Source organism: Carex rostrata, chromosome 8 (genome assembly GCF_964058835.1).
Source record: "Carex rostrata chromosome 8, lpCarRost1.2, whole genome shotgun sequence".
Lineage (NCBI taxonomy): Eukaryota > Viridiplantae > Streptophyta > Magnoliopsida > Poales > Cyperaceae > Carex > Carex rostrata.
Window position 1 is genome coordinate 12139458 of NC_135925.1, and position 126326 is coordinate 12265783.

General features: G+C 34.3%; 12 protein-coding genes, 3 long non-coding RNA genes and 3 pseudogenes across 24 annotated transcripts in view; 8 read left to right on the forward strand and 10 right to left on the reverse strand.

Moving 5' to 3' along the window:
• Window positions 1-100, reverse strand: part of LOC144558548 (uncharacterized) — a 504-nt gene extending 404 nt beyond the window's left edge. Inside the window, exon 1 of the mRNA XM_078307392.1 lies at window positions 1-100. This exon is cut by the window's left edge and continues 404 nt beyond it. Coding sequence (XP_078163518.1) covers window positions 1-100 — 100 coding nt within the window.
• An 11927-nt stretch (window positions 101-12027) lies between these two features.
• Window positions 12028-16135, forward strand: LOC144558072 (protein STRICTOSIDINE SYNTHASE-LIKE 10-like). The gene is made up of 3 exons (XM_078306778.1): window positions 12028-12379; window positions 12792-13058; window positions 15522-16135. The coding sequence occupies exons 1-3, from the start codon at window positions 12108-12110 to the stop codon at window positions 16000-16002; spliced, it is 1020 nt and encodes a 339-aa protein (XP_078162904.1). The 5' UTR covers window positions 12028-12107; the 3' UTR covers window positions 16003-16135.
• A 10604-nt stretch (window positions 16136-26739) lies between these two features.
• On the forward strand, window positions 26740-28361 carry LOC144558797 (putative xyloglucan galactosyltransferase GT17 pseudogene; annotated as a pseudogene). Its single transcript, XR_013512992.1, has one exon. The product of XR_013512992.1 is annotated as a putative xyloglucan galactosyltransferase GT17 pseudogene (transcript).
• Window positions 28362-40085: 11724 nt separating this feature from the next.
• LOC144558384 (putative xyloglucan galactosyltransferase GT17 pseudogene) lies at window positions 40086-41550 on the forward strand (annotated as a pseudogene). The gene has a single exon (XR_013512890.1). The product of XR_013512890.1 is annotated as a putative xyloglucan galactosyltransferase GT17 pseudogene (transcript).
• A 1690-nt stretch (window positions 41551-43240) lies between these two features.
• On the reverse strand, window positions 43241-48359 carry LOC144558549 (subtilisin-like protease SBT3.6; annotated as a pseudogene). The gene is made up of 14 exons (XR_013512937.1): window positions 48291-48359; window positions 47638-47821; window positions 47500-47591; window positions 47148-47173; window positions 46552-46649; window positions 46314-46469; window positions 46099-46210; window positions 45603-45829; window positions 45204-45521; window positions 45016-45113; window positions 44673-44859; window positions 44437-44566; window positions 44112-44313; window positions 43241-44009 (listed from the first exon to the last, which is right to left on the reverse strand). The product of XR_013512937.1 is annotated as a subtilisin-like protease SBT3.6 (transcript).
• Window positions 48360-49240: 881 nt separating this feature from the next.
• LOC144558613 (elongator complex protein 4-like) lies at window positions 49241-55804 on the reverse strand. 5 transcript variants are annotated; one of them, XM_078307459.1, is made up of 11 exons: window positions 55389-55804; window positions 54952-55276; window positions 53755-53944; window positions 53213-53451; window positions 52846-52921; window positions 52601-52757; window positions 52440-52518; window positions 51495-51654; window positions 51327-51418; window positions 51078-51247; window positions 49241-49746 (listed from the first exon to the last, which is right to left on the reverse strand). In XM_078307459.1, the coding sequence occupies exons 3-10, from the start codon at window positions 53900-53902 to the stop codon at window positions 51083-51085; spliced, it is 1116 nt and encodes a 371-aa protein (XP_078163585.1). In that variant the 5' UTR covers window positions 53903-53944; window positions 54952-55276; window positions 55389-55804; the 3' UTR covers window positions 49241-49746; window positions 51078-51082. The 5 variants fall into 5 exon arrangements, with proteins under 5 accessions (XP_078163585.1, XP_078163587.1, XP_078163586.1 ...); XM_078307461.1 differs by lacking the exon at window positions 54952-55276 and having other exon boundaries at window positions 55525-55804; XM_078307460.1 differs by lacking the exon at window positions 54952-55276.
• Window positions 49491-50663, forward strand: LOC144558550 (F-box/kelch-repeat protein At1g64840-like). Its single transcript, XM_078307393.1, has one exon. The coding sequence runs from the start codon at window positions 49491-49493 to the stop codon at window positions 50661-50663; it is 1173 nt and encodes a 390-aa protein (XP_078163519.1).
• Window positions 55805-57306: 1502 nt separating the features above from the next.
• Window positions 57307-57886, forward strand: LOC144558609 (uncharacterized). The gene is made up of 3 exons (XR_013512949.1): window positions 57307-57456; window positions 57548-57645; window positions 57730-57886. It is a non-coding gene; the product is annotated as an uncharacterized LOC144558609 (long non-coding RNA).
• A 4125-nt stretch (window positions 57887-62011) lies between these two features.
• LOC144558070 (uncharacterized) lies at window positions 62012-63979 on the forward strand. Its single transcript, XM_078306776.1, has 2 exons — window positions 62012-62491; window positions 62985-63979. Exons 1-2 carry the CDS (start codon window positions 62163-62165, stop codon window positions 63727-63729), a joined length of 1074 nt encoding a protein of 357 aa, XP_078162902.1. The 5' UTR covers window positions 62012-62162; the 3' UTR covers window positions 63730-63979.
• A 456-nt stretch (window positions 63980-64435) lies between these two features.
• ENO1 (enolase 1) lies at window positions 64436-74484 on the reverse strand. Of its 2 annotated transcripts, XR_013512839.1 has the most exons (8): window positions 73961-74468; window positions 72830-73137; window positions 72217-72371; window positions 71679-71996; window positions 71320-71466; window positions 71128-71178; window positions 70818-71038; window positions 64436-64488 (listed from the first exon to the last, which is right to left on the reverse strand). XR_013512839.1 is itself a non-coding variant. In XM_078306772.1 (7 exons), exons 1-7 carry the CDS (start codon window positions 74344-74346, stop codon window positions 70973-70975), a joined length of 1431 nt encoding a protein of 476 aa, XP_078162898.1. In that variant the 5' UTR covers window positions 74347-74484; the 3' UTR covers window positions 70756-70972. The 2 variants fall into 2 exon arrangements, 1 of the variants encoding a protein (XP_078162898.1); XM_078306772.1 differs by lacking the exon at window positions 64436-64488 and having other exon boundaries at window positions 70756-71038; window positions 73961-74484.
• LOC144558071 (uncharacterized) lies at window positions 68659-70509 on the forward strand. The gene is made up of 2 exons (XM_078306777.1): window positions 68659-69025; window positions 69560-70509. The coding sequence occupies exons 1-2, from the start codon at window positions 68700-68702 to the stop codon at window positions 70299-70301; spliced, it is 1068 nt and encodes a 355-aa protein (XP_078162903.1). The 5' UTR covers window positions 68659-68699; the 3' UTR covers window positions 70302-70509.
• Window positions 74485-76991: 2507 nt separating the features above from the next.
• On the reverse strand, window positions 76992-79438 carry LOC144558708 (heat shock factor-binding protein-like). Its single transcript, XM_078307554.1, has 5 exons — window positions 79193-79438; window positions 78647-78697; window positions 77757-77780; window positions 77610-77652; window positions 76992-77370 (listed from the first exon to the last, which is right to left on the reverse strand). Exons 1-5 carry the CDS (start codon window positions 79217-79219, stop codon window positions 77243-77245), a joined length of 273 nt encoding a protein of 90 aa, XP_078163680.1. The 5' UTR covers window positions 79220-79438; the 3' UTR covers window positions 76992-77242.
• A 1484-nt stretch (window positions 79439-80922) lies between these two features.
• Window positions 80923-85518, reverse strand: LOC144558707 (zinc finger (C3HC4-type RING finger) family protein / BRCT domain-containing protein). Of its 2 annotated transcripts, XM_078307552.1 has the most exons (9): window positions 85096-85154; window positions 84636-84693; window positions 84400-84548; window positions 84159-84292; window positions 83294-83492; window positions 82915-83034; window positions 82314-82736; window positions 81514-81693; window positions 80923-81385 (listed from the first exon to the last, which is right to left on the reverse strand). In XM_078307552.1, the coding sequence occupies exons 2-9, from the start codon at window positions 84658-84660 to the stop codon at window positions 81215-81217; spliced, it is 1401 nt and encodes a 466-aa protein (XP_078163678.1). In that variant the 5' UTR covers window positions 84661-84693; window positions 85096-85154; the 3' UTR covers window positions 80923-81214. The 2 variants fall into 2 exon arrangements, with proteins under 2 accessions (XP_078163678.1, XP_078163679.1); XM_078307553.1 differs by lacking the exons at window positions 84636-84693; window positions 85096-85154 and adding an exon at window positions 85307-85518.
• Window positions 85519-91697: 6179 nt separating this feature from the next.
• Window positions 91698-93508, reverse strand: LOC144558292 (putative 2-oxoglutarate-dependent dioxygenase AOP1). Its single transcript, XM_078307106.1, has 3 exons — window positions 92939-93508; window positions 92422-92743; window positions 91698-92109 (listed from the first exon to the last, which is right to left on the reverse strand). Exons 1-3 carry the CDS (start codon window positions 93307-93309, stop codon window positions 91795-91797), a joined length of 1008 nt encoding a protein of 335 aa, XP_078163232.1. The 5' UTR covers window positions 93310-93508; the 3' UTR covers window positions 91698-91794.
• Window positions 93509-94054: 546 nt separating this feature from the next.
• LOC144558705 (uncharacterized) lies at window positions 94055-95990 on the reverse strand. The gene is made up of 2 exons (XR_013512972.1): window positions 95890-95990; window positions 94055-94466 (listed from the first exon to the last, which is right to left on the reverse strand). It is a non-coding gene; the product is annotated as an uncharacterized LOC144558705 (long non-coding RNA).
• Window positions 95991-99918: 3928 nt separating this feature from the next.
• LOC144558417 (uncharacterized) lies at window positions 99919-100520 on the reverse strand. The gene is made up of 2 exons (XR_013512900.1): window positions 100422-100520; window positions 99919-100344 (listed from the first exon to the last, which is right to left on the reverse strand). It is a non-coding gene; the product is annotated as an uncharacterized LOC144558417 (long non-coding RNA).
• Window positions 100521-111531: 11011 nt separating this feature from the next.
• LOC144558096 (Aldolase-type TIM barrel family protein) lies at window positions 111532-115047 on the forward strand. Its single transcript, XM_078306810.1, has 10 exons — window positions 111532-111668; window positions 112422-112533; window positions 112792-112897; window positions 113212-113350; window positions 113448-113556; window positions 113643-113779; window positions 114222-114358; window positions 114448-114554; window positions 114655-114782; window positions 114886-115047. The coding sequence occupies exons 2-10, from the start codon at window positions 112489-112491 to the stop codon at window positions 114938-114940; spliced, it is 963 nt and encodes a 320-aa protein (XP_078162936.1). The 5' UTR covers window positions 111532-111668; window positions 112422-112488; the 3' UTR covers window positions 114941-115047.
• A 1591-nt stretch (window positions 115048-116638) lies between these two features.
• On the reverse strand, window positions 116639-123728 carry AAE17 (acyl-activating enzyme 17). Its single transcript, XM_078307571.1, has 14 exons — window positions 123342-123728; window positions 123112-123241; window positions 121771-122021; window positions 121064-121268; window positions 120492-120532; window positions 120199-120324; window positions 120013-120086; window positions 118785-119005; window positions 118573-118667; window positions 118061-118277; window positions 117805-117930; window positions 117624-117722; window positions 117330-117542; window positions 116639-117053 (listed from the first exon to the last, which is right to left on the reverse strand). The coding sequence occupies exons 1-14, from the start codon at window positions 123608-123610 to the stop codon at window positions 116943-116945; spliced, it is 2178 nt and encodes a 725-aa protein (XP_078163697.1). The 5' UTR covers window positions 123611-123728; the 3' UTR covers window positions 116639-116942.
• Between the last annotated feature and the right edge of the window lie 2598 nt (window positions 123729-126326).

Below are 126326 nucleotides of genomic sequence, written 5' to 3' on the forward strand. Positions count from 1 at the left end.
TTTCTTGCAGCATCAAGTAGGTGAAAAACTTAACCTTCGATGGTGCTCTGGCATGCCAAACCTCCATAAAATTCCATCTGGTTAGGCCACCGAAAACCATCACTCTATAAATCGAGGTTGCCGAATATACCCCCTGCATCCCCCATCACCAAATCAACAGATCTTGTTGACCTGTAAAGTTTAGCGACTCCAGTTCGAATGTATGAGGTCGCTGGGATTGTGACATAGCTGCCTCTCGCAGAGACATTCGTTGCGATCTTGGCCTGGGAAGGCCATCTTTGTATGCTCTCAATGGCTCCTCTGCCCATGTGTCAAACCAGTACGCGATTGAGCGGCCGTCCCCCACTTCCCAAATTGCACACCAGTGAAAAATGTGCTTGATCTTGATGAGGTAATTCCAAAAGAAAGACCCTGTTGTTTTCCAGATAAGAGGTGACAAACTGAGTCCTCTAATTGGCCTTATGGTGATGCTCCAAAGGCTTTCTGGTTCCGTATACGCCTTCCACCACCACTTGAGTCAATTCTCTGTTGGAAGTCCCGCACTGTCTGATCTTCATTTGAGGACCAAATTTTCCTGATGCAGTCCTGTACTTGAGGAAAATTCAGCCAAAACTTCTCTATACGGTATGGTCTCCTTGTAGATTGTAGGTGTTGGCAATGAAGAAGTAAAGGGGAGTGATCAGAAACTATGACTTTCATTGCACTTAGGGTGATTTTGGGAAAATGTAAGGACCATTCTGTAGATGTGAAAATTCTGTCTAATTTGGAAAAAGATGGGGCAGGCCGTTTACTTGACCAAGTAAAAAACCTATTATGCAGAGGAAATTCCATCAATGCTAATTCACTGATTAAATCATTGAAATTACACATTAGACCAAATCCCCTCATCTCCCCCGATCTATCCACCAGCGACCTTACCAGATTAAAGTCCCCCGTTAGCAACCAGGGTACTGTAACCAAGTCATTCAATCTTCTTAGCTCCTCAATAAATGCCAATTTTTGCTCTTCTGCACTGGGTCCGTACACTGTTGTCACAAGGAATTCCTGGCCCGTTGCCTGCTGCTTCAGCAAGGCCGAGATTGTGTGGGCCGTGGCCCAGGAGGACAATAGTGTGTAACCATTCTTCCATGCAATGATACATCCGCCAGCCGAGCCCATCGCATTCAAATACGCACAGTTTCTCTGAAAATAAGAAGGCAACACCGTAACAACATAGTTGAAATCCAATGTATTTAATTTGGACTCCTGTAAGCATGCTACATCACAACGGGATGATCTAATAACGTTCCGAACTACTAAGCGTTTGTCCAAATTACCCAAACCCCTAACATTCCAAGAGAGTATTTTAAATTTTGTAAGATTCATTTAATATAAAAACACCCCTTAATCCTCTTCCTTCCTTCTACAACCCGCTTACTCCCAATCGGAGTTAAGCTCGTCCGCTGAGTCCAGTTCGAAATAAGAAATCCTTTCGCCCTGGTCCTGATCATTAGTGAGATTGTTGAGTTGCTGGGCCCTTCTGTCTCTGTTATCCTCCTCAAGTGCCTGTATGATCTGGGCTGTCTTAAAACCCGAAGTCATTGCTAGGCCTGCTACATGGTCATATTCTACCTGCACTTCAAACAGGCCGTCACTTGTTTTGAGTACCTGGGCCGGCCCACTTCTTCGCTGCGGTTTTCTAGATGATTCTCCTTGGGTTAGCTGTTAGGCCTTCCCATGCTTTCTCTTTTGTCGAACAGACACACGTGGCACCTCCACAGCTTTCTTGGGATCTCGCCTTGGAGGTTGTGCCAAGGCACGTGTTGCTAGGCGAAGAGGGCATATCCCTTCATTTTGGACCGTTGCATTTGGCCTTTCCTCACTCTGAGGCACATCAGAGAAGTTTCCATTCCCTACAACTTTGTCTTGAGTGCTCAGAGAATCATCTTCGTTTATCCGGTTGTCTACGTGTTGCTCTATTATTGCTGGGGGTGTTGATTCCAAGATGCCAGATGGCCCATGTTGCTCTTCATTTGTCTCCTGATCGCCAAGCTGTGCCGTCTGGATATGTGGTGAGTCACCTTGGTCATTTTCATGACCCGCCTCAGTTGCGCACACAACCTCATTACTCATTGGGTCCGGTGTACCCTGATCTGGCGACTGCTCTCTCTGCACGGACAGATTGTCCCTTGCAGCAGACATTCCAGGGCTCTCCGGATCTTGTGTGGCTGTTATTCTTAGAATCTGTACCCCCGCCATGGTTTTTTCCACCTCCTTGGTGCGTACATCGACAAGTCATTCCCTGATTGTCGGCGGAAGTGAGGATAGGTCACGGCCCTTGCAAAGGTCTTGCAAAATACTCTTCGGCAAAGATACCTCCTCCTCAACTTTCGGCGGTGGAGGTCCAAACTTTTCCCTAGGTTTAGCAATTTCCCCGGCTTTGTATAGCGGACTGTGAATCCAGGTTCTTGGCTTTAGTTCCACCTCTAGCTCTCTGCCGCCTACCTTGTATCCTATTTTGTGTGGTATTAGGGCTAAATCTGTTGTTGCCGCTGCTACCGTCCACACAGCCACGTCTCCCGGGGTGGATTGTGGCACTCTACCGAGATATGTGCCAAAGAGGCTAGTAGCTCGTATGACCTCTTTTTCTCTATAGAGGTCAAGGGATACTCCGATGAAATCGACCAGGACTTTGAAGCATGGATTATCAACCACTGCATCCTCTAAGGGGCTCCATCGGGAGAAAGAGAATCCTTCTTCCCAAACTGATCTTGGAACCGCCTTGATGAAGGTCTCTGCTGCCAAGTCGTGTGGCAACAGAATGATGTACCTAGACCTTGTCATGATGCCAATGGAGAGCTCATTTGCTCGGACCAGACCCGTTTTCTCTGCATAGTGAGCTACATCCTCTATGGAGAGGTCGACTTCCAATTCCGGGTTGTACATGACTACCGCTCCCTCCAACTTGGCAACCTCCTCATGGTATTGGGCGTCTCTGTTAACAAAACAGAGCAGCTTAGCGGGCCTTCCATCCGGGAAATGTTTCCGGGGAGCATTGAGTAGGTCCTGGAAGTCTGGTTCAGCCTTGGCCGGTGACGGTGGCTGTTGAGGAGGTGATATGACATATGACTGGATGCTAAGACTGCACTTGGAGCCTATGTGACCTTCCCCCCAACACTTGCCTCACCTCTTGGGGTTCCTGCACTTGGCTGCCGTGTGCCCTGCTCGGCAGCATCGGAAGCACCTTCCCTTCCACTCCGGGAAGTGAGAGGAGGGAGGAAAACGAAGGCGTGATGGACTGTGTGGGGAGACATAGTAGGAAGCACTGGTTGGTGTTCGGGGAGAGGAGGGGTTTGAAGTTTGTGGAGAGGGGTTTTGGTTGGTCCTTGGGTTGGTGGTGGGGGGTGTGTTGCGTCTGAGAATCTCTGCATAGGACGGCTGAGTGTGATAGGGGATGAAGGAGTTGGTTAAGGCTGGTGGAGAGGATGGCTGACTGTTGGTGGAGTGTTTCCGGTAGGTGACGGTTTGCCATTCGCCTTCTTTTGCCTGCTTTTGCCTTGGTGCTCCATGGGACGCCATCTCCGAGAGAACAGCTACTCGCCGGAGCCCAATATATAATGTTGTTGGATCGATGGATTAAGGAGTGAGTATTCCCCTATTGTTCGAAGTCTATTTGGAATGTAGGGGGTCAGTTTCGAGATTCATGCCATATTAAAATGGACAAACTCAGATCTCATTGTACACGGTCAGATATTGCACTGGATCTGAGATATTTTATTTTGCCAATTTTCACCATTTTTTTTTTTGAACTCTTCAAATTAATGTAATTTTAATTCTAATTATATAGATTTGTGTATTTTTGAAAGAAGAACAAGAAAAGCTTCAGATCTACAAGTTTTGTTCGGTATGTGTTTAATTATTTTATTTTTAATAAATAATCTGAAATTATGAATACATAGTTAGAATAAATAGTTTATGTAGTAATTTATTTGCATGTAATATAAATAAATGGTTAATGTGTATTTTTTTTTAGTAGTATAAATTATTCTGTAGTTTGTAGTGTAAAAAAATGATTTATGTTGTAATTGTAGTATAAAAATTGATTTATGTAGTAATTTATTTGCAATTAGTATAACAAAATAGTTTATGTGTATAGTTGTATGAATGGTTTATGTAGCAATTGTAGTATAAATAAATGGTTTATGTAGTAATTTATTTGCATGCACTAATTTATTTGTATGTAATTTGCATGTAGTATAAATAAATGGTTCATGTAGTAATTGTAGTATAAATGATTTTTTTAGTAATTTGTAGTAATTCATATTTATTTTTCTAGTGTAATTTAAGTTTATATAGCGTAACTATTAATTGTATAATTATTTAGCGTACATGCATGTTGTTGAATGATTTATTTTTTGAGTATAATTTAGATTTTTTTAGTGTAATTGTAGAATAATGTAAAGTCTTGAAAAGGAAAAAGTGAAAAGGAAAAAAGTGAACCGCTACATAGTCTGCCGCACCGACAACTAAGAAAAAGTGAGAAATTGGTAAAACCGGAGGAACCTCCCGGTCTTGAGGAAAGGAAATTGGTGAGACCGGAGGAGCCTCCCGGTCTTTGTGGTTTTTAAAAAAAAAAATCAATCATGCTGGATTAGTAAAAATCATTTTCTTAATTATGGTTTATCAAAAAAATTCCAATTTTGCATTTTGTAAATCAAATTTTTTTTTCCATTTTCGTGTTTTTCTTCCGAGTTGGGTTTATGTCCGAACCCATTTGGACAGGAGTTCAGTCCAAAGCGTTTCTAAACCGCTAGATCATATCTCATCATAACTGATTAAATTAATGGTAACTAATTTAAGTTTTTCTCCGTTTAGATCATATTTTCCGTTAAACAAATAATATATGGAAATGACGTCCTTTCTTTTTTATCTCGGTTAGTCAAGAAAGGAAACCATTTTTCTTTCCACGGTTGAAATTAAATCGAAGAATCAACGAGTGTGAATATTTCTTCCACTGTCAATTTTTTCTCCAATGAGTTTTATGCAAATTATCCGTATAGGGTCTTAAAAATTACACTTCATCAAAATCCTAATAAAACTTTGAAGCAATAGTCAATGCTATATTCTTGAATCGAGGAGACCATTTCAAGATATATCATAGCTGGCGAGTGGCAAATAATGAGCTTGCTCTCCCTTTGACAAACCAGATATCATTATCATGCTCAATGTTGCTGAATTTTTACAATATTAAAGCGACTTCGAGGTAATATGATAATCTTCTACCGAGAGTTAGTTTATTTTTGCCATGGTTCCCAATTGATCCAGAATTGGCGTTGATCAATCACTGAAGGAGAGGATCTCAAGTGCTTGAAATCAAAATAAAACTGATATCCTTTCCTTCTCCATTATTTGGGAATACATTGACGAGAAAAAATAGACCTGGAAATCGAAAAAACCATACACGGTCAGTTTGATTTCTTTGTAGGATTGTTTAATTATTTGGACCGGTCAAAACATGTTTGCCAAGTGGTTTCATTAACCCGCCTCCGCAGAGGCCGTGTCGAGCAGAGCCTTCTACGTGGCATCCTGCTGCTAGCCATTGATAGGAGAGGGTTTCTCTAGTGGAGGCACCAGTCGGCCTAGTTGAGAGAATAATGATGGATTTTATGAGGACAAATGAGATAGAGCGGTGCTCTCCTTTTAGAAAGGATGGAACTGATTTTGCAATGGAGGCACGAAACAGAGTAAAATAGTTTTTCTAAGAAAAAAGAAAGAAGAATCGTGCTTTTTTTTTCCTTAACGGAGAGAGACTAGCGTTGTTAGCATTAATTGAATCAGTTCTGATGAGATATAATCTAGCGGCTTAGAAACACTTTGGACTGAACTCCTGTCCAAATGCCTTCGGACAGAAACCCAACCCTTTTCTTCCACTGTTTTTGTTCATGCAAGTACGGACGTACCGATCGAACGTATGGACGTACCAACGAACGTGATAATTGAATTTTTTTCATAAACCATAATTAAAAAATGGATTCTTAGGGAACCAATATGATTACAACTTTTTTTTCAAAAACCATAAGAACCGTGGGAACGTCACGGTCTGGCATTTTTTTTTTCCAGACCGTGTGCTTCTCACGGTCTTGCGAATTTTTGTTTTTTTTTTTTTGATTTGTCCACACTTGCACGAAAATTGCCACAGAAGATCCGAAATGAAATTCAAGACCGTGTGCATCCAACGGTCTTAGGAATTGGATTCTCAAGACCGTGTGCATCCCACGGTCCAACCAAATTGAAATCAAGACCGTGGGAACAGTCCGGTCTTTGTGGTAACGGTCCGGTTTAAATGATATCTCAAGACCGTGGGAACCCCACGGCCCGGTCCCCATTTGTTTTTTTGGCACGGTTACCTCTTGCTTCTTCCTCGTCGAGTTAGTGCATCTCCATTTTTTTCATCTTCTCTCTTTTTTCTTTCTTCCTTTCTTCAGCTAATTTTTTTTTTTGTACTCTCATAATTAGTGTGTTTATTTTTTTGTAATTAAGTAAGTTTGTATATTTTTGAAAGAGGAACAAAAAGAGCCGAATTTTTTATTAATATCCAAATTTAATATTAAATTTCAAAAAATAACCGGGTCAGTAACGTTTTTCGAAATGTACCCTTTCCGGAAAAAAATTTTCCGGAAACAGAGGCTGTTTCCGGAAAATTTTTTTACGGAAACGGTAGCTACTTCCGGAAATAGGATTTTTTTTTTTTTTTTTTTTTTTTTTTCCGTAAAAATTTTATACGGAAATAGGAATTTTTTTTTTTTTTTTTTTTTTTTTTTTAGGAATTTTTTTTTTCCGAAAATTTTTTTTATAGGAATTTTTTTTTATTTTTCAGTTTTTATTTATAATTTATTTATTTTTTGTATTTAAGTATTACAAATATTTAATATAGTTTTTTAAAAAATAGATGGAATACTATATAATTTGATTTATTCGAAGGACTGCTACAAATAATCCGGATCAACATTTTTCATGCCGGATTTTTTATGACCGTAAAAAAAAAAAATATAATATAATATATGCATATGTATATGTATATGTATAGGTATATATAATATAATATATATGTTAAAATGTGCTTGCATATCAAATTTTATATTTTTTTGAATTTTTTTACTATTTATTAAGTATTTAACAAAATCGCTATCTATATTCAGACCATTGAATTTTTGTACCCATCTTAATAAATAGTAAAAAAAATTAGAAAAATGTAAAATTTGATCTGCAAGCACATTTTAAAATATCCATCATGTTGAACGGTTTGGATCGACTGTTTGGACTTTGAAAACTTTGAAAATACCGATCGTTGAATGCCTACCGTTGAACGAAAAATTCAACTGAATTTTTGAGGCACTAAACGAGGGTTCCAACACCTCATATTTTTTATACCTCATCATACCTCATATTTTATATCTTCATTTTCATATATATTATATTATATATACATATATATACATATATTATATTATATATACATATACATATGCATATATTATATTATATTATTTTTTTTTACGGCCGTAAAAAATCCGGCATGAAAAATGTTGATCCGGATTATTTGTAGCAGTCCTTCGAATAAATCAAATTGTATAGTATTCCATCTATTTTTTAAAAAACTATATTAAATATTTGTAATACTTAAATACAAAAAATAAATAAATTATAAATAAAAACTGAAAAAAAAAAAAAAATTCCTATAAAAAAAATTTTCGGAAAAAAAAAAAAAAAAAAAAAAAAAAATTCCTATTTCCATATAAAATGTTTACGGAAAAAAAGAAAAAAAAAAAAAAAAAAAATCCTATTTCCGGAAAATTTTTTTCCGGAAGTAGCTACCGTTTCCGTAAAAAAATTTTCCGGAAACAGCCTCTGTTTCCGGAAAAAAATTTTCCGGAAAGGGTACATTTCGAAAAACGTTACTGACCCGGTTATTTTTTGAAATTTAATATTAAATTTGGATATTAATAAAAAATTCGGCAAAAAGAGCTTCAGATCTACAAATTTCGTTAGGTATGTATTTGATTCTTTTATTTTTGATAAATAATCTGCAATTATGAATAAATGAGTAGAATAAATTGTTTATGTAGTATATTTGGTTTATGTAGTAATTGTAGTATAAATAAATGGTTTATGTATAATTTTTTCTTTTTTGTAGTATAAATAGTTTATGTGTATTTTTTTTATTAGTATAAATGGTTTATGTTGTAATTGTAGTATAAAAAAATAGTTTATGTAGTAATTTATTTGCATGTAGGTTTTTTTAGTATGCATGTAGTAATTGTTGGATGATTAATTTATTTGCACATTTTATGTAGATGCATGGTTTATGTACATGTAGTTTTTTTAGTGTATATGCATGTAGATTTTTTTAGTGTAGATGAATGTAGTAATTTTTGGATTATTTATTTATGGTTTATGTAGTAATTGTAGTATAAATAAATGGTTTATGTATAATTTTTTCTTTTTGTAGTATAAGTAATTGTAGTAAGTTTATTTTTTCAATGACGATCATATTTTAGGTTGTAAAATTGAAAATGATATCGATTATTGATTGTGAATTTTTTTTTGTTCAGATAATGTCTCAAGTGATAATAAATGTTTATTATGGATGTGAAATTTCAGACGCACCGACCTGTACATTTCCTGTTACTAATTCAACCAGTCTTCATGAGCTAAGAAAACATATATATGTTATCATTCATTTGCTCCCTAGTCAGTTCGATCTAACAATCAAGGCTCGTTTGAACACGGCACCACCTGGCTCAGCAGAAAAATACCAGTTATTTAGAGTAGACGAGGAAACGATATGGCACATGATGCTTGAATATGCCACTCCGGTACTGAATTTTAAACTTCTTGATTTAGTAGTTGAGTCAGTACCAGTTGATAGTCATACCAATTATGACCCATATCCGGGTAGTGTACCTGGAAGTAGTAGAGACACAACGGTGTCTGATTCACTCATATATTGTGATGACCCACCCGAAATACCGATAGTGGATGATTTGGTAACTCGTTTTAACGAGATGAATAATAATACTAGCTCAGACACAAACTCTAGCTCAGACACAACCTCTGACCTTGGTGGCTCAGCTGCCGGGGAAGATGATATGGCTGAAATGGAGGATCAAATTAGAATGCAAGATGTAATGAACGAGTGGGTAAATTCTATTCCCTTTATTTATCGAGGATTGCAGCATCCTTTTCAGGCATTTAATGACGATGTGCCGATGCCGTACAAGGATGAAGCATTTTTTGGTTATCCACCCAGAATTGACGGTCAATTTTCAGAGGGACAAATGTTTGACTCCAAAGCCGATCTTAAATCCCAGTTTGGTGCATTTGCCCTAGATAATAACTTAGAATTACAACAACAATATACCAATCGTACTGGTTATGTAGTTGTATGTAGAGCAGAGGGGTGTCCATGGAGGGTGTACGCAAAAACGACTGAGACGGGAAATTGGACAATTGCAACAAACCGAGACGAGCACAATTGTTACAGTATTGCTTGTAAAGTAGACAGTCGTCAGCTGACTGCCAGGATGATTGCAGATATAATCAAACCTGGTTTGAAGGAGGACCTGGAGATGTCAATTAAAGCATGTCGATTTGCAGTTAGAAATATATACAAAATGGTTGAGCCTTCATACAACAAAATTTTAAATTAGCAGCAAAAAATATTGTACCGGTAACAGATAAGCCCCACAAACAGCTGACATCTTCCAATGTCACCGTGCACTCCCCTACCGGAAGATGAAAACTATTTGTCTCGGGCCTCCACCTCTCCACGAGAGCAGTGATCAACTCTCTATCAACTTGGCAGTGGTGGACTTCGACCATCTGATACAATCCTAAATTCTTCAAACCTTCTTTCATAGTTTCATGGTAGTCAATGTGCATTTGCAAAGCTCCAGGAAGCAATGCATGATCAGGCTGGAACAATAATTTTAATGCAAAAAAAGTTTAACCAAAAATTAAATTTCAATTCAAGAATTTAATAAGTAAATTTAAATCCAAACCAATATTGAACAAACACCTTTACAGATGCCGCATGTGATTGATGTTGTGCATGAGGCAACTGCAATAAAGATTCTTCACTTCCTTGCATTTTTCACTGCAATATAAATAAATACATACAAAAAAAATTAACATTCAATATTGACATGCATAACATGCAAACCCAATCAAATATTCACATTCATTCTATTACTTTACATTATTTATACTACATAAACCATTTATTTATACTACATGCAAATAAATCATGCATGTACATTAACTATGGAAATAAATAAATCATTCAACAATTAGTACATGCAAATAAATAAATCACCCAACAATTACTACATGCATACTCAAAAAAACCTACATGCAAATAAATTCCTACATAAACAATTTATTTATACTATAATTACTACATAAACCACAAATAAATAATCCAAAAATTACTACATTCATCTACACTAAAAAAAACTACATGCATTATGCATCTACACTAAAAAAAATTACATGCATATAAACCATGCATCTACACTAAAAAAAATTACATGCACATAAACCATGCATCTACATAAAACATGCAAATAAATAAATCACCCAACAATTACTACATGCATACTAAAAAACTTACATGCAAATAAATTACTACATAAACCACAAATAAATAATCCAAAAATTACTATATTCATCTACACTAAAAAAAACTACATGCATCATGCATCTACACTAAAAAAAATTACATGCAAATAATTAAATCACCCAACAATTACTACATGCATACTAAAAAACTTACATGCAAATAAATTACTACATAAACCACAAATAAATAATCCAAAAATTACTATATTCATCTACACTAAAAAAAATTACATGCATCATGCATCTACACTAAAAAAAATTACATGCACATAAAACATGCAAATAAATAAATCACCCAACAATTACTACATGCATACTAAAAAAACCTACATGCAAATAAATTACTACATAAACCACAAATAAATAATCCAAAAATTACTACATTAATCTACACTAAAAAAAACTACATGCATCATGCATCTACACTAAAAAAAATTACATGCACATAAAACATGCAAATAGACATATCACCATACAATTACTACATTCATCTACACTAAAAAAAACTACATGCATCTACACTAAAATTATACTTAAACCATTTATTTATACTACAATTACTACATAAACCATTTATACTACATAAACAATCTATTCTACTTATTTATTCATAATTATGAATTATTTATCAAAAATAAAAGAATTAAACACATACCTAACGAAATTTGTAGATCTGAAGCTCTCTTTGTTCCTCTCTCAAAAATATATAAACTTATGTAATTAAAATAAAAATTACTCTAATTATGAGAGTACAAAAAAAAAAAAATCTGATGGAAGAGAGGAAGAAAAAAAATGGAGAAGGGGCGTGGGGGAAGAAAGGCCTCTGTCTTGTGGGGGTTTAAAACTGAAGGCCAGACCGTGGGAAGAACACGGTCTTGAGAATTGAAGGCCGGACCGTGGGATGCACACGGTCTTGAGATTGGAATTGCTAAGACCGTTGGATGCACACGGTCTTGAATTTCATTTCGGATCTTCTGTGGCAATTTTCGTGCAAGTGTGGACAAATAAAAAAAAATATATATTTTTGGCAAGACCGTGAGAAGCACACGGTCTGGAAAAAAAAAATGCCAGACCGTGATGTTCCCACGGTTCTTATGGTTTTTGAAAAAAAAGTTATAATCATATTGGTTCCCTAAGAATCCATTTTTTAATTATGGTTTATGAAAAAAATTCTGATAATTTCATGCATTTAAAGCTCTGTAATCATCATAACCCCTGCGCATTAAATGCCCAACCAACGTAGCCTCATCTACTTTACCTCTGCCTACGGGCTTTTGAATGACCAAAAAAAAAAAAATCAACCCCCCCCCCCCCCCCCCTCTCTTTGTTTTCTATAAATGGACAGACCCAACTCCCGAGATTTCAATCACTTAAGTTCCTACTCCACAGTCAAACGTGCCAGAAACCAGACTCTCATTTTCTTAATATATACTTAGTATACTGGTACTATGAAAATGAAACGCTTGAAACACACATACCTGCCTTTCCTTGCAGTTTTTATTGCTCTCCTTCCTACAATTAGTATAGGTTATGAGACGAGGATCATAGATAAGCCTGAGAGCCAAAATGAACTGAAGCTGCACACGGTGGTGGGCCCCGAGAGCATAGCCTTCGACCCAAAGGGGCACGGGCCATACACCGGGGTCTCTAATGGAAGAATCCTGAAGTGGCAAGGCGAAAAGCTCGGTTGGAGTGATTTTGCCTACAACTCGATGCATCGGTATGTAATCCTTAACATGCGTTTCACAGATTCAGAAGTATTACTAAGACAGTTGTTTTAGCGGGGATGTCGTATTATTAATATGTTGCTTACAAAAAACGTTTCACACATTCATGACCAGAAGTATTATTAACATGTTGTCTTTTGCACATTAAAGTGTAAACTTAAGCTGGCTAATCTGACCAGAATTCGTCGTGACAAACAATTGACCTCTGCATGTCAATAATCCTAGCTATATATCACTGAAGTTAAAGCATTACTACGTCTAAGTATTTTGTGTAATCCAATAATTCTCTGCATTAGTTTCCAACTTCTATCAAAAATAATTAAACTACAGGCCTAAAGGATTCCTCTGACTCAGATATATAACACATCACCTTTTACATATTTGATCTTTCTTCTTTTATATCAGTGACAAAGATTGCATTGAGAACACAAACGAGATGTTGGAGAGCAAGTGCGGCAGAGCTTTAGGTCTACGATTTCATAATGCCACTGGAAATCTCTACATAGCTGACGCCTACCGTGGTTTGCTGTCAGTGGGACCCAAAGGCGGCCTGGTGAAAGTTCTGGCGTCCAAGGCAAGAGGTGTTCCATTTAAATTTCTTAATGGGTTGGATGTGGATCAAGAAACTGGGGAGGTTTATTTCACAGATAGCAGCACCCACATTACCAGAAGGTACGTACGTAGATCAAACTGTGTTTTACTGTTTTATAATTCAACTCTCCCAAAAACATTAAAACCTTGAATCTTTATTGCCTTGACATATATCTAGGTACTCGATCCGAGAATTCAGTCATGCTGTCTCGTGCATGTGGATGTTTTAATTAATAGCAGAATGAGTGCATGTGCATATATATATCATATATATATATGGATGCATTACACAGTTAATGTACGTACGACTCCTTATATGGCTAACCTAAACATGCTTTCATAATTAACTATTGTATACACAGGATAAATGCATGATATGCATACATGTATATCGAATTATCATTAACGACAACGACTATATCATAAATAGGGAAATCTATTAAGTATAAGCCATTTCCACCCCATGCACGGACCAAATCAATCACTAGCAGGTTCTACCCTCTTATTGATCAAATCTGTAGTCAGACTTGATAACATATATATATGCATTCAGAGTATTGAACCTAAACGCATGCATTTAATAGGACAGTCTGGACCCGTGCATTTACTTTTGAACTTTTCTAAACTTCTCATATGTTTATAATTCATCCATAATATGTGATCATGATATTTGATCTTTCTTTGTTCCATCGAAGTAAATAAATAAATAAAAAGTTTAACTAAAATGCTGACAGTTTGATAAGTGGCAGAAGCTGATCATCACTGATCTGATCTTGATCCAAACGCAACGTGACCCGATCGATCGAATATTGCCTTAATAAATTATTCTCATTTTACTTTCAATTTTTCTTTTGTTTGTTCCTTTCTTTAATTAGTCTTTTTTTTTTTGACGAATTGAATTTACCATATGATTTAATTAAAGACTACTTTAGCATATTTTTTTTTTTATGCTAATACAACAACCACAATTGTTTTTAAAGTGGCATGTAGGCACCCAGTAATAAATTTTAATAAATTTCATTAAGAAAAATAAAAATATCATCAGGCCGATATATTAATTAAGATTTGCTTGGTATACTTAAAGAAAAGCCCTCTAGTTAAAAACCTAATATATCAGCAATTTTGTAACCAAGCACGTATCTCTGTCCTTGGTTATAATAATGGTCGGCAATAAGTCACCGCAATATATAATTAATAAGCACCACAAAATTAATATCATAGATGTAATTTTTTAATATATATGACTACAAGAACAGAACAGTATCCGCGAGGGATACTGTCGATATATCGTCGCGGATACTACCGTTGCCAATAGAAAAAACACTTTTATGTCAGTATACCCTCACGAGTAATTAATTTTTACTCTCGCGGATACTAGCTTCTCGTTATTTGACATATGACGTCCACTTGAGAGATTGAAATTTTGCAGCTGGTAAGAGTAATTACATGATCAAAAGAGTAGGGGCTATCATAGGTTCGTTAGTTAGTATCGGTCAAATTTCCATTTTTTTTTTTCGAATAACAGTTAACTAAATCGATCCCAGTATCTTTTTTTTTTTTTTTTATGGTTACAGGCAAGGTGCCTATAACAGGTATATTGATAAAAGAAAGTGTTTAGTTACAAAAATTTTAGAATAAATACTAAATCCACCGAACTCTCCTATACAATGTTGGATATAGTAAAAATGATTATCACTAAAAAATTCAGAAAAGATATTAAGGTAATAATTAAGTAATAAAATAAGCTCATGCCTAACACATACTACTCCACAACTATATCTCTAAGGCCGTTTTGCCTATGAGTCGACAAACCGCCCTCCGCTTATTCGAAAACACTCTCCTGTTCCTTTCTCTCCACAGTGCCCAGGCATCTGCTTTCCATATAATTTCCACTTTAGTCGCTGTGATTGCGACATCGCCCAACCCACAATCAACCATACTTGCTGTACTATGTTCTGAACCCCTTGCCAACCATCCCAGTATCGAGTGCACAAAACTAACTCGATCAGCCGGGACAGCAAGCATTTAATGGAACAGAGTGGAATGTTGACATATTACTTGTAAACGGAGGACCACATTGAACTTTGACTAGGCTGCAGCTAACATTTATTTATTCATACATTAAATTATTTGAAAGCAACCTGCAGCATTTATATTTGTAAATGTGTAGAGATATATAGTTCCGGGTAAATTCCTGCAGGTTCAATTATTAATTAATTCATAGACGTAAAGCCTCGCATTCATAAATGGCAACAGTAATTTATCTTAACTGGTAGACGGAAAATAGCTAGGCTTTATGGAATAGCAAATTAAATAATGACCTTCTATATGCGTATTATAACTGTTGATTTCTAATTAAATTAAACATTCGAGTGTATCAATAAACAATATAAAAACACAGAATACATGAACTAATACATGCAGGGAATATTTGCAAGATTGATCATGATTCATCATTCATGCATGAGATTTGCAAGTTTCATACTGATTATTTATCTGTGTTTTCCTCCAACCTTGATCACCATTGAAAAATTATACATGCAGGGAATATTTTATGGTGGTTCTTACCAATGACACAACTGGGCGGCTGATGAAATACAACGCGCGATCAAAAAGACTCACTGTGCTAAAAGGCCATCTAACATACCCTAACGGTGTAACAATGAGCCATGACAACAGTCACTTGCTCGTTTCCTTCACCACCTCGTGCCAAATCCACAAGTACTGGATCAGGGGCCCAAAAACCGGCAAGTTCGAGCTCTTTGTCGATCTTCCCGGTTACCCAGATAACATAACCAGGGATCCTAGAGGGGGATACTGGGTTGCCATGAGCCAACTTAAGATTGATGACCCTGCTGGTGCAGCCCCTGAGCACCCGGTAGCGTTTAGGTTGAATCAAGACGGAAAGATTATAGAGGCCTTGAATGGCGACCTCACAACTTCCATTAGTGAGGTCCATGAGAGAGAAGGCTCTCTCTGGATTGGCTCTTCGACTAATGATTACGTGGGGGTGTACAGTACATAGTTTTGAATATTTCAAGCTTTTGTATTAATGGATATGGATGCGGGCGTCCGGAAACAGATCAGTCTCTTAAATGTATTTATTACTTGGTAGTAGTAAATATGGTGCTTAAATGAATCTGCAGAAGTTTGACAGTTGAATTGAGTTTTTAATAACATTTAATGCCAAGCTCCTGTTCATCTACTGATACGATAGTAGAGGAGTTTTCCACACAGTACAAATAGTAAACCAGAACTATAGAAGGTGCAGAGTTCAACCACAAACTGGCTAAAGTAAACGAACTTACCGCAAACTCAAAACTCAAACTCAATTGTTATTCGGAGAATGTACAAATTGCCCTTCATTTTCAAACCAACAAACAAAATACCCCTCTTCATAAATTATTAACAAAATGCTCTTGTGAGCTCCACTTCCTCTTCCCTTTTCTCTCTCTCTCACTTCTCCCCATTTACTCTCCATCATTTTTTTATTTAAAATGGAGGGTTATGCAACATACCAACAAATATAAAACACATTTCATTGTTGCATAATATGTTGTGTTTTATTTAAGAAACCAATCTCCTTATGCAATTTTTTATTTCAAATGGAAGATTATACAATAGACCATAAAATATAAAACACATCAAGATTGGTTTATTATTTAATGTTGGTGATTAAATTGCTTTCAATATAAAAATTGGAATAATTTTTTTTATTATTATGTTATTAATATTTTCTACTAGATCCATGAAATCTGTAGTAAATATTATTTTCTTAATATTTTGTACTTTATCTATAAAGTTTGTAGGATGTAGCAGATATTTATTAATTTTTTTTGTTGCTGATTAAATTGCATTGAGATTGTTTCATGATGTGTTAAATTAGCTCCATGACATGAATTAAAATGAATGACACCCCCATACATTCTTTGTACCAGTTTGAAATGTTCAGTAGGAAAAAAAATATTTTACCAGAAACGACAATTGAAATTTAAATAGTTGAATTTAACATAACAACAGTAGTTAAAAGGATGATTAAAAACATTATAAATAATGATATAAAACGCATCTGTTCCTATTCTGTACGCAAGCTTGAAAAATGATATAACAAAAATAATAAACTAATCTTGATGCGATGAAGTACAAAATTTGGGACAAAAAAAATCATATTTGCTACAAAAATAATAAACTAATTTAACATCATGAAATAATCTCAATGCAATTTAATCAGCAACAAAAAAAAAAAAATATCTGCTACATCCTACAAACTTTATGGATAAAGTACAAAATATTAAGAAAATAATATTCGCTACAGACTTCGTGAATCTAGTAGAAAATATTAATAACATAATAATAAATAATTTTATTACAATTTTTAAATTGAAAGCAATTTAATGACCAACATTAAATAATAAACCAATCTTGATGCATTTTATATTTTATGATCTGTTGTATAATCCTCCATTTGAAATAAAAAAAACTGCATAAAGAGATTGGTTTATTAAATAAAACACGACAAATTATGCAACAAGTAAATGTGTTTATATTTGTTGGTATGTTGCATAACCCTCCATTTTAAATAAAAAATGATGGAGAGTAAATGAGGAGAAATGAGAGGGAGAGAAAAGGGAAGAGAAAGTGGAGCCCACAAGGGCATTTTGTTAATAATTTATGAAGAGGGGTACTTTGTTTGTTGGTTTGAAAATGAAAGGCAATTTGTACATTCTCCCTTGTTATTCTAGCACAATAAATGTAAAAATATTATTTCAATATATGCCATCATAATAAATTATGAGGAGGGTTCCAATACCCCATACATTTCATACCTTATCATATTTTATATCTTCATTTTCAAAATTCAAACCGTCAATCCGAACCACTCAACATGATATCTATATTAAAATATGTTTAGTGATAAAATTTTAAAATTTTTAGTTTTTTTTTTTTTACTATTTTTTAAGATGAATAGAAAATCACTGTTTTTGAACGGTCTAGAAACAGTGATTTTGTATCCATCTTAAAAAATAGTAAAAGAAATTCAAAAATTATAAAATTTTATCTCTAAGTATATTTTAGCATAGATATTATATTGAGCAGTTCGGATCGACAATTTAGACTTTGAAAATAAAGATATGAAATATGAGTATGATGAGGTATGGAAAACATGAGGTATTGGAACCATCCTCGTAATTAAATTATAGATAGAGAGGCATGCATGCAATTTTTTTTAGGCTTGGCCGAAATTGATAAAATTTAGAAGACTTGTTGAAGAAAACCCATCGTTTCTGAACCCATTTATGATGTTCCTAGATACTTAATAGTATAGATAAATACCGAATTTTGAGTAAATTAATTCGATTATTTGACAGGTGGTTTCTCCTGAAAGGCATATATATATATTGGGTTATTCAAAACTGAATTGGACCCGATATATAAAGGGTCATTCATGGTTATCTTTAGCGGAACCGAGGAAATATATATTGGGTTAATCAAAACTGAATTGGCTTCTGTTAGTCTCTCGTCACTGGTACCAATAGATGCCATTGTGTTCATATGTACCGGTACTAGTTTTAAACTTTGAAAAAGCTTCATAAAAAAAATGAACTTAATTTGAAAAGGGCCTCTTTTGATAAATTTAAATGAAGGGATACTATTGGGCCATAAGAATAGTATATGAACCTCAATCTCCTACTGGACCGAAAATTGAAAATGCTTTGAATGGTGACTTCAGGGGTTAGGTGTGCCTGAAATTGAAATTAAATTAGAAATGCGATTTGGGCAGCAACTTCAAAAACCTTTACGCATGGGCCGAGATTATGGAACAGATGGTGGATAAATTAAGTAGCGTGTGTTGTGCTCATAAAAAAAAAAAAATTGGTGAACATAATTTCAAAATATTGTAGATTTGATTTTAAATGAGAAATTCAAATAGTTGAAATCGATATTTTTACGAGTCATGCGTGTAATGCAAAATTTTAAAATTCATTTAGTGCAAAGGTAAGCGGTCACAAAAATAATAAAAAATAAATGCATTAAAATAATTTATTAACTTTTATTTCTTTTACCACTTAACTTTATACTAAATAAATTTGAAAATTTTCAAAATTTTGTATATATATACACATTACTTGTGAAGTTGAGTAGTTAAATCGATTCCAATAATTTAATTTTATTGTTTAAAATCAATATCATAGATTTTAGAATTATGCTTTTCAATCCCTCTTGATGATCATAGTACATGATAGATGTACTCTTATGTTTATTATGTAAGTTGCAAACTTTAGGTTAGTATTTTTGAATCAACTATTAATGAGGCTGGCTTAACATTAATGTCATTTGAACTTATGTGACACCAACTCCAAAACTTATTGAATTAACTTCAAACGGTGAATCCAAACCGTTCAAACCGATCTACTTCATTAGTTGTGTGTTTACAAGTAAAATTTTTAATTTTTCAAATTTATTTAGTATCAAATCAAGCGGTCAAATGTGTGAGTTTTTAAGTTAATTTTAATACATTCATTTTTTTTAATATTTTTACCACTTGATTTGATACTAAACCCATATCCGTATCCGTGTTTTTTTTTGGATACGGATATGGATCAGATATTAATCGGATACGGATACGAATCGGATATGAATCGGATATTTTCGGATACGAATACGAATACGGATATAATTCGGATTTCTAATTCAAAATATATATCTAATTAACTTGTTACACCATTACAAAATATAAATCTAATTAATTAAAACTGACCAATATAACCATAACTTTAAATAAAATATACCATTACAAATTTAAATAATTAATCCTTCGGAACTTGAAAATCAAAATTGTTATATTTTATTCTCTGGATCAAAGCAAACATGGTTTCCAGTTCCAACTAAATTTATCAAAAAAAAAAAGCACATTTTTTTGTCTGGTAGTGGTGCTCCACAAATTGGCTGAAGAATTTGTGAATTTTGAATTCGTGCACAGGTGGCCTCGGTAGGGGTTAAGGTGGACACATATGCACACGTGGTGGAATCATATGGAGAGATGCTTAATGGCCACACAGGAATGGTAACAACAAATCCAAAAGGAAAGTGTAAGAGATTAAACAGCAGGTGGTCCCCACACTGAATCAATGGTCTATGCACTTTTGCCACAGTATCGGAGAAATTGGGAGAGAAAGATATCGAATATCCGAAAAACTAAAACATACGGATTCGGATAATTATTCGTATCCGTATTCGATTTCAAAACTCAAATTGTATCTGAATTCGCAACTATCCGTATCCGAATGTCCGAATCCGCAAAAATCCGGATACGGATTCGGATTTGGACGGATAATATCCGACCCGTTTGCATCCCTAGGAACCAATGTTATTAGAACCGGACCGGACATCAAACCGCTAAAGCTTCGGTTCAATAGTTTAGTGGTCGGACCGGTGGTTCAACCGGTTTAATTACTTGTTTTTTAAAATATACATAACTTATTATCTGAGTGCCAAACTGATTATATGCTTGTACATCTTCTAACAATGAATAATGAGAACATATATGGTTAAATAAAACATACAATTCTAATAAGTTCTAACAAAAAAAAAAAAAAAAACATGTGAAGAAAAAGAAAATAGAAACCCAACAACATAATAATAGATGTTCAATATTCTGATTATCAGTTTAGCATTCACCCATACATAATGCAAAGCATCGAAATAGCACTGGTATTACCATGTTATGCTTCTATGATTTGTTATTGGTTATTTGAGAATTCAATATCATTTTACCCAAATACAAGGCAAGAAGAAAGAAAAAAAAAAATCATGTTCTTTATCACCTAAACAAGCGTAATAATGTAAGCCAAATACATAAAAGTTAGAATTTCAATTATATAATCAATAGAAGCATTTCAACAAATTCTCAAAAAAAAAACATTAAATTAACAATGAACATAATTTTATAAAATCATGTTCTGGTATACTGGTACTAGTCAAAAAATTTCTCACAAATCAAACAAAAGGGAATTAAAACCATTGACCAGAATTTATAAAATAAATAAAAGAATATAATTGCTTTCACATTTTTATCTTTCACAACAACAATGCGTTCAACACAATGTTCTCAAACTGGATCGGTTTTGCCTCTTGTAGCAGCTTTCGGAGAAGAAGGTGCGATAGATCCATTTGCTTCAAGATTCGACATAGTCTCTGCAAAAACAAACAATGAAATGTAAATTACAGCCTTATTTTGCTTTTTCATACGCTAGAGCATGTAGCTGCCAATAAATTCAACTTGGTTGTTCATACGATAAAAAGCCAACTAGCAGTCAAATATATGCTTGTTTTTAGAAAAAGTTGAGAAGTGATCTGATGAATGAGATTACTCGAGAAAAGATGAACTAAAAAAAATAGAGTGTCGTATTTGTTGGTTCAAATAATGAAACCATACACATATCCAATTGCACCTTCCAAGTCTGCACTACTACACATTTCAATCTAACAGATTAGTATGGGATCAACATATTAGGGTAGACAAATGAACCAAGTCATATTTACTCAAAAGCAGCTCTAAATAACAGAACTGATTACATATGGTACTGTTACACAGTTGTACAACGAAAATCAGCTGACACTGATTTCAACATAATGTAAACCATGCACTGGAGATACATTGCTACAAATTTCATGTGAAGTTTTAGAATCAGTATATCAGTGTCTATTTTCTGATTCAAACCTAGTATCCAAATTCTTAAAAGACACTAAAATAGCAAAACTTCTCACAAATTTTTTGGTTGGAGCATTTCATCGAACACCTTAAAGGCAATCATTTATTCAATACAATCATCTTAAAAATTCAAGCTTTTCAAGTGCATGGACTACAAATCTGAATTAAATGATCAAATGAGAATACTTACAGTATCAAGTTCTTGTATGATTTCGTTTGAAGCTTATGCTTTCAGAAATCAGAACGTCCTTGAGCGGTTGAGCCTATGTGCAATATACCACAATAAATACCAACATATTGAAGGAAAAAGGAGAGCAAATTTTACATTTCTCTCCATCTCAACGTGTGGAGAAAAGACAGAAAATAGAGAATCTAGCGAAATTGGCAGATTTGCAAAATTATCGCTTCTCCAAGAGGAAGATATAAGATATATCCAATTTTGATTTGAACCGTGGTTTAACCCGGTTTTCTCTAGCGAATTTTTAACATAAACCGGCCGATAAAACCACCTTTAACCGATACAACAGCAGAAGCGGTAATTGAAAGGAACCGAACCGGACAGGTGACCGGTTCCGGTTTTTTCCGGCCGAACCGGCCGAACCGGCCGGTCCGGCCCGGTCCGGTTCTGATAACACTGCTAGGAACATTTGGGGTTTTGATTGGGGACCATTATTTACGTAAATATTTTTTTTATCTCATAGGTATAAATACTTACGAATTATTTGAGAGAAAATTCGAGAGATCTATTCGCTTCGAAATTCTGTTATGAGGGAGTTGGAGCCAATGTGGCAATTAATAATAGTGTATTAGTGTTATTAGGGGTGAAAACGGAGCCGGATTATCCGTTCCGAATCCGCTACGTATCCGTTTTGTTCGGAGCGGATAATTAACGGATTCGAAGTTTTCTGGGCGTATTGGTTCGAACTCTGAACGCAAAAGACTACTCCCGACTCTCCGACATTTACAATAACTTACAGAGCGAAAGAGCTATATACTATACTTATCCACTATCTTTGTCCATTGTGGGACTAACTTTCTCTCCCCATCCGGACTTCAATAAAGCCTGACACGAGCCCACTCAATCCCCTCGTTACAGTCTTATTTTTTTAAATATATGGGCCGAATCCACTGCAAAGCCGTATAACATGTATTGGCCGAATCAATATATGAGCTTATCTCAATGAAATTTTTGTAGATCCGCTACAATCAGGTTGTATGTGTACATGGACAGCTGTAAATATTTTACCATTTCATTAATACAACTGACAGCTACTGTCATCTCTTTCAAAAAAAAAAAAAAAATGTGATTTGGCAATGAGTAGTTGAGTACCGATGTTATATTGATGTTATATTGATTTGGATTTATACGAATCTTAACCTTAACAATCATATATTTTTTGCTTTTTGTTTTCTTAGCAATAGTACAAAATATGTTTTAATTATAATTAATACTTGTATTATATTATACGAGTGGATTATTTGAGTGAATTAGTCATACGATACAATTATCCGACCATTATTCGTTTTATATCCGTATTCGAATCCGTATCCGTGAACTATCCGTTTCATATCCGTATCCGTTTAAGACGGATTTGGTTTTGAATTTAGATATCCGTTTACTATCCGTATCCGTATTCGTATCCGCCCATTATCCGATGGATGCGGATATGGTATCAGCATTATCCGCTCCGTATCCGCTCCGTTTTCACCCCTAAGTGTTATTATTGCTCTATCCAAACATCGAATAGCTCAAAAAATAATGTTATTCTCGGGTTAGTACTATTCTTGCTCCATCCAAAGTTAGAAAGCTTCTTCTTCTTCAAATCTTTCTAGGTTATGCTCTTCTTCTTGTTGAAACTGTAAGAGATTGTGTGAGACAACTATTATGCTTGCTAATTTTTTGTATTTGTAAGACTCTGTTTAATCTAGTAAATTTGTACTGTGTGCTTCTGTGATTTTCTCCCAAAAGAGTTTACATGTAAATCTTGTATTTTTTTTTTCATTTTTTGTAATTACTTGCTTTTTGTTTTGGTTTCTTATGTGACTCTTTTATTTCCCTATTTATTTAAATATTGATATATACACAGAAAGTATTTTAAAAAATTACTTTTAAAAACATTAATTTATGTGGTACAACCTTATTATTTACCTCCTAACAATAATATGTCCCAAGCTAATGCTGGTGGTCCATATATGAGAAAATAAATCTGCTATGATCCTAAAGAGGATTGTAGGGTCCTACGATTCCTAATTCAACCTTTTATTTATTTTGAGATTCGTACATAAAAAATAATTTCTATGGAGATTCGTACAATCAAAAAATAAAAGGTTGGATTTAGAATCGTAGCAGATTTATTTCCCCGTGTATGATGGTGTTTCTAGAAAACCCAGACTGTAGATCAAGACTATTAGAGCCTGTTCGAAAATTATTGTTCACATGAAAAAAAAAAAAATCACTCAGACTAAATTTTTTTTTCCTACATAAACAGTAAAAATCAGTTCAAAACTTTTGCATTCCTATTCCTATAAGCATCCTGAACAGGCCCTTACTTCACTATGACAATAAATATCTATATAATATGTCCAAAAACAGCCAGCTATGACAACCATACTATATGACACTATATGCACCTTAGCCTTACCCTATCTATATTATGTCCAAAAACAGCTATGACAACCATGTACGACTAATAATTTGATAATTTGACACTATATGACAATATATATCTATATTATGTCCAAAAACAGTTATGACAACCATGTAGACACAGTACCAACATTTTTATTAATATCCAACATTAAATAAAAAATATTAAAAATATCCAGATTTTTTGAATTTTGTTAAAAATGTCCAAACCGGCTATTTAATGGTCGGTTACGAATTAAAATGAGAACCGACCATTAAATGACCGGTTAAGAATTTTTTTTAGAAAAAAATATGATTTTTTATTGAAATATTAGAAATACTTTTTATATTTCTTCAAAAATAGATAAAATGCTATATAATTTGATTTATAAGAAAAAAAGGCCACAAATAACCCAAATCAACATTTTTCAAGCCGAATTTTTTGCGGCTGTAAGAAAAATTAAAATATTTATTTTTGTGTTATTGAAAAAAAAAAAAAATTTCAATCTAAGTTATTAATTCCGGTTCAAAAGTCACTTATAAGTAAATACATAAAATATAAAATATTATGATCTTTTTATTTAAAAAAGCCAAAAAGTTTTGTCAGAAAACATGTGATCCTTCAACTTTTTGTAGATTTTTCAAAGAAATTTTTTGTTTTTTTTCAAATATATATAGAAAGATCATTTTCTGTATTTACTTAGAAGTGATTTTTAAACTGAGATCAATAACTCAAATTTAAAATATTTTTTATTTAAGTATTTGAGTTGGCACAACTTTTATGACATAATTTCTTTATTATTTTTCTTGTTTACTAACGGAAATAAGAATGGCGATACCTAAATATAAGCATCAGGATGAATACAAAATATGCGCATTTTTTTTCTTAGGCATAGTTGGAAAAAAAATATCTCAAATTAATTGTTCTGATTTGATTTCTGTCCAATACTGACAAATTAATTTGAATCTATCCCTGAGCTAATTTTAAATTTGTACCTCTTTTCCTCAATACCAGTAATCAGTAAAAAGAAAATTTGAATTTCGAAAATAAATATGATCACTGGTGGGAATTAGTATCCTCTCCTTTAACTCAAAATATAATCTTTTGAGTTAATGCATCTCGATCATCCGATCTGTTTTAAGATTCGTGCAGACTAGATCCATACTAATATTAGAAATTCATTAACTCAAAAGATTCATTAACAGTTGAGATTCATTAACTCAAAAGATTCTCTTTTGAGTTAATGCAAAGGATACGCATTCCACTGGTGGCGGTTCGTCCATCTTTTTACATCACTATGTTAGTTTTTGCATGTAATATTTGAAAGCTAAAGATTTTTGCATATTATATTTGAAAGTGTTTTTTTTTTTTGAAGGTTCGAGGCGTATAGCCAGCTAACGAATATATTGAAAAAAGATGAAAGTGTTAAAGGTTAGAGGCGCATAGCCAGAAAAAAAGATGAAAGTGTTAAAGAGAGAATAAACTCCACGCAGAAGCTTCGAGTAGCTAGATCATTAATTAGGTGATGAAAGTTGCTAGAGAATAAACCCCACAAAGAAGCTTCGGTAGCTAGACCATTAATTACATGATGAATTCCCAACGTCATAGACTCATAGTCGCCTCCGCACATTGTGACTGGCGCCGGAACAATGATTTTCGGGAGAGTAAAAAAATTAAATAGCTAATTGACTGCTAGATAAAAAATAATGTTTTAATGTTATGATTTTTAATTTTCAATTTTATAAATTTTAATCCTAATTATCAATCCAAATTCAAAATTTTATTTCAATTTTAATTCTAATTAAATTTAATTCAAATTACAACTCAGAATTTTAAAAAAAAAAAGGTAAAAAAACTCTAAAGAAGAACAAAGTTGATCCAGAATTGTAGATCTTTATAAAATATCAAAATTCAGAGAGGTAGTTGCAGATGTGTATGGATAGGAACAAGGCAAATAGGCATTATTCAAGCAAACAGTCGAGCGGCTGTAGTCGCGCGCTAAAAGCCATAAAACATAGTAATGCAGTGTCGGTGGCAGCACAGACTGGTCCGTTATGCCTATTTGATATTTATAATTATATAGATGTACAATTTGGGCCCCCCTGATTGTGACAGTATTACCGAATGATTCACTTCTTTCTTAAAAAAATAACTAGGAAATTAAGGAAAAGTTGTTTAATTAAATGGGCAAGTAAAACGCAAAGAGTTCCATTCCATTCCATGGCCTGTATGATTTGATATTTGAGCAATACGATTCATTTAAGGATGGATTTTGATACGGCTTAGATCTTGCCGTTGCTTAATAAAAGTAGATTTCTAATCCGATCTGTACTGTCTCGTCAATTATATAGGATGGTTCAAACGCAACACGAGGAGTGGTGATGTAATATTGCGCGGTATATGTACTTAATTACGGTGAAATTATTTTTAATTCAATTAACATCGAATGAATAAATGCATGTATCGTTACTCGTTCCATACAATCTACATTTGAGGTCTTAGCCATGAGCGTAAAAATGCTCATCTTTCTCGCCTTCTTCTCTACAGCATGCTACTTGTTCTTCCCCTCTTACAGACCAAATCTTGATATTTTTGCAAACTCAGTAATAGAAGTTCCTCCAGTCCAATCCAAACAATGTGACCCTGATATCGCCCCTTTTTACATATATGACCTACCGGCCAGGTTTAGCGAGCCACTAATCCGCAATTGTAGCGGCTTCAACCCGTGGAAGAACATGTGCCCCTACTTTGAAAACCAGGGCATGGGCCAGCCGCTTAACAAGTCGAGCTGGTATAACACATACCAATTAACCGCCGACATGATATTCCATGGACGAGCCATCAACCACCCTTGCCGCACAAAGGATTCATCCTCTGCAGTTGTGTTCTACATTCCATTCCATACCTCTCTATTTATACATGTATTTGGTAGTGATAATTACATAGCCCGGCGTGAGGCAATATGGCTTGACTTGCTGGACCATATCTCAAGTCTGCCAACCTTCGAACGGCATGGCGGTCACGACCATTTTTTAGTGAGTGGACACTTTGCGTGGGACTTTATACGCCCCCCCAAAAAGGATGGAGAACCCTCCCACGTAAATGATTTTCTTAAATTCCCGCAGCTGTCAAATGTGTCGGCACTCATCATTGAACGCAACACGCTTAGCAACAACCAATTCGGTATTCCATATCCATCCTATTTCCATCCGCAGTCCGATGCAGAAATCAGATCTTGGCAGGATGAGGTGCGTCGTTCAGATAGAACACACCTTTTCGCCTTTGTTGGCGGGGCCCGTCAAAAAGGACATGATGCAGAGATCTATCGCACAGCCGTGATTAGCCAGTGCAACAGGACTGAAAGCTGCCTGCTCTTACAATGCCACTTTTGGGGAGCTGTGTGGGATGCAGTAGATGAGATACTCGGAACATTGAAGAGATCCCACTTCTGCCTCCAACCGCCTGGTGACAGTTCGACACGTCGGTCAATTTTTGACTCAATCCTGACTGGATGCATACCGGTATTTTTCACAGATCTATCAGCTTACTTACAGTATGAATGGTATATTCCTGAGAGGAGAGAAGATTGGTCAGTTTTAATTGGACCAGATCAGCTATATCAGATTGAGGAGGTGTTGTCGAAGATACCAGAGAAAGAAATCAAACGAATGAGAGAGGTAGTCATAGGGATGATACCGCAAGTTACCTATGGGCATCCTAATGCAACATGGGCAGAGGTTGGGTTCCGCGATGCTGTTGACACGGCACTAGTTGAGCTAACCAAACGGGCACGACATATCAAGGATGGCACTGACGCCTCTCTGGAAAATTAGCTATAGTGTTTGTCTCTAAACAAAAAAAAATTAAGGAAAAGGAAAAGATAGCTGTAGCGCATAAGTTCATAATTGCCAAAATTTGCTTTCAATACATACCTAAGTGTTGCTTTTTTTTTGTAAAATCTATGATCAATTTAAGTTAGATTTTTCGGTGGCAATGTAGAGACAAACTTGTTACATAATAGAGAAAGGGGCCTATTCCTTTTAATTTGTCTATCTTTAGTTCTTGGCACTCAGTCTTTTAAAATCTGTGAGGATAGATGAGTTCTTGAGATCATTTCTGTTACGTAGTAACAGATTCAGGCCATAGTTTCAGACTGAAATTTATATTTTAGTAAGTTGATTTCAGGAAAAACTTAAAATAGTGTGCTTTGTTGCTCAGAATATTGTATATTGATTTCAGTAAGTTGAGAACTAGAGTAACCATGATTGTAGTTTATTCCTGTTTATGTTATTCAATATATTTATGTTTTTATATTGAACTAACAAGTTGACATTCTAATGTAACCTTGATCTGGTCAGCTAAAGGTACTCTACCCTCGAAAAGGTTAATTTGTAGCACACATATACAATAGATATTTCAAAACAAAAAACAGATTTAGTTATATTGTTTCGTCTCATTTATACATCGAGGAACATATGATCTTGTATTTAACAATATCCCTCCTCAATTTTAAAATTCATTAATATAAAGTCAACTGTTCAAAAAAAGATAAAAATTAACTTATAAACCTTCAATTTTACCACTTGACTTTATACTAAATAAATTATAAATTTATGAATTTCACATGTAAATCGATCGGTTTCAACAGTTTGGATTCGTCGTTTGAAGCCAATCCGGTAGGTTTAGGAGGCCATAGCACAACATGTCACTAAATATGCATAGTACTGTAGCCTGTAACTCTCTACACACAGACACACACATACTCCACTGGAATAGGAAAGGATGCTGCTACTGAGAGGCCATGTTCTTCCTGCTTGTTACAGATGGTCCTTTCTCTACAAATCAATGCAGTGTGGTTGTTGAAAAATGAAAGCAAAAATTGTGAGATAATTTATAAAACAAAGATAATTGGCTTCCTCGATCAAATTTCACAAAATGATGATGATCGAACAATGAATATTAGGAATCTAAGAAATGAGAAGCATAGTCATTTAGCTTTACCATCTCGCAGTTAAATGTGGTGAGCAGACAGAATACTGGTACGGAAGTTGGTGTTTCAGAAACTTAGTTGAAACAGTACCAATACTGGTATGGAATAAAATTCGATTCGACACAGAGACCATGTAAAGCTCAAATAAAGGATTGGATTGAATTTACATTATCAAGCATTTCATTGTTACAATCCTACGCTCAACACAGAGAATAATTACCCAAGTAATCACAAGTAAGAAACCGGAAAATCAAATCTTGTCATGAAGCTTAATTACAGCGTGACAGATTTCTTCTTGTTCTCAAGCTCTCTCCTCTTTATCAATCTTTACTCTCTCTCCTTCTCACACACTCTAGAATTAGACAGTAGTAGTATTGCGAAGCTAATGTTTCTAGCTTGTTGAACAAACCGCAAGAAGCACTTTTCTTCTCATGAGTTATGGAGTTTAGATATTACATTGGTCTTTTTTGCAAAAAGCCTTTGAGCTTAATAGGACCCACAGATCGGCCTACATGATCGATGGCAAGAAAACAAAAGCATGAAAACAACAGCATGTTGGCCCAAGCCCATGAACTGAAATGAGGAAGGACCCAACAGATAGATTGTTTTTAAGTTTAGGCGAAAAACAAGAAGAATAATTATTAATTTCTATTTGGATTTTCCTGGGAGATCTGTCCATACAAGAGGGGAGCATGACTACATTATGTACCTTCAACAAGTTATTTATTTTCTTATTTACTCTCAACACTTCAATATATTTAATTTGTCACTCTAAAAACTCTTTCTTTTTACTCATTACTCAAGAATTTTCAAGTTAACCATAATTAAAATCTTTGATATAAATAATAAAAGACAAAAATATCCTTTTCGTTCAAAATTAGTCCATCTAGGAGTGGAAAAAAAAAATTGTAGCTTGTGGCTCGATTGTAACTCACATCTGATTCGCTCACTAATAACTCGCTCATTACTGGACCGAGCTGTTCACGAGCCAGCTCACCACTAGCTCGGTCTAGAATTTACGAGTTCAAGCTGGAGCCTGACTACCTCGCCAATTCGCAAGGCTCGACTAGGCATCAATTTGTGAATTTGTGTGCATTTTATACTGTCCAGTTCGGCCCAGCTTGGTCCAAAAAGTTTGTAGATTTGTAAAATTTATCACGGATCATCAGGAAAATATATGAGAATGATGAGAGAAAAAAAAGAGTGGGTGAAATTAATCTTTTTTTTTTTACTTGGAGACAAAAGTAGTTAGAAGTTAAAATTATTCAAATTTAGGATTTAAATTCTTGTAGAAAGAGGTTTAAAAAATTGTGAATAGCATTTTAAAAGGTTACAGGCAGAAGTTTAAAAATTTGGATGTGAGCGTCAGAAATGAAAGTTAGACATTAAATACTTGGAGAGTGCTCAAAGATTTGTTTGGAGGGGCAATTATCGGGTTCCTTTTAATTAGAAATAGATAAATATATTTCATTAAAGTAAAATGTGTTAAATTTTATCAAAAATATTATTACACGTTTAATTAAATTATAAATAGTAAAGAGAGAAAATAATAAATACATTAACTAAGTATATTATTCATAAAAATCTATGATTCATCGTGATTATCCAAAACATTCATAAGCTCCTCAATAATTAAGCTATCCATATTACCTAACAGAGGCGGAAGGTAGTTGTGATAAAAGGTGGCTGAGTAAAATCCAAGTTTTTTATTTTTTTCTAAAAGGTATCTAGAAAATTTATTAAAATATTTATTTTATATGTCTCAGTCCCCTCTGATAATACAAAAAATTTAGGTGTATGTATAAGAGTAACGTCAACTTTACTTGCTTTGGTAGTTTGGTTCTCTAACTTACCAGATCACGTGACCGAGTAAATAAAAACATCTCACTTGAAAACTTGAAAAGTTGTTTTTATATGATGTTCTAAAAAAACGTCCGTTTAGGCCGATTAATCGTCTGATTAGTCGTTGGCTGTGATCAAACCATCAAGAAATTTTCCGATTAATCGACCAATTTTTTTTCGATTAATCGCTTAGCGGTACCATGTCCGTCCGATGAGCGCATACCGTTATTTACAACACTGGTTTAATATAGAAAGGCACAAACTCAACTAGGAAAAGGACAACGAGCATCACGGTTACCGAAAAAATAAAAATGTTATTGTAATTTTAGAAGAACTAAAAAAGAAGTTATAAAAATAGAAATCGAAGGAAAGGCAATGACGGATTAAAAAGTAACAAATTAATTTCTGAGGTTAAAAATAGAGGTGCTACTTTTACCCGATTACTTGGATCCGATCCGGAACCGAACCGGATCCGACCCGGAACCGACCCGGATCCGATTAATTTGGATAGGGTATGGTTTAAAAAATATAACCGATTAAATTATGGGTATGGGTACAAAATTAATAATTTAATATCCGACCCGAATCCGAACCGGAACCAATACTGTAATGGGTAGGATATGGGTATCATTTAATTATCTGACCCATAACCGGACCCGACCCGATACCCGTATAAATACTCGATAAAATATATATTAATAACTCTGCATCAAGTTTTTGTGTTAGATAATATATTTCAGCTGAGCTATAATTTGATAAAACTTAACCAAATTTATGCTACTGTTTTACACTACCCTTTAATTACATCCTTAACTAGCCCTTTAATTACGTCCTTTAATTTTTGTTCTATATTATACACATGTGACACATGACACATGATTGTCAAATTTATTCTTCCATAACCAGCTTATTTTATACCTTTTTTCTTCTATTACATTCAATTCATAGATTTTTTTGAATTATAGAAAAGGAAATCATCATCTCTAATATTTTATTTTCTAAAAATTATATCTCCTCCATCCTCCTGAATTCAAAAGCTATTAACAAAAAACTGAATTCAATATTTTTTGTTACACCATGAGTACTCCAAACAACCAACAACCAACTAATAATTTAGAGTTATTATTTTTATTTTGTTATGTAGCATGATATATTTTATTATTTACGAACATGATTAATAGTATAATTTTTATTTTGCAGTAGTTTTTAATTTATATTGTAATGATTTATTATATGAGATGTTTAAGAAATTATAATTATATTTAAATGTAAATAATTTCTTGAATACTTTGGAGTTGTGACCTATACCCGCTCTGGATCCGGAACCGCCCCGTATCCGAACCGGACCCGATAATCCACAAACAAGTTACGGGTATCTATTTACCCGGAACCGAAAGACTGGACCCGAAATATCTACGGGTAGATAGGTATCCGGATCCGGACCCGACCCGATTTGAAACAAATAAGTATATGGATCGAAATTTGGACCCGAACACTTTTAGGGTCCGGGTCCAAATATAATAGTACCCGGACTCGACCTGACCCGATAGCACCTCTAGTTAAAAATTTTTAAAATAAGAAAGATAAAATTAACTGCTACTTTTCCCGTCTCAACTGCTACTACATAACGAGCTTTTTCAGCCATGAAACTCGTTAAAATTGGACTTCGAAACAAAATGGGTGATGAGTTTCTTAAAAATTACATGCTTGTTTATATCAAAAATGAAATAACTAATAAGAATAGTTCAGATGATATTATTGCATAATTTGATCTTTTAAAAAAGCATAGATCTAAATTTAAATAATATAAAAAAATATGATGTATATGGTATTTTTTTTTTTGTTAAATATGTCATTAATTTGTTAATTATTGTAACTTTTATAAAATCAAATAGTGAAGAATCATATTATCTTGTATTTTATAGATTTTGGTTTTTATTTTAATATTTTTCAAGTATATGATGTTTGGTTGGTTAGCCCTCCTATACTCAAAGTTGAGTTCCGCCGTTGTTACCTAAGAAACAAAAAAAATATATTGATTACTTATATAATAAAGAATTAGAAAAGGTCAATAAAGAAAGGTTTTCTGAATAAATTGTGAAACTAGTGCCAATAAATAATTCAGGACTATGTGAAAGCAAAAAAAAAATTCTGTGTAATTAGTACCAGTAAATTGGAGGCAGTAAATTCCTCAAAATATTTTAACATCTCATATCAATTATATGGCTTAAGTTTTATTGTTTCTCTATGAAAGAAAGTATTGAAACAATCCAGGCTGCCAACCATCGTAATTTATAAAGAGGTGTTATTCATCCAAATATTGATTTTTATGTATGCAATTGAAAGTGACTATATCAGGAAATACCCATTATTTCACTGTAATATAAAGAACCCAAATAAGTGCTATGCACATTCAAACAAACCTGACTCGAATTCTGGTGTAAAATAACAAACTATGTTTATTCCTGGTTCAGAAATCCATTCTCAAATCATTCTCAAAACATCTCAAATCGCAAAATCTGAACAATGGAAGTGTCCACAGCACATCAACAAGAATGTCAATGTACATCCCAAATCGCAAATTCTGAAAAGCTAACTTCACTATCAAGAGATGCTAACAGAAGCAACGGATACCCACCAAAAGGGGTGTAATTATTGGAGAGAGCGTATCGACGAGAACGTCCGTATGATGTCCTATTTGGAAGTTGTTGATCGGAGAGCTGTTAATCAGCGTCGGAAAAAACAAGTTTTATTCTTTAATATTGCTGGGATGTGTTCTCTCTTGAGAAAGAAGACAATAAAAAATAATATATTTTTTGGGTCTTATGAAGGCCTTCAGGAAACTCAAAACCTTTGACGAGAATTCACGATTAAGATTTTGAGATAAAAGATGTGTCATAATCTTGCTAGAGCATTTAGAACTAAGATTTTGAGATAAGGGAGGTGTTTTAATTTTGCTGAAGGAATTATTGTTCATAAAAAAATTAAGAGTTTAAGGAGCGATAAGAAAGCTTGATTTAGAGTAATTTGTATGCCATAATTCAACCACGTCGATCGAGTAATCTGTTTTATTTTGTTTTAAATTATTAAGTCAAATTCAAATCCAGATTGGATCGAACAAGATTCATCTGACCTTAAAAAAAAATATACCTATAATATATTGTTTATTTTTATACCTTTTCAATTGCTTTAGAAATATTATTAAAATTGTTAAATTAACAATGGTAGTTTCACCTCCTCGATCAACTCTCATGCGAGTGAATTATTGACAGAAAAATGTTTTATAATTGTTCTCTAAAATATCAAAATAATAATAATAATAATAATAATAATAATAATGCTAATCAAATTGGCAATTGGTAGTAACAAGTTGACTATCTTAAGTTTATAATTAATTACTACCCGGCCGACATGGTCCCGTATATGTTCACGTTTTGCACGTTAGATTAGATCTCGATAGCTTCAAATTTTAACTTTAACAGTAATAAATTGACTTTCATGTGAGGTGTGCCATTTGCCAATCCTGCCCGATAGAAATGCATCTGCGTCTGTTTTTCCATTGTACCTATGCAAGGGCATTTTGGTCAAAGGTTAATATGGTATTGGGTTTTCAACTGGTACGCTTTGGGAACTCGGTACAGCATATAGTAGATACATCTTGGAAGTCATGCAGGAATTACATTAAGAGGTGTCAGTGGGGAATTTTTTTCTTTGCTGCCTGCTGGTACTTATGGAGGAATAGAAACATGAAATTTTTTTAAGGGAAGAGCAGTGATTCTATTTTGGGAGCTGATCATGCTATTCGAGATGCAAAACTTTGGCTCCAATTCTGTTCAGAATTAAATGAGGATGCTGCTGTTATTCATGTTTTCATTTTGTTGTGTAAAAGATGTATTTTTAATAATGTAATAGTTGAGACAGGTATAACACCTGATAGCCACTATCAGGATTTAAAAAAAAAATAATAATAAAATGATTTGTTGGGTTGCTACTTGCTATCAAATATTAGTAAGTGCGATGAAAAATGTCAAATATAATAAATTTAGCGCTCGGTGCAACATTCAAAGATCTAATTTTTTTTTAACGTTGGATCTTATTATATAATTTTGGTTCAATTAAAAGATTATTTAGACAATTTTTTAACTATATTTTTAAATTTGTAATGATTTTAGCTTATTGAATTTTTTTTTTGTTGATAAAAGTGGATAAACCATTGATTTCTTATTAAAGAAACCTACAATGTCATAGGAGACGGTACCAAACCTCTAGTATCAGATCCTGTGAGAAACAAGCTACAAATGTAAAACATACATATAAAACAATATCAATGGCAACATAGCATCTAACCTATAAAAAGAAAGATCTCCAACTAAACAAGCAAAACAACCCTTTATAAGCACCAAAAATCAAAACCAACTGAGGCTACTCTTCTGTTACTTCACTTTGATGCATGTTTTGGTCGGATCCAGCGATAGGTAGCAAACACCTGATTACCTCTTCCTGCCCATGCTGCCCTACCTGCAATGATGAATTCACATAATATACCACAATTTGATCAATATTAGTAGGAAGTAATAAAGATAACTTCAATAATGAACCAAAACATTTATTCTTCACCAAAAAATACGTTGAAGCTATAATTTGAGCCCCTACTAATTTGGACTTTGTTGTAACCCCTTGGAAACATAACTTATTCCTAGCTAACCATACTGACCATAACACAGCTCCTCTAAGTAATTCTACTAATAACATATCCTTCAAGGGAATATCTTTGTCAATAAACCATTATTTTATCAATATTTGAATAATCAAAAGAAAAATGGTTAAAATCAGCTATCCAATTCCAAATACTTCGAATAAAATGACACTGCACAAACAAATGATCTATAGTCTCAGCTGCACCACAAAACACACAAGACACATCCCCCTGCCATCCTCGTGTACTCAAAGTCACCTTAGTAAGTACACTTTTTTTTCTTAACTAACCATAGAAAAATTTTAATCTTAAAATGAATATTGACCCTCCACACAGTATCGTAATCTCTATTCCTAATTCCTCCAAACTCCAACCACTTATAGAAAGAGTGAACCATAAATTTACCTTAACCATCCCATCTCCAAAAAAGTCTATCCTTTATATCCCTAAAGATACGCACCCGACCTAACTGATCACACAGCTTCATCCATTCTTCCCTAAAATCCCCTACCAATTGTCTTCTAAATACAAAATTTACAGTACCCTCAGCACATGCATCGGCCACAGAAATGGTAATATCTACAGCTATTGAAAATAGTTTTGGATATAAATCACATAAAGCACAATCACTTAAACATCTATCATACCAAAATAATATATCGGCTCCATTACCAAGTTCTTTGCTAAAACCTAAGTCCACTATATGTTTACATTTACACACCCCCGACCAAAAAGCAGACATAGTAGTAGTACAACCTAACAAACTATACTTTGATTTTAGAATGCATTTCCACTTCCCATTTACCCCAGGATCATTAAACCTATACAACCACTTAGCCAGCAAAGCACAATTAATAGTCTTTAAATTTATCAATCCTAGCACCCCTTGATCCTTGTCTGCACACACCTCTTGCCATGATACTAGTGAAAAAAAATTTCCTAACTGAATGACCCCCATACCAAAGAAATCTTCTCCTTAACTGATCAATTTTGTGTCTAATCGTGACAGGCATGTTATAAATAGCTAACCAGTATAATGGAATAGCGGAAATGACATAATTAAGTAAAGTAACTCTACCCCCTATAGAAAGTAACTTGCTCTTCCATCCTTGCAAACGTTTTTCTATTTTGTCTATCAACACATTTCAACACTCAATAGGTATAGTTTTCCAATGAATAGGAACCCCCAAATACGTAATTGGTAACTGAGAAACAGTACATCCAAAAATGTCCGCTAATCTATTACTGTCAACTTCACTAATATTTAGAGGAATCAACACACTTTTATGATAATTAATCTTAAGACCAGTCATGTTTTCAAAACCAGAAAGTAGGAGTTTTAAAGTTTCTACCATGTTATCTTTGGCCTCTAAAAAAAATTTGTATTGTCTGCAAAATGCAAATTTAAGATATCCCCAAGGACCCCAACCCCTTCAAAATTACCTAATCCTTTCAAATAACCAGTTTGTTTAGCATTACTTAAAATTCTATTTAAAGAGTCGGCTACAATATCAAATAAAAAAGGAGATAATGAATCTCCTTGTCGTAGTCCTCTCCTACAACTAAAATAGTCAACTAAGGAGCCATTGACACTAATGCAAGTTCGACTACCAGACAATATCTCCTTAATCCATCTTTGAAAAGTTTCCCCAAAACCTCTTGCTTTTAGAACTTCAAACAAAAAATCCCAATTAATAAGGTCATAAGCCTTCTCGAAATCTAACTTAAAAAGAAGACCTTTTTTATTTTGATACCCTAACCTGATGTAAAACCTCTGATGCAACAACAACATTATTCATTATGTTTCTACCTTTTATAAAAGTTATTTGTGTATCATCAATTAAAAAATCCATAACCCTAGCTAACCTATCAGCCAATAACTTTGTAATAAGCTTAAAACTACAATTAATTAGGCTAATGGGCCTATAATTAGAAATAGAAGGTGCTACTTCTTTCTTAGGGATTAGACATACATAAGCTAGATTTAGTTTAGAAATATCCAGGTCATGAAAATAAAAAGAAGCAAAAAGTTTGTACAAATCTGATTTGACAAAATCCCAACCAGCCTGATAAAACGCAAAAGAAATGCCATCTGGCCCCGGTGCTTTAGAAGCATTGTAATTAAATAAAGTAGCTTTAATTTCATCTATAGTAACCAAAGTTTCTAAGTTTTTACGTTGACAGCCATCTAACATCTCTGTATCACTCCATAAACCCTCGGCTAAAGTCATATCCCTATCACAAGTGGACCCTAATAACCTTTTATAAAAACTAGTCACATTTTTTTTTAATGCTATAGGATCTGTTATTAGAATTCCTTCATGTTCTAAAGATAAAATAATATTTTTCCTTTTCCTATTAGAAACACAAATTGTGTTTAAATCCCCTTCTAGAAGCCACTGTAATCTAGCCCTAGTTTGTCAATATGACTCTTCCTCACTCATAATTTCTTTAAACTTCACATGACAAGCAACCCATCTATCCAATTCATCCCTCTCTAAGCGATCTGACTCTTGTTTTTTCTCTAAAATCCCAATTTCATTCAATAATCCTTCTTTTAACCGTTTCTTTTCTCCTAGGAAATTACAATGCCATCCCTAATTTTCTAACTCATTTTCTGCAATTTTATTTTCCAATTATTACCTATATCATGTAATATCACATGTTCGGTCCACCATTTTTTCAATAGTTCTAAAAATCCTTCATCTTTTAACCAATTCCTATCAAATCTAAACATATATTCCTTTCGCGTACTATCCAATTAAGTCAACTTTTTAAAGTAAAGGAGAGTGATCTGAGTAAATTCGAGGAAAAGAGGTCAAAATTATTGAAATTATCTACTAACTTTTTTTTATTTTGCGATTAAAAAGACCGAAGTTCAGTTTCATATATAAAAGGAACAAAAGTAACTTACAAAAATTGTCTACTAACTTTGATTAAAAATCTATTTGTCGTGATCACTAAGAAAGTTGATAACGTCGACGTTACTGTGACGAATCCATTTATTGAAAAAAAATGTCATAATAATGATATAAAATCATTGAAGCATAATCACGATTTAAGTATAGCTAGCACAACTTTTATGACATGATTTTTTTATTATTTGTCTTGCTCACTAACGGAAATGAGAATTGCAATACAGATATAAATAAGCATCAAGTTGAATTCAAAATATGCAAACTTTTTTCTTAGGCACCGTCGGAAATAATATCGCAATTAATTATTTTCTTTTGTTTCAGCCTAATACTGACTTAAAAGTTTGGATTTATCCCTGAGCTCATTTTTTTTTACCTCTTTTCCTCAATACCGGCAGTCAGTAATTTAAAAACTAAAAATTTAATTTCGAAAATGTATATATTAACGGTGGCGGTTCGTCCATTTTTATACATCACTATGTTAATTTTTGCATGTAATATTTGAAAGTGTTACAGAGAATAAACTCCACTAAGATAACCAGTAGCATTAACTCAAAAGGAAATTTTTTGACTTAATGAATCTCAACAGTCTGATTTTAAACAGAGCCAATCCAACTCCTACTTATAACTTAGGAGACCTTTAATATTAGTACGGATCTAGTCCGAATGAATTTTAAAACATATCGGTGGTTAAAATTCATTAACTCAAAAGATTATATTTTAAGTTAATGCAGAGGATAAGAATTGGTGATCTGATGCATCTGGAATCCCCACGAAGAAGCTTCGGTAATAGTTCATTAATTCCCGGCATAACAGTCGCCTCTCTGCACATTACCATATGTTTTCACCAAAACCAATGAGTCATTTCTTTCTTAAAAAAATAATTAGGAAGGAGAGAAATTGTGTAATCAACTCCATGCAACTCCGAGTACGACATATATCATATGTGAATTTTGTTTTTATTACTAAAAGCAATATATAGGTTTATCTTTTTATATTACGAGATGTAACTTACTGATAAAATCAAATAAAAGTCAAAATTAAGTGTTCCTGTATAATTTGACTTTGAGCAATACGATTCATTTAAGGATGGATTTTGATATAATATCGATCAGCCGATCTGATACGGCTTAGATTAATTAATAAATAATAGATTTTAAATCCGATCTGTACTTTCTCATCAATTGTATACAACGGTTCTCAAACGCAACACATGGAGTAGTGGTGATGTAATGCATGGTATACTTACGTTGAATTTTTTTTTTTAATAAAATTATACATCGAATGAATAAAGGCATGTATCGTTAATTGTTCCTTGCAATCCACATTTGAGGTCTTAGCCATGAACGTAAAAGGGCTCACCTTTCTTGCCTTCTTCTCTGTAGCATGCTACTTGTTCTTCCCCTCTTACAGCCCAAATAATGTTGATATTTTTGCAAACTCAGTACTAGGAGTTGTTCCTGTAATCCAATCCAAACAATGTGACCCTGATATCGCCCCTTTTTACATATATGACCTACCGGCCAGGTTTAGCGAGCCACTAATCAACAATTGTAGCGCCCTCAGCAAATGGCAGAACATGTGCCCCTACTACGAAAACCAGGGCATGGGCCAGTCATTTAACAAGTCGAACTGGTATAACACGTACCAGTTCAACGCCGGCATGTTATTCCATGCACGAGCCATCAACCACCCTTGCCGCACATATGACTCGTCCTCTGCATTAGTGTTCTACATTCCATTTCATATCTCTCTCTATGTTCATAAATTTGGTTACGAGAATAACATAACCCGGCGTGAGGCACTATGGTTTGACTTGCTGGACTATATCTCGAGTCTTCCAACCTTCCTACGGCATGGCGGTCATGACCATTTTTTAGTAAGTGGACTCATGGTGTGGGACTTCATACAGGCCCCCAAAAGGGACGGAGAACCCTACCGCATAAATGATTTTCTTAAATTCCCGCAGCTGTCAAATGTGTCGGCACTAATCATTGAACATAGCACGCATAGCAAGAACCATATCGGAATTCCATATCCATCCTATTTCCATCCACAGTCTGATGCTGAAATCAGATCCTGGCAGGATGAGGTGCGTCGTTCAGAGAGAACACACCTTTTCTCCTTTGTTGGTGGGGCCCGTCATAAAGGACATGGTGCAGAGAGCTATCGCACAGCCGTGATTAGCCAGTGCAACAGGACTGAAAGCTGCCTTCTTGTACAGTGCAATTTTTGGGGAGCTGTGTGGGATGCAGTAGATGAGATACTGGGAGCATTGAAGAGATCCCACTTCTGCCTCCAACCGCCAGGTGACACTTTCACACGTCGGGCAATTTTTGACTCAATCTTGACTGGATGCATACCAGTGTTTTTCACAGAACAAACAGCTTACTTACAGTATGAATGGTATATTCCCGAGAAGAAAGAGGATTGGTCAGTTTTAATTGGGCCAGATCAGCTATATCAGATTGAGGAGGTGTTGTCGAAGATACCAGAGAAAGAAATCGAACGAATGAGAAAGGTAGTCATAGGGATGATACCGCAAGTTACCTATGGGCATCCTAATGCAACATGGGCAGAGGTTGGGTTCCGCGATGCTGTTGACACGGCACTAGTTGAGCTAACCAAACGGGCACGACATATCAAGGATGGTATTGACGCCTCTCGAGCAAATTAGCTATAGTGTTTGTCACTTTCTCTCTAAAAAAATTAAGGGAAAGGAAAAAATAGCTGTAGCTTGTAAGTTTTTAAATGCCAAAATTTACTCTCAATATATAGCTAAGTGTTGCAATTTTTTCTAAATCTATGTGCTCAATTTAAGTTTAGCTTTTTCGGTTGCAATGTAGCAGAAAAACTTGTTCCTGAAACGAGAAAGGGGACCTATTCCTGGTGATTTTTCTACCTTTAGTTATTAACACTCTGGCTTTTAGTATCTGTGAGGATAGATGAGTACTTGAGATCAAGTTGATTTCAGCCAAAACTTAAAATAGCTAGCGTGCTTTGTTGCTTAGAATATTGTATGTTGATTTCAGTAAGTTGAGAATAGAGTGACCATGATTCTAATTTATTCATGTTTACGTTATTGAATATATTTATATATATTTTTGTATTGATCTAACAACTGATACCGCAAGTTACCTATCGGCATCCTAATGCAACATGGGCAGAGGTTGGGTTCCGCGATGCAGTTGACACGGCACTAGTTGAGCTAACCAAACGAGCACGACATATCAAGGATGGCACTGGCTCCTCTCTGGCAAATTACCTATAGTGTTCTCTCACTGGTTCCTCACTCGGCATACCGCCATCACGTGACTACAGGGTATGTGAGCTAGCTAGGGTCCTTGGCATGTACAGTTTACCATCCTGGTATCTCCGAATTTAACCACGTACTTGCAAGCCCTCTTCACAAACTTCATAGTGCCATCTAATCTACAGCTGATAGGAACGTACTCATTCAGATTTTGCACTTCGAATTATGTACCATCATTATCCATCGGGATCACGGACATAGTTGCACCTTTGTCCCTGTGTTGTCTTAGTTTCTCCTCCACCCTTATTGAAAATGATTGATTCCTTCTTATTAATTCTATGGCCTTAGCATGCCGTTCCTAAAATCAGGCATTTAACTTGTAGAATGTGTCCTCTACAACTGCAGCCACAGGCAACATCCGACTTTAACTTGTAGAATGTAGTATTTTCATTAACCTCGAAGCCAAATGCGGCCTCTTTCGTGTACTGCACGCCATCTTCATCCCTTTGTAGCTTGCCGCCCACATACAGTGCAACTAACATCTTTTCGCACCATTATTGCGACCAATTTGGAGCAAGTCCAGACGCGAACAGCTCACTGCTACTTTTTCGCACCATTATTGCGACCCACAATTTCTTCACAGTTTCTGATTTTTGGGCTGCTAGAGGCCCAGAACGATAGGTATAGATGGGGGCTCTTGGAGAGAAAGGGGAGGCCGACATTTTCACACATCACCACAGCTGGGAGCGACCTCAAGAGCTAGGGTTTCAGATCTAGGGCGATTTGGAGAGGGAAAAGCTTGAGGGAGAAGAGATTTGTGCTTGGATTTGTATTCTCTACTCTATTTTTCTTTCTCTAGACTTTGGTAACAACTTGTTTATTACCTTTGTAACTGTTTGTGCCCTCATGAGAGGCTAATCTCCTCTCTAGGGGCGATGGTATGTAAAACTCGAAACTAGGTGCACTCTATCTTACTCGATTTGTGGTTTTTATTGACTATTAGCGATTTACTCTTTTAATGCTTGATTTATACATGGATTGGGTGGTATAACCTTACTCCTCCAATACATGAATTTAGGGATTTATCCAATGAGTAAAAAATAGGTTATTAGGACGAAGTACTTAACTGAGAAGTTCGAAGTAACCTAAAGGTACGATATTAGCCCGCGAAGTACTTAACCGTGAAGTGTACGCTATTATCAATGACTAAAAATCACTTGCGTTAACTCCCTGAACAAAAAGAGTAAATAATAGGTTATTAGGACGAAATACTTAACCGAGAAGTTCGAAGTAACCTAAAGGTACGATATTAGCCCGCGAAGTACTTAACCGTGAAGTGTACGCTATTATCACCTTGACAGGACGCCCACGTATGCTTTAGAAACATGAATCGAGTAGATTGAGACCCTAGTGGATAGGAATACCAAAGCCCCTGGAACTCCTACACTTGAATCAGACCCAAGACATTTATCATTTGCTTCTTTCGATTTAATTAGATTTAAAAACCAACCCAAACTCCGGTAGTCTAGCTTAGTGAATTGGCGAGAACCAGTACTTTACGAGTTGTCCGTGTGGATTCGACATCCGAACTACTACTTGATAAGGTTGTATGCTTGCAATCAAATTAGGTGTATTAGGGTTCATAATTAGCTATAGAAAAACACGAACAGTGGACCAACATTTGTAACTGTTCTTGCAACTGCTATACGGTCTCTTATCTTTGAAATCAATATAGATGGCACGTTAAGATTTTGGGGGCTTTTATGAAAATTTTGACAATTAGCTTGATGACGTGCCATTAAGCTTACTGCCAAGTTGTTATATCCCATTAAGCATAGGAAATCTATGTAATCAGGTAGACCTGAATCAAATATCAGACCCGGATCCACAGCTTTATTTGGGTCAACATGGCCCCCGCCAAAGTCGAATGGGTTTGCTAGTTTATATGGAGCCCCTTCAGCTACGATGTCATATCCATAATCATCTTTTGTATAAGCTCTGATTTTCCCTTTTAGTTAATATATCACAAAGTCAAATTCACACAAATAATATTTATAATTTTGTTTTTACTGTATTGGCACATCTTACCTGTGGTTACTGGTTACCAGTGCGGATTTTAGAGCAGCAGGACTCCAGGTAGGATGTACTGATTTAAGAATTGCCACAATAGCTGATACATGAGGGCATGCCATTGACGTGCCCGACTCAATATTAAAATGGACGGGTCCAGTAGAAGTTGATAGTGGTAGGGCTGGAGACCATGATGCCAGGATATTTACACCAGGAGCAACAACATCAGGCTGCAGTTGATTCGCAAATATCAAAGGCTTATTTATTTGTTTACTTTGTAAAGAAAAATATTGAAGGTACATCGCAGAAATAGCTGATATAATTTATGCTATCTAGATTGCAATTATTTTAACCTTTAAGACAAATGGAGATAAAGAACTGGGGCCTCGAGAGGAGAAATACGCAACTTCAGGGGCCATCAGTTTGCCAACAACTGTTCTAATTGATGTAAATTTGACCACTGGATTTCTGAAAGATGAAAAACTGAGGTGAATAATCAGAATAAAATGTTATCAGTAATACTTTTTAATCAATGGATTTCTTAGGCCGTTCAGATAATCATACTTTGTAGTGCCAATGTAAGATAAACATAGAAGTTCCAGCCTCAAAGTCAACTTGCACACATGGTATGTCAAATGAAAATGCGGTATCTTTTGTCAGAGATTGGGCGAATATTACACCAACACCATGAGGCCATCCTTTGAGTTCTTGTTTGAAAACAGAGCACCACATTTCCTCTTACTAATGTGGAATTTAGAGAACCTGTATTGCAACTTCTGTGGAAATATCAGTTTAAATAAATAGAAGAGTAAATTTAAAGCATGTCCTTAACGGCCAAAAAGCAAATTGCATGTAAACTTTGAAGATCTGTAGATGATTTTTAAAAGGAGACAACAAAGATGCAATTCAAATAACTACAAAAGTGTAATTACCTTGCATCAGCTTCTGACGCATCAGAGGCTGCAACATCTTCGGCATAAACAATCTTTAAAAGTTTATCGCGGTACTTTCCAGTAAACAAAGACTCTCCCTGAATTTTTATAAATCAAATAAGCAAATGTGTGAGCTCAAAGTTTAATTTAATTTTTTTCAGCTTTTAAGTTTTAATATATATACTAACCACAAAAGAAAGGTTATTTCCAAGAACAACTCGTGAGAGAAATGCCCTATCAATTGAACTCGCTCCAACCATTACAACCCAAGGTGCACCATTTATAATTGTCTCTGGAAAAGGCCCTGAATTTCCTCCTGAGCAAACCACTACAATTCCTTTTGCTGCTGCATGGAATGATCCGACGGCCAAGGCATCATCTACGTAGTCTGGGAGCGGCGGGGATTGACCTAGAGAAACTGAGATTACATCCACGCCATCATGGATCGCGTCATCGAAGGCTGCCAAAATATCTGCTGAGCTGCAGTCGCTAGTTGACCAACACACCTTGGAGCAGTAAGAGGTATAATTAGGGGTAGAATTAGGTTTTAAGTTGTTTTCATTTCATTTAACTTTTCAATTAATCACCTTGTAGACTGCTAGGTGGGCCCTGGAGGCACCGCCTCTAGCAATGCCAGAAGCAAGGTTGAGAAAACTGGCACTGGTGACTGGAGATCCGGCTGCCGTGGATGATGTGTGGGTCCCATGACCGGCCACATCCCGAGAAAGAGAGAAACTCCATAGTGGTGGTTTTGTTTAATTTGCCGTTTTCAGCCTCATAGCCTTTTATGTACCACTTTGCCCCAATGATTTTCCTGCGAACCTAAGATATACTTTTAACTCACTACCTTGTGATATTTTTTTGTGAACAGATGCTGTAAATTTGAACTAGGGCCCTGAGGACATTGATAGGTAGTGAACTAGTGATAATTCAGGAAATTTTAACTCAATTGCTCTATCTCTAGATGAAAAAAATAAAGTTCAAAAAAGCAACAAAAAATCTAAAAAGCATCAAATCATACAGTATTTGATGAACAATGGCCAATTGTTATTCATGATAGAAACAACAAAGAAAGAAAGTAACCTATTGCAATTTGACATAGTGAAATTTTCTCCTTCAACACATTTTCCTTTCCATCTAGACGGAATTTCACCCATACCATCATCTCTAAAGCTCTCCGATTCGGGCCAAATACCTTTGATTGAACAAAGAAAAAATTATGGCCAAAAGAATCATAAAATCCCAAAATTAATTAATTTAGTCCTAATCAGAATTTGAAAACTATGTAAAGCAATTACCAGTATCTAAAATGCCGATAATTGAGTTTTGACCAGGGTTGTTAATTGAAAGAGGTCCATCTGAAATTGAGGGACTCAAATGCATGAAATCCCAACTCCTGGTGGTATGCAAATTAAGGTTCCGGTTCGGTAACACTCTTACAACTCCGGGAATATCTGTGTTACAAACTGTAAAACCTAAGTACGAATTAATTTCAGAAAAAGAAAGTATACTGTGCAAAATTGCTAGTATTTCTACCGGCCAGAAGGGCAGCCTGAAATGGAGAGAGCACAGCTGCAAAGCCTGAGAAACTGTGTTTGTAGCTGTAAATAATTGATCCTTTTGCCTCTTTTGAACTACAGAAGGAGATGAATCATGGTTAATTTTCAAAACTTATCAGCTGGTACCAGTATAATACCAACCTATTTCAATATGGTTGGCTCAATTAACCTCTGTCGCAGAATGATATTATATTGGACAAAAAAAGCCTAATAAGTGAATTATTTAAGGAAAAAAAAACTGAAATGAGATCTAATTCTTCTAGATGGTCCATTACCTGTGTCTATAGTAATACTACTAAACCTGACAGCGACCAGTGTATGAGAGAGAGAGAGTGCGTGTGGTACCAGCCTTTTCTGGTACAGTACCGCTCTCTGTCAGTGGTACTGATACGGTACCAGTCCGATTGGGTTTGATTTTAGACAGGATCAGTACTGCTGGACTATCTAGGCTTTTTTTGTATTTTTGTTTACGTTTCCCTTCATTTCAATATATTTTGGCAGCTGTTGCAAATTTTTCAAAAAAAAAGTGCGTGTGTGTTTTGGAGGGGGGATGAGAGAGAGAGAGAGAGAGACCTCCCAACTCCCAAGTTGCAACGGACCTAAGTCTCAATTGCAGAATCAAACTATCTCAATAGAAAAGAGTAAATCAATTTGAGTAATTTTGTAATAAAGAAGAAAATCAGATAGAATAAGAACTCCAATGCCAGAAAAGCAATTGGCCAATTTCATAGAGTAAATTCACGATACAACTCCACAGGAGCTTAAGCCTTATGTAGGCGATGCTCAACGTAAAAGAAAGTAGATAACTTGGTAGAGAAAATAAGCTAATTTATTCTTCGATTGCCATGTCAGCATGGAACGATAACATAGCCCAACAGACTCCAACTGATTCTGCGACTGTCAGCGATCTGTTTGCCTAACCCACCTCTCCAGTTATGCTTGACTTGCGTCTCTTTTTCTTAGCACCACTTCCCACCTTGTCAGCCACACAGTTGTTGCTATTAGCCCAATTCTTATCTGTCTCGTGAGCCCCACTGTCAGCTAATGGATTTAAATGACTGACCGTTCTGTCTGACCCTCCTGCCCACTTCTTCTTCTCCTTTAATTGAATTTTCTGCCTCAACGGTTATCCCCAAATCAACTATCTCCCGTTGCACAAGTACAGAGGCAAGGATACTGTGGTGCGTTTCTTGCACAAGATCTGGTTCAATATCTGGCTCCTTATCTCCCATATACACTATGTATACCTAAGAAAACAAATTTACAAACCCAATTCCTTTTACAATCTATAGAACCCAAATTTTTGGCCAGGCATCAAAACAGAAAGCTAAAAGAGCCGACATGAAAAATATCTCACATTGGATTTGGATCCATAATAATGTAAATTAGAATCCAGTAACAATTTATATGCTCCGAATGTGAATCTATAGGAAATAAATCTGCTGTTATTCTGATCTCAATCGATGATCTTCGTTGAGATTCATGCCGTAATTTTTAAAAATACCATATCCCAAAAAAATAATAAATCAAATAACCATGTTTTTTGAAAAAATTCGAATTTTGACACAGCCGCATTCCCTGGATGCGGAACATTTCTGGGGTGGACGCATCTAGGGGCTGAGGCTTTTTATCTCGTGCAGGGGAAGGAAAAAGAGAAAGAGGGAAAAAAAAAAGGGGGGGGGGGGGGGGGCTCGGCTCCTAGATGCAGTCACTCACCTCAGAAATGGTCCACATCCCCTGGATGCGGCCCCCAGAAAGGTGGCAGCATCTAGAGGATGCAGCCATGTGAAAATTCGAATTTTCCAGAAAACGTGATTATTTATTTATTATTTTTTGGGGTATGGTATATTTAAAAATTTCAGAGATTCATGTATCAATTTTTTTTTTTAAATTCACACATACAAAAATTTGATCGGTTGGGATCGAAAAAATAGGTTCCTCTTAGTCCCTCAGAATAACAGCAGATTTAATTCCGAATCTATATCCAGTAAAATTAACTTAACATATTTACAATTGAATCCGAATCATTTAAAATGTTTCAGTCAAAAATATTTCATCCATTATCTACAAATAAATTTATTTTTAAAAAATAAAAAATCAAATTATCGGAAAATGGATGTATTTTTTTTCGATCAAATGGTAAAACATGTGAATTTAGAGTTCATTTGAGTTGGAAATCAACAAAACCAAACTATTAATTTGATTCTATTATTGGGAACAAGCTAGATAATGATTTGGTCTCATTGATTTTCCACATTAATGTAAAAATCATTGGTTCAATCTCATTTATCAAAAAGAAATCGATCAATCTAGTTTGCGATAATTCTATTTTAATTTATAAAAATTAAAAAATTTGCATCATCATTCATCAACCTTCTGTTTTCTTTTTTATTTTTTATTTTTATCTGGTAGAACGTGCCAAGCTCTTAGGTAGTAAAATTGGTTAATTCTCAGCACGTCATTTTCGTTTCCTTATAGCTTTGAGGAACGTGCTAGGCTCATTTTATTTTTATACATTTATACAAGGAACGTGCCACGCTTAATTGAGTAATGCAAGGTAAAACTTATATTCGAAAATTAAAAATAAACAGGTATTGATAATTAGCCTTTAGTTAATGGCAGATATGATTTGCTTTTTAAAGTGAATAGTTTACGAATTACAGACAAAATATAACTTATTGCTCCACTTAAATTTCAGTAATTGTGCCTTAAAGCTTACTTAACTTATCATGCAATACAAGGTAAAAGTATGCGAATGAAAATGCTCAAACTACATAAAACTGAACAGCATATATAGTTTAACAAGTAGCCAGTTTTCTATTAAATTCTACTTGGCAAATTCCCTCTTTTCTATATATATTGGCCGGAATCAAGACAATAATATATACATTACCATTTCCCCACAGACCAACATATATGGAGCCTGATTGGTCTCACCTCCCAAATGATATTTTACTCTCAGTCTCAGAAAAATTAATCTCTATAGTCGACTACATCCAGTTTCGCGCCGTCTGTACAGTTTGGAGATCCATCTTGACACCTACTCCCAATCACCTTCCTCAGTTGCCATGGCTGATGCTTCCCTATGATGCTAACAAATCGGAAGGTCACGACACCTCAACCCGTTTCTTCTACGACCTCGCCGATTCCAGAATTCATAATGTTCCCCTACCTGAAACCAATAAGAAGGAATATTATTCCTCCTCCCATAGTCACATTACTCTGACAGATGGACCAGTTATTTCCTTATTCAACTCTAATACCAGAAAAATAATCAACCTTCCATCACTAAAAACTAGTCCTGCTTTAGCATTTCATCCCTTCATACCCTCATATGTCAGGTACCAGCTCGGCATCTGGCCATTTTGGCATTGTTCTAGAAAACAAACAGACCCAATAATACAAAAGACTCTATTATCGTCTGATCCTTCCCTATACCCAAACTGTGTTGTTATGGCTCTGTTAAAGAACAACTGGGGATTAGCACTCTGTAAAATTGGGGATGAGCGATGGACCTTGTTAGATGAACCACCAAAGCAAGAGGATTACACAGTTATTGATGCAACCTACCAAAACGGATTGTTTTATACCGTGTCAAGAAAAGACGTAAAGGTTTACAATCTCAGAGGTTTGAGGAACGAAGTGGTGAAGATCAATTTACCACTTGAGCAAGCAGAATACCACCTGGTAGATAACACATCAGATGAGTTACTTTTGGTGGCTCAGCATCTCACACCAGATAATCAAAGTATAAAGGGGGATTTGACAGTTTATAAACTGAGCAAAGTAGGGCAACCATCATGGGTTAAAGTAACCAACATTGGTCAAAGGATGATTTTTCTATCTAGTGGCCACAAGCAATGCTTTTCTTTTCAACCCGGCAATTTACTAACCAAGGGATGGGCAGGAAATATGTTGGTGACAGCTTCTGCTTCTATTTTGAAGCAGCACAAGATAAGTTTTGAATTTGAGTATGTTATTAAGCGGGTTAACTTGACAAACAGTGAAGTTGATGTAGTTGCCACTAGATTTGGATCTTATAATATGATCTGTACACGAGCCCTGTGGATAATACCAAGCTTAAGATAGCAATGGATTAAGTGTGAAACTGTGAATTGTAATGTGTAACATTTGTACTTGTGAAGCAAGAGAGAATATCCTTTTTAATTCAAATCATTGCTGAAGTATAAAACACTCCTTGAATGGCTCAAAATGATGTACTTAACCAACTTGATTGAAGGATTGCCTTACACCGTACCACCAGGAAATAATATCAGCGCATATCATTGCATAAATGTATCAGCAACAATATGGAACAGGCATCTAAAAACAGTATTGGAACAGACAACTAGAATTTGTATGATGTTGTTGTCTATAATATGGTTAACCTGGGTTTTAGTTAGAGAAAACTGCCAGATAAAATCTATCATCTAATTACTAATATTTCACTTCCAGTGTTATTCATGAAAACAATTATCTAAAAAACATAATAAAAAAATCTACCAACACTAAAAATCAAGAGGAGAGCCTGTTGAAGAGGAACAACTTCCAGATGTTCCATAAGACACGCCACTTGAACCCTCAACTGGAGCTTGATTCAGTCTCTCCAAAACCAAGGATCTCCTTTTTTGTAATTTGAGAGAGAATGTTGAAGCATCTAATATCACTGGTACCTGATAATAGATAAAAGAGAAAAAAAATGTTAAAACTGAAAATATATCCAAATAAAAGCCCAAGATAACAAATAACTACCTGACTATTTAACTGTGCAACCTTGTGCACATGAAGAAATCCAACCATGTCTTGGTACCCTGTTAGGAGCTTTGCTAAATCTTTGTCTTCATCTGATAAAACAAATAATATTGTTGTCGGTCAAGTACAATAAAAAAAATTTACAACATTTTGTGATTTTTATCTAGCCTGGAATGGCTCTGACAGAGAGGAGTGTGTCAGCCAAATGTTGCCATCTCTTTGAGATAGAATTCGAGAGAACTGAAGCTGGGAAGGTTATTACAGCAACTGCATTAGAAGATCGCACCATGGCTCTCAGGGATCTAATAAAGGATAATATATCCCAATCCTACAACAAGCAGACATAATCATTTTTAAGAACAAACAACTGCAAATCAAATTTTTAAAAACAAATTATATGATATTTCTAAAGAATTTTGCAGTTCTGACCACTAAATTTGGATGGATAATGGTTCTCATATGTGCCATATCTATAAAGTAAAACCTAAACAAATCTCAATTATCCCATGAAGCCTCAACAGAAGCCCAATTTAGCTTGAATTTTAATAAAGCCTCAGAATTAGTCCAGTCTAGCTCAGGTACTCAGGTAATCTTCTAGAGAGCACAGTGGCCTAATTAACACTCAATCTAGGCCTTAATTTCCCAGTTCAGACTCAACCAACTCTCAACTGTATAATTGAAACACAAGAACCAATCACAGACAAAATAATATTGGAAGAATTCAAATTGTACAAGTTGGAACTGCAAACCTTGGTTTAATCCAAGAAAACATTATAAAGAAAGGCACGGATCACTCACAAACTCAAAAGCATTTCTCGAATCAAATTAAAAGGAGCTTCTAAACCAAAGAACAAAACAATAGAATGTTTTTATAAATACAGACAGGTCACATTAAACTTTGTGCAATTTGAAAATCATTCGATAAGCAGCAGATGGTGTTATATTCATATCATTGAAAAATTTCAAATGAAGGGTAACATATGCCAAAATCTAGTAATTATTCACATACATATATTTAACAAATTCGGGATGTCATATTTCAAATGCAAACTTCATTTACCGTGGTTGTCAATTAATTTCATTATCCACATTGTGGGGCACATCGATAGATACCTTCTCAAAATATCCACATTGTGGGGCACATAGAGATTGTATAGCTATCCTGCCAGCATTTAGATTAACGTCATCCTTCCTGAACATCAAGATAGACAATGAAACTTAAAAAAGGACATAACAACAAGTACAAAAAAATCAGAAAGAAAGAATACACTAACCTGGAGAGTTTGGATACAAAGGTTGAGCAGTGATTCTGTAATTTGGTAAGGTCAATTGCATCTAGTGTGCTTATACACTCGATATTTTGTGAATTCAATAGATGTCTTTCAAGAGGCTTTCTTAAGTCGAAATCACTGCTAAACTCCTGCTGCTTATCTGAAAAGATATTGGAATAACAAAAAAATATATATTATATGGATGACCTGCACTTGCTAATAAATAATATACCCATGTCTTAGATTACCTCTATTATGAGAATCCACACTATTTTGTTCTCCAAAGTATTTCTTGTATTGCCATGCAATCCTCAAGCCTTTATCCTGAAAAAAATGGATGGGGAAGAGGGGAGGCGGGGGGTGGGGGGATTACAAATGACAACAAGAGACCAAATCCTTTAAATCAATATAACAATCAAAATGGTAGCCCGCCCAATGGCAAAGGATTCAATTTGTACCATGAATCACACACACAAATCAGAATTTCTCACAGGGACATACTTATTAATAAGTTGTTTCATAAGCTCCACTTAAATGTAAACCTAAGTTGTGCATTGAAAACAAACCACTCAAGGTAATAGAAGAAGAGAAATTGAATAAGCAAAATATAAGAACCTTATCTTGCACATCTGAGGTGTCATGCTTTATTTTGACTCCCTCCTTTTGTACAACAGGAGATGGCAACGTACCGAGAAAAGATCTGGGGTCGGTTGTGGGGCCAGCAAAGAGAAGTGATTGGCCATGCACAATACCTTGGGACATAAAATTACGGAGCAATAGCAAGTGGTGTGGTGCATCTCCATCCTCCATTACCATAACAAGCGATCCGACTAGAAAGCCTCCACCAAGTATCCCTAAATATAGAGAAAAGGCGGAAGACATTCATTTTCTTATTTATATTTTATTTATTATGTCCTTTCTTTTCTTTGTAACAGTAGAATAATATGAGCGCAAGAATCTAACAGTAGAATCATTAATTTGGAAAGTGGATTTACAGCACAATGCCTCTCCCTCTCCTTTGAAGCCTTCCACAAGTAAAAACTTAAGCAGCCAGCATGTGAAGAATTGTAATTAACCCATCCAATAGAACTATCTATCCCTTGTTCCTCTAACACTCCCATATATTATTCCAATCCAATAGAAAGCGAAACACTTACTATCGAGGTCGGGGATGCCAGAGGAGACGAAGGCGGCGCCGTTAGCTCCGATCCTAACACCTGGCACAAGAGAAGGAGAAGGAGAGGCAGAGGAGGAGGGAGAAGAGGCACGAGAGAAGCTGCTCGGCCGCACGAGAGAAGTGGCCATCACTCTACCCAGTCGCCGTTTTCTGAGCTGTCGCCGTTACACCTACAATATTTAAACCAATGAACATCTATTTATTTGTTGGGAAAATTTCACCCAACTTTTGGATTTTGGATCGGGATCCTCCGATTCAAATCTATAATCTATAGCTTGAGTTCACTATGGAATTCAGATTCATTATTCGGATGTGTCGGATGAATTACTACATATTTCGAATCAGACGTTTCCGATCCAAAACTCAAAAGACCAACAAATACTTTTCAGTTTTGGTCAAAGGGCTAAAAACGGATCCGGAGAATCCGTTCTGAATTCGGATTCAGATAATTTCTGAATACGGATTTAAATATTTATTACATATTAAGTCAAAATCTGTATTCAGAAATTATCGCGCAAAATATGAGATATCTCAGAGGATAACCCCAAACCCCCCAAACCCAACCCCCAACCCCCCAAACCCAAACCCACAACCCACAACCCACAACCCACAATCCACAAACCCCCAAACCCCAAAACCCTAAACCCTAAATCCTAAATCCTAAATCCAAATACTATAATTAATTTCCTTTTTATTTTCTAAACAGCCAAGCCCAAATAAAGGTCCCAGCAGAAAAGAAAAGGCCCAAAATCCATTTAATTCATTTTCTTGTTATACAAGGGCCTAAAATTCATACATTTTTATAAAAAGGCCCTTACTTCTATATAAACAGTACCAAGGTTCTATTTTATGCATTAAGGTCCCTACATTACTTTTATTTACTCACAAGCCCACATTATGCACAAACAACCTTCAAAAGCAACAGCACAACAACATGCACAGTATAACAGAACAGAGCGCAAGACAGCAAGCAAAGGAACAAGACAGTAGACAGGGTACAAGACATCAAGCAATAGGCACAGGACAGCAAAAATGGTACAAGCCAGTGCAAGCAAAAGCACAAGACAGCAAGCAGAAAAGGGCACAGGTCAGTGCCTTTGCCGAAAATCAACAACCCGGCACAAAGGCGAGATTAACTACTCAACGAACCAAATGAAAGAAATAGGTGCTCACTAACCCGATCAACAAGAAAATCACAGAGAAGGGCTTTATCAAAAGCGGCCGGTTCCAGGCGAGGCTTGCGTCTCGGCCGTTCTAAATCAACAATCGCAACGACGAGAGAGTGCTCGGCTTAAAGGTGCCTCAAAAACAGCAACCGAGCAAGAGAATCACAACCAAGCAACACTACAAAACCCTAGGGTTTTGCTTGAACAATCTCAACCGAAAAGAGGGGAAAAAGAGAGGTTCTCAACCATGAGCGAAAATCAAGAGCAAAAACCAACGAGAGAGAGAGAACCCCATATATAGGCAAGGAAACCCAAAATCGCAGTGATATTTACCTCCTATAGATACACAGAAATACAAAACGCAGTGATATTTACCAATATATGTATACTGGCACTCCAATCCTGAATTGGCAAAATCAGAATTAGAACTATAAAATATAGAGCTCACAGATTCTCCGGTTCAGAAGAAATCCAGCGCCTATTATCGACTCCCTCGAGAACCGGGTGTCGGAGTCCAACCCGTCAGCGCAAACAGTGAGAGGCAGTGAAAACAGCGAGAGGAGAGAAGGAAATAGAGAGCTCACAGATTCTCCGGTTCGGAAGAAATCCAGCGCGTATTATCGACTCCCTCGAGAACCGTGGTGTCAGAGTCCAACCCGTCACCGGAAACAGTGAGATGCAGTGAAAAAAGCGAGAGGAGAGAAGGAATTGGCAGAGAAATTACGAAAGGGGGTGGGCGGAAGCTGAGAACAGAGAGGCGGCGGCGGCGGGCGGAGAGGTTCAGAATGTAGCGATAGATGAAAGGAGAGAAAGATGGCAATGCCCAGAGGAGAGAAACGGAGAGGAATTTAGATAATTTTTGGACACGCGTCAGGAGAATGAGACCGTAGCATTACGTAGTTGGATCTAAATTTAAGGGATGAAAATCGGAAATTCACTGTAGGTGAACACTAACGCACATCCAAAATTATAACTATAATAATAAGATAGATAATAATATAATCATGACTTTCAGAAATTTTACACGGTTCTGATTTGAACTATTTAGCAAAACAATCAGTTTTTCTTTAATCAAGCACAAATCAATAGTATTATAGTAAATTTTAATACGAAATTTTAATTTGGATGTTAGCTGCGGCTATTTCTAAATTCAATTATAGTCTTATTTAGTTGATCTATGATCCGTTTTGCTTATAAAATCCGAATAGGAGGTTCGTAATATTTTTTAATGTCGTACGAATATTATTAAGTGTTTATAATTTGATTTTAGAATCCGAACTCAATATTAGTATATATATATATATATAGAATCCGGCTAATGTCATAACGTTATAATTTCAACCTAAGTTATAACGAGCCAGTTTTTGAGATTTCAAAGTCCAAATAACCGATCCGAACCATTCATCTTGTTCTTCATATTAATATGTGCTTGGAGTCCAAATTTTACATTTTTTGAGATTTTTTTACTATTTATTAAGCCACTTTGAAAATCGCTGATCCAACGGTGCCTTTTGGTTTTACTATTCCCGTTGGATCAGCGATTTTCAAAGTGACTTAATAAATAGTAAAAAAATTCCAAAAAATATAAAATTTGGTTTCCAAGCACATATTAATATGGAGATTGTGTTGAGCGGTTCAGATCGGCTATTTGGACTTTGAAATCTCAAAACTAACTCGTTATAACTTGGTTGAAATTATAACGTTATGACATTAGCCGGACTTTTATATAATTGTTCATATGAAAATTTTGTATAAGGATTCTACAATTTGACGCTCACTATATTTATTCATTTATATATCTTATTTTATATATTATTCGTTTGAATCTTATTATTTTATTTTATTTCTGAAATTCTAAATTCTAATATACATAATCTCATAGTTCATTTATTTTTCAAAATTTTAGATTCTTTTTAAAATTAATCAGATAAATCTGATCAATCATTAACTTAGTTAGAAATTTTTTTATTTAGTGTAGAGATCAGTTTAACAATTAATCACGTTTTAAAATTTCAGAATATAACACTTTTTTCCTTTTCATATCGTTAAAATTTGGCTAATCAAGACTGTTAGTGTCAGATCGGAACAAGTTTTTATATTCTCTCCTTCAAACCCGTTACACGTTACGATGGGCAATTGTTATCATATAAAATCTAGAAGATTAAATTCAATGAAATCTGGAAAAGAGAGAATATGGAGACATCCACGATTTTCATTTTGCAGTTTTAGTTTGTCACGTGTTCGAACTTTTCCCCAGTTTCAGGCCTAATGACCCATGGGCTTCAAAATTCCTGTATGGTTTTGTTTTAAAAGGCCTTAATCAGGCCCAGACGAGAAGACCACGGTACACGTGCACCATCTCCAACCAGCATTCTCTCCTAGAGATATCTCCCCCCTGTGTGGCGCCACAGATATTGAGAAAGAGTGTGTGAGTAAGAAAGAGGGAGGTTGAAATGGCGACGATAAACGCCACGGCCTCTGTCCCCATCAAATCCCGGCTGCACTGTACTCAGCTGGTACTCTCTAATCTCATATCGAAATTATTAATATTTTTTTTTTCTTTTTGTAATTTGTATTGTAACGATAGTTGAATTCATGGTAGAGAAGGGTTTTGGTACCTGGTACTGGGAGAGTTTGATTCAACCAAAGGAAAAATTCGGGAATTGTGGGCAGTCTCTCGTCTATTCCAATCAGAGGCAAATGAGGTTGGATCTTTTTGTTTCCCTGAATGTCAAAGCATGATTTAAGAATATTGAGGTGTTGGAAAATGACCAGAATTAATTTAACAGGAGAACTGCCTTATGTGCAGTAAATAAAGATGCTGAAAAGGCATTTATAAAAACTGTCGAGGTGGACCGACTAATTGAAACAATGAGAGATTCTAATCCTCGTGAGGTTTGTAAATTTTATTATGTTGTTAGTTTACCACAATTTAAATTTTTGGCTTAAAATTGTATCAAGGAAACTAAAAGAATCATAGAAATGAGTTCAAAGGGAGGAAAAAAATCTGTTGCTAAATGAATTCCAATTTGTTGAATGTTATTTATGAGGTCCTGTTATATAATTTGGTTTGATCTTGTAGTCCAAAGAATCCTGTGCCATGATGTATCCAGGATAGTAGTCATTAGTGAAAAAAGAATAGTTGTACAAACCAGTGAAGTAACCACATCTCCAATGGTCCAAAGATAGGAATCAACTTTTTGTGTATACTAATGCTAGATTGAAATAATTTAACTGGCATTATCATGATTTTTTATCGGAAAAATCATCCAAGAAAAAGAAAGAAAAAGATAGAAAATTTTGGTTTTTATGGTAAAAAATTCTTACACTTCATTAGTAAATCTTAAAAAACTAATGAATAACCGTAAGAGTGGAATATAAAACAAGGTCATCTTATGATTCTCCTATATTTTCGAAAACTATATAATTGATTCCATATGGAATATGGAATCATGAATAGTTGTTGGTTTAACCCCGATCTTAGTTGCATAAAAAAACTTTATTATATCACTTCAATGATAGAATAAAGTCATTTTATACGTCTAAGACCAGAGTTGTATTCCAATATTACTAGATCCCCGGTTGGGGTAAACTGAGGTTAAATTGTTTAAATTGGTGGAAAAATCGACAGTTGAATTTTACCATCTGGCTAAAGACACATTTCTATTTTTTTTATTATTCAAATAGCGTGGCTCCACTTCTCATTTTATAGTCCACTTCTCACTTTATAGGAAAACTAAAGAAAAAAAAAATAGTTTATTGAATTTTACCAATTCAAATTTTGAATTTTTTTTAGCATGCAAGTGATACAGCTCAAATAGTTTGTCAAAAGAACCGATTTAATATAATGGATCAAATAAAAATATAACGAGATGTGTTAATTTTCCAAAAACACACTTCACCGTAGGGGTGCAAACAGCCGGATACGGATCGGATAATGGTCAAACTGTATTTTTATCCGTTATAATTTTTCGAATTTGGATACGAATACGGATAGTATCCGGATCAGATATTAAACGGATTTATCCGGATTAAATATTGGACGGATTAGACAAAATTATTTTGTTTTATGTAGCGGAAATATGTCACTGATATTAGAAGACTCTACTAATGAATATCATTTTTTATATATATATATGAATGATATAAACCAGGTTGCCAAATTCAACTCAATTCCTAAACTTAGATAAATTTAGTTTTCAATAAATTAATTTCTTCTCCCTCAACGCGCAAGAGACAAATAATAACATGTTTTGTTTACATTAACAAAACGGAGGCAATAGTATAGATGAAGATAGATATTATTGAAGGTGTAGATTGTGACGATTTAGCTGACATCACTCCTCAAGGAGTCAGTGAAAGAAAAAGTAACACAATCACACAACCACACAAGAAAATTACAAAAAAGTTACAAATATAAGAGGGTCAAGACAAAAACAAAGGGGATATTCCACACCTCACATGTACATGCGTAGTAAACTAACGTAGTTTTTTCTGTCGTTTACTTTAATTTTTTATTTTAACTGGGCCTCACATTGGGCCACAACTCAAAGTAATTCAAATTCGGATATCCGATTCCGTATTATCCATATTTAAATATCCTAATTCGTTATTTTTCGGATTCAGATTCGATAATATCAGATAATATTCCAAGATTGAAGCCCAAAGATTTTGACCATGGAATTAAAATTTCTTGCAAGCATGAGCTTTGGCCCTTCTAAATACACTGGATTAAATTGAAGCCCGAAGATTTTGACCATGGGATTAAAATTGCTAAAAAGGTGTCTCATGGTTCTTGAATGAGTCTTTTATTCATTCTAATGACACCAACGTGCTAAGAAACCTCGAACCTTTACTAAAACTAAGTGCTAAAAAGATGTCCCATGGTAATGCTAAAAAGTACTTTTCACAATTTTCACAATACTTCGATTGCTAAAATTGGTCAAAATCTTTGATTGCTAAAAGACTAATTTTTCTTCTTCTTTTAATTCCTGTTTGGATAGAAACTGAATCAGAAACACTGATTTACCGGCTATCAAATATAGGAGACAAAGTACAACCCTTAGGAGCGGTAATTGTTCTCTTAAATTTTCTCTACCAGTACTTGTACTGTTTTTCTTTTACCATTAAATTTCATGTACCAGTACTTGTAAAATTTGGTTAATCAATACCTAGGGCTTTTTAAAAAAAAAATTCTGGTATTCTAAAAAAAACACTGTGCCTCGCATTAGGTGTGCCAAGTAACTCTTTAGATGATCTGGTGGAACTCACACTGAACAAGAAGGCAAACAAACAAACAAACAAATAAACAAAGAAATTACAACTAATATGCATGATAGTTTGTACTTTGGAGAGAGATGTGTGCAAGGAAGTTTAGAGATGAAGGGAAAGGCTTCTGGGACCTATTGTAACAAGTGCAAGAACAATGAAATTATTTGCAATAAGAGAAGTACACAAGTTGAAATAAAGGATAAGCAGATGAAGTGTTTCAGGGACCTTAGAGCTTGAAAGAGTTTTAATTTACCAATATTCATTTTTCTCTTTTTTTCATTTTCATTTTTCTGTTTTTTATTTCTATTTTATTCGGTGTTGTCTCTTTTATGACTCAAGTCTCTTGAGTACCTCTTTACCAATATTTTGTATGTTGAGACTTCATTGAAGGTATATGCTCATGTTTATATCAGATTAGTTTGCTATTGATGTTCTGCTCTTAATTTCTTTATTATTCTGTAAAATTTTTAATGTTTGTTTTTTCGCCGATCTAGTTTTTGTAATGGTGCCAATCTGACTTTCCAAAACAAGATTACACACTTCTTGATGAGGAAATATTATTTTATCAGATGAGACATTTATTGGTATGGTACAAATATTAGTTTGTCTTTTCAAGTGAATTTTTTAACTCAAACAATTGAATAGAGTTCATGAATCTCCATGATGGAGATGATAGTTCACATTCATGATTATGCTTGCAGCTCTAGACCGAACCTGAAAATATCTCCATGATAATGCTTCTTAATATTGCTGAAAAGGTATATCGTGATTCTTAAATTTATATGTCTAAAACAGATTTTGACCATGCAATATCAATCAAAGATTTATGAACATCTAATCTGATATAAGCAATGATGTTTTTGTTGCCTCATATGTTCGATTAACACAAATTTTTTAAGTTAAATTATTAAAATCTTTGAAAAAATTAACTTGTTTAGAAGAAAATTTGGAATTGACGGATGAATTGGAAAGAATTTGAGAGCGGTGCCCTTTCCATAATTTCATGAACTCAATATGTACATGTTACAAGTAAGCCACAATCATAGCCAACTCGATCAAATCGTCAAAACCAGCTTGAGTTGAGTGATACTGACATTTGTTACTGCTGCAAGGAGATAGAAGACGATCGATTAGTTAGGCACGAAAGGGTTTCATCTCTTTTTTTCCTCTGTTGCTCAATCCTTTTAGAAATTAAAGGGATATCTCTCTTTCAAAGAGAAGGGTAAATTTGTCAGTTTCATTTTTAAATTAATTAAATAAACAGTTAAATAAATGAAAGGGTATAGAAGAAAGAAGATTAAATTTATATGGAGATATTGGATATTATGATATATTCATGGAGATATTGGCTATTTTAAAAGTTTGAATGGGTACACATGAAATTTTCTCATTTTTTAATGTTTTATATGGATAAAAAAAATTTACATATGGGTTGTCCTATTTTGATTTTTAGATAGATGCATTAGTTTTTTGTGATTGTCTTTTGAGAATATAGTGGTATTGATCAATACCAGTAGATGAACTCTTGTATCCGGTACTAGTTTGTTGGTATCGATAAACAATGTATGAGGTTTTCATTTTATTGGAAATCGGTAGATATTTTTACTTCTTTCAAAAAAAATATATATATATATGGATAAAAAATTCTCTTACTACGTGCAACGGTGCGCAAGAGGCTTGTCAAGTCATCCACGCAAAGTAAAGGAATAAAAAAGTCAAAGTCAAAGGTCAATGTAATAATGACAAATATCAGTTCTTTAGATATATATATACCTGATGATGCATGCATATTATTTAAGTATATTTCTCTTTGAAAAGAACTAATTACGGATGCTTCTTTGTATGTTCACCGTAGGCATTAGACAGTTTCTCCATAGATATTACATATATATTGCACATCTGCTAGCATAGCCACAAAATCCAGTACACATACAAGCAAACGAACTAAAAGATGTATGCCACAAAGTACCTTCAAGAGTTCAAGGCCACCCCAGAGGTCGCATTGCGACCGCCACCTGAAGGCCCGAGCTCGGGTTATATCGTGGTAAAAGAAGAAGATCATGATGAAGAAACCAATTCTTGTTGTTGGGGCTTCTGTTGTAGACCCAGGGTGAAGGATTTGCCCTTTCCTCAGAATAAAACTCTAACAGTTATATTTTCTCGGCAAGAGGGGGAGAACAGGCGTTTTTACCACGAAACAGTGTTATTCGTACCGGTCATCAATTTACCGCTCTCGGCTAATCGCTACTATGTGATTGTAGCCAAAGGGAAACGCAAAGGGTAATCCTATAACTTTCTTGCCTCTCTCTGTTTTGGATCTAGAAATACAAATTTATGATGTTAATTTTGTATTGAAATTAAACATGAGATCTTAAGTTTTACTAGGTTTTCTTTGTTAAAGTTTTATTTTTCAATAGTTACTAATTTTAGATTAGATAATAAGCAATTTAAAAGAAACTTTTAGGATAATTTAATATTTTAATTTTTTTTTGGGTTTATGTGTTGAATTTTTATCTGATAGAACAATTCATTCTGTTAATTTGTTAATTAAGCAGGCTAGCTATAGATGGGACCATTTAGGATATTTTACAGAAAACATCTCCATCTAAAGATTTCAACGAAGTCACAAAAGTTTGATGAATTGCTGTTGTTTTCATAATACATATATAACCAACAGAAATGTTATTAATTACTTAAGATAATAAAAAGACAGAAATAATATTAATCAAATACCACAAAATAATATGAACTCGGGTTTATTTTCAATCCACAGGCAAGTCCATACATGCTCTAAGGAGGACAATATGACCACATGTTGCTTCTGCCGATGCATAAAAGATGTCAAACCGAAACCATTCGACTATAGAGATATCTACCAGCAAATAGAGATAATACCCCACAAAGGTAGGTTCACAGCCAAATCGGTTGCCTCTGACGGGTTCCCTCCATGGATATTCAGACAAAAATATTGGACATTACATGAGAAAAAGCCAGAGATTCACCAATTGGGCGAGGCTCTAGGCGTAAACCAAACAATAAGATCGAATTATCTGAAACTCAACACGTCAACAAATGTCATTACCGGTAAGTGGTATTGCCCATTCATTTTCTTGAATGAAGGAAGTGCACTGAAAGATCAAATGCAGAGATGTATGTTTTATGAGGTCACGTTAGAACAATTTTGGGAAAATGTGTATAGTGGGATTGAAAATAAGAGAATTCTGTTGAGGGGAAAGGAAACAATGAGAGAGGAAGCGGAATCGAGTGATGGTTTTGTATGGTTTATAAAGACTGGAAATTTGAATGGAGAGAGAATCGGTTTGAGCTTGGCTTTGTGGGAAAGGATCAAATGGGAAGAGAATAGACAAGGATGGGATCAAGGCTCTCAAACAATCTTAGAAGAGGTGAAATCCGGTGATGTTGTCTTGGTGGAGAGATTTTCTTTCAAGAGGCTAGATGGAAGCATGGTATTGGCATTGGATTTTATCCACACGAACAAGGTTCGTGCCAAGGAATAAGTCTATCATGCTCAGTCAACCATGGGTTTGTATATTTGTGAGATAAGTTTGTTGCGTGTGTTTAATTAGCAGTGGAGGTGTTATATATTTGGAGTACCATGTCTCATGCGAAAATTGTTGTGTTTGCATTCGGTTGGGTATGACAATTAGCACTCTATATGAAATGATTTTGTGATGTATATGACAAGTTTATTTAATTTGCTCTGAAAGTTGATTTTGTGATTGTTTATAATATGAAGTATCTGGTGCATATATATTTGACTGTAATGTGTCAAGCAGTTTCATTATCTAACAATTTTGAGTTGCTGTCGAATTGAATGCATGTGAAATATCATTTATTTGCAATTTTGCCTACATGCATATACAACAGCAAAACCTACCAATTTTAAAAACACAATAAACAATTTGGAAAAGCCAACAAACCGATTTACTTTTGCATGCATTTAACACTTATCTTGATATATAGGAGGAGGGACGTACTTTTGAAGGAAAGCAAATTAAAAATATAAATAGCAAGAACTGAAATTAGAGTGTTTATAAGTAAAATTAGAGTTACTTAGAGTAGTTTGGAGAATTTTGTGAGAATAAAAAAGTAGATTTAGATTTAGAGTTATTTAACTTGTTGTAAGTTTGTTTTCTTTATCAATGAAATTGTTAGCTGACACTTAAAGCCACTAATAAAAAAACTGAAAGAGTTAATTTTAAATTTATACAGAAAATTGTTTCAACAATGAGAACAGCATTATTGTGTTGTTTCACCTAACAGATTTTAAAAATGGATTACACTTTGGTTTCATTTATTTCTGCTCCATAGACTTATGTAGCAAAATAAGAGGTAGGCCAACTAGAACAAATAATAAATCCTTCAAATAAAAATAAAATCCACAAAAACTAGAGCATGCTTCATAATGCATAAATCTATGGACAGGGCGGACCCAGCATAGAACAAGGAGGACAGCCGCTCCCCTGGATTTCGAGTTTTAGTGGTGATTTATCGGTACAGATTGACTTTGCCCCTCTCTGAAAAAATTTTTGTCCCCTCTAGATGCTTGATTTATAATTCGGGTTAAATTTAGTATTATAATCAAAATAAATTTCTTGAATTATAATTAGTAATTATAATTATAAGTTAAAGCATCATAAATTACAAGTCAGAGCATTGGAAAATATAAGTCAAAGTATTGAAAAATGTAAGTCAAAGTATTATTTTTTTATCGAGTATCCAATTAGTTAATGAGTTTAAATCCGATAAGCTATTTAAATTCAATTCGATTTTTTTTTTTTTTTTTTTGCTCCTAACGAAAATTCTAAATCCGCCCCTGGAGATCTGAATTTATCACCAGCATAGCACACATTTCCAAGCTCCACTTATATACGCAAAAGCTGCATATGATTATGATATATACCAGATCAGCTTAACCATTTTCAATTAAAGTAAATTTTTTGTTAATAGATCAGAAAGAAAGAGTCTATATTTTTTTTATATTTCTTTTAATTGCACACAAGAAGACGAACACTTAACCAAAAATACATATATAAAATCACAAAAACATCAACTATAACAACTGTGTTGGTGGATTTTAATAAAAAAATTGAAGGTTGGCTAATTGCCAATAATTGTATTCAATAAAAGAAAAGTTTATAATGTACAAGATTGTCACCTCGTGCTATCTCGATTTTAATAAATTATTGTACCCGTATCCATTTTGTTTGTGATAATTTTGAACTCCACTTTGATTTTCCCCTCATACGTATTAAGTTCAAGTTCGGTTTCGGTTTATTTATCAAATTGAAATTGCATATAGAACCTCTAACATGAAAAGATGAAGAAAATAAACATCAAAGAAATTACATAATACCAATATGTTTTTATGCAATGAAAAAACATCAGAAATTGCATGTATCAAGATTTATATATGGTTGTTGTTCAATTTTCACCATTTACAGAAATCGATAGGTCAGGTGTAAATTGAAAGAGCACTTCAATAAATAATTGTTTATTTTCTTGATGATTTATAAAGCAACAAAAGTTTTTTGAAAAATTTATTAAATTTTTTTGGGAAAAAAAGAAACTTCAGTTAAAAATCCTGAGCAGCTTTTGGATGAGCTCCTGCTCCGTGCCGACATTTTTATTTTTACCCAAATTTTAAAATATTTTAATAAAAATAACCAGATTTTTGAAAAAAATTTAAAAATAACCAAAATGCGGAAAAATTCCGCACCCCGGAATAAAAATTCGGGAGTGCGGAAAAATTCCGCACCCCGGAATTAAAATTCAGGAGTGCGGAAAAATTCCGCACCCCGGAATAAAAATTTGGGAGTGCGGAATTTTTCTACGACCAGGCCTTTTTTTTTTGGTCTTTTGCAATAAATAGGCGTTTTTTTTTCTTGTAAACCCTACAGACCAATCAAATTGGGATAATTATAAAATTAATTTGGACTAGTTAGGCATAGATTAAATTTTGATTAATCTAACAAATAAATGAGGAGGTTCTAAATTTTTGTGCCTCCTATCCGAGTTTTTTTAAAAATACCCAAATTTATATATATTTTATTATAAATAACCACAGTTTTGTCAAAATTTTAGTTTTACCCAAACCGTACAAAATATTTACGGTTTCAATTAAAAATTCTAACTGTAAATATTCCTTACGGTTTGAATTTTTTTTTTAGCCCAACTTTGCACCTCTGGTTAACATACCAAATACTGTGAAGTTTCATACAAAATCTCAAAACAGATCGTGAGATATCGGCTCTCAAAAATTGCCCGAACTGCTGAAGGAGTGCTTCTGAGCCCAAATTTTCACCTCTGATTAACATATCAAAACACCATCAAAAATCATGAAAATTTACCGACATACATTCTTGACTTCATAGAACAACACTGTGAAGTTTCATACAAAATCTGAAAACAGCTCGTGAGATATCGGCTCTCAAAACTTGCCCGAACTGCTGAAGGAGTGCTTCTGAGCCCAAATTTGCACCTCTGATTAACATATCAAAACACCGTCAAAAATCATGAAAATTTACCGACATGCATTCTTGACTTCATAGAACAAGACTGTGAAAATTTACCAACGAGCTTTAATTCTTGACTTCATAGAACAAGACATGCATTCTTGACTTCATTAGTTACTATCAGTTATATTATAATTGATGATTTTTACTCTTATATCGTACTAAAAGAAAAAAAAAAAACTAAATTTTCTTTAAGCATTAATGCTTGATAATAGACTAATAATAATATCAATAAATAAATCAAAGGGGAACTAGACTTTCAAACTATGGAGATCAAATATAATTAGAGTCAATTATGTAAAATTTTCATACTACAAATTATATAGAAATTTTTTATATCCGTTTAAATTATATAGAAAATTTTGTATAAATACATCATTTTTGAAATAAAAAAAATCTGGTCAATTGACCCCAATTCAATATTAGTGGATCCGCTCCTATAATAAATTAAGCAGTCTGGCTAATTTGCTGCAGCATTGATAATAGCGGTTTTCAAACCAGCTTAATAAATAGTAAAAAAATTCCAAAAAATGTAAAATTTGGTCTCCAAGTAGATTATAATATAGATTAAACATCTAACTGTTTGGATTTGTTGTTTGAACATCACATGGCTAAATATAGCCCCGGCAGCACTTGAGCAGAACTGCTGCCGGCAACAATTTAGCCGGACTCTAAATTAAGTAGCACTAAATTAAAAGATAAATTATACTAATAAAGCACGTTATTAAGTAAAATAGTAAGAATAAATAATGTCAAAAGTTAAGTTTTAATTTTACTCCAACTCTCCAAGTATGTTAAGTTTTAAGTAAAATACTTTAAGGTACTTTAATCTAATATCTCAATAAATCATAAAAAAAATTTCCACTACATTGACTTACCAAAAAAAAAAACTGTCATTCTTATCAAACATCGTAAGGTGGCATTAGTTTGATTACAGAAAAAAAAAATTTATTGTTTACAACAACTTAGATCACATTTTTTATTTATTAAAAAAATATTATAATCTAACTTTAAACCTTCCGATTTTAATTATATTGTTTCCGGTACATATATCATAACGAAATTTTTATAAATACCCAAAATTAGTAATAAATTACGGATTCTACCTTTTTTTGCAATGAATTTCAAAAATTACCCAACCCGGTGCTCCAATAACAGGAAATAGCCAATCTTTTCGGTGCTCCAGTTCCCGGATCCGTTGAAAATGCCCGGTTAATGGTTAACTGGAAATTTTAATCAGTCCAAATTAATTTTTTAATTATCCGAATTTGATTGGTCTGTAGGGTTTACAAGAAAAAAAAACGCCTATTTATTGCAAAAAACCAAAAAAAAAAGGCCGGGTCGTAGAAAAATCCGCACTCCCGAATTTTTATTCCGGGGTGCGGAATTTTTCCGCACTCCCGAATTTTAATTCCGGGGTGCGAAATTTTTCCGCACTCCCGAATTTTTATTTCCGGGTGCGGAATTTTTTCGTACTCCCGAATTTTTATTCCGAGGTGCGGAATTTTTCCGCACTTTGGGTATTTTTAAAAAAATTTCAAAAAGCTGGTTATTTTTATTAAAATATTTTACAATTTGGGTAAAAATAAAAATGTCGGTGCTCCGTGCAACTGTGCAGGGAGGCTTGTCAAGTCTTCCACCCAAAGTGAAAGAACTAGAAAAGTCAAAGTAAAAGATCAACGTAATCATGACACATATGAGTTCTTTCGAATAAAATAATTCCGGATGCTTCTTCGCACGTTCTCCATAATCATGACACATATGAGTTCTTTCGAATAAAATAATTCCGGATGCTTCTTCGCATGTTCTCCGTAATCATGACAATTTCAACAATAGACATTAGATATTTCACGTCTCTCGCATAGCCGCAAAATCTAGTACAAATACAAGCAAACGAACTAAAAAGATCCATATATATATATATTTTTTGAGGAAAGCAATCGAACTAAAAGATGTATGCTACAAAGCGCATTTCAGAGTTCAAGGCCACCCCAGAGGCCGTATTGCGACCGCCACCTGAAGGTCCGAGCTCAGGTTATGTCGTGGTAAAAGAAGAAGATCCTGATGAAGAAACCAATTGTTGGGGCTTCTGTTGTGGGCCGCCCAGGGTGAGAGATTTGCCCTTTCCTCAGAATAAAACTTTGACAGTTAAATTTTCTCGGAAACAGGGGGAGAACAGGCGTTATTACCACGAAACAGTGTTATTCGTACCAGTCATCAATTTACCGCTCTCGGCTAATCGCTACTATGTGATTGTAGCCGAAGGGAAACGTAAAGGGTAATCCTTTAACTTTCTTGCCTTACTCTGTTTTGGATCTAGAAATACAAATTTATGATGTTAATTTTGTATTGTAATTAAACATGAGATCTTACTTTTTATTCACTAGGTTTTCTTTGTTAAGGTTTTATTTTAAATAGTTACTAATTGTAGATTAAATAATAAGCAATTTAAAAAAACACTTTTAGGATAAGACCCTGAAACTCTTGGAATTTCTAAATGTTAACTAATTTTTAGAAATTTTGTCTCTGAAATTTTTGGGTTTATGTGTTGAATTTTTATCTGATAGAACAATACATTCTGTTAATTTGTTAATTAAGCAGGCTAGCTATAGATGGGACCATTTAGGATATTTTACAGGAAACATCTCCCTCTAAAGCGTTCAACGAAGTCACAAAAGTTTGATGAATTGATGTTGTTTTCATAATATATACCCAACAGAAATGTTGTTAACTTAAGATAATAAAAAGACAGAAAGAATATTTATCAAAACCCACAAAATAATATGAACTCCGGTTTATTTTCAATCCACAGGCAAGTGTATACATGCTCTACAGAGGAGAATATGACCACATGTTGCTTCTGCCAATGCGTACAAGATGTCAAACCGAAACCATTTGACTATAGAGATATCTACCAGCAAATAGAGATAATACCCCACAAAGGTAGGTTCACGGCCAAATCGGTTGCCTCTGACGGGTTCCCTCCATGGATATTCAGACAAAAATATTGGAGATTACATGAGAACAAGCCGGAGGTTCACCAATTGGGCGAGGCTCTAGGCGTAAACCAAACAATAAGATCGAATTATCTGAAACTCAACACGTCAACAAATATCATTACCGGTAAGTGGTATTGCCCATTCATTTTCTTGAATGAAGGAAGTGCGCTGAAAGATCAAATGCAGAAATCTATGTTTTATGAGGTCACGTTAGAGCAATTTTGGGAAAATTTGCATAGTGGGACTGAAAATAAGAGAATTTTGTTGAGGGGGAAGGAATCAATGAGAGAGGAAGCGGAATCGAGTGATGGTTTTGTATGGTTTATAAAGACTGGAATTTTGAATGGAGAGAGGATCGGTTTGAGCTTGGCTTTGTGGGAAAGAATCAAATGGGAAGAGAATAGGGGAGGATGGGATCAAGGCTCTCATGCAATCTTAGAAGAGGTGAAATCCGGTGATGTTGTCTTGGTGGAGAGATTTTCTTTCAAGAGGCTAGATGGAAGCATGGCATTGGCATTGGATTTTATCCACACGAACAAGGTTCGTGCCAAGTAATAAGTCTATCATGCTCAGTCAACCGTGGGTTTGTATATTTCTAAGATAAGTTTATTGCATATGTTTAATTAGCAGTGGAGATGTTATTTGGAGTACTAAGTCTCATGCAAAAATTGTTGTGTTTGCATTCGGTTGGGTATGAGATTATTGACCACTAGCACTCTATATGAAATTATTTGTGACGTACATGAAAAATATAGTTGATCTATAAGTTTATTTTATGATTGTTTATAATATGAAGTATTTAGTGCATATTTCATTTTAGATGATCACAATTTGAGTTGCTGCCGAATTGATTGTATCTGAAGTATCATGTATGATGTATTTGTAGTTTGCCTGCATGCATATAAAATAACAAAACCTACCAATTTAATAACACAATAGACAATTTTGAAAAGCCACCAAACCGATTTACCCTTGCATTAAGCTAACACTTGATCTTGATATATCCATGAAGGGAGTCAGATTTAAATTTATTCAGAAAATTGTGAGAATGAAGTTAAAGTGTTGTTTCACCTAAAAGATTTTAAAAAAGGATTACACTTTGGTTTCATTTATTCCTGCTCCATAGACTTCTCTCGCAAAATAAGAGGCCAACTAGAACAAATAATAAATCCATCCAATAAAAGTAAAATCCACAAAAACTAGAGCATGCTTCATAGTGCATTAATCTATGGAGATCTGAATTTTTCACCAGCATAGCGCACATTTCCCAGCTCCTCTTCTATACGCAAAAGCTGCATACGATATCGGATCAGCTTAACCGTTTTTTATTAAAGTAAATTTTCATTTAATAGAGAAAGAAACAGTCTATGATTTGACTTACTTGGTTGTACTTGGCTAATCGCTCACTCCTACATGGGGCCCCAGTTTTGATCTGAGATATGCAGAAATTAAATAATCATTAGAAATAAAGACCATGGTCAAGCTCCATCATATAAAATCAATATGAAAAATATAATTCAGCATATAAACATAAAAGAACTGGAGTATACAAAAAAAAATATAAATCCCATGCCTGTCCACTCGCCAAACCAACAGAAAGATCAGCAATGAAATTATCTTCAGTTTCGCCACTTCTGTGGCTCACCATCACACCCCACCCAGCAGCCTTTGAATCAAGAGCAGCTTTAATTGATTCCGTTACTGTCCCAATTTGGTTAACCTAGAAAATGACAAAAAAAATATATATATTGTTACTGTTGCATCTTTCAATGTTTAATACTTCCAAATATCAACCCACTTAGTATCGGTAAAAAAAAATTGATTATTCTGATATAAACCCTGAATGAAAAGTTTCATGCATAAATCATTAAAAATCTCAGATGAGGAACACTCAGGCAACGGTAATTATGTCCTTTTCCCATGGAAGCTCACCTTCAGTAGAAGAGCATTGCATGCGTTCTTCCTCACAGCCTCAGCAATTCTCTTTGGGTTGGTCACTAACAAATCATCTCCAACCAGCTGTATATCAACTGATGAGCGAAGTAGGGCCCATGAGTACCAATCATCTTGGTCAAAGGGATCCTCAATCGAAACAATCGGGAAGTCCCTCACAAACCCCTTGTACAACTCGCATAGACTCTCTGACGTGTGGAGGTGATCCCCACTGTTTGGCTGTTTTTTAAAGTCTAGGTCATAGTTTCCATCCTTTGTATAGAACTCTGATGCTGCTACGTCCATTCCTATCTTGATCTGATATAAGAAGAGTTTTCAATTTCAAAACTTGAAATAAAGAAAAGAGCAAGCAAATAAAAAACTTACTTTTGCAGGTTCCATCCAAAGTTCAGTACTAGAGGAAATCATGGAAACCAAGTGCAAGCTCAAATAATCAAAAGGAATGACTGGACATATATGTTATCTTTCGTAGGATAACATTGAATATTATCTTTAAATATTTGTTATCAGCAGTCACCTTTCCAGTGTATCCAGCTTTTTCAATAGCATCCATAAGCAAGACAAGCCCTTCCCTGTTATCTTGTACGTTTGGTGCAAAGCCACCTTCATCTCCTACATTGCAAGCATCTTGACCATATTTTGCTTTTATAATCCCCTTCAAAACATGGTAAACTGCATAAAAAAGGATGATGAAATACGAAGAACACAAATACATCAGATGTTTCTCTAGAAACCAACTACAACAAAAAAAGGAGGGAATTTCATCAGTTCCCCAACAAAATCTAAAAATATCAGGTGATGAAAATCATATATGACACTTAATCTTCATTACATGAGTAACATCACTTTTAATCCTGCCAATTTGTTCATTTCAAAATCTCCTAACAATCCCTCTTTTTCTCCTTTATTTATGCAGAGGGGTACAAACAAAGTAGGAGAAATACTTTTTGCATCATTTTGAGAAATTTTAAGTATCTAAGGGCTTAAATTGTTCTACTACCTTTTTATGGTATGCATTATTCTTTGTCCATTCAAATTCTTTGTTGCGTACCACCCCCTTTGGAAATTTTGCAGGTGCAGACATGAAATTCAATACAATACAAGAGTGATCTTTAGGTGCAATAAGTTACCTTCACTGCCCATACGCATAGCCTCAGCAAATGAGCTTGCACCAACAGGCAGTATCATGAACTCCTGCATAGCCAGGTTATTTCCAGCATGACTACCTCCGTTTATCACATTGAAAGCAGGAACTGGCATAACAAGCTCCTTTGAACCTGCTAGTTCCTGTATGTGTCTATACAGAGGCACTTTCTTAGCCCCTGCACCTGCCCGGCATAGACTTAGAGAAACTCCAAGTATTGCATTGGCACCTAGTGTTGATTTGTTGGGGGTTCCATCCATTTCAATCATAATTGAATCAATGTCTTCTTGGTTCCTGTTTTAGATAGAAGGAAATTTGATTTAAAAAAAAGTCAAGATAGCTTGTTAGTTGTTAAAATGTAAGAGACTTGACAAACATGTAAATGTGAATAAAACTCATAAGAAACTATCTTAAGACTTGTCATGATTAGTCCGTTACGTTTGTCTGCAGACCTTTTTATCTCCCAGCTTTAAAATTACTTTAGCTTCATTTATCATATTAGAGGAAGATCTTAGGCTTCTTTTTAGGTATCAATTTTAGACATGATTTTTTTGCTAGGATCTTAATCTTGATTATTTTACAAGTAACATTTTTCCCTGCCAATAAGTGGACCTTCAAATATAAACCAAAAAAGAACCAACCTTGAGGTGTCAAAAGGAACATTTTATCTAAAGGGAAGAAATAACCTACTGAAAACCACTTCGGACAATCCAGTTGCCAGATTTAGTACAAATAAGCTCTAGTTTTTGTCTTTTTGATAGATTGTCTTTGGAATATATATGTAGCATGTCCATATCAAAAGTTTATATACCTTTTGAGTTCATTTCGTACAACCACGACGCCAAGAAATTAAAGAATTAGGTGCCTGAATCACTTGTGAATAAGACCAAATCAAGGTTCAGATTTGATGTTTGAAATTTATATTTTGGAAAAAAGAGAGATCGTGACAATTTATGACACAAGAGCCACCTCTGAGAGGAATCAAATAATAAAATCCACAGAAAGTAAGAGATCGCAAAATGGTAGCTAAATTGGAACAACTGGAATATTGCTAATAGGAATTGTTCTATGGATACAATATCATCACAATATGAAAACAAAAAGGGCTTCAGTATACCTAACGTCAACCCCAACAAGCATCGGCGCCAAAATCTCATTTATGTTTTTCACGGCATTTAGCACTCCTTTGCCTCCATAAACGCTCTTATCTCCATCTCTCAACTCTAGAGCCTCATAAATTCCAGTAGAAGCGCCACTGGGCACCGCCGATCTGTACAGGCTGTCAGTCACCAGATCAACCTCGACCGTCGGATTGCCACGGCTATCTATGATCTGCCTCGCCTTGATCGACTTGACATTGTACTCTTTCAACGCGTTTCCGGCAGGTGATGTGGCAGTCGAGGAGACTGAGCATTTGACTGAGGTAAAGTTTCGCGGTAAGAGAAGCTTTGATCGAGCTGACACAGATGGAGTTTGGAGGAAGTTAGAGTGAGAGAGAGCCATTTTCTGAATAGAGAGGGTTCTGCTGTTGAACAGAGAGGGTTTAAAAGTTAAAGCGGGGTTGATTTGGGCGGAGAATGCGAAGAAGAAAGCCACTCTCCTTTTGTTCGAATAGTTGATTTGTGCCAACTACTCACGCAAAATCATTCATATATCATGGTTAAAACTCAAATGGGTCCACATGCCAGTGAGACTCTCAGTCTGATTGTTGACCAAGGACCAAGGTAGGTGGGGGTCATGATTTAGACCAGAGCTGAACGAAGCGACAAGCAGCCGGTTTGTTGGTACTGGTACTGCACTTCGGAGTAGATCCGATGCCCATTGGACCTACTTTGGTTCGATGGGTGATCTGGCCATCCAATTACATCAAGAATCGTGCACTCTGTATTAAAATCCGTATGACTTTTTATCAATTTCCGTGCGCACAGATCTTAATACTAATCGTACGGTGATAGAGCTAATTGAACCTAAAAGTAGGTCCAATGCCCATCGGACCTACTCCTATCTACTGATACTGGTAGGTAGCCGGTTTGTACCTGGTAGGTAGCGAAAAACTTGAATTAAAATCCAGTGCAATACTTGATCGTGTAGAATGAGATCTGAGTCGTCTGTTTCAAAAATCTTAAACAAACCCCCACAATTTATATAGATGAACAGTACAAAATTTTTCCAAAAATAATTCCTATTATATAGGTAGGTACGGAATTAATTTTGAATCGACCAGCAGTATTTTACCGCAGGATACTCGAAAAACTGTCATAAGTTGCGTAAGATGCATACTGTAATTTCTAGATGGATCGGAAATTCACATTAAATGCACAACAGAAGAATTAGGGGGAATTTCATGTATACCCCTTGAAACCTCAAAATTATGTATTTTCTCCGCTAAAATTCATAATATGATATTTACCCTTCTAAATTTAAAAAAATTACAAATTTACTCAAATTATTAATTTATTTATTAAAACTCATTTTAAATTATAAAGTACTCATTTTACTCTTTAATGAAAAAAATGTAGTCATTGAAGAAAAATATTTTTACTTCTAACTAATTGGTTTTCGAAAACAAATAGCTTATTTCTCTATATGTGATGCGTACATAGTGGTATTTACTATTTAGACATATGTTTGTGTATATGTCACAACTCTAAATAAGAAAATTAACAATTTGCTCTAAAAATTGACCAATTAAAAGACTAATTATTTATCTTCAATATATTACATATTTTATATTTTTTTGAAAAGATAAAATGAATATTTTATAAATTTAAAATGAATTTTAATAGAGAATCAATAAAATGATTACCAAATTTGTGAGTTTTCAAAATTTTAGAAGGATAAAAAAAATAATACGTAATTTCAAAAGAAAATTGAAATACACATGAACTTGTCCAACAAATTAAATAAACAAAAGCAAGACAGCATAAATGCGACCTTTGATGCTTCCGAGTCCCCAGGAGCCATTCTTATACGCTAAAGGCACCGCCTGTGAGCCTGTGTGAATTCCTGTGAGCCCTTCCCTTCCTCGTCTAGGAATGAGATCCGGTGCTTTTTTTTCCATGCTATTTCCGTGTCCTATCTCTCTTCTCTTACTTTGGGGCCCACGTAATTCACTTTCTCTCTCGTCTCTTCTTTGAAGAGAGATATAGAGAGAAAATGGAGAGCAGCCGGCTGCTTTTCTACTAAGAAAAGCAGCGGATATGGATCCCCTCGTCTAGCCATTGAGTTCTATACACCCAAGCGGAATTTTTTTTTAAATAGCATAAAATTTGAATGTTTCAACCAAACAAGCATGGTACATTTGATTTTTATGAAAACAGCTCTACTGATTTGGTAGAGACAGAAATTTTTTGCTCCATCACACTTACTACTGATATATTAAACTACATTCACCGATCAAGATCAGTGGAGCTATTTTTATAAAAATCAAATTTAACATACTTATTTCGTTGAAATATTTAAATTTGATTCTATTTTATAGAAAAAAATTCCCAAGCGGTGTTGGAGTCTGGATCCTACGTTAACTCAAATTTGAGTTTGGATCCTAACCGTTCAATCATAATTCAGACCAATGAATAATAATATTTGAGCGAGAATTTGCCATAATATTTATGTTAATGCAGATCAAACAGTTTGGAGATGAACTCAAAGTTTGAGTTACCTCATGTGAGGAGAAAGGGGAGGTAACATAATTGACTAGAAAAAAGTCCTAGAATTATTATATCTAAAGATTGAGAGTTTAATTTTTCCTTACGACTTCACAATTTATGCAAAGATTTTCAAAAAAAAAAAAAAAAAAGTTCCCTCTGGTAAAGGTGAATTCGTGGTATTGAAGGGACGTGCGCGCTGTTGGGAAAAAAAGATATGCTTTGTATGTTTTTCAGAGTTTGAATTAAAATAAAGTAGGCTAATCGAGCTGCAGATCGAGAAATTGTGAAATTGTGGCATTGTATTTGAATAGTGCTATCCAAATGAAATAATTCTAAATAAATACTAATAACATGCAGTAGAAAGAATAATGAAAGAGTTTAATTCAAAACTAGAGCTGCTTGGTAAACATTTTAGTTTAAATGGTAGGTTCCGCTCTTTGTAGCATTACCAAGCAGGCAAGCAGCCCAATTTGAAGAATTTTGCCTGACGTTTCAAAATTTGGAATCACATAATAGACTTCATAACACACACACTAAATGTTAAAATTAAACATTTGAAAGAGAGAAATCTTAACCTATCACACAAGCAGAGACATAGATTGTCCACCTCAGGTTAGCAATTTGCAGAAAAATATAATGCAACAGAAAATCAAGCAATATCAAGGAAAACAGGCACAAATCAACAGAGAGAGGTTTTTCTAACATCCCTCAAGGATAGATGGCACAAATCTCGCTTAGAACAACAAATTTTATGCAGTTTCGTCAGACGGCTTTGTGTCTTCCAGCTTTATCTTGGCAGTGGACTCCGTACCCAACTCTGATTTGAGGTCATTGACGCTCTTTTCCAGATCATCTATCTTGCTCTCCATTTCATCTAGTGAACTTCGGTTAAGAAAAGCATCTCTAATTTTAGGGAACAATACAGACACAGAAATATTGGTAGTTTGTGTGCCTTTCAGCACTGGACACAAATCCAAACTTAACCAATAACAAGTAAACTACATTATCATCAATCATAATACTTTGTTTCCAGTTTTGTATATATAAAATATCATTGATAGAAAAATCAAAAAAATTTGCATATCCAAAATATTTTATGAAGCAGAAAAAGGATATTCTTCAGGATAATGCTCTCTGACATAGCCTGGAACCTTGTTTGCTGCAACAATAATTTAGTTATAAAGTTAACATAATAATGCAGAAGACATTGATCAATCCTAGAACAAAAATAAGTATTTTTTTCTTTAACTGATAACAACTCACCATTTGCACAAGTAGGTTTTGTACCTAGAAACGGAGCAAAGAAAAGATGTTAATACCAGAAATACTTGATACTCAGAAAACATTCTGACATAATAAACGATGTTGTCAAAACATGCAATTATCAAAGTGCGGTTGTTGTTGCAATGATGTATCAATAGTGTCCATTAAAAATGTAAAACTTCCAACAATCTCAATGTGAAATGTGCCATGCATTTCCGTTCAGTCTAGGGAAGAAATGTCCAACTAATTTAAGTATTAAAAGAAGTAATATGTTAACAGAAGACATACTTATTTGGCAATCGTAGTATCAGACACAACATGTATAAAGAACAAAGCATTACTTGTAGGTATGCTATCTACGATTTAGATAGATTGTGTATCAAATTTGGTGCAATTTAAAAATTTATGAATCACCATCATGAAATTTTAAAAATTAAAGGCTCAATTTATTAACATCTGACCAGCAACCAAATAATTCTCAAATTGTACCAAATTGAATATATGACACATCATAATTTTAACTTTCTATACAAATTTTAACATCACTTGTCACGGTTATCAATAAACCCCTTTCCTTTAGAAATATGGATGCAGATTTCTTTCTGATGTTTATTAACTGGTTTCAACTGCTAAAACAGGCAGCAAGTGATTTTTTTTTTTGAGGGGGAAAACGAAAGTTAGGTTTATCTTTATTTTGTAAGTAGGAATTGAATTGTAAGAAACACTGGGATGTGTGTAGTACTGTATTGGTAACTTGATCCTCGAATTTTTATTTTATTTTATTCATGTTTATCTTTTTTTTTTTTACTCTACCTCTACCAATTTCATGATATATTACGATTTTACTTCAGACTACAAAATAGAAAAAGATGAAACACGGAAAAAATTACAAATGTCGTCATATCAGCCGTGCTTTGTGGCGCTTCCAACTCCTGATCACCCTGCCATAAGTCATAAAAGAAAAAGAAATATCCTTTAGACCGATAGAAATCTAGCTTAAATTCAAAGAAAAGATAAAATTGATTTTATACCAAAGCATAAAGATTACAAAGAGGATTAGAGATAAAACAAGCTTCTGATGCATTAGCTTACAAGTTAATGAGCATCATATTTTATACCACTAAAATAGAATTAAGGTTTGGTATTAGGCTGGACAAGCTGATAATGATTTTTTCCATCAAAGGGAGTTATTTTTATACTTCAAATCAATTTAATTGTAGAGGCAACTATTACAGTTCTAATCAGGAAACACCTTAGTAATTGTACAAGAAACCCACATAGAGAACAAAATGGTCGGCTTCTCAACGAATTGAATCCAGGATAAATGCTTTAGTTCTATAGCTTTGTACCCCCCCCCCCCCCCACAAATCCAAAAAATAAAAACCACGAGGAGAAATTGGGAACGGCACTACATAGACTTTTGAAAAACTCTTTACCTTGGCACCTGAGGCGGGGTTCTCCATGGGTTCGAAAGGCAGGAAATGCTAGATCTAGTTCAAGAATGGCGATCAAAACCCTAGAACGAACAAGGCTGATGATGGATCCAACTCGCCTTTCGAAGTATCGAAATAAAAAACGGAGAAATAGAAAAAGCAAGGGAGAGGTGGGAGGTGATTTCGAGCTAAACTACGATCTTTCTATTTGAATCTCTTTCCTGTCGGAAATTTGGTGGAAACAGAAATCCATTTCTCCATTACCTGATAAGGGAATCTTTCACAATTGGTAGATCTGTACCGTCTTTTTAACTTGGCACGAATCTCAAAACCCAATAATACTGCCCGACACTCCTAGGAAGCCATCGTATCCGTGTCCGACACGTATCCGACACCGACACGCCTCTGACACGCATACGATACGTATCAGACCCGCCAGCTGGCGTGTCCCTACCTGTCTGATACGGTCTCCGACACCTAGTTGACCCTTCCGACACGGCTTCTGATACGGAGGGGATACGCCTCAGGAGCATCTGATTTGTCCTGTGAACCGCGCGTGGACCGAGTCCATTTCAATTTTTGCGTGAGATGCAGCTAAATTAGCAAAATTGAGGACTGCAGCTGGATTCGAACACAGGTTCTGAGGGAACCAAGGCTGCGCCTTTACCACTGGAATAGAACAACTTTGTTGTTATTATGTTTTAGCTTATTATATATATAACTTATATTGAATACTTCTTCAGAATTTTTGATATTTATTTTATATAATATAATTAAAATAATATATAATAGCCGTGTCGTATCCTCTATTTTTGAGATTTGCCGTATCGCCGTACCCGTGTCGTGTCCGACACGATACCCGTACCCGTATCCATGCAACATAGCTGCCCCTATGCTAGCTCGAATCCCAAACCGGCTGAAATTTAATCTCAAACCGTAAAGTGAGGATTATCTCTACATGGGACTGAGAGGATACGGATCCCATAAATGGGGGTACGGTACCAGTTCGGAGCGTGGAGTGACACTGGCCGACCATACCCTTTGGATAACCACATGGCTTGATAAGGCCCATGAGAACTTTTCAGAATAGCCCATGGGCTGTGGGCTGCTGTATCAGTCAAGGAATTATAACAAGACGCAAATCTTCTGGTTGGATAAGCAGAAATTTTGGATTAACACCATTAATACTTTTGCTCGCCGAAGGATTTATTTTAACAAAGAGAAACAAATATAGAAGAAAATTATAAATTTCACTATTTGGCAATCTCATCTAAAATGTTTCTCAAGTTTAGATCGACTAACTCAATGATAGCATTAATATATCATAATATAAAAAAATTCATTATAAATAAAATTTCATTATGTCAAAGTTTTATAAGACGGGTTCGGCACTAGTACCTGTAGCCAGCCCGACCTGAGCCATGTAAAATATATCTAGAACTGTATCCAATCCATATCGAATAGATCAGATCAGGATGCGTGGGATATCGACATCTATTCACTACGGAAACCTAAGAGTCGAGCATGAGAATCTTTTCTATTTGCAGACTATTGTGCCTAATGCAATCATTTTACTACAAGCGCTATAACAATATTTAAACGATTATCAAATCTAACTAAGATTCAAAGTAAAAATTTACAAAGTACATGTGCATAATACATGACATATTCACATATTTTCATATTTAAAGCTTGCCAAAGGCCAGGAACCAGATTAAATCCAGAACTATATCTGACAATGCCAGATTTTTTTAATGAGATAACATGTGGATTCAACAAGAATAGTGATATAAATTAAAAGTGCATGGATCCATTGTGGATTCCAATGGATCATCATATTGCAAATAACTAATAACCTAAATGGAAGTACATCATTAATACACAGTCAAAGGATCTTCAACATAGAACATTTTTCTTTGATGAACTTTTTTTAACTTGCAAGACATACAGATGAGAGACATGAATTTTGATCAAGTACAAAGGTATTGAGGTAAGTAATTGATTACCAAACAAGTTTTTACTAAGCTAGCGGGAGTGGTGATACAGCATTCTGAGGTCCTGACAATCAACACAAGTCCAAGGTGATTGAGGCGGATCTAGACAGTAAGAATGCACCCACTTGGAATGGCATATGTGGCAGTTCAATAGCAGGTCTACTGGTTCGCGGTTGTGACATGCATAACAAACCTCTTCATTCTTCAGAATCGGAAAAAAAATATACATATATCATTATACTACTATTAAGGAAAACCCTGTGATAAGACTCATGGTGAAAATGTATAAAAGATTAAAATCTACAGCAGGTAAATTGAAATAGGCCTCACCAATGTTTGAAAGTTACGGTCGCCAGCACCAGCTGAGACAAATATTTCAGTACTCAACGAACCGGAAGGAATGGTCTGAGAGTAGATCTTCTGGTCGAAAGTATCTGCCTCTTCAACTCTTGTGATTTTAGTGAACAACGCTTTGCATAGAGGGCATGTTGTGGACTTGCCTATAGAAACCTGGAATACAAAGTTTTATTAGATGTGACCCTTAATAACTCATACTACTACTAATGGCACAATGAATAGATGAAGCATTCAAATTTGTTAGCATTGTTATTGTGAAGAAATAGAAGTTTCCGATACCAAAAGAAAAGAAAAGGCACTCTTTATTTCTGAGCTAAGAATCTATTGGCTCGAGCATTCTTTGATTAAAAGACGAGTATGAAAGGTGTAAGGAATAAAATAGAGGTCACAAGGTCTAGTCTAACTCCTAACAGCAAAACAATACCCGCAATTAATAAGTAATTTATATCAGAGGAATCAAACGCTCACTTTTTGTGGTCTAATCTCCTCTTTTGTTCAAACTTTATACTGATATTTTATGTATATGCTAACTAAACAATTGTAGCCTTCTTCCAGATAAAGACAAAAACCACAACATGCAATTTCTTTGATGTGTCTGAGTTAATAGCTACATTCGTACAAAAAGAAAGAGTTGAGTGGGCCCTCTGCTAACCAAAGATTTTAATTTTTACCAAAAGTTTTTGAGATCTTCGATTAGCCTCCTAAGCCTCCTAACTGAGAGCTTAAGAACAGCAATGAAACTGAAAATACAAACAAACATATAGCAAACATACCAATTGATTAGCCCAATCTTGGATGCAAGAATAGCAGAACCGATGCCCACAATGCAACACCCCCCTAGTAGACGAGAATTCTGTCCAGCATATCACACAAGAAAGCTTCAGTTGTCTCTGCTTGCTAAGTGCCGCCTCATCTCTTTCTTCACTTTCAGCAGAGATATCCACTGAACCATCACCATAGCAACCTTCCGTACTTTCAAATAATTTACTGTGCTCAAGTTGCTCGTCCCTTTCTGAATTGGATTTAATACTGAGATGGTCATTCCCTTTAATCTCTGATACCATTTTCACAAGGCGGCGTTTCTTTCTGGATTGTTTGCCAATATTGTTGTCCTCAATAAAATCATGCATGCTAGACTGATGTCTTGATCGGTGCCGAAATGAATGGTAGCTTGACTCCTCATGCCATTCAGATAGCTACAGCATCACAGTGAAATGAATGGCAAATGTTACTAGCATTGGAAAATAAATGCTAGACTCAAGAGAACAACTGAATCATTCTTTGTGGTAATACAGATGTCAATACCACTATTGTTACTTATCTATAGTTGGAATTGAAACTCAATATATTATAAAGTCCAGTGGAGAATTTTACCGATACTTCAGAAATGTTATTTTGATTCTGAAGAAGGTTGTTAGCCTCCGACCTGCTCCCATGATCTGATTTTTTTCTTTTCTTCGCAATCTTCTCAGACTCCAAGGTAATGAATTCTCTCTAAATGTTTGAAGAAAGTATCAATTATGATGGAAAAGGTACAGACATCTAAGTGGGAAATACAAGTGTAAGACAGCTCCAAAATTTTAGAACTGTTAACTGGGTAATGCTTTAACAGTAAAGCAGATTTTGCCATAACTTGAGAAATTGCTTACGATTCTTGTAAACAGAATATTCCTAATTATTTTTAGGGATATAGTATTTATTGCAGGTAAAATAATCAATGCCTTATAAACATGGAAGAATTCATAAATCTAACCTTCTCTGGCAGAAGAGAATCAGTCCAGCTTGAGCACCCAATATTAGAGTTCCTTTTATTGGTTTTGACATTTCTACTAGAGCTAGTGAAGTTAGAACAATCAGATAAAATGGTACTTTCCCTATCTAATGTTTGCTTACTCTCGCCATGCGCTGTTGAAGCAGGAATTTCCCATGAAATTGGTCCTGCCTCTTCTCCGCTATAAAACAGAAGAAAGAAAATACATATAAATATAGACGGGCTAAACTTTCTAGTTAATATTGCATGCTAAATTTTCTGGTTAATATTGCACTTAGCCCAAACTAAATAATACACATCATAGTGAGTCACGAGATTATCAGAGAAAGAGGAGAAGCATGAGCACAAAACAAAGCAGGGTCTTGACTCAACAAAACAATAATTGCCTTAGTGAAACCCGTGAATAAAAATATTTAAACCAAAAAAGCGATACTTAATGCTGATAAAATAAATATAGACAATATCTTTCCAGCAACGTAATAGATAATTGTCCGGACAAAAAGTAAGATTGACAATATAGCTTCTTCTTTTTTTAAAATAATCATTATGCTCATTTAAGATATTGGACATTCTTTATTGTACTGTTTTCGTTTCATTATACATAAAGAGACTGACGATAGATTGTTTTCATCAGCAGTAATCCCGAGTGGATCATAGCTATAATATACAATAAGCAAAATGAAATACTGATGTCAAAATGGTTTCTTTTGACCAATGCTAAAATAAGCTTTTTCATTGAAAATAAATCAGAAACATTAATAACACAATTTAATAATTGATAGCGCAGAAAAGTAACTATGACATTGATGAACAGCCAGATCAATTTAATCCACGCAATTACAAGTACCTTTCCATGACATAAGGTCCCTCTGGAATTCTCTTTCCAGCCTTTAAACATTCTTCGAACCAGCGGTGGCTGACAATTTGTGTTCCAATGCTCCTTGCAAAATCATATTTCTTTCCTTCAAATCTCCAGCATACCTACTAGTTACAGAAAAAGAAAAGGACAAAGATCAATGGAGACCATATCTTCTATTAAACTTGTAGTTCAAATCAAGTCTCAATGTAAAGCAATTAATTAACCTCACCAGATGGGTTGTTGATTTACTCATCGCCCCCACATAACTAGCACCAGTGTGAGAGATTAGCTTGATAAGCTGGAACCTAAGGCAGCCATGATACCCACTAACCGAAGCCACAACCGATTCCATCCCTTCAATTGAATCCATCCGATTCCCTAAAAGAAAAATCAAAGATATTTACCTAATAAAGTAAAATTAGCATAGGTACAACTAGAAGAAGAAAGAGATTCGCAAGCCCTCACTTTGGTTTCGGCAATTTTGTTTCATCTATTTGCTATTGCTTTAGCATAACTTAGGTTTCTCGCAAGGAGTCCGCATCGTCTGCCTTAAGAGAATCTTTTCAGTTAACGCATATGGAAACGCTATCCTCTGCGGAGGTTTTACCTGCGGTGGTTTTGATCTGGTCCGTTCGTTTCGGATCGGACGGGCTAGATTAAGGGTTCATCAAATTTTGAGTTTTTTTTAAATTCGGGCAAGATCTGATCTGGTCCGTCCGATCCGAAACGAACAGACCAGATCAAAACCACCGCACAGCACCGCAGGTAAAACCTCCGCAGAGGATACGCTTCCACGCATATGGGCCGTCTAATTTTAAACGGAGCCCATCAGCCTATGCCTATAACATAGGGGTCTTTAATATTTGTGCGGATCTAATTTGCACGAATCTTAAAGCTAATCGGACAGTCCAGATGTATTAACTCACTCGCAAGGCACAAGAGGATTGTTTCAATTTTAAAATTTAGGATACAAGTACATTCAGGAGATTTACCAAGGATTTATACACAAAAAAAAATGACGATGATAATGACCACAACACTGATGGTCATGACGATGATTCAGAGCATCAAAGACAAAATTTCAGTTGAACTAAGATCGAGCTATGATATAAGTTTTGAGAAAGTCTGATATTGACCTGAAGCGGGGTCCTCCGTGGCAAAGAAAAGGCACGAATTGCTAGATCTAATTCAAGAAATAGCGACGAAACCCTAGATCGAATAAAGCTGGTGATGGATCCGACTCGCTTTTCGAAATTTCCAAATGGAAAACCGAGTAATTGAAAAGCGAGTGAGTCGGGGAGAGGCGGGATGTTTGAGCTTCGAATTCGATCTTTCTTTTGAAATTTCGCTCTCTTTTCTTGTCGAAAAATTCGGGGAAACTGAAATTCTACGGTCTAATGGGTGAATCCGTATCACCCCTGGTACCTGAGGTGAAATCCATAAATCTGGACCGTTCTTTTCATGGAGCACGAATCTCAAAGCATACCCTTACGGCCCCTACCGGCTTCGGATTGAGTTTTGACCCAACTGGAATTAATCTGAACCGTCCATTTTTTAAAATTATACCTCAGGTACCTAATGGGTCCCGATAACCTGAGTCCGTTCCACGCACAACATGGATTAGGAAATTAAAGTTTAAACTCCGCTAAGAAATGGAAGTTTCAAATTTATGTTCGGTAAATAAAAAGATTAAAATGGTAGTACTTCAACAATATTCGCTTCTTTTATGTATTAAAAATACACTTCAATCTTCAAAATTTGTTAAATCAATTTTAAACGATAAATTCAAACCGTTCAAACTGATCTCTTTAATGAGAATTTCGTTTTTATATAAAAAAATTTAATTTTTTAATTTATTTACTATCAAATTAAGAGGTCAAAGATTTTAATAAATAGTGTCTTAAAAGACGCATAAAATTCTTCATGTTTTGACTGGTTGACTTGATAGTAAATAAATTTGAATTTTTTTTTAACCGATTTGATAAATTTTGAAAGTCATAATTATATTGTTAAAATATTACAGAAATTTTTTGAAGAACAAGCTCATTTTAATAAATAATATATATAAATTGACAGACTATATTGCTCTAATACTCTTTATGTTATTGATGTAACAAGGTGAAAATAAAGAATAATGAATATATTAGTCATGCAAGTTTGCATAAGTTTGACGAATAATATTGTTTATAAAAAATTAAAAGTTTATGATTAATTATTATCATTCAAAACATTCATAAACTTCTCGAATTTAAAATTATCTATATATTATCTGAGAAACAAAACAAATATGATTATTGATTACTTGTTATAATAATTAGAACAATCAATATTTAACTAAAGCAAACTCTTGTTGCATCAAAGAAAAGTTAATGAATTTCATTCAGTTCTCATCACAATTATATTAGTGTTTAGCACAATTCTAATTCTTCATGATATAACAATACAGTCACTATTTGACAATAAGAAATTAAGCTTTCTTAAGACTTAATCTGTTTTCTTTAGCTTCCTTATATATTTATGTTGGATCATTAATCTAATATTGGACTAATATATAAAATAATTATGCATTGTATATTGTCAATTTTATGCTCAATTAAAAGTGACCATTTGCAATTTATAATTGATTGAGCAACAATGTGTCATATAGATGTGGGTCTTTAATGTGTAGAACTTAAAAGGTAATATTTATTTTAATGATGGACTGAATTGAATAATTATCATAATTGGACAGTCAAGAAATTTCTTAGTTTGTAAATAAAGATTTAGTCCCCTATAATACAAGTTATCTTGAATTAACTTCTTCTTATTTTATTAGAGGAGAGTGTGAGAGAAATTTAGAAAAGACAAAGGAGATTTTCTAAATAGTCTAGCTATTCTGGAAGAACTGAATCGTTGACTCTGTCTTGTACAAAATAGTCATGAATTAAGGTATGCTTCCGCAATTTATATTCAATACAGATGGTCCTACGGTGGCAGCCAATAGTTTTTAGTCCATCCCTACGTGTGAGTATAGGTGCTATCGAGTCGTGTCGGGTCTAGATACTATTATATTTGGACCCGTACTATAAAAGTGTCCGGGTCCGAATTTCGACCAATATACTTATTTGTTTAAAATCGGGTCGGGTTTGGATCTAGATACCTATCTACCCGTAGATATTTCAGGTCCAGTCTTTCGGTTCTGGGTAGATAAATACCCATAACTTATTTCTGAATTATTGGATCCGGTTCAGACATAGGGTGGTTCCGGATCCAGAGCGAGCATATGTCACAACTCCCAAGCAATTGAAAAATCATTTACATTTAAATATAATTATAATTTCTTAAACATCTCACATAATAAATTATTATAACATAAATTAAAAGTTGCTGCAAAATAAAAAATATACTACTGTTTTTTATCATAAATAAAATATTAATACTAATTTGTTTCAATCAGTGAATAGAGCAATAAATTTCAATAATTTGTGTAAAAAGACAGATATATGGTAGACAAAGAGATTAAGAAAGATATATGGTAGATATTTGATTTCAATGATATTTATTACGAATGATATATCAATTAAAGCAATAAATTCCCATGATTATGCGGATGATATACAAGACATATATTGAATGATATATTCATAACAATAAATTTTATTCAAAAAATTAATATGCAAAATGTGATTATTAGTGTGACATTTTGTTGATTTGATTATATGCAAAAAAAAAAAATTCATAGTTATTAATACATGTTTTATCAGGTATTTATATGGGTATCAGGCCGGACTCAGTTATGGGTCGGATAACCAAATCAAACCCACATCCTCTCCATTATAATATTGATTCCGGTTTGGATCTGAATTGGATATTAAATTATTAAATTTGTAACCGTACTTATAATTTAACCGGTTATATTTTCTAAACCATACTCTATTTAAAATTAAGTTAAAAACTTGTACATTTGACCGCTTGAATTATGAGTATGGCTAATATAACATTAGTGGCATTTCAGTCTATAAAACATCAACTCCAAAACCTATCAAATCGAGTTCAAATGGTGAATCCAAACCGTTCAAACTAATTTACTTTATGAGTGATGCGTTTACATGCAAACTTTTTATATTTTCGATTTATTTTAGTATCAAATCAAGCGGCAAAAAAATTAAAAAATGAATGTATTAAAATTAACTTAAAAACTCACACATTTGACCGCTTGACTTGATACCAAATAAACTCAAAAACTTATAAATTTTACATGTAAACGCACAACTAATGAAGTAGATTGATTTGAACGGTTTGGATTCACCATTTGAACTCGATTTGATAGGTTTTGGAGTTAGTGTTATATAGACTGAAATAACACTAATGTTATATTAGCCATACTCATTGATACTAAATAAATTTGAAAAATTATAAATTTTGAATGTAATACATAACTAATTAAGTAGATGGGTCCAAACGGTTTGAATTCACTGTTTAAAGTCGATTCGATATATTATGGAGTTAGTGCTATATAAGCTGAAATGACACTGATGTCATACTAGCCAGACTCACTTGTATTTTAAAGGTAGGCAAAGTTCATATTTATATAGCGGTTGCAATATCTATTTTTGAAATACAAATTGTCTACTTTTGAGTCTGAACAGTCTAATTTAAATTTCAGTCCGTATTAAATTAACTTGTTGAGGGACTTGAGGCACCTCACAATAATCTCAGTCCGTACTCCGTAACTCTGTATTAAACTATTTTAGCGGAAGACCAAAAATCAGATAAATTTGGACTGGTCTATCGCGGCTCACAATAATCCACTCTAGTCCTTCGGCTCACGTGTGGTGTACAAAAAAATCTCACACATAGTGTGCTACTTTTAAGCCATTATCTGGATCCGATCCGAAACCGATACAGATCCAGTTGATTTTGATATGATATGGTTTAGAAAATATAACTGGTTAAATTATGAATACGGTTACAAAATTACCAATTTAATATATGATTCGGATTCGATCCGGAACCGATATTGTAATGGATAGGATATGAGTTTGATTTAGCTATCCGACCCATAACCGAATCCGACCCAATACCCGTATAAATGCCCGATAAAACATATATATTAATAACTATGAAAATACAATTTTGCATATAATCAAATCACCGATTTTTTTTAAAATACTCAAAAAAAAATTATTTTATTAAAAATAACCAGGGTCTAACTAAAATTTTAAAAATACCCAGACCGCGGATTTTTTCCGCGACCCCCGAATTTTTTATTATTTTTTTAGATTTTTTATTCCGGGGCGCGGATTTTTTCCGCTGCCCGAATTTTTTTTTTTTTTAGAGTTTGGAGAAAGAAAATATCTATGGTTTATTTTTTTATAATATATGTATATGTATCTATAATATAATTACATATAATTATATATAATTAATATTTTTGTATAATTATATAATATAATATAATTATACAAAAGCCTAAATTACTCTACATGCAAACTAAAAAATTCCACAATTAATAATTACACTACAAAAACATGAAATACTAAACAAAATACCGATCGTTGTACGTCTACCGTCGAACGAAAATTTAAACTGAGTTTTTGAGGCACTAAATGACGTTTTTTTGAAATTCTGATGCTTCCGATGCGAGGTGTACCACTAGTGCAAAATCGGATCCGTCTCGTTCTCCCCTTTCCGAAAAGTGCTCATACGCGCAAATCCGATTTTCCTAACCAAAGTTATAGATGTTTATGTATACATATATTATACATATATTATATATACATATACATATATTATAAAAAAATGAGTTTATAAAAAAAATGAGACACACACACACACATACACATATATTATATTATATATACATATACATATATTATAAAAAAATTAGTTATACATATATACATATACATATATTATACATATATTATAAAAAAAATTAGTTTATTAAAAAAAACCAAACCATGCATATTTTCTTTCTCCAAACTCTAAAAAAAAAAAAAAAAAAAAAATTCGGCCGCGGAAAAAATCCGCGTCCCGGAATAAAAATTCTAAAAAAAATAAAAATTCGGGACGCAGATTTTTTCCGCGGCCCAGAATAAAAATTCCGGGTCGCGGAAAAAATCCGTGGTTTGGTATTTTTAAAATTTGAGTTGGACCCTGGTTATTTTTAATAAAATATTTTTTTTTTGGGTATTTTAAAAAAAATCGGATCAAATCAACAAGATGTCACACTAATAATCACATTTTGCATATTAATTTTTTGAATAAAATTTATTGTTATGAATATATCTTTCAATATTTGTCTTGTATATCGTCCGCATAATCATGATAATTTATTAGATATGTCCTTCGTAATAAATCTCATTGAAATCAAATATATGTCATATATCTTTTTTAATTTTTTTGTCTACCATATATCTGTCTTTTATACACAAATTATTGAAATTTATTGCTCTATTCACTGATAGAAACAAATTAGTGTTAATATTCTATTTATGAACAAGAAGAGTAATATAATTTTTAATTTTGCAGCAGCTTTTAATTTATATTATAAAGATTTATTATGTGAGATGTTTAAAAAATTATCATTATATTTAAATGAAAATGATTTCTCAAATGCTTGAGAGTTGTGACATATACCCGCTACGGATTCAGAACAGCTCCATGTCCGAACCGGATCTGGTAATTCACAAACAAGTTATGGATATATATCTACTCGGAACTAAAAGACTGGACCCAAAATATCTACGGTAGATAGATATCCGGATCCGAAACCGACCCGATTTGAAACAAATAAGTATATATATGGATTTTCTATTTGCACTAAATCGGTCGTTGAAATTTTTTAAAAGTAAAACTTTGTTTTCAAAACTTTTATTTACACCAAAATCGTCATTGAACTTCTAGAACACAAATTAATTGAGTCCTTATTAAAATCACAAGTAGAAAACTTTACTAGAAATTTTGAGAGGAGCTCAAGAACTATTTATTTAGTTATTTTGTAAAATTTCAGGATCAACTCATTGCAAATGGGAGTTCGGACTATTAAAATATTTTTCCAAACTGCAAGTCAATTTGTTTTTTGTTTTTTGGTTAAGTTCAAAGACAATTATAATGCAACTAAAAACTCTGGAAACAATTATTATTCTATGAAAATTATGTGGACGAAAACTCTGAATATTCTCTATTTATTTGAAACAACAAAATGAATTCTAAATTCCTAATTGTTGAATCAAATTATCATGGTGACTTATTTGTTCTGTACTGTACCAGTATACGGTATTCTAAACTGTCACGACATGACTCACTTGGGTGTACTCATCCTAAATTGTTCTCGTCTTTGGTGGCTTATTGGCACTAGGTGTGATGTTATCATGGGCTCTGTACTCTACGCGCGGTTTGTTCTTTCGGGGTCTAAACTGCGTTTTATATTACCTGAGAATCTTGCCTTTGATGTTGTTGAATCAAATTGATGGAGCCAGGCACAAAAATTTTACTCCTAAAATTTGCTCCTTGGTCTCAACCCATGATTGTGGATCAATAATCTTCTAACATAACAATTATATTTGCAAAACATAAAAGTACATTTTTATTTGATAATAAAGGATCACCAAAGTATAGAATCATCAATTCTAACAAGGATTCACACATACCCTTCCTTAGATAAGAAAACTGACCAAAAAAAGATGAAGAATCGGTCGTTATTTTTCTGTTCTTGGACCCCACAGAAAGCCTGGAGAGGATTCTCGGTTTTGAGCCCTTCAGGACTGTACTTGAACTGCATGTATTTGTTTAAATCAAAAGGATGGAATTGAAGAGGGTGATTTTCATCTACCATCTCTTTTAAGGGCTGGATTAGGTGACCTTCCTTGGGGGATGAGCCTAGCAGAACAGAATATCTTTTCTGATTGACTGATACAGAGTGGACCGGTGCACAAAATCTTCCATTTGTTAGAACCTGGAAATAGCAATCAGCAAGTTGATACATATAGTAATTTTCTAAGTTTTAGACACGAACTGAACTACTGATTAAGTAACCGGTAAATTGTAGAATTTTATTTTGTTATTCTTTTGTGGTCATAGTTAGTGAAAAGGAGTTATGATATCCTCAGAACTCATAATTTAAGCAACCTTTGAGTCTTGCATATTAACTATATTTTATCCCTATGAAATTACGCTAAAATTGCAAGTAAAAGATGTATTAAATCTAATCTTTATCTATTTTTTTTTTCTAAACAAAAGAAAAGAACACACGAGTATATGCTCTCACCATCATCGTTTCACCAATCATAATCGTGAAAGTGTCTGGGGAAAGAACTACTCGGATGCATTCTCCATCTTTTGTGTAAACTTCCAAGCCTTCGACCCCATTTTGACGAACAATAGTAATCAAATTTGGGTCGACATGACGAAGCAAAGAAACCTTAGCCTCCTCTGTTGGAAGACCACCGTAGTTTGCGAGCCGCACTCTATAAACTAGTGATTCAATATGAGAATTGAAATATTTTTCATTGCCCAGGCTCTGAAATATCATCCTTTCAACAATTTGTTCCAGATTGCGGACTTGTTGTGCATATGTTGTAACTGTGTTGCTGGCACAAGTTCATTCAAGTTATTACAATTTAGAGGAAAAACTTGTCCCTGACATAATTTTTACCACAATTGCAGTTTTCTTCTAGATAGCCATAGCTTCTGTATCCAATTAAAATCATACCCCCCCCTCCAAAACTCTAGAAAATACGAACTCAATCTTACTAATAGATGCTGCACCAAATTGAAATCCTTACCAGAACTTTTGGTTCCCTTCTGGCCAGAGCATTCCAGCGAATCTTTCGACACTCTCCGGGCTTGGTGCATCAGGTATGCGAAGGCTCTCATAGGGCACATCTGTGATCTGCCCAATGTAACCATAATTTACACTTGATTTATTCATCTGCTTTACCTCTAGCGGCAGTGCAAACATCTCTGGTATGATCGAATGGAACAAGGCCTCATTCACCTCTGGCCAGACTCTGTCATATACCGCGTCAAAACAGCCGTAACTCTCCAAAGCGGTCAGGACCTCGGTTCGGGTTGTTTCCCAGTTGGATCCAAATGGTTCGTTCAGATCCAACATTTTGAAATTGATTGTGGGAAGTTGGGGTTTCTGAGAGCCCATTTGCTTGCACCTTCGATCAATTGAGATTTGAGACTTGATGTGGGTTGGTTTGCTGAGATATTTAGCTGCCAGCACTGCCTGAAGAATACTATGAGGGAATTGGGGGAGGAGGGATTTTAAGCCAACGGGGAGTGAGCTTTCAACTTGCCATAACTCACAAACGCAACGATTGCAATTTAATTATGTTTGTTTCTTGCCCCGCTAATGATTTCAAGTGGATAGATAAAACCTTTGTGCTGCATTCTATGTTCAACAGCTATTTAATGAGGCAGGTAGGTGTTGTTGAAGCTTAAAAAGGAGCAGACAATTATAGCGGACTCTTTTAGTTAATTTTGATTGATAGTCAAGTCTTGTAAATAAACTTATTAAACAGCATACTAATGCCTTCTATTCTCAACGAGAAGTTGATGAGAGATAAACAGAGAAGGTAGATGCGGTCTTTCTTTTTCATTGCCGTTAAGAGGAAAAAAGTTTGGCCCAGAAGACAATCCATACCCATGAGATGTATTTTTCGGTATGATAGACCTATGTCTAATCGGTCGGTTCAGCACCAACCGAACCAATTAATTAGAGATATCAACCGGACTCACAAATTTTATATTACCTGAGAATCTTGCCTTTGATGACCTTCAAAAAAAGAATCTTGCCTTTGATGTTGTTGAATCAAATTGATGGAGCCACGCACAAAAATTTTACTCCTAAAATTTGCTCCTTGGTCTCAACCCATGATTGTGGATCAATAATCTTCTAACATAACAATTATATTTGCAAAACATAAAAGTACATTTTTATTTGACAATAAAGGATCACCAAAGTATAAAATCATCAATTCTAACAAGGATTCACACATACCCATCCTTAGATAAGAAAACTAACCGAAAAAAGACAAAGAATCAGTCGTTATTTTTCGGTTCTTGGAGCCCACAGAAAGCCTGGAGAGGATTCTCGGTTTTGAGCCCTTCAGGACTGTACTTGAACTGCATGTATTTGTTTAAATCAAATGGATGGAATTGCAGAGGGTGATTTTCATCTACCATCTCTTTTAAGGGCTGGATTAGGTGACCTTCCTTGGGGGATGAGCCTAGCAGAACAGAATATCTCTTCTGATTGACTGATACAGAGTGGACTGGTGCACAAAATCTTCCATTTGTCAGAACCTGGAAATATCAATCAGCAAGTTGATACATATAGTAATTTTCTAGTTTTTAGACATGAACTGAACTACTGATTAAGTAACTGGTAAATTGTAGAATTTTATTTTGTTATTCTTTTGTGATCATAGTTAGTGAAAAGGAGCTATGATATACTCAGAACTCATAATTTAAGCAACCTTTGAGTCTTGCATATTAACTATATTTTATCCCTATGAAATTCTGTAATTACGCTAAAATTGCAAGTAAAAGATGTATTAAATCTAATCTTTATCTATTAATGAAGGGGGAATTTCATATATATCCCACAAAAGTTTCAATACTACGTATTTATCCCTCCAAAATCAGTAATTACATCCTTGAAATTTGTACAAACTAACATATTTGCCCAATCTAACTTTATAACATATCAAATATCTCCAAAAATAATTAAATATTATTTTTTAAAACTTTAAAATTAATTTTATAATATTAATTAATAATATGTTGACCATTATGCGCTTCGGTCTCTTTAGTCCGCTTGAGTTCTCTTTCCTGTATGGCGTCAAACCTCCATCGCAGCCTCGCCTCTCTCTCCAAACGCACCAAATCACAGATTTCTCCTCGCTTTTCCTAGTCGTCTCCCCTCTCACACATTTTTGCTGCCCCTCGCTGCTTTAATTTTCTATTTTCGTTTGGAGAGAGAGGTGGGAGGTTTGGCCCCTTAGAGAGAAGATAACTTAGACGAACTAAAGAGAAAAAGAAGAAGAGCGTAATAGTCAACATATTATTAATTAACACTATAAAATATTTTTTTAAGTTTTAAAAAATATTATTTAATTATTTTTGGAGATATTTGATATGTTATAAAATTAGATTGGATAATATGTGAGTTTGTACGATTTTTAAGGATAAATATGTAATTATTGATTTTGAAGAAATTAATATGTAATATTAAAACTTTTGAGGTATATACATGAAATTGCCCCATTTTTTATTTTTCTAAACAAAAGAAAAGAACACACGAGTATATGCTCCCGTTTTTTTTTTCCTACCACCCTCAAAAATCAGAATTAAATGAATACCACCCGAATAATCAGATTTCAGATTCCTCCACGTTCGCACCGTGGATCTGCAAACGGATCGCCAACCCGTTCGCGAAATGGATCTGCGGACTGACCCGCTCGCGTGACCCGTTCGCACCGTGGATCTGCGCGCCAACCCGTGGATCTGTGCACTGACACGCTCGCGTCATGACCCGCTCGAGTGACCCGTTCGCACTGTGGATCTGCACACCGACCCGTTCGCACCGTGGATCTGCGGACGGGTCAACCGGTTCGCAGATCCACGGTGCGAACGTGGCAGAATCTAAATTCCGATTTTTCGGATGGTATTCATTTAATTCTGATTTTTGAGGGTGGTAGGAAAAAAAAACGGTATATGCTCTCACCGTCATCGTTTCACCAATCATAACCGTGAAAGTGTCTGGGCCTCTGGGGAAGGAACTAGGATGCATTCCCCATCTTTTGTGTAAACTTCCAAGCCTTCGACCCCATTTTGATTATTCGGTTTGGACTTAGCCCAGCTGGCCCAATTTGAAAAGAGGTTTTATTTCTGTACCTACGGTCTAACCGTAGGTTCTTCTTTAGTTGTTTCAAAGAGCAAAGAAGAACCCCACTAGACCGTAGGTAGAGAAATAAAACATATTTTCAAATTGGGTCAGCTGAGTTAAGTCCAAACCGAACAATCAAAAGACAAGAGGTTGAAGCCCCAAGATCATTACTTATCCAACAGTATAAATTAGCTCACATAGGTTTCCAATCAAATTTTTTAATGCCCTTTTATTAGGAGTAAGGGATAAAGAATATGGTTAGTCGAAGTTTACGGTTGACATCTCTAAATAATTGGTTTGGTTGGTGCTGAACCGACCGATTAGACATAGCCACATAAGTCAATCATACCGAAAATTACACCTCATGATATGTAGGGGCGAATCTAAGATTTTCGTCAGGAGTTCAAAAAATATCGAATCGGATTTAAATAGCTTATCGGATTTAAATCCATCAACTAATTGAATACTTAATTAAAAAATAATACTTTGATTTTTATTTTTCAATACTCAAACTTGTAATTTCTGATATTTTTAACTTATAATTCTAATTACCAATCATAATTCAAAAAATTATTTTAATTTTAACACTAAATTTGATTGGAATTATAAATCAAACATCTAGAGTAACAAAAAAAAAATTCCGAGAGGTTGCCTTCCTCTGCTAGATGCTTGGGTCTGCCCCTGGTATGGATTGTCTTCTGGGCCAAACTTTTTTTCCCTTCCCGGCAATGGAAAAGAAAGACCGCATCTACCTTCTCTGTTTATCTCACGTCAACTTTTCGTTGAGAATAGAAGGCATTAGTATGTTGTTTAATAATTTTATTTACAAGACTTGAGACTCCCAATCAAAATTAACTAAAACAGTCCGCAATAATTGTCTTCTCCTTTTTAAGCTTCAACAACACCGACCTGCCTCATTAATAAATAGCTATTGAACATAGAATGCAGCAGAAATGTTTTATCTATCCACTTGACATCATTAGCGGGGCAAGAAACAAACATAATTAAATTGCAATCGGTGCCCTTGTGAGTTATGGCAAGTTGAAAGCTCACTCACCGTTGTCTTAAAATCCCTCCTCCCCCAATTCCCTCGTAGTATTCTTCAGGCAGTGCTGGCAGCTAAATATCTCAGCAAACAAACCCACATCAAGTCTCAAATCTCAATTGAATTAATGATTCTATGCTTTGGTGATCCTTTATTATCAAATAAAAATGTACTTTTATGTTTTGCAAATATAATTGTTATGTCAGAAGATTATTGATCCACAATCAAAATTTTATGCGTGACTCCATCAATTTTATTCAACAACATCAAAGGTAAGATTTTCAAGTAATATACTACACAGTTTAGACCCGAAAGAACAAAAACCGCGCGTAGAGTACAGAGTCCATGGTAACATCACACCTAGTGCCAATCAGCCACCAATGGCGAGAACAATTTAGGATAAATACACTCAAGTGAGTCGTGTTGTGCCAGTTTAGAATACCGTATACTGGTACATTACAGAACTAAATTTTGATGCCTTATTATATATCACTATGATAATTTGATTCAACAATTAGGAATTTAGAATTCATTTTGTTGTTTCAAATAAATAGATAATATTCAGAGTTTTCGTCCACATAATTTCCATAGAATAGTAATTGTTTCCAGAATTTTTAGTTGCATTATTACTGTCTTTGAACTTAACCAAAAAAAAAAAATTGACTTACAGTTTAGAAAAATAATTAAATTAGACCGAACTCTCATTTGCAATGAGTTATCCTTCAATTTTACAACAAAAAAAAACTTAAATAAATAGTTCTTGAGCTCCTCTCAAACTTTATAGTAAAAGTTTTTCTACTTGTGTTTTTCAAAAGGACTCAATTAATTTTTGTTCTAGAAGTTCAATGACAATTTTGCTGTAAAATAAAAGTTTGAAAACAAAGTTTTACTTTAAAAAAAATTCAACGACCGATTTAATGCAAATAGAAAATCCAGGATCAATTCAATTCTAGTTCAAGGATCAAAATATGAATTCTTCGGATAGCATTGGACTTTGTTTTCCATGTCATGAATTAACATTCACACTTAGGGGTGCAAACGGATCGGATATTATCCGTCCGGATCCGGATCTGTATCCGAATTTTTGCAGATTCGGATATTCGGATACAGATACGGATATGGATTCGGATATAAATTATGCGGATACGGATACGGATGCGGATAATTATCTGTATCCAATTTTTTTCAACTTTCGGATATCCGTATATCACTTGTAGGAATTTATATTAAGCTACATTTTAGCTTTCGGCCGCATAGCAACAAGCCTGTTATGAAAAAAGGTTTTCCAATTGAGAGAATCGAGGGAGCTTCATTGGATAGTGCTTTTTTATTTTCGCTACTGTACCATGTGAGGTATACTCTGACTTTCATGTTAGTGCTTTAGAAAATTTTATATTATTTGAACTTGCTTTTTAGAAGCTTTTAATATTTTTAATCATATTGTCTTATTTTATCCTTTGATGACAGTTCAATATGAATTTTTCTTATTACATAAACAAACTATTCAAATACGTGTTTACATAGAAAAGCTATTTTCTCAATCGGGTAGTGAAAATATAATTGTTCGTTAATAAGATATATATTTTGTAATAGCTTAACAAGCTAATTAGATATATATTTTGAATTAGAAATCCGAATTATATCCGTATCTGTATTCGTATTCGAAAATATCCAATCCGTATCTGTATCCGTTTAATATCTGATCCGTATCTATATCCGAAAAAAATACGAATACAGATATGGATTGAGCACTATCCGATCCGTTTGCACCCCTAAATCACACTGATAGCAAGATATATTTTTGTGAGAAATTAATTAACAATTAAAATACATATTTCAGTCTATAACAACCTTCCAAATTTCGGTGATGTAACTCTTATCATTAAAGTCCTTGAACTATTCACTATTCATCTTTTTATTCACCTTGAAAGGAATCTATGATAGCACCACGCAAGCTAACTAATTGTCAGAAATATAATTAAGAGTGGACCAAGATATGATGAAATTTTGATTAGGTTACATGTTCCAACTTCCAACTTCCAACTATATGCTTGTGCATATGCATGCTTGTATTATAAAAGTTTGGTAAAAGATTTGACTTCTTTTGTCTTATTCCCCAAATGATCGTTGTACTTATGTACTATATAATTTACTTATTTCCTACGCGGACGACAAATTCAATATATAACATCATGTATCTATTTTTTTTTTTCAAGAAATTGTTAAATTTTGATGGGAATTAAGTACTGTGTGCCGTGCGATACTGTACGATAACAAATCCAAAAGGACAAAAATGAATGCAACTTGACATATGATTGGTATCAATTTGCTTTTGTTTTATTTTATTTTTAACAAAGAAATAGTGACGGACTAAAATTCAAAATTGAATAACTCCTATGCGTAAAACGCATGTCTTTGTAAGCTATTTTTGAAATCATCCACATTTTTTTTTTTGAAATCATGTCTTTGCAAGCTATTGTAGCTCAAAGTTTGTCGCACAAAACTTTTACAGCTGAGATGCGCATTTGATGGATTTGGTACTTTTTAATCAATGAATTATATGAAGCCTAAAATACAAGTTAGTCAAAGATTAAATGAATTACGTGTATTTTTTTTTAAAAGAAAGAAATACTACAGATTGTCAGATTATAATGATATGGATACAAAAAATTGCTCATAAGAAAAGCTCTACATATTGATACAAAAAATTATTGATCAGATGATTGATTATATATTATAAGAAAATATTTCAGCACAGATGAAACATAGGAAAATCAAGGGTTAACTCTAATTTATTGAATTAAATTCACACCACCAGAAAATCATGGTAATATAATTTCAACATCAAAATTATTCTTTCACCGTAACATCATAAAAGTATATGATACACTGCAGAAGACATGATCATCTTGTGTATATATTGCCATTAATTTGTTGAAGCAAATATTAATTCAAGTGCTGATTGATTGTTCAGTACAACTTACAATACAAAACACTCGATATCGATGCCAATTAGCTACTCAGAAAGCGAAGCGCTTCGGAGCTATCGTATCGGCTAACACGAGGTTCTTGGCAATAAGCTTTCGAGCTTTCCGGCTTCTGATTTCAACACGCATGCTGTCTGTTTTATCCATCCTGTCATAATTTTCACTGCTGCTTTGTTTCTTTCCCTTGAAAGATCTAAGTTTAGACTTCAGGCCATCTACTAGTCTCTCAAATTGTCTTCCCATCATAACCATGTTTTGTTGCTGCATAAGAAAGGAAAAAATTGTTAGAGAGAGAGAGAGGAGAGGAGAGACCTCAAGTTATGAACTGTTAAGAGTACCTGAAGGAAGGGGAGAAAGTGAGGCTGTTCAATAACATTGACAAATGTGTGTTTTTGTGTGAGAGGACCAGAGGTTAGCGTTTCCAATCAAACAATAAATAGTGTTTTTTTTTTCTGGTAACTGTCTACATAGGTGTACGAACCTGTCTGGTGCTGACAAGTGGAAGAGAAATTGGATTCAGTAGAAAAAGGCGTGCGATAAAAAAGAAAAAGAGCAAGGGGTAAAAAAGAAAGCAAATAGTATCCGCATGCGAGAAAAATTGTTCTACGCTATTTTCCAAAAGAAAAAATAAGAAAGAAAGAAAAGGCGCAGGAAGCGACAAATGAAGTGACTCTGTAGTCTGTTCTATGATTTTTTGGGTGCGCTGCGCACATTTCCTTATTTTATTACACCAGCAGCACTCCTCCATATTATGGGATATTTATGGGATATTTCACGTATACCCCTAAAAGAACTTAAAATTGTATATTGCCCCTGTTTGGTCAACATGATCTCCGTATAAAATTATACTAGAAGATCAAATTCTATATTTTTTTAAAAGTGTTTACTGTTTTTTTTTAAGAATAGGTACAAAATCATTGTTTCTAGACCATACAAAAACAGTGATTTTGTATCTATCTAAAAAATAGTAAACAATTTTTAAAAAATATAAATTTGATCACCAATCATATTTTAATATGGATATCACGTTGAACGGTTCGGATCAACAAATTGAACTTTTATAACGGGATATAGGATATGAGGCACGATGAAACATATATAAAAGACATGAGACATTTGAACCCTACTCTATTATATTTACTCTTGTAAATTTTAGAAACTCACAAAGTTATCTACTTTATTGACTTTCCTATTAAAACTCATTTTAAATTTACAAAGTACACATTTTAACATTTATTAAAAAAATGAAATATATGATTGTGCAAGAACAATGTTATATCTACCAATTAATCAGTTTCCGAGGACAAATGGTCATTTCTATACTTGCGATGCCTACACAATATCATTTAGGAATATTTTTGTGTTTGAGTCACAAGTAAGAAAATAGATCATGTGCTCACACAACTGATCAATTAAAAGACTAAATATTTATTTTAAACAGGCTACATATATATTTTTTTTAATAAAGAATAAATTGAGTACTTTATAAATCTGAAATGAGTTTAATAGAAAAGTCAATAAATCAGATAAATTTGTGAGTTTTAAAAATTAAAAGGTGAAAATGTATTGGCTCAATGAAACACTATCAATTTAGATACAAGAAGGGGCTTTAGAAATTAATTGAGCTATGGACCTAACTTCCAATATTATATGATATTATAAATTTTAGAAGGGGATACGTAATTTTGATATTTTTGAAGGGTATACATGAAATTGCTCATTTTTTTTATTAAGCTACTAGTGGCGTGGATCCTTTATATTAGATAAAAAAAATATTAAAATCAACCATAGTATTTTCAGATGATGAATTGGAGATTCGGAGCATATTCTCAGAAAAAACTAATTACGTAATCTAAGTCCCAGCTGGTCATGTTCGGCAACAAGGCTTTAGCCTCCTTAGAGTGGCTTTAGCTTTCTTAGTTGCTTAAGCTAGCCGAACAACAATTCCTTAGACAAGCTTAGAGCACCTTTCTTAAGCTTCCTTAGAGCAAATTCTTAAGCCAAAAAAAACATAGGCTTAGGAAAAAGTGCCTCCTTAGAGCCTTTCTTTAGCATCTTTATACACTTAAGCTTCATTACTCTAAGCCTTTGTTAGCCGAACATCTCCTCCTTAGCACAGCTTAAACTCTTAAGCTGCAACACTCTAATCTTTGTTGCCGAACATGACCAGCGGGTCAGCTAGACGGGATTAAGCCTCCTTAAGGCTAAAGGAGCCTCCTTTAGTTTCCTTAGCCGCTTAATCATGCCGAATACCGGTTCCTTAGCACGGATTAAGCTTACATCCTTTAGCCTCCTTTTGCCCGGATCTTAATCCGTTGCCCATTCCTTAAGACACCATCCCCCCTCCTTTAGCTTCCTTTAGCTTCCTTAATCCGTTGCCCCTTCTTTTAGCTTACCGAGCACCGGTTCCTTAAGCTTCCTTAGGACTTAATCCTAACTAGGATTAAGGGGTGTTGCCGAACGTCAGCCCCAGCAGAAATAAAGGTTGACCAAGTTTGTTCAAGTGTATGCATTAGAAAGGAGTTTGACTAGTATAATATCAATGATATTTCAGTCTATATAACATCAACTTTAAAATTTATCGAATTAATTTTAAACAATGAATTCAAACTGTTCAAATCGATTTACTTCATTAGTTGTGTGTTACATGCAAAATTTATAATTTTACGAATTTATTTAGTATCAAGTCAAGCGGTCAAATGTGTGAGCTTTTAAGTTACTTTTAATACATTCATTTTTCAATATTTTTACCGCTTGATTTGATACTAAAAAAACTCAAAAATGTAAATTTTTTGCATGTAAACGGATCACTCATAAAGTAAATCGGTTTGAATAGTTTGGATTAGTCGTTTGAAGTATATTCAATCAATTTTGAAATTAGCGTCATATGACACCGATGTCATACTAGCCGAACTCATTAAAAAGCGCTAATGTCCGTTGTCTGCTTTAAAAAGAAAAATAAAAGTTTAGTACAATGGAATTTTTTAAAAAAATTATTTCGAAAAAATCCACCCTGTAAAATTAGGCGAGGAATTTTTTAATATATTTTTATTGAGAATGAGTCTTCGATTTAGTATTAAAATAATGTTTTATGTATGAGAGTTTGTAATTGAAAGTCGGATGAGAAGTCTTTCGTGAAATTACAGGTTGTTTTTATTTTTTTAAAAATAAAATTGACCGACCATGCACCAATTTAATTTTATCTAAAAATAAAGACTCAACTTCCAATATTTTCTAAAAATATATTTTTTATCAATTTGTTAATGGTGCGATCTGGTAAATAATACAAATTAATTTTTAAATTTTAAGGAAAGCTCAAACAATAAAGGTTACATCAGAGTTTCTTTTCCACTGTATTAAAATTAAGACACACTCTTATATTCATCAAATTTGGAGATGGAAGAATTGATTTTGTTCTCTTAATCCTCAAATCTTCTTTCCTGAACAACAATTCACGATACAGCTCACATACATTAGAGCCGAAATTAGATCATTTTAGCAATTAAATGGCAATACGTCAATAGTCCGAACAATTTTGTGTTTATTTTTTTTTTGGGGAATTTCACGTATACCCCTCAAAAACTTCAATATTACATATTTCCCCCTCTAAATTTTAAAATTACATATTCCCCCCTCTAAACTCCAAAAACTCACATATTTACCCATTTTATTGTATTTTATATTAAAACACATTCTAAATTTATAAAATACCTATTTTACCCTTTTATTAAAAAAAAACATAATACGTCCATCTGACTCCAATTTGAATATGAAGATTCCTCTACCGTCTGAATTGCTTTAAGATCCGTGCGCGATACATCAACACGAATCTTGAAGCGAACACACACAAATATTGAAGCAATGTGCACAGATTTTAATGTGTTGCATGCGGATCAAAATTGCTTTGAGATCCATGCAGACTAGATTAGCACGAATCTTGAAGCGAACACGCAATAATCTTATTGCGATGTGCTCAGATCGGACAGTATAGGAACCCTTCAGATTCAAATTTGAGTTTAATGGGGCATTTCATACTTTTAATGAAGGGTAAAGTAGGTATTTTATAAATTTAGAATTAGTTTTAATATAAAAGACAATAAAATAGATAAATATGTGAGTTTTTGAAGTTTAGAGGGAGAAATATGTAATTTTAAAATTTAGAGGGGGGAATACGTAATATTGAAGTTTTTGAGGGGTATACATGAAATTCCCCCTTATTTTTTATATAACATATGTTACGTTTTTGGGGTCCACTAAGTTGAAGTTTGCTGTTGGAAGCAATTGAAATTTGCAACTGCTTCGTGGCCACATGGAGCACATGTGGATGAGCAAACTTCGCTGCGTAAGTTTTCAATTGTTTTTTACTTTCAAAAGATTTGCTGAAATAAATAGCATAAACAGAACTTTCAAAGGATTTCTGTTGGAAAAGGACCTGGTATGAATACAGGCAGGGGGTGTTCATTGGTCCGGTTTAGTCAGTTTTTATTCGAACCGAATTAGTTTGGACCAAACAGTTCGGTTTTTCGGTTTAATGGTTCAATTCGGTTTGAAAATTTTCGAAACCGAAATAATCGAACTGACTAAACTTTTATATATTATGAATTTGATCTGGATCACCCTGGTTTATTTTTTAATACCCCGATTTATTTCTTAATCAATTGTTTTAAATACTTCGATTTATTTCTTAATATAATTCGATTTATTATATATCAATGGCTTTAAATAAAAAAATTAATATATTAAACGGTTTGAACCGAACAAACCGAAATAAAACTTTGGTTCAGTTCAGTTCGGTTGCAATGCTAAATCAGTTCAGTTCAGTTCTATTTTTAAAACCGAATTATAATTTTAGGTTGCCTAATTCGGTTCGGTTGAAACTGAACTGAACCAATGAAGGCTCCCTGGCGTTAAGGGGAAACTCTTTAGCAGGCTCGTTAACAGCTCGGTTCAGTAACGAACAAGTCAGATGCGAGTCACGATCCATCCAGCTACGAGATTTTTTGCCACCCCTACTCCGTATATAGATTCAAAACAGAGATAGTCAAATCATTAATTTGGTTTTGTGATCACAATTGAAATTGATTCTGCAATAACTACCCTGAAAGATGATAGTCAGAGGAAATCCAAACCTCAAATGTGCCTTTCTAGATGTACTCCATGTCAAATTAGATCTCATACTTTTGGGGTGAGCTAATTAGTATCCAGCTTCTCCGCTGGACTATCTTATTTCTTTTGTCATCGACTCATCTGCGGCGTTAACTGTGTTTCTAACGCGAAGCGGGTGAAGAACATTGGATGGACAGCAACTTGTTACAGTTTCATATGGAAAGGACGTCGCATCCGATCAATGTTGCGCAAAATGAAAAGAATTATGACCATAAGAATCCCTATCAATATACTCCTACCGTAGATTCCTCAGTCGTTAACTCGTAATAGTTTCACACCTCACAAGTAATCAGTGGCGTAGTAATGATCTTTATCAGGGTAGGTAAAAAATACTAATTATTTTTTAATAAAAATTTAAAGTTATCAGTGCATCCTTTCTTAATTTTTTTTTCTAAACAGTTTGATAAAAAAAAATAGGTTAAAAATTAATTTTTTTTTTACTATAGTTTGTGATTAAGATAATTTTTATGATAGTTTAAAAATAAATGAATTCAATGTATGTTAAAATTGTCAAATAGTAAGAAACAATGGTCTGAAACTTTTAAAATTAAATGTTAAGGTCCAAATAATTTCTAGATGCTTCTGGTTCTCTATGAACCAATAATTATTTCTATTTATATATGTAATGGACTAATACACTAAGTCTATTTAGAAAGAAGTATCCAATTATATTTCTTGTCCAAAGAGTCTCCATTCACTTTATTTCCAAATCAACAAAATTGAGTTTTGTTAAATTCAAAATTGACACAAAAAAGGCCGAATCAAGCCACAATTAAAAGAGAATTGCGGAAAGGGTAAGCAATGGATCGAAATAGGAGTAGACAATGACATAATTTTATACGAATGTATAGTTAATTTTCAAAATCCAGGGGTAGGCAGTTGCTTACCCCTAATCCATACTAGCTCCGCCACTGCAAGTAATAACACAGAGAAATCTGAATTTACATCCTCTCAGATATTGTTCTTTTAACTTTGCACGAATCTCAAAGTCTAAATAATATCGTCGGCGCACTAGCTCAAATCTCAAAACGGCTGAGAGAAAATCTCAAACCGTAAAATCGAGGGAATCTTTTACACATATGGGAGAGAATACAAAGATGCATTAGATAAAGTTTATATTTGCAAGCTAAATTTCTGCGTAGGTCACTCAACTTTGTTTTTATAAAATGATCACTTAAATTTGATTTATCCAGTTGATATATCCTATTCATTGGATGGGGGTCAAATTGATCCATTTAATTAAAAAAAATTAATTATTATATATAATTTTATTATGAGGAGGGTTCAAATGCCTCCATTTTTTGTGTCTCCACCATGCCTCTATTTTTTAAAACTTTAATAACTCAAAATTTAAAACTTAAAAGTCAAAATAAAACCGTTGGATATAATCTACATCATTTTATTTATGCACGTGTAAAAAATTATGACATTTCAATTTTATTTTGATTGTCATCAAGAGCTTGTAAAAAATATACTAATGTGGATGATTTTTAGACGTTGATTTTTGAACTTATTGATTCACATAAAAACAAAATTGAAATGTGATAATTTTTTATGAGCACATAGAGAAAATAACATAGATTATATCCAACGGTTTTATTTTGACATTTAAGTTTTAAATTTTAAATTATTAAAGTTTTTAAAAATGGAGGCATGGTGGAGGCACAAAAAATGGAGGCATTTGAACCCTCCTCTTTTATTATATAGTTTATAGGTAAATATTATGAGTATTTTAAAGATGACTCCCATAAATTTGTGAAAGTTTTATATATTTGATCTCTATTCATTTTCAAAAAAAAAAAGTAGACTATTGCATAATGTGTACAACTTGAGGACTTGTAACATTTTTTTTTTTCCAAAAGTTAAGAAGTTTACCACTCTTCACCTGTCTCTCTCCCATTTGACATTCAACTCCCACAAAAATTCTACCTCCAAGCTCACAACTTAAAAAGAAAAAAAATTGTATGTTTTTGAGCTTCATTATTCAAAATTCTGCCTCCGCCACTGACTAGAGTTATTGAATTTTATATTTGTTTCAATTAAGTTATCCTTTTACTATTTTTGTGTAAAATTTTAACCGAATATAGCGTGACAGTCAATTTACATATAACTCGTCACTTTATATATCTAGTTGAAATATATTAATTTAATTTTAGTTGGAATATACTATATACTTCATATTATGTTAGGGTTTTAGATAAAAATAGTAACAAAGTGATTTGATTGGAATAAATATAAAGCTAATAACTTTTAGATACGGACAGTCGAATCTATTCATGAATATTAGAAGAATTATGTATTTCATCTCAAACTGGCTGGATCCAGATTCTGATCGGTTGACGGTCCGGATCTAAACTTCAAATTTGAGTTAATCTAGGCTCGTACTAGTACAAAATACAATTCAAATTTGAGAAGAAGGCCTTGTCAAAATGTCTTTGGACAAAGTCTCATCCAAAGCTAGATTCATACCATCCAATTTACATTAAAATTCAAACATATATTTAGATTCAAGAAGTCATTTAAATTTAATAAGTTCTAAAGTTCTTTTTGAGTCTTTTACTTTGCCTTGACATCCTTAATTTCAATGCCACAAATTCTTAGAACCACAAAATATCATTGATTGACACGAAAGACTTTTCTAATAAGCTATAAGTGAGATGAAAAGAGACGTGCTTCTATTTTCAAGTTCCTCAATGCTTAAATTACGAACATTAGAATATACAATGTTTTCTCCTGACATAAAAGAATGTTGCTCATGTTGACAACAATATAGTAAGAAAAAAAAAATTTAATCAATCTACTCAACAATTTCAGAATATGAAAAATAAAAAGTTTGTCGCTCATTTCATGTTGGTTTAGAGATTTCAATATATATGTATTTTGTCTTTGGTTATTGATTAAACCGCCTTCTAAATATGTGTAGTATGCAAATTAAGTCGTATGGAATTTCTTTTTAAATATGGACTCACATGTAAATCTTCAACTTAAGTTTCTATAATTGTTTTTGAAACATGAAATGATAGTTTGGAATCTTTAAAAAGACAGACACTATAAAATAAGTAATTTTACTATAATAATTATAATATATTTTAACTTCCTATAAAATAACTAAAAGAGGTGAAGCAAGATGAGATTTTCAGTCCCAATTAAGTGTGATTTATAAGTAGAACTTCCGTTTATGTAAATATTTAATTAGCCCAAGTTTGACGAGTTAAAACGACATATCTTAGGAGGTATTTTCATACATATATCAATGTCTTTGGTGAGTAGGGATATCAATGGGTACGGGTCGGGTGGATTATTGGATAACGAAATGGTAGCAGGTGAATAGCGGATGATACTAACATAATAATTAGTTTTATTATTTTTTACAAATTAAACATCAAAAACTCATTCATTCACATATATATAATTGCATTTCTAATAAAAAATAAAAATAAACGTACAATTAATTTCAAATAAATTATTTTTTATAAAGGAAGAAAATTTAAAAACACGAATATATATTTAGGTGGGTTGGAAATTAAATTGAATATATATTTAGATTTTATAATTACCCTTTAGAGTAACGGGTATAAAATATTCGTTACCCATACCCTTACCCACTTGGTTAATAATATTTTTTTTACATACCCATATCCAATAAGTTAACGAAGAAAAAATTTAACCCATTTCCGTCTTATCGAATACGATACGGGTCAGATAAACGACTAAAAAGGTACCATTGACACCCCTATTAGTAAGCAGTTAAAAAACTCCTTTATTTGAAAATTGGGCTTGGTTATAATTAGTAAACCTCTTCTATTTAATTGACGCAGGCACACTGAATTCTTTTTTAAATAGAAATAAACAAACTTATTTAAATGAAATAAGCGTCTAATGCGTTGGGTTTTCAAAAATAAAGAGTTCCATCCAATATAAAATGAAACAAGCACTGAAGTAGCGCACTCAATGTTTTCCACCCCCTTCCGATAAAGAAATTAAAAAATAAATGTATCCTAACTAGTATCATATCCGTGCGTTACAATGGAAATATATTATGATTGAATAGAATATGGAGAGACTTTTTTGTTGACATTAACTTGTTTAACTAGTACGAACATCTCTTTTTTTTTTTTTGTAAATGTAGACTTTTTTTGTTTTATTTTTTTGCTAATTTGAACACGGTACTGATACTTCATTAGTTTCTATTATTATGATTAGAATAAATACAAAAGTTTAATAACTTCAATACGTATAAGTATTCAAAAACCAATTTTGCGACAGGTAAATTGCAATTTTCTGTTCCAATGAATTCGCCCATATCAACGTCATATCGAATATATCATCACAATTTCAGTTAATATCTTTTGACACCAAAAGACTTGTTGTCATCTTTTTTTAATGTCAATCACAGGAGTGACTGCAATTGAAGATTTTGATTAAATTGTTAAGCAAAAGTCGAACGCAATTTTATTAGTTGACTTACTTAGCTACAATCACCTATTTAAGAAATTATGATTTAGATAGAAATTTGACCACTCTTTAACATATATGAAGCAATATACTGTTTGAAATTTTGATATAGTCCCGTTAACATGAAAAGGGTGATCAAAAGAATTAAACCATATAAGAACAGTCATTAAAGAGATGTGCTTTTATTTACAAAAAGGAAAAAAAAAAATATGGCTCCACATGCAAATAGGGGAGGGGTCACATGTGGAATTTAGTAATATTAAGTACCTTTGCAAGATAGCATGAAATGAAATAGTGAGGTGAAATATGTAAAATTGAATTTAGAAAACCCTCTCCCGCATCTAGGAATAGATAAGTGTGAGTTGACAAGCTCTCCTCAACAAACTTTATAGCTGCAATAATCTCTACAAGAACAACAACGGGTGTACCCTGAAATATTAAAAATATTGTATTTTTATATAAAAAAACACTCCCAAAAGCAAGTAAGAATTTCTTAATAAGCAAGCAAAAAAAATTAAGAGATTCCATTTTATTTGACAAAAAAATGAACATTATATTTGTAACTGAAAGAAGGAAAAGGGTTGAAATTTTAATAACTGAATGGTTTTGAATGTAAACACAATACTTACCTCATAACTTGTAAGTCATCATTGAAGACAGTGCTGTGAGTTGAGCGATATCTTGGAAGAAGGTCGAACGCATTATGGTTTGCAAAATATTCAAACTGGACAAAAATTTGAACAAAACTATATATGTTTGATAAAATACAAAAGTTTATTAGTTACAAAATTATTGATGCGCAATTGTTTTCATACCTGAATGAGAATTTTTTTGCATAATTTTTCTTGACAGTTGTCATGAACTCATGAAGAAAATATTTTGTAGTCCTGATACACAACACGAATAAAAAACAATTTAAGAACAGATTTCAAGAAAAAAAATGGACTTAAATGTTAATGAAAATTAACAAATAGAGACATGGAATGAGAGAACCTAGCTAACTATTATTCTTCCCTTTAATCCAATATAAAACTTATTCTTCAGCAGCTCTTCATTGTTCGTCCCCACATCTATATATTGTAATAGGTAAGCCATCATAATAAGTCATCATCATGATATGATCCAACAATCAGCCATCTTAATTTTATAATTTAATATAATTTAATTTTTCTATTAATTTTTATAATTTTTATACCTCTCTTTAAGATTATTATAATTCTGGCAACAGTACAAATTCTCAGTTGTATCAGTAGAAACAAAATTCAAAATATATTCTAGATTTTTCACAGCAATATGTATGCAATATGTATAGAAAATAATAAAGAGAATTTCTATAAACAGGAGAATTTATATCACTAGCACGTATAATAAGCCAATAAACAAAAAATTAATTTCCATTGTGATCCACATAAAAACAAAGAAGAAAGAAATAAAAAAAAAGTGGAGTCTGCTCAATTGAAGATAAAGTAATAAGGAAACAAAGAAATATATTGCTAAATTTTGGAGTCTGCTTAATTTTAATTGTAACATATCGTGTGACAGTATAGCGAGTATGTTTTTCACTAAATTTAGACTTTTATACATAAAACAGATGCATTTAATCAAAAGAAGACAATATGTGATCGAAGGACTGATATTAAATCTAAAATTTCATCTTTCAATTGTAGCCGTTGACGGATCGGACACTCGTGCTTAATAATGGAATGGAGATAGACTATTAGACTGGGTCGTGTAATGAAAATAATAAGGCCCAAAATCTTGCACGGGCTCACACATTTGAGATGTGATATAGACAAAACTGTATAAATAGGCCTAGAATCCGGCCCATATCTTTCCACCCCTGCTTTCAGCCTGTCCCCTCTCATTATTACAACGGGATGAAATAAAAAACCCTAGTAATGGTGGTCGGCAGCCACCCTTCCTCACACCACCAATTTCAGGCGATTCCAAAGTCGTATCTCTCGGTAAGTAATTTGAACCTTATCTTCAAATATATCTTCGATTTGTATTGGTTTCCTTTCGAATGTGGTCGTAATAAGCTCCGGTTCGCTGTCTTCCGCACCTATCTGGTACAACAACCTGAACCTAGCGTCGTTGATGACCATGAGAACTCTTGAACAACTTCCCCATTCCAAATTAGGCGTTAGATGCCAAGTAGTCAAGTGCCTCAAGAGGAAAACCCCCTAAACAAGGGAAAAAATAAGGGTAAAGATTTTAACAGAGCAGTTTTGGCTTCATGCAGCGCACAAACCAGGTGCAGCCCTGTTTTGATTCTATAGTCAGTGCGCTGCACGGAGCCAAACCTACTCTGTTAAAATATTTACCCAAAAACAATGATAAATAACAAAATAAATAAGAACCATGTTTATCGGATAAATACCGCTGCTTGCTTTGCTCTCCCTCACTCCTCCCTCCTGATACTATGTTTGGATATCATGTTTTTAAATTCTCTCCTTCTATAGGACTGCATCGTAGTTTAGAAGTTTATCTATATTTTATTTATCCCTGCTTCTGTCCCTCCCATTATGCTCCAACCTTAAAGAGATATTATGCATTAGATTTTAGGTATTCCTTAAATACGAATGACCATACTCTGAATAAGTCCGCCCATAATAACTTTGAAGCAAGTTATTATCTCTATCCAAACAGGTGACTGTAATCTTTTTAAATCATACATTACTAAACTAGATACTGTGAGTGACTACCCAAAATTGCAGTGATCTGGTTTGATTGGGAGCAAGTTGATACACCTTCTGAACTGGGAAGAAGCAATAACAGAATCTCATGGACTACACGAACAAGCTTGTTCTTGCTCCCATGGTCCGGGTGGTCAGTCTCTCTCTCTCTCTCTCATGGTTCATGTTGAAATTTTTTTCACACCCAACAGATGGACAATTTCATTTGGAAATGGAACACAACTGGAAATTCTAGCTGTTAAGCAGCAATTGCTTTTAGATAAATCAAAGGACCTTCTTGATGTACTAAAGAACAACTACAGTATGCATATAATATGGCTGCTGCTAGTTCCTATCCACATAAGACTTTTTTCTTGTGAATATTTCATTCATTATTGAAAATCTCATGCAGGGCACATTACCATTTAGGTTGCTTGCTGCTGAGTATGGTGCTGACATAACTTATGGAGAAGAGATAATAGATCATAAATTTGTAAAGTGTGAACGCGTTGAAAATGGTAATTCCCGTTCACTTGATGTCAAATTGAAAGAAACAAATTCTTTCTTGCTCTATTGATAAATTATAGATCATGATTCATGCATGTCTTATTTATTGCCTTTGGTAATAAACAGATTGTATTTTGCACCTGTTGTTGTACAAACTTTTTAATTGGAATTTGGAATCCCTTGACAAGAGAATGTTGCTTCCGCAAAATTCTCTGTTTATTTTGTTAGATATGACATTTCAGGCATTTGAGCTTTTAACACCTAAAAATCTTTCTTTTTTTATCTCTTCAATCAATTTTACCTCATTCCCTTTTAAATTGGTTAGAGGTTTTGGGGAGCACTGATTTTGTGGAGAGAGGAACTGACAGTGTTGTTTTCAGAACTTGCCCACTCGAGAGAGATCGGGTTGTGTTTCAGATGGGCACATCGGATGCTGTAAGAGCTCTAAAGGCTGCTGAGATGGTGTATGTACATAGCCTCTTTCATTATCAAAATAATGTATACTTGTTATCATTATAATAATAAGAACAGCATGATTATAGCTGTTGCAAAAATTTTCAGGTACAAGGATGTGGCTGCTATAGATATCAACATGGGTTGCCCCAAGTCCTTTTCTCTCAGCGGAGGAATGGGTGCTGCTTTACTTTCTAAACCAGAACTTATTCATGATGTACTTTTGAAATTACAAAAATTTCTCTTATTAATACCCTTTTTAAACTGTTTTCCCTTGTTAATTTTTGTTATCTTTTCATGTAGATTTTGACTACACTAAAGAGAAACCTGAATACTACAGTGACATGTAAAATCCGTCTCCTCGGCTCATCAAAGGATACCGTGGAATTGGCACGGAAAATCGAAAAGACTGGTGTCTCTGCTTTAGGAGTTCATGGGAGGTACTTCTGAAAATTTATATATTTTATAGTTCAACTAACAAATATTTTGATAATATGGTATCTTAAGTTCACCTTACAATTGTTACATATGGAACTGCATAATTTAAATTTATATAGAACATGTTCTTTTCAAATTCCTACAATAAATGCGGGTGGATGTGTAGATTGAGATATTAATCAGGTAGGAGAACAAATTTAAGGGAATTTAGGAGGTTGGAGGGCTACACCTGTTTGTCTATTATGGTAGTTTTGTAGAAGAAATATGCAAAAAGTTTTCATAATATTTAGTCATCCTAAGCAGTTAAAAAAAGAAATAATTTGAACACCCGACATTTGTCATGTTTCCCATTTGGATAATCTCTCCACCCTGAAAGAAATAATTGGAATTCACACTAGTGGTACTTCTGAATAAATATATATATTAAATTGGTATGATATGCAGGAAGATAAAAGATAGGCCGAGGGATCCTGCTAAATGGAACGAGATTGCTGATGTTGTCTCGGCATTGTCAATTCCTGTTATAGCTAATGGAGACATTTTTGAGTATGATGATTTTAGACGAATTCAAGATGCCACAGGTTTATTAATTAATAATTCCTTTATTTTTCATTTTGAGAAAAGTAAAAGCAATGTGGCTCGGCAATCTAAAATTGATCATAAAAATCAGGTGCCGCATCTGCAATGGTTGCTAGAGGTGCTCTATGGAATGCTTCTATTTTCTCTGCAAAAGGGAAATTACCTTGGGAAGATGTGAAAAGAGCATATGTTAGAAAGGTATCTTTTCTGAACCCACATATTTTTAAGGAGAATGTATTTCTTTTTTACCTTTTATTTTTCTGCATATTTAAAGATGGTTTTGACTTTTCTTCATCAGAGTATTCTGTGGGATAACGATCTTAAGAGCACAAAGCAAACTCTTAAGGAAATCATAATGCACTATTCTTGCCTTGAGCTAGCAGAGGGGAAGAATGTGATTAAAGCTGAGAATCTCAGTGATTTAGCGTGAGTGTCAAAAGCTTATTCCTTTATTTTTTTTTTGTGATTTGGCTTGAGAGTAAGAACATTTTTTTTAATTAATTGCTAGATTTATCCTTTCCTTTTCCAGGAAGCTATACGGGGAAGGGGATTACTACAATCTTGTCCTTTCAAACAGATACTAAGAACAAGGAATAGCGCTAATCCAGGAATAGCTGCTATTCCTAGCGAGCTATTCTCACTATTTCATGTTTGGGTGAAAAAAACGCTATTCTCAACACAAGGAATAGCTCGGGTTAGCTGCCATTCCTATGAAATGTTGGGTTAGCGGCTATTCCGAATTTGGGGTTAGCGAGCTATTCCAAGCTATTCTTTGTTTCATCCAAACGTATGAATACTTCAAATTTATTCTTTTATGGCACTGGTGGAACTAACATAGGAACTTGTTATAATTTAATGTGTAAGAAAAGGTCATTATGTATTAACAACAGGAACACTTGTGGTACTTTGTAGTCTCTGTTATTGTATTGTTTGTTTGTTTTTTTGGCTTTCGTTTTTAACCTTTTTATGAAGGAAAGAAATGTTTGTTCCTCTAGTATTGGTTGCGATTATGGTTACATATTATTTTGATACAACTAGCCTATGATGTTGTGATGAACACTGTATTTTCTTAGAGAAGTGCTTGCTGCTGGGAGGGATGAAATAATCTGTTTTTTTAAAAGAAATTTATGTTGGCTTTATTTCTTAGTCTTACGAGATGACAATTTTACTAAATTATTGCAAATGGTAAATGTGAAGTACAAGCAAGAAAAATAACAAAAGTTTGGCTACTTCGCTCGCATGGAAGAATTCTGAAGGGTGAGAGCAACCTTCAGATCTAATGCAGAGCCATACTGGTACAGTGCTTGCTAAAGAAAAGAAAACCCTCCCAGCAGCATTACCATTTACCACTTGTTGCATCTTAATTTTTGCCCCAGTACTAATAATTTGTCACTGATTCTCACTACTCAGTCACTGCCCATAAAGGTAGATTTTGTTGGACTAGTGCCTAACAAAAACTCTGTTTTACTAACAGAAGTTAAATTCATTGAATCTCACCTGGACCCAACCCATGTTTTCAACGTTTCAAGGTGGTATAGTTTGTCGGATACGCATCTGTTGTTATTCTTGTGTATGAACAGTGTTCCTACTATTCCTGTTTTTCAAATCCAGTCATTGAATTGTTTCGAGATGTATGTACATAAAAGTTCTGAAAAAAGATTGCTTTGAGATTTGTTTCTGAAAAAAATTGAATTGTTGGATTCGGAAAAACAGGGATAGCGCGGATTTGATTCCTAGTTTGTCAGACAAAAATCACACAAAACTAGGAGATGAGATGAGTCCGCATCTTCTGCATTAACTTTAATGCATCTCAGCCATCTGATCAGGATCGGAGCCAATCTGATCCATGCCTATGACACACGGGACCCTTTAATATTAGTGCGGATCTCAATCGGACGGTACAGATCTATTAACGGACGAGCTGGGCTGAGTATCTTGAGCTTGCAAACTTCCGATTCTGTTTGATAGTATTCACAATTTAGACAAGTCAAATTTCCCATCATCCTATGAGAACCGGATATACTGTTCGCATAGTTTATTTTTCATGCAAATTCTCATCGATTATTGATTAGAAATAAAATGACTGCAGAGTTAATTTCTAGCGTGCTATTAGTAAACTCGTATAAATACCTAAACCAACTTTAGCGAATTAAAGACTTCGAATTTTTAGGTAAAAATACAAGGACAGATTTACTATTTTTTTTATTCTTTTGCTTATTCTTCAAATCTCCCTGATGCTCCGCATACTTGAATAACAAAATATCATACATAATATTAAGAGATTGCATAAGCTTATTTTGTTTTCAACCCTGTGAACATGCAAATGTTTAATAACATTGACACAACAAACGCATTCTAAAGAAAATAAACAAAAAACTGGTGATTTCATTTCAATGCAGCACACAGTCTGACACATGCCTATGGCTAATTTATTCGACAGGGACAACTTATAAAACCCTTTTTGCAGCCTTGTTTTGGAGGCTGTCCTTGCTAGTGTCTTGGGGACATTCATTTCTTGACACTACAAATTTATGGCAAAACAGACAAACTAGTTGAAATATATTTCCTGTCACAATGTTGAGGCGCCTAGTACTTGGCACGTTTATTAGGTTGAGAGAACTCTCTTCTGAGAACCCTTCTCATGACCTTGTTTGAGGCTGTTCTTGGCAGTGCTGGGACTCCAATTACAGAAGAAACCTAGAGAACATAAATTGAATGTCTTGAGAAACTCACTTACATAAAAGGGAACAAAAACTATATATTTCAAAAATACTGTTTATCAGGAGAGAATAGGTAGTGCAATACTGTATGCCACCTAATCCGCACCAGCATATGGTGGCTTAAAGGAAAGTGCCTGATTGCTTCTTTAGGAAAATTTTGGCTCCCAATTAAATTCCATTGTAATCACACAGCAAGTAGAAAATCTGGTCAAATAAGTGCAAAGTAGGTAGTGGTAGAACACAGATAATTAACCTTAAACAGAGGATTCAATTTTTTCTGCAAAGCTGAGTTGAACTCCAATTTTAGCTTCTCCAAGATATCCTTCTCCGAGCTTTGATCTTTCAATACAACAGCCACAACTAACTGCTCAGGTCCACCTCCTGAGGGCGGGACCCCAATTGCAGCTGTCTCCATCACATCACAGTTGACTCCATTGAATATTCTCTCAAGTTCCACAGAGCTGACCTGATAAAGGACAACTCAATTCAATAAGATTTTTACAGTAAAATAATTAATGCATTGTAAGTATCTTTTTGGACTATTAACCTTGATTCCTCCAAGGTTCATGGTGTCATCAGCACGACCATGAGCTCTGTAGTATCCTTCTTTATTACGCTCAAATTCATCTCCATGCCTTCTCAGTTGCTACATTTATAACCAAGAGGTTTATATCTTTGCTAACATAATGCATAAAATAATCAATAAGAATACTGAAACTGCCAACAACCTTGCCATTCCAAATTGGCATATCCTTGAAATATATGTCGTAGTGATTAGCATTTAACAATGTGGTGGAAGCTCCAAACATGGTTGGATCGAGAGCCAATTCCCCAATCCCAGCTGCATCTTCCGCCTATGACAAAACAAAAATGGGGCAAAAAAGTACATTTTCACCTAGTAGGGAGCGCAGCTCTCAATTTGTTACATTACGCTTAATAATCGATCTTAATGGTATACCAAAGAAAGTAAATGATTATACTTACGAGGGGTTTACCGTCACTACCAAGAATGTAAAGATGGCAACCCATTGCCGGTGTACTGAAAGCAGCTAATGCTTGAGGCTGTAACATTGATCCTGTAACAAAGCCACCACCTATCTCTGTACCTCCACAGTATTCTATAACTGGCTTGTACTTGGCTCTTCCCATTAGCCATAAGTATTCATCTACACTTGATGCCTCCCCGCTTGAACTAAAACATCTATAAATTTCGAAAGTACAAAATAATTAATGATAATAATCAAAATAAAATAGAATCCTAAAAGTAAGAAAATCACAGTCGAGCCATCTTAAAGATATTCACAGCACTTATTTTTCTTTTCCAGATATTCACCCTTCTGTCTTTAATCATGAAGACAAAAAATGAGGAAAGTTCCATGCAAAAGAACCAAATTTGTTACTGCATTATTAAATAAACTAAAGTTTGATAGTAGAGGTAACATCGTGAATTGAAAGCTAAATATACAAAAAAAATGTCTACACGACTAAAGACTTGCCTAATGTTTGACCAGTCAAGGCCAGCAGTGCAGTTTGTAATTTTCCAAGCTCGAACAATGCTTGGAACAATACCAAGCATTGTTACCTTTGCATCCTGAAGAAAACAAAAATCCAGAGATCAAATTAAGGATCGAACCCATATTTCACAAGGAATTACATGCATTTAACAGGAGCATGCGCATTGGGACAAGTCTAAAATTAATGTATCTACCTGCACGAACTTTGCAAAGCCATGGGCAAGAGGGGAACCATTGAAGAGTGCAATGGAGGATCCATTTAACAAAGAGGCATAGACAAGCCATGGGCCCATCATCCAGCCAAGATTTGTGGGCCAGCATACAACATCACCTTTACGGATATCCATGTGGGACCAGGCATCAGCTGCAGCCTTTAGTGGAGTTGAATGCGTCCATGGGATCGCCTTTGGTTCCCCTGAAGCAATTACTTCTTATCAATGCTTAGTTTGAGCTGATTTTCAACCAGAACTAAAGGTAGGAAAATGCACAGGCTAGTTCAAGTTGGTTTGAGTTTAGGTCACGTCAAATAAGGTCTAGGCCATTTCAGCATTGGGTTAATTATGGGTCTCAGATCATTCATGTCTTGTGCTGTATATGTGGGATCATTTTCAGGTCTCTGGTCTGTGGGGGGTAGAACGTGACCGGGTTCAGACTTCAGAATTTGGGCCATTTCAGGTTATGATCCCTGCAAAACTGATTCAAAGTCACAAGCGCATTTCTTATCAGGTCAGCTAGAGTTTATTTGTTGAACTGGTGAGTACAGGTTTCGTGGTAAGTTGATTTTAGGATCATGTTGGGTTTATGTTTGGTTGATTTCAGGTCAGAATCGATTGTATGTCAGTTAAATTGCTGGTGTTGATTTTTGGTTGGGTTTCAGTTGTTGACTGCTCAAAAAAAGTTCAGGTCATGTTGTATACAGCTGCAGGTTGTTCTAAGTTCAGCCTCCTTGCTTTGTGGTGTGCAGTCAGATTTAGGTACGGTTGCTTTGGGTCATCGACTTCTTAGAAGGAAAAACAAAATAAGAAAAAAAGAACGAGCTAGTTTTGTTTTACTATCAGTCAGGTCTTTCAGCCAAGTCAATTTTTTGCCAGCACTTGATATATCTCACTGGCACTGGAGCATATAAGAATGGTGACAGTGTGGCCAATTGTGTAATATCAGGCCCAAAGCAAGGCATCAATTAATTGAACTCAAGTCTCAAATGAAACAAAATTAGTCTCAAATAACACTAGTAGTTGAGCTTCAGTTACCCTCGATTCATCATTTTCATTTGACTAGGGGAAAGCTTTAATTTGTATCAATCAGCCAAAATAGACCCAAACTCATAAAAGTTTGAGTCATCTGCACAACCTTCTATCTTTATTTTTGTTTTAGTGTTTGGTTTTATGTTCTTTTATTTTCTTCTGGGTGGGGGTATCTTACCAGTGGTCCCAGATGAGAACAGAATGTTTGTGAAGGTTTCTGCTGGCTGCTCTACTGCTGTGTACACATCCTTCCTGAATATCATTACATGGAATCATTTATAGAAATCTCACCTGCAATTTGCAATTCTAACAGCAAGAAAGTAGTAATCAAAACAAAACACTTAGATTATGTTTAGATTCTTACTCGGTGACATTGACTTGGCCAAGAAAGTCATCCCACAACAAGTCACCATCACGTAGTCCTTTGAATGGCTTGGTGGCTATGGCAGGGACCACGATTGCTAATGGAGACTTGGCATCAACAACTCGACTGTAAAATTATAATGTAAGCACGAGAATTTCTCCCAATACTGGCATTATAACACAACAACTTATAAAAAAAATAGCAATCTACATCCAGTGTTTTCTCAGTTTGTTTACGAGATACATTATATGTTTTGTAGGAATTATACATAAAAGGAAATAATCCAGCATCACCTATAAAGGGGCAGTTCCTTTTCTCCACGGAGGATGTAATCCTGTATAAAACAAAAGATTCATTCAGGTTGTGGCAGACAATATGTAGGTCTGTAGCGGTAAGACAAGTTATAGTGAATGGAGTCTCTGACAAATATATTGAAAACCGCATAAAAGTACCAAGGCCATTCTTTCTGCGGGTACATTCTGGAACCGGGATGGCAATTAATTTAATTTTTTGCCCTTTTTTTTAATAAATGCTAGGCTTTCAAGTCCAACAGCCAGCTCAAACCCATGAACTCTTGGCCCTCGGAATTCATCCTGCCATCCTGGGGCCTCACTATTTGAGCTGCTAAGCCATTTGGCAACGTTGGTCAGTTGCATCATTAAAAGCAATATTTTAAATATTCAAACTTTTAATATATCACTTTATGCTGAATTCAGCAACACCCACAAAAAAAAAATGAAAATAAGTTGAGAGACGATGGCATCAAACAGTATGGCTAATTCAGCAGCAAGTACAAAGCAGAACTGTACCTGGTTCCTTACTACAGCCTAGATATCCATATAGAATCAAATGGCAAAAATTTTACCTGAGTAAAAATTGCTTTTGTTTTTGAAATGGTAAGTCTTGTAGATATCTCAGCTGGGGCAAAACTATCTGCAATGGAGACAACCACATATCCGGCCAACACAATAGCAAGGTATATTATAACAGCTATTGGATTCATCGGCATGTCAATTGCTATAGCTGATCCCTTTTCCAAACCCAGGGTGTCAATAGCATTTGCAACATGACTACAAAATAAAGAACAAGCAAGCCTATGAATTGACTCCATTATTAAAGGTATAGTTAGCAAAAGAGAGAAAAATGAACTAGAAACTCATTGCAATGTTTATGTAGCTCTCCCTTGGATATTTTTAAGTAGGTTGTGGATGCATATGGGAATGATGTCCCAAGGAAGGTTGTTTTTATCTATCTATTTACTTTTGTTCCTATATGCTTTAACTCATACTGTGGACTTAAATTTTATTTATTGTTGTTCCCATATTTCTGTGACTATTCCTCCTTGTATTAAGGCTGATATCCTACAAAATCCCAAGAAAAAGTAATACTCATAGAATTGCCAATATGGTCCCGAAAGACTAGTACGATAATCTTAGAATAATATGTTTTGCCTTTTTCTTTCATTTTTTTTTTTGTAGATGTTGTGCAAGCTAACATTCTTACAATAATTTTGAAACTACAAATTAGAGAAGTCATTTGGCATATAATATACACGGAGAGAAACAAAGGTACCAGACTTGCGCTTTCAGTTCCTTCAGGGTCATAATATTGAGAGGCATGTCATCACAGCCTTCGTCTCTCCACACGATTGCCACATCATCAAGGGATCCACCATTTTTCACATTCAAGCAATTGGAAGCTGAATTGAGAACTGCCCCGCATAACCACTGGCCGCCGGGATAAGTAGCATTTTCACACAAAATACAAGATGCCTTTGCACTAAATTTTATTTCCATCTCCTCAAAAATCATACTCCAGTAAGCCTATGCAAAAAGCAAAAGAAAACATAGACAAAAAAAAACATAAATTAATCAAATCCCCATAGGCAGGCAGTATTCAACTCCACTCTCCCAGTTAATGAGTGACGGAAAAGGCTCACAAGTACCCACTAGGGCTCTAAACCAATGACCTCTTAGACATCATCCTAGTACCTCACCTCTTAAGCTACTAGTTTGGTTCTTCAACTCACCACTACAAAACAGGAAATATATTCTTGCAACCTCCCAAATCCCAAATTATGTAGTTCCAAGATGGCCACTGAGCCCCTCCATAGTTGTTCAAAGAGGTCGATTTGGGTATTTTATAAAATGCAAGGCAAGGAGGGACAAATGTAACCTTCTGCATATTTCAGAGGAGGACATCTGGGAAAGAGATACTTCTCCTTTTGCTGGGAATAACTGTCCGGTGCTTTGTAGGTGGATCATAAAATGATATTTTGTAGCTTTGTAAGGGCATCATAAAGTTATGACTTCAAAAGATCCATGAATATAGTGGCGGAACTATGTACAAGGAAAAGGAGCTAAGCCCCCCATGTGAACTGGATTTTTTTTATTTTACCCTTCAAATTTTAAATTTTTACAAAAAATATTATTATTAGCCCCCCTCATAAAATAAAAATTACATGACAACTATTCATCTAGCCCTCCTATCTCAATTTTCTGGTTGCACCGCCACATGAATATGTCACTTAAGTTGTGGAGGGATCAAGTATTTCCAAGTTTGTCCCTCCATCATATCTCAATTTAAAAAAAATAATAATAATAAGTTGACTAAAAATCTAAAGTCAAAATTGTAACATAAGCGTGTACATGTGATCTACATCACTGTATCGACACTCATTAATAAAATTAGATTTCAACTATAAGAATCAATATAGATTGAAACAATGCCGAAAAATTATCCAAGTCATTTACTTCTATATACCACTTAAATCTGTTAATATTCCAGCCTATATTTAGAGGCATGATGGTGACATGACACAACAAGTTGGAGGCATAAGAACCCTCCTTCCGGCTAAAATAAGTATATGATAGATACAAACATACCAAAATGCAAGGGTTAACTGACATATACCTCAGGGTCTGATATTGAGAATTTGTGGAACTCTGAAAAGCTGGAAATCGGATCCTTGTATCCTGACCCAAGAATTTCCTTCCCACGCTTCTCAAGCAATCGACCAATGTTTGTTGAAACTGCGTCATCTCTGTTATTACAATTATTTAGAATCTAATTGTCGGTTTGAAACCCAATTAAGCTCCAATTAGCTTCTAGAAACAATAAGCATAGTGAAAGAGCGAAATTACAAGCTTGGGGTCCAAGCAGGAGGAGTAGACGAAGCATAAGCTCTATAGCATCCATAATACATCATCTGGTGAAGCGTGAAGGGGAGTTCTGGCGTCAGCATTCTGCTGGAGATCTCCCGCCACGTGGCTGGACCAGAGGTTCCGTGCTTCTGGATTATATCGCCGAGCGCCACGTGGAGCTGTTCTGCCTCATCAGCTGGCACGCCGACGGCCGAGATCTCCTCCGCCGAGATCTTATCCAGCGCCTGGTACGCCATACTTCGTGCCATATCAGTTCGGTTGTTACGCCCCCGCTTTCCTGGTGACTGGTCACTGGTGTATCTTTTAGTCTGATTTATGCTTCAATGTTTTCGGATTTTTGCTTACCTTTAATTTATGTGTTAGTGCTCCAGGTGTATGCATTTAGGCAGCATAGAATGGAGTCCGCATCGTCTGCATTAACTCAAAAGAGCATCTGCTGAGTTAATGTATCTGAGCCGTCTGATTGTAAACGGAGTCCATCTGACCTCCGCCTATAATGTAGGAGGTCTTTAATATTAGTGCGGATTTAAACCACAGGAATCTTGAAGCTAATCTGATGGCCCATATATATTAACTCAAAAGATTCCTTTTTGAGTTAATGCAGAGGATACGAATTCCATAGAATGGGTCGTTGGCGCTGATTGGGTAGGTGAGAAGCCATGTTGCCATGGGATGGGATATGCTCGAGACGAGTTGGTCAATATGTCCCGATCCGATTGTACGAAGCACTCCCTGATTGACCTCACATCATCATTCTAAAGTCTAAACTTATTCTTCTTTCCTCCTCCAAATTCTAGCAATTAGGATTTAGGACGCATTCCGTGGTTTTGACTTTTGATAACGGTGCGGTTTTTTTTTACGGGGAATTTCACGTATACCCTCAAAAACTTCAAAATTACGTATTACCCTCCTAAATTTTAAAATTACATATTTTTCCCTCTAAACTTCAGAAACTCACATATTAACCCATTTTATTGTCTCTTATATTAAAACACATTCTAAATTTATAAAATACTTATTTTACCCTTTTATTAAAAAAGCAAAAAACACCTATCTGACTCTAATTTGAATCCAAAGGTTCCTCTACCATCCGAATTGCTTTAAGATTTGTGCGTGCTAAATCAGCACGAATATTGAAGCGAACACGCAATAATCTTATTAGACGATAGAGGAGCACTTTAGATTCAAATTTGAGTTCAGTGGGGTGTTTTATACTTTTAATGAAGGGTAAAATAGGTATTTTATAAATTTAATGACTTTTAATATAAAAGATAATAAAATGGGTAAATATGTGAGTTTTTAAAGTTTATAGGGGAAAATATGTAATTTTAAAATTTAGAGGGTGAAGTACGCAATTTTGAAGTTTTTGAGGGGTATACGTGAAATGCCCCCCCCCCCCCCCCCCCCCCTTTAAGAGGATTACTTGGTATTTCTTTTTCTTTTCTCTCACTAATATTATTCGTCTCTGGAGAATAGTAAAGATATAAATTCAAAATTCTTCGACAGCTAGAGATGAGTTGTATGATTGTTTTAGATTTTAATTATTAATTCATAACAATAAGTTTAGAGGACAGGTTTGATGTGAAGTTATTTACATTTTTTTAAGATCACTATTTTTCAGAGGGTAATTTTAAGTTTTTAACGTACATTCGAGTTTCGAGGTTCGTTCATTTGATTTTGAAAAATATTGGTCAAATTTAAAAATAGTATATCATGGTTTGCTCACAGTTATTAAATGGAATTATTAAATTTGAGTCAACTTTGAATTTAATAAATCGTCCCCGTAAAAAAATTATAACTCTAATTGTTACAAATTTTGTATTATTTGATGAGCGATTAAACAACATTCAAACCGGTTCAAATTTGATCCACGCGCTATTAAGAATAAATAACATATATAACTATAACTTTCCAATTAAAAAATGTTTTTCGAGATATCTAATAAATATACATAAAAATTAAATGTACCAAGAACTATCATTTTTATAAATAATTTGAATTTATTATAAAAAATGCGAACCTTTATTTTTTATTTTAAAATAATATATTCATCTCAAGAAGAATTCAGTTCGTTTTGTATAGGATAATAAGTCAGAAAATCAACGGTTTGTCGTATTGCTATGCACCACTAGCTCGCTTTCTTTCGATCTCGTGCAAAGAAAAAAAAAAAGAAAAAAAAAGAAAAAAAAAAAGAGAAATATTCGGGTACCCGAACCATCATATTCAAGCGCATTCTCTAAGTAGTTTAACAGAAAAATCTTTCAATGTTGTCTAATTTTCATTTCCAACGCTAATATTCAAACATTTAACACTATGTTTATAACATTTTAAAATGTTAATCTCAAGCATTTAAACCTCTATCTAAAATCTTTTTTAGAATCTTTTTTAGATAGTTTTAACTCTTAACTACTTTTGTCTTCAAGACAAAACAGAAAAGATTTTTTTCATCCATTTTTTATTTATTTTTTCTCTGATCAATCTAATTTATTTTTCTGATAATCCGTGATGAATTTTAAGAATATAAAAATACGAATGTTTTCTATTCGATTTTATCTTTCAAATAAGATTCATGAAGAAATAATTTTGAAGTCATTTGTTTTTTTTTTAAAAGTAAAACTCACGAGTACTTTAAATTTACAAGTTTTTAAATCTCAGTCTACAACTATTAAAATTTTCAAGGCTTTGTACATAAGATTTATATGTTTTGTACATGCAGTGTTATTGTTGAGATTTATACGCTTTGAAGTGTTATTGTTGAGATTTAAATTCTTTGCACATGATGTTTATACGTGTCACACCCCGCGACCACAGGATCCGACAGTGCCCCGCCGTAAGCATACAACACCGTATATGCTTACAAGGCAATTAACAATTTAATCAGACAATAATATTATAAAACAAGTTTCTAAATATATATATCAGAGTACACAGTCTGGTCAGAATATAATACATCAAAAGTATCTC

Excerpts from the sequence above, each read along its gene's own strand:
- LOC144558613 (XM_078307461.1), bottom strand. The coding sequence starts at position 53,902 with ATGGCCACTTCTCTCGTGCGGCCGAGCAGCTTCTCTCGTGCCTCTTCT. Across the intron at positions 53,452-53,754 it reads TGGCATCCCCGACCTCGATA|GGATACTTGGTGGAGGCTTT; the intron begins GTAAGTGTTTCG and ends CTCTATATTTAG. Across the intron at positions 52,922-53,212 it reads CCTCAGATGTGCAAGATAAG|GATAAAGGCTTGAGGATTGC; the intron begins GTTCTTATATTT and ends CATTTTTTTCAG.
- LOC144558070 (XM_078306776.1), top strand. The coding sequence starts at position 62,163 with ATGTATGCCACAAAGTACCTTCAAGAGTTCAAGGCCACCCCAGAGGTC. Across the intron at positions 62,492-62,984 it reads GCCAAAGGGAAACGCAAAGG|GCAAGTCCATACATGCTCTA; the intron begins GTAATCCTATAA and ends TTCAATCCACAG.
- LOC144558707 (XM_078307552.1), bottom strand. The coding sequence starts at position 84,660 with ATGAAACAAAATTGCCGAAACCAAA. Across the intron at positions 84,293-84,399 it reads GTAAATCAACAACCCATCTG|GTATGCTGGAGATTTGAAGG; the intron begins GTGAGGTTAATT and ends TGTAACTAGTAG. Across the intron at positions 81,694-82,313 it reads AAGATTGGGCTAATCAATTG|GTTTCTATAGGCAAGTCCAC; the intron begins GTATGTTTGCTA and ends TTTGTATTCCAG.
- LOC144558292 (XM_078307106.1), bottom strand. The coding sequence starts at position 93,309 with ATGGGCTCTCAGAAACCCCAACTTCCCACAATCAATTTCAAAATGTTG. Across the intron at positions 92,744-92,938 it reads GAAGGGAACCAAAAGTTCTG|CAACACAGTTACAACATATG; the intron begins GTAAGGATTTCA and ends AACTTGTGCCAG. Across the intron at positions 92,110-92,421 it reads TGATTGGTGAAACGATGATG|GTTCTAACAAATGGAAGATT; the intron begins GTGAGAGCATAT and ends TGCTATTTCCAG.
- LOC144558550 (XM_078307393.1), top strand. The coding sequence starts at position 49,491 with ATGGAGCCTGATTGGTCTCACCTCCCAAATGATATTTTACTCTCAGTC.
- LOC144558708 (XM_078307554.1), bottom strand. The coding sequence starts at position 79,219 with ATGGAGAACCCCGCCTCAGGTGCCAAG. Across the intron at positions 77,653-77,756 it reads AAAACCTACTTGTGCAAATG|CAAACAAGGTTCCAGGCTAT; the intron begins GTGAGTTGTTAT and ends TTATTGTTGCAG. Across the intron at positions 77,371-77,609 it reads AGAGAGCATTATCCTGAAGA|TAGATGAAATGGAGAGCAAG; the intron begins ATATCCTTTTTC and ends ACCGAAGTTCAC.
- LOC144558096 (XM_078306810.1), top strand. The coding sequence starts at position 112,489 with ATGGACTACACGAACAAGCTTGTTCTTGCTCCCATGGTCCGGGTG. Across the intron at positions 113,557-113,642 it reads AACCAGAACTTATTCATGAT|ATTTTGACTACACTAAAGAG; the intron begins GTACTTTTGAAA and ends CTTTTCATGTAG. Across the intron at positions 114,359-114,447 it reads ACGAATTCAAGATGCCACAG|GTGCCGCATCTGCAATGGTT; the intron begins GTTTATTAATTA and ends CATAAAAATCAG.
- ENO1 (XM_078306772.1), bottom strand. The coding sequence starts at position 74,346 with ATGGCTCTCTCTCACTCTAACTTCCTCCAAACTCCATCTGTGTCAGCT. Across the intron at positions 73,138-73,960 it reads CTTGTTGGGGTTGACGTTAG|GAACCAAGAAGACATTGATT; the intron begins GTATACTGAAGC and ends TATCTAAAACAG. Across the intron at positions 71,997-72,216 it reads AAGCTGGATACACTGGAAAG|ATCAAGATAGGAATGGACGT; the intron begins GTGACTGCTGAT and ends TTCTTATATCAG.
- LOC144558071 (XM_078306777.1), top strand. The coding sequence starts at position 68,700 with ATGTATGCTACAAAGCGCATTTCAGAGTTCAAGGCCACCCCAGAGGCC. Across the intron at positions 69,026-69,559 it reads GCCGAAGGGAAACGTAAAGG|GCAAGTGTATACATGCTCTA; the intron begins GTAATCCTTTAA and ends TTCAATCCACAG.
- AAE17 (XM_078307571.1), bottom strand. The coding sequence starts at position 123,610 with ATGGCACGAAGTATGGCGTACCAGGCGCTGGATAAGATCTCGGCGGAG. Across the intron at positions 123,242-123,341 it reads CCTGCTTGGACCCCAAGCTT|AGATGACGCAGTTTCAACAA; the intron begins GTAATTTCGCTC and ends TTGTAATAACAG. Across the intron at positions 117,723-117,804 it reads TGCCAATTTGGAATGGCAAG|CAACTGAGAAGGCATGGAGA; the intron begins GTTGTTGGCAGT and ends TTATAAATGTAG.
- LOC144558072 (XM_078306778.1), top strand. The coding sequence starts at position 12,108 with ATGAAAATGAAACGCTTGAAACACACATACCTGCCTTTCCTTGCAGTT. Across the intron at positions 12,380-12,791 it reads GCCTACAACTCGATGCATCG|TGACAAAGATTGCATTGAGA; the intron begins GTATGTAATCCT and ends CTTTTATATCAG. Across the intron at positions 13,059-15,521 it reads AGCACCCACATTACCAGAAG|GGAATATTTTATGGTGGTTC; the intron begins GTACGTACGTAG and ends TTATACATGCAG.